Raw genomic sequence first — 144,179 nt, 5'->3', positions numbered from 1 at the left:
CTGGCTAATACATGTTATTTTATTTGTTAAAACTGAAACAGCTTGTTGTCAAATCAGACAAAGTTGATGTATACAAAATTGCAATCAGTTTGAAAGATTTAAGACGTCAGCTAAAAGAATCTCCAACAAGTTACAATATTTAAACCCTTATAGTAATTGGATTGAATTGTCTATGCATTTAAATACCATCCATTGGCCTAAGAAATTGTTTATGTTGTGGAGCTGAAATCTTATCGTTCTCCAATCATGGGCTAACTGTGAAGTTGTCACTTCCATAAGCATACAAGACTGGATGGGGGAGAGCACGGGTTGGCAACTGACCACTCAGTGCTAGACCAAATAGTCAAATTCGTGCAAAAACGATATAGATATTCGTGCAAATTGAGTTGGCCTGAAACTTTTATAACGTGTATATCATTATACCCACAATATTAGATGTAATCCATGTAAAACTGCGTAGTGATTCATTTGCAACTGTATATAGCTGGTTGGCAGTAATCCTAATATGAATATCTGTTGTTATCCAGATTCGGACATTTTCATTTAATTCCGACAAAAATTTATACAAATGGGAGCCCGTACGCCTGTAGTCATTTGAGGGTATTAAATAGTGTGGTGGGTTTTTTTTATATATGGAGCACTTTAATTAACTAGTTTATGATATTAACGGTATTTCTGACAGAAAACACAATGTACTTCTCGTTCACTCACCAGTGTGTCCAATGTCTCGACTTCATCGCTTGGTATTACTTCATAGACTAACCCAGCATGTGGAAGTTCATCATTGTGTACATACGGCTGTGATGCAGCCACTATGTGTTGACTGACTATGTTTTCCACTTGGACAGACACAAAGTAAGTGTGTTTCTGATGAAGACCGAACTGTAGATCCGACACAGGAATGGCAGTACAAACAGGTGGTGAGGAAATAACACATCCTCCACCAGCTTTCAAAGCAGACCACTGATGGGTTTCTTCACTACCAGCTGAGTGTCCTGTAGAAAGTATACAATATGACAATGTTTCCATAAAATTATAAAGAATTTAATTAAACTACTATTCCACGCATATAGATTAATTTATTTAATATGTGTTTATAGGTTCTTATTAAATTGAAGTGTTTAATCTTTGTATACTGGGCCAGTTCATCTGTTATTGAGAAGCATTCCAAAGACCACATTTTGAAAAAAGTCTTAAAAATGTTTCTATTTTTACATCTTTCGTAAAGTATCTAACTTTATGTATTTCGAAAATGTTCAGCTTTACTGAGTTGGATGGCTATATGAGATTTGTTTTTTGTTGATTAATAACAACATGACAAAAACACACACATAGATTTCTCAAAACCATGTAATATTATAATGACATTTCATGACGAGATGCCAGACTATATCCAACTTGTAACATACCAACTGCAAATGAATACTTCAGATACTCGGCTTCCACATCAGTGAATGTTGTTGGTGACCATTCAGCAACCAGATGTCCTTCTCGCAGGAGTACTCTTATTGGTGGACTGAAGGTTGGCTTTTGAGTTAATACTATCACTGGACCAATCACCTTCAACACAAATACGGTTTAACTATAATACTTTTAGAGTAATATTTAAAACTTTAAACGTCCACTGAATTTGTTGCCAATAGTTCTAAATAACACAGCCTTTACATATCGACTACATTTATATAATACCCAGTAATACATTTTAGAGTGACATTGTCTTTAGCCTATATTTAAAGTAGTTTCATTGTCCAATGTCTGTAATAGATGAAAGTTCATTTTAAATCATAACTTTGTTTCTCCTACGTATGATATTACTGTGAGCAAATATCTGCTTTACACTATTGCAAAATTAGGTTGACACATATTAAATATAAAAACTGATACTTTAAACAAGAACAATTATTGTTTCGCCTAAGTTACGAAGTTAAAAAGGCAAAATCTAAATATTACTTTTTCAACAGCATTGAGGTTGTAAACGTTTGCATTTAGCTCATTGTTGAAATGCCTTATTCAGTTCCATTTCTCTCAAACTATCAGCTCTATACTAATGAAACTTGGTTTATAGTTGGATATTCATCACAAAGTGTGTGAATTCATTAAATTAAAAAACAAAATATTTAACTTTTTTTAATTTAATGTTTTAAAGTTTATTTATTACTTTTGTTTTCATTCTTTTTTAAATTAACATACATTGTAATGATAATCTATGGATGTAACTGTCAGCGATGTAAAATAAATGTATGGTACACGAGACATTTATTTCTGCAGAATTCTTTTTAGCATGTAATTTAGTCGTCAAAAGAGCTATATTCGTCAGAAACATATTACATTGGCAGCAAACCCATGACACTCCTTATTAATATGGACTAATCATCTTTGTTTGACATTATTTCTCGTGTTGTAATGTACATAGACAGCACGAATGTAGTAAAACATGTTTCGAACACTGGACAACTATACTTATGATACCTGTCGACTAACCGTGCAGTGTAGTCTGGTGTAATACTTTATGTACCTTACTGGCCGCGTGTCCGGCCTTATTGATGGCATTAATAACAACAAAGAATTCTCTTCCTGCATTGACGTTATCATGAAATAGCTGAGCGTGATCATGGTGGTGTGTAGATGTGAATGACATGAGGTCAGGAGAGGCAGCGCCGTCTTTACTTGATGCAAAACCAATTTCATAATCGTATATTCCACTCTGAGGATCGGATCCGGTCCAATTCATGTGCAGCTGAAATATAATTCAGATATTACCATCTCACAATAACTGAATACGTTTTCTTTTGTATTGTACATGCACGTCTACATTAAGTTATAATTATAATAATGTATTATCATGGGATCGACAAAAGTGGTCTTATTACGACGATGATTATTAATTTCACATACTGCATGTTCAAGTTAGTTTGGAAAATTATATTTTCTATTCTCACTTTAAATTCTCTAAAGATGTACATCTTGTCTAAGAATTCACCCGGCATTCCATTTTCCTGAACACAAACTGATGTATCAACTGTCTTGGTGTCTCCATTTTCCATCTTATAAACTGGGAGATGTGAAACATCACTCACTGATGTTGCTTTTCTTCTACAATATATTAGAACAGGTTCAGTAATGTACTTTTATACTATTAAGTAAGTGTAACTATCAAAATAGATCATATACCAAATCTGTCAGTAACCAACACTGTCCCTACATATCAGCCACCACACGTATGACGTGAGAAACCGAGGAAAATGCGGCTCAAAGTTTGACATCATTTAGTTTGCTGTTGAAAAAGTGATGGCATGTATGCAGTAATTTTACAATATATAATTAACACAAAGTGCTAATACCCGAGGATTAGGTTTTGAAGGTTATTCTCTAGTATTTCACACAGAAAAACGTACAAGTATTATGTTAGACGTTATAGGTTTTCCAATGTGACTCCTCATACATAAATACAGTTTTTCGTTGACAAAATAGTGATTAAATATGAAAACTTTAAAAACAAAACAGCTATTTTAAAAGAAACTATACATCGTGATAAGTTATTGATAATATCTAATGATTTGTTTGAAGCTGATACATACTGGCACTCGTTGTTTGGACTCCGTACAAAAAGCCTTCGCCTGTCGTTTTTCACCAACCAGACATCACTTCCAGATTTTACCAACCCTCCAACAATACGTGAATCCAAAATGGCCACTTCAGTCACTTGAGGTGGTGATGAATCTACAACAACTCCATCTGAACACACTGGGTGAGAAGGAGCCATCGCCGGATTGTACGCAACCACTGTTACATAATACTTCCCATCCGATGATGCATCCCACTCAGCCTGTGTAGAGTAAGTCTCTGTAGCCTGAAAACAGATAATACAAATATCTGCATGTGGATTTTGTGAACATAACGAAAAGACAAATATTTTTAAATAATCAATCACTATTTTGCCAAATGCCCACTCGACTCTACATTATGCAGATATATGACCTTGATCACTTATGGCTTTGTCGTTCATATTTGAAATAATTTGTCGAGTCGACATAACATCAGAGTAAATACAACTTTGTCCTTCTTATTACATATTTAAAATACGTTTTTATATCATTGGAAAATAAAACAAAATTGTCCCAGAAATCAGGGAAAGCCTAACCTATTTCATTTCGACAGGACAATACCCAAATATGTATTTAACAAATGATATGGAGTTTTAAATAACCAATCGTTTTACGAAACGTTACCTGCGTTTTATTAAGATCAGTGGAAAATGCAGAAATGTCGTTGCAACTTGTTCCAAATAAATACTGATAGAACGCCACTCCACTTTCTTTATCAAAATATCCCTCCCAGTTGGCAAACAGAGTTTTTGAAATTTGGTAATCTCGTTCACTCTCTCCAGCTGGACCATCATGGACGATTCCCCCGAGAGGAGGACTGCTGTCAATTGTTATCTAAATATTGGAGAAAAAAAATGTTTCATTCTAAAAGACAATAAGGTATACATGATAACATAATAATATAATAACATATTCATTAGAAATTTACCATATTATACACAACTCACAACTGAACTGTAATAAAATTATTCATGTTTATTTGTTAATACACATTGGTAGAAATCTGCCTCATTCGTTGGTAAATGTCAGCTATAAACAATGTGTAGTACAAAAAATATATGTTATTAATAACTCTTTGCATGCACAACATAAAATTACAAAATCTTAATAACATAATTTTTAACGTAGTCAGAACCAGAATTAGAATACCAGTAAAAGAAAATGTTAGTTAATAAACGTTTATGATATCACTGATATTGGACTGTATTTCATGTACCTGAAAATCCAACTTGGTAGTTAGTTTTGCATGATTGGTGACTGTCACTTCAAGGTAATAGTCTGAGTCATGAACTCCCGAATGTTTGTCCTTCAACACTCCCCCATCTTCTTTTCCTGCCGCCACAACTATAGGTTTCACTTGAAAGTGACGGTGGAAACATCCAACATATGGAGTACAGTAGCAGTTAGCTCCCCTGGCATAACTTCCATATTTCTTTTCACAAGCTTCGACAGACTGTATCGATAATATATTAATATCTCAACAATTAATGCTAAAAATGTCTTAAGAGTGACAGGCTTCCGGCAGACAAATATGGCACATGACATGTTAACATTCACAACGTTGTCAAAACTTCCCTTTTTCTCCAATTTGCAGAGAGATACGGTTTGGACTGCCCTTCATATTGTATCATTTTCATATAAATCTTCTAAACGTTTAAGTCATTGATGTGAATGATTACAGCTCTACAGAGTGTCAAATTAAACTTAATAATATGCATACTTGAATGTTAAATATTAAATGTTGTATCATTTTCCTATAAAGCTCGTAAACGATTTAAGTTATTACAGCTCCAGAGAATTTTGTTAAATTGAATTTATTTATATGCATACGTGCATGTCCTCAAACACAGCCAAATTAAAATAGTACCTTAGGATACACAAAAATAAACAAGTGGCATTGAGAAGTTAACGTGTGTTAATACATCACCTGGTATCCACCTTGTGCTACAATATGCTCTAGCCCATGAACAATGTCTACACCAGTGTAGTTGTCGAACAGTCGCCATGCCACTGTCTCCAGTCCGCTGTGATCATCATAAGCTATCCACTCAATGCTGAATATGTTGTGTTGAATAAAAAACCATACATTTGTTTGTCTTAAAGTGTATGCATGATGTTCTATAAAACAGTACTGCAGTTCCATTTAATTTAAGTTATAAATGCCTTGAAAATATTCTAAATAGTAAACTTTTGTACTTTCGAGTATATAACCGTAAGATAATATTTTAATATAGTTTAGCTTTATGTGCCTCCTCTATTTTGGCTGCCTGGTTTACATTGTAACATGTGTTTAATTATATCTTTGTATGAAGTAGATTACTGATTTACAAATATACAATTCATAAATAATCCTGATATGCATTACCTAATATTCTCTGTAAGATAATTAGTTAATGATTGCAATGATTTAAGGCTGCTTCATAATCACCGCAGTTGCAATTGCTCGTCTCATTTGTATTTAATACGTATTATTAATAATAACGATGATGATGATGATAATAATAATAATAATAATAATAATAATAATAATAATAATAAATTTAACCGCAAGTGGTAATGATGGATTCCCAAGCTGTAATAGCTGTACATTACTCAGACATATTTATACATTATTTAATTATAGCAATAATTACACCCCTTCCCATTACACACACCACATACACACACATACATGCACACACTCAACCAAATAGGTCGATAACTTTCTTTACAAACAACAATAATATATTTTTAAAACACACAAATAAAACATGATAGGACTCCTTTAAAAGGCTGACCTCACAAAAAGCAGGCATAGGGTGTTGCGTAATTGGCCATAAACTCACTGGTGTCATCAGTCTTCAAAGAGATGACTGCAGTAGCCATGCGTGCAGATTGTATTTTGGTAATACTATTTTTGTTTGTCGTGCCATATTAGCAAATGACATTGCACTTGTCTCATATTTCACACGTTAATAAACAAGTAAATGGTTAATCCTAACATATAAATTTCATTTATGTTAACGTCATAGATTTAAAGACACAAACAGAGCAAAAATGTAGAACATTTGAACAATCTTTCTGAAAAAGTTCAAAACTTATACAATGTAAATCGACATTATTGTTTATTGCGCGCTAACGAGTAGATTGTAACAGTGAAAACAATATTTGTGTAAGTTGAAAACTTCTCGAGTTACAATATTTGTTGTGTTTTCGAAATGGAAAAATATGCCAGAAACAGGCCGGGGTCAACATTAGAAATCCCTAGCCAAAAAGGCTTGGGAACCTAATACTACTACTAATAATAAGTAGTTTTAATGTTGTATATATAGTAGAATCTGCACTCACGTAAGTTTGTTGAATTCCTCAATATCATGTACACTGATATTGAGTCGATCTCCTTTCGTAAGCCAAAGGTTCTCTATTACAGGTGGTGAGGTGTCGATGTGTACAGTAACATTCTCTGCAAAGTACGTATCTCGAACATCGTAGGCTCTCACCCAGAACATAAAGGTGTCACCATCCTCCAGTGTTGGTCTTACAGTCTGAGTCTCTGACAGACTCTGATCAGTGAAATCCTCATCAACAGGAGTTGACGTGAACGTTGAACCACCTTTGTGATCAATCTTGAATGATGTCGTAAACTTTACAATACCTAAATGACAAGCGTATATCATATATATTACAGCCATCAAACTGAAATCTGTCAATACATTTGAAGTGTCAAGACTGTCAGACATGTCATTAAGTGTCATAATGAATAATGTGAGAATAGCTAACATTATACGTTAGCAAACAAAACACAAATTTAGAAACAGGTTGCTTCTTAAGACCAATAACAAGCACTTGTCCATCTCAATTTTAAAAATCCCAAATAATGCAACATGTCAAAACATGTACTCATTTTTCTTATCAGTATTTCTACTTCATCAAAAAACCAAAACCAAAACATAAAACCAACGAAAACAAAAAATTCCACTTTTTCATTTATTACTGAAGATTATTTTCTGTTTTCTCCTCAGATTAAAACTTACTGTAGGCACAGTAACATAATAATTTGGTACATTTAAATCACTAAAAATATATGTGTATATCAGTGAAAAATATGTTTATGTGTGTATACATTATGTATAATGTATGGATATGGATATGTATGTTACAAAACCACTTTGTAATGTCAAGATTCAGGGCACCCCATCCTTGACATTATCACATTGATCTGGGGTTAATTATCTAAAACAAAAAAAAAATATATATATGACGTTGCAACACTCTGTCATCTCAAACTGTACATGTAGGCAAGGTTTGATGGTCCACATGAATTAGTAAGAAGGTATGTTGCTGGTTTTAAGAATTTAAGTTATGCATCCATGTGGGATAGAAAAATGCATACGAGGTAGTGGAAAGATCGATCTATAGGATACGACGAGGCTTCCCAGAAAATCCTGCATTAATTATTATTATTATTTGTTTTTACAACAACAAAAAAAAGGACAAGAATTAACTCGCTTGAAAAGTGATGTAGCTTTTATGATTTTCTCTTGTTTAGTGTACGACATTTGTTTGATTTGTGTAAAACATTAAAATCGACGGGGGAGTGGTGCGGTCCATAATTCGAAGGTTTTGCAGACACATTGATCAAATAATATTTTGTTGGTATGTGGTAAGATGTTTTTCATTATTAGAATAAGCTGAGAATCTCCAACTCAGTGCATTCAGAATATCATGACAAATTCTAGACACATCCCAGATATTCAAACATATCCATATTAGTATATAATAACATCGGTCTACACACCTAGTGTTTAGTATAATACATTCTAATAAAACAAAATTTAAAAACCACTAGGTATCCAAGGTGTTATTTCAAAAAACCTGAACACATAAATATTATCATACCCTGTTTGTTTGTAATGTTGTTGATGGTCCGCAGTCCTTCTTTGTCATCATATTCTGGAGATATTCCTTCTGGCAAAACGCGATCAAGCATATGGTTATTTTCATGGAATGCATTAAGGTATCTCTTTATCCAGGTCACAGTCACAGAGTCTGCTGTGGTTTGCCATATGTAGTCTGTCTCTGTTGATGCTGATGTTACAATAAGTGTGGTGTTCGCTTTAGTGGAAACCTCTGACGAGTCGTCAAATATGATAATCCTTCTTGCTTTTTCATAGTTGTTGGCTTTATCAAAAGCTGACAAAACCACGGCAAAAATACCAGATTTCGGAGGTTGATAGATAAAGAGATTCTGAAATGATTGCTACAATTAATAACACGTAATATATCATATAATGTAATATTATTCCATAAACTACCATAAATATTTCTTACTATGGATGTATTAAAGGTAAACCAATAATATAATAACTATTTAACATTGTGTTGTAAGACACCACTTGAGCACATTGATTAATTAATCATTGGCTGTTGGATGTCAAACATTTCTTAATTCTCACACTTTCTCTTCCCACAAAACATAGTAGCACATAATATGGTATTTGGTAGGAGTATGGCGATCTCGCCCCGTGTCGATCTCGCCCTGGCGAAGTCGCCCCGGGCGAGTTCGCCAGGACTTATTTTCATCGTTAGGCGAAGTTATCATACATATTAGACTTGCTAGAAGACATATATTACAACATATATTATAGTATATATCTACTGTCATTATCAGCATGTTTTTGTGCCAAAACTACAGGGTTATACCACTTATACTACTAGTTTTGTGTTGGGACACGCTGTGGCGAGATCGCCATATTTACTTCCGTGTTGCATGTTTTCACCCAAAAATTATTTTGTAACATGGGGGGTCGACTTATAAGAGGGTAAAAAAATTTCACCAAAAAATATTACTGTTTTGGGGATTATTTTACAAGTTTTATTGTTGAAGTATGCTATGTATTTATACTCAAAATATGTTAATTTGACACATTTATTTTTATAACCTATTTTTTTCCAACGGTTTTGGTTATGCGAAAAGGCGTACGATCTCACTCACATGCCAACATCCACTTAGTTAAATTAAGTCATAACTAATAGTAAAAATGTAAACAATACTAACTACCTGTTGCCTGAGTTTATTTTGAAATCTGGTCACTGGCATTAATGGTTGTTCAAACAATGTTTTGGCGGTGATTAACTTCATGAATATTACTAGCTTTCCCTTAAAATAGACTGATCTCTGCAGTTCACTTATCTAGAGCAATAGGGACACACATCATTTGGTACAAAAACCAGTGTACTTTCCAGAGTTATCCTCCTTACATGTATTAATATGGCGGCATCGTGATACTTTCAGTTTTATCGTAGTGATCTGTTGTCAGTGTTTATAAATAAGTTGTTGTCTGTGTGCACAAAACCATCTGTACAGTACTATACAGTAACAGTCAAACAGCTTTCACTCTCTACTAAGGGAATATTTCGTTTTGATGCTATGTAATAATGATAGTTTGATTGGAATAGTCTGATCATATTGCGATGTACAAAACGTGAAAACCGAAGTTTGTAAAATAATTTTCTTTTGTTCAAATATTATTGTTCTCATGTGCTGAAAATAAGTAATATTTCAATATTTATAAGTAGTTTTTCATGGGTCGACTTATAAACGGGTCAATAAAAAAATACGTTTTCAGGGCTTGAAATTAGGGTATCGACTTACAGGCGAAGATATACGGTACCAGTCATAACGGGTACTGGTTGGAACTGCAAAACCCAATGAGACTGCTGAGGAGGATCAATTATATGGCCAATAATATAATAAATGCAGCTGCCAATAGAATTTTGAATGATTGATGAATTTTCTTCCCTTTTTGGTTTGGGCGGATCCAAGGGGGGGGACCAGGGGGACGCGTCCCCCCCAAAAATTGTTCAAGTGCCCTCAAAATGTCCAAGTGCCCTTTTTGTTTGTAGAATTTTTTTTTTTTTAAGTAAACAATAATTATATTGTAGATAAATGAAATCAAGATTTTCGTGTACATGCGCAAGCTTGCAGATATGTGTCTGTGTTATTGAGTCTCAATGGGGCCCCATTGAGGTTCTAACGCGAGTGACGCCAATTTACTTCATTATTGCTAGTATATTATGACGTAGAACTGTAGGAATTCATATTAATTGTAAATATCAAAACTTGTAGTAAGGTGCCCTTTTGACGAGTCAATGTGCCCTTCTTTTTTGGTACCCCCCTAAAAATATTTCCTGGATCCGCCCATGAGTTATACAATCTTACATCTGTGATCTTGTTGTTCGAAATTCGTGCATTTTGCCTCAGTCCTTGACCTTCAATATGTATGAGTTCATACACTTCTAATACGTAATAACTGATGCCAGAGTCATCGTCCACCCATCTGTCCCAGCTGATCTCAATGGGAGACTGAAAATAACAAACATAAGCAGCTATTCAAAGTAGACGATATTTCGAACAATGCTGTGTGTGTTTTAAAAGCATAGATTCTTGTCCTTATTCATTTTATCACACTTTGAAATTCTATTACTTACAAACCGTTTAGAATAATAATAAAAAATAAAATAATAATTTTAAAAAAAACGTTTAGAGTAATGTTTATACATTATATATTTGTGATCATTTTGATGTTAGCAGTTCATCTAAACTGTTTGCCATCTTTGACAAATGTGTGTGTGTTTGAAAGATATTTTTGTCACTCAGTTTTCCGGGAAAAAAACATTTAGTTTGTTTTTAGAAGAAGGAAGGAAGGAAATGTTTTATTTAACGACGCACTCAACACATTTTATTTACGGTTATATGGCGTCGGACATATGGTTAAGGACCACACAGATATTGAGAGAGGAAACCCGCTGTTGCCACTTCATTGACTACTCTTTTTAATTAAAAGCAAGGGATCTTTTATATGCATCCCATAGACAGGATAGCACATACCACGGCCTTTGATGTATCAGTCGTGGATTTTTAGAAGAAAGAACACGAAGCTTAGTCATTGGAATGAGTAATATATCAGGAACTGAATGTTTGGGCACCAAACTAGATAATCGATCTTGAGATATACCTGTCATTTAAACTAAGTTACCTGATTGTAATTGTATCTGGCATTAAAATAATTTTATAGTCCATACACAATGTTTAAAATGCATTTTGTGAAGTACACTAGTACTGACACTGTATTTGTAAGTGTTAGAACGTACTGTCATGGTAACATCTGGTACTGATAACACATCGTCTGGACACGAGCTCGGCGGATTACAAGTGTGGTGTGGTTTTATGTAATCCATGATGATTGAAAATTCCCTGGATATAGTTTTACCTTCCAGGTAGAATCGCGATATAGCACTGTTCATAAAGTTCTTTACATCCACATAACCGCCATTCTCCGATTCTATTAAAAATGTAATCCTGAAAGAGACGTAACATTTTAAATACATTTACCTTGTTTTAATTAAAATGCACAGGTCATAGCAAAACTACCAATCAACGCTGTAATTTAGGCTTAACTAAAGTATGATGCCCTTCATGATGATGATGATGATGATGATGATGATCCTGTTTGAGCTCCTGATTGTCATATTTTATTTCACGTTCTGCAAGACATACTCTGCTAAACAAAAATTAAACTTGTAGTCAGTGTTCACTTACTGATCACTGTGTTGAAATGGAAGCTGTGTAGACATATTTACTTTCACGCCAAACAGCTCATTTGGAAATAACCTTCCTGTACACTGAAACCGATTCTGTTCTGGGTTGTTTCTGCTAGCGCCGGGACATGGTCTTTTTTCTGTTCTAACAGCTTCACCTGAAAACAAAATTGCAGTCACCATTACATAATTGTTTATAAAACACAAGTTTCGCAATTTGCGGACGTTTTGATTTCAACACAGTAAGTACAATTCTGTATTTAATAATTAAATTTCCAAAACTTCTAAAAGAATTACTCTCAAGAGAGAAATGTTATGCATCACCTTTTTAGAATTGTAGTGTATGATATGTACATTTTCATACAGATATGTTATTCTGCTGTATTATTATAATGCATTTTTAAAATATGTCCTTCCTTCAGTCTCGTTTTCTTCTTGTTATTGTAACATGTGTCTTTACATCCCGCTCTAACAACACTATACTAGTCCTTTAGTTTTTAAATCTCCCATTCCCCATTATCCATCGTTGCGGATTTATACAGGTCACTTTCTAATATTCGGTGGTCATTTCTGGCAGTGTTAAGAAGCACATGCAGCCAACACATTATGCTTATAATAAAAATAAAGTTTGCTCTATTTTTCATAAATAGTTAATTATTTGTTTAAACGTGTACTCTGACCTTTCTATGTTACAGTCGATATATGCACCATGGATATAACTACTACCACCTCTCACCCTTAAGTGAATCAGAACAAATTGGGGTCAAGATGCTCATTTCACAGATAACTGGTAGATTTTGTGACTACCCTAGTTCCGTACAAAAGTTTAGTATTTTTTACTGGTACCTATACATGTTTCAGGCACAAGGCTACGTGACACAGTGGTACTAGATGAAATAAAATTACATACATTTGTTTTTTGCCAAGATAATCCTTTTTTAACCAACACACTCACATTTATCACCAATCACAGGACTTGTGGTATTACCTGCTCTATGAAATGTTTAGAACTACCATAAACATTGTTTGAACGTTCGAAGATAGATTATGTTTTTTTAATGTCACGTGTTTTGGTGTAGTTTATCAGAATGCTATATCGTACTGTAATTGTCATTTCAAAAAAAAAACCCACGAAGATAGCAAAACGTGGCGATGATTGTCATAAACCTTCGCCAATTTTAATATATATTTCAGCTAGGTATAAACAATTTATAATGCATTCTTGCACTATCAGAACTAACAAATGTGAATTTGTATGCGTTTAAACATTGAATAACTGGGGGTGTTTTTAATATAGTAAGAGCTACAGTCAATTTGAATGATATACATCATAACATAACCTCTTATACACTTGTCGTCTTTTATGGACTATCATTTTCTACAATATTATTTCCGGTACTACTTTTTCTAATGATATTGTTTTAGAAATACAGTAGATATTCATGTTTTCATACCCCTTTTCAGCTTGAAAGTAATGTTGCCACGAATAATGCCAATCTTTGATCCAGTGATGTAGGCAAGCGACGTGACTCCACCTTTTTGAAAATCTGAAGAAAACATGTACGATATGTTCGAAGGTGATTCGATGTTAGACCATGACGTGGTCTCGCCTGAGTTGTGCACTGGTGTCTCGGTGGTGTGGTTGGTGTCTGCGACTGTGAATAGTTCGTCATATAGGTTGGGTTTGTCTGAAACTGAATAATGGACAATTATGTCAAAAACATATATTAAAGATACTCTTGATACATAATATCAACATATTATTGATATACAATATTTAAAATATTTGTTTTATATACTGGTACGGTATATACTACTTTCTTCTGCTCAACATTATATTACACATGTGTAATGGTTTTCTTGCGCATCGTTTTATATCCGTGTTTTAGCTCCATGCACCAGGTTTTTTCTCACTGTAGCAACATGTACGATACCTATAAGCAGGTTCATTCATAGTGAGTTGACAGATTGTGGGTGTTGTGTTTCGGGGGGGGGGGGGGGGGGGTAATCCCACTGCCCCTTTTTCTTTTACTCCTTTGAATTCCATCTCATTTCTTCCCGATCTGGCAACTCTTCCTATCTTTCAACTTAGTTCGCTGTCCACCTCCACGTCCCAGTCCTTGTCTCTCCAACCGCCATACACCTGTCATTATCATCAGCATTTATCCGTAGGTTTAGTCTGACCACTTCGAGAGTATTCAGTAGTTACTTGTGGCATTGTTAAGAGGTACTAACCACCTACTATTATCCCCTACTACCGGCGGTCGTTAGTGCCGTGGGTCAGACCACCTTTATTAGCAGCAGATAACGAGGATGCCAGGTGGGTGCAGGGAAGTACACAGAGACTGCACCCTTGGAGGTAGTTGAGACAGGTAGGTGATGGGGTGGTCAGCTCAGAAAACAGATTTGGAGGAAACTGACAGAAAGGGTTGAAACAGATTGAAATCGTAGAAGAAATTGGAAAGTGTTTTATATTAAGATAATGAAAATGGTAGGCAGAGATGAGAAAGATAAATGAATGTGTGAGCAAGCTTTGACAGGATTTGAACCATTGTTGTCAGCTTCATTGTCCAGCACCTTATCCACTAGACCACGGCGCTCACTACACATTGTGTTATGAATGCATTAACTTGAATTTCACAGGTTCAGGCATATCTACTGTGGCATAAACATTTTAGTAACATTGAGTATAGTGTTACATCACTGCTTCGGTTTTGCAACTTCCTATCTTTGCTTTCAATATTACGTTCGTCTTATTCCCTATACATTTTGAACAGTATATTTGCTGCTTACTTTTTTCACAGTGGACACCGTAATATCCAGTTGCACAAACACAGTTTTCAACCAAACCGTCCCCCGTACAGATTCCTGGATAACAACGTGTGCTGTCACTTCGCCAGGAACAGGCCTCTGTAAATACGTTCACATTTATAAATGTATACAAAATTCTATTTGGGTTTATAGTAATGTCAGATAAAATTAACTTTTTTGTGGCAATGTTAAGTAGTTATTCTGTTCTCAAGTGAAAGTAACGTTATAGGTATGCATCAGTTTGTTGCTGGGGTTTTATTTTTATGTAAATAAATAATGAAAACATCAAGACAACATAATGCATGTATGTTGACCTTTTAGTAGTAAGTAGTGTTGTTTGTTTTGTTCACATTTTTAATTACTGACATTAAATATGTGATTAAAAATAAACAATAAAATTAATAGGTAAACATAAGTAATGCAATGAATATGATACAGTGATATTAGAATTATAGTTATCTTTTCGCCTACAGAAAATGAAGTGATACAAAGATTCCTGCTGCTGTTTTAATAAATAATACTCACTTAGACATTGTCTTCCTCCATATGTTTTAAAATAAGCTCTTTTTCCTATTACATCTGTGTGCACGTCGTAACACCGAAAACACCTTTCGTCAGTTTTCGAGCTGCAGTCTTCCACTTTGCAGTTGTTGATTTGAGTGCACACTGCAAAAGGTATCAATCAACAATAAAGCAAAACACGTTTGAAACGCACCACATAGCCATCGTCAATAATCATATATACTTCATGATTAACACAACGTCGAAGTATACATTGCATCTCGAATGTACAGCTATACTTATTCCAGTGAGCTCTGTCTTGTGCTTGTTTGATTTAGTAAACTGGTCTTGGTGTTGCAGTTCTTTTTGTGGCGGTGCAAGAAGGATATATTGTGCAGTAAAGTTTATCCCGTGAAGTGAAAATGTCCTCCTAAAGATAGAGATAATCAACCATTATTTTGCCAAATGACCATTCCACTTTGCATTGTATAGAGATACGGTCTTGATCCCGGATAATGGATTTTTCGTTCATATTATAACACACATTATTTATACTACGAAGTGGCCAGACAATGTTTTCGCATGGTATAGTGTTTAGACAACTGTTAAAGCTCGTGACAAGAGGAAATTATTTTACTCTGGACATGCAAATGATAATAACTGGTAACTCGTTTATTATCATATATATACCATACAGACACCACGGCCTATAATATACTAGTGGTGACACTGTTGTGATGGGATTATTGTTTAGATGCAACTTTTGTGCATCTACAAAATTTTAAAACTTGGATGTCCTCCATTGTGCGTGCGTACGTGTGTGTGTGTGTGTGTGTGTGTGTGTGTGTGTGTGTGTGTGTGTGTGTGTGTGTGTGTGTGTGTGTGTGTGTGTGTGTGAAATGGTAGGTTGGGAAGAACTGTCCTTTGATATATAAACAAGTTAGCGGTTGACGTGTTGGGATTATGAAAATAACTGAGACGGTGAAATGTGAAGGCGAATAAACATTAAGCTTGTAACACACTGTACTCACTGTCACAAAAGCCTCTTCCTGGCGCACTGAAGAAACCTTGGTTGCAGTTTTTACAGGTGTTTGGTCTGGTGCATTTTCCTCCACTTCCAACCATTTTTGTTTCATCCCAAAAGTTCTCGTTACAGATATTGTCTACATCTGTACTACCCCTACATATAGCTGTAAAATATTGTAATATTTGGAATTGAACGTTTTATCCAGAATTAAATTTTCGAGTAGCAACCTATCAAAAATATACATACGTACAGATACACAAACACACACATAGCTTTATACATCCACCAATACATACATACGTACATCCATACATGCATACATGCATGCATACATACATACAGACAGACAGTCACACAGACACACACACAGACACACACACACATACATACATACATACATACATACATGATGACTCGATAGCTCAGAGCGCATCGTGGTTAGTCTAGAAATCTGTGGGCGATTCGGTGCCACAGGGTCGAGTCCCAGCAACGGCATGGGACAATTTGTGAGGCCAGAAAGGATTTAATTATCCCCTGCGCCAGTGCGTTAATATACCATTCCGGGCTTGACCTCTGACATCGCCAGTAACTAAGTCCGGGACAGGATGGGGGAGGTAAGTTTGAAGTGGGCGGAATTTGGAATACATTTAAAAGTTAGGTGAAAGCCAAAAATGAACTGATCAATCTACTCAAGTCTGGAACAAAACAGTTAAATCCAAACATAAATTTTGAGTGCTTGGCCGAAAACGTTGAAGGTGATTTGAGGTGATTTGAGCAATCTGACAATTTACAAAAAAAAAAATTATAAACAGGTTCGAGTCCCAGCAACGGCATGGTATTATTTGTGAGGCCAATTTGCGTGAATATGGATCACCAATCATGTATTAAGTGGATGGGCGGATTCTCCCCCCCCCCCCCCTGCAATAGTCATTTTTATCAGGAGAAATGTATTATGTAACTTTTTGAACTATTAACACCTATAATGTCAGGTGGCTACTTCGTGTGATTTAATATTAAATATTTTATGTTATTTAATAAAACGGCCATTTCAATTATATCCTTTTGTACTGGTTGTGTTTGATTAATTTACTACAAGTAGCTAGCAGCTTGTCTTATTAACCTTTTTAATAGTTCCGGCGAATGACCTGTTTCCTTTTTAGGCATAGACGATGGCACTTTACTAGGGGAGGGGGGATTTTTCCAGAAACATTTGGACTGCTAAATAAAATAAGCATAAATTTTAGGGCTTCCGATTTCTGGATAAAATCAAAGTGTGGCATACAATAACATACATTAATAGGGAAACCAAATCAAATATATATACTAGCAACCATTTAACTTGCTTCAAGCGTCCACAGAATACAAAATTTTAAAGATGTAAACAAAATGCAATCTACCCTGAAATAATAGTCAAGTCCTTAGCCTTTTGGAGAATAATACCCTTGAATCCACCCCACCCACATACGCTTATGAATAAGAAAACGTTTTGAAAGAGGTGCAACTGACAAATACAAGCATAGGGGTACAAAGTGTGCTTGCAACATATAATTACTCCATGGATGGAATCATTTGTGACGTGATTGTACGGTACATTGTAAACCGAGGGTTTGTTTGGTTTTTATTGACATGTGCTGCTGCTGTTGTTGTTTGTTGTTGTTTGTTTGTTTGGTTTTTCAGTTTAACCAGATTTCATATATAGTTCATAATATAAAAGTAGCAAATTATAGTTATTTTAAGTCACACGTTTTCCTCCATACCTTGGTTGGCTATACATAAATAGATAATGTTTATGGGTTCAAAATACAAAACGCAGGATTTTTACTCCGAGGTTATACATAGTATGTTTCACTGGGACCTTTTTGCACGAAAATAATTTAGTATAGGTTTAGTAAAACATTTTAGTGAAAAGTGCTATAAAGTATTGCTTCGTTTTGGAAATACATGTTCGGTAAAGTACTGTTATAAAGAACCGAGAGGGACCATGATAGTTAGTTCATTATAGCAGTAGTTCATTGTACACATTTGCATAAGTTAGTTATTGATGTATTAGGCAGATAAAACGGGACTTTACGATCAGTTTGTTCCGTGCAGTAGTTCGTTCTAAGCATGTTCGTATGTACTTTACTGTAGTTCTTTATGTTTACAACAGATAAACTGGAATATATATTGTAGTTAAACATAACAGTTAAAATAAAGATACTTCGGACATTTAGAGGTAAAGAAAACAAATAACGATTAAAAGTGGGGACATTCTTGGAGTCTTTCTTGGTGAACAGTATCAGCTATATACTCACGAATCCCACAGTTCACACCATCTCCACTTTCAGCCCATCCACTGTGACAAGCATGGTGTTCTACTGTTTCCTCGCCAATTCTATAGTTAGAGATAAATTAACAAGACTTTTAAGAATGGATGTGTTTTAATTTAAACATTTTGAGCACGTATGGAAATATAAATGTATTAAATTTATGTCAACCAAGCATCTAATGACATAACCACATTTAGCTACATAATTAAATGAAATATATTCACAGAAACATGTAATTGATTTGTTTATGGAGTATTAGGACAATTTATTTTAGTTCAACTGCTCCTCGACCTGTTGTTTTACCATGTTATTTTATTCGAAAAGGGTTGTTCAGGGCCGTAGCTAGCGGGCGGTCCCCCAGGAAAAAATCCGGAAAGCATTATAGAAACTTAAAGACAATTCTCTTCTTAATCGTTTAAGGAGTTTTAGACTATTAAATACTCAGTTGCACCCCCCCCCCCCCCCCATAACAAACACTCCTAGCTAGGGTCATGTCGTTACTCGCGCGCATGTGTAGATGTGATGTGGCGACCAACTTGCCGAATGCTGGATCCATTAAACATATTTTGCATGGAGGAGAAGATAGTATTATCCATGAAAAAGAACTTTTGGTAATACTCAATTTAGTCTCCAGAATTATTTGCTAGAACATTATTTGATATGCCAGTCATGGGAAACTAACTGGGAAGTAAAATAATACAATGGTCCACCAAGGACGCTGACACCTACTCTTGTCTAGAAAATAAATATAAAGGTATATAGATAAATATGTTAGTAACTCTTACCCCCAGGTACAACCATGCCAATTACTACATTCCGTTGTCGTCCAAGTACGTACATTTTGACTGCAATAAAACCAAAAATACTTATTCGATTAACTGTAAATATGATTATTTATAATACAAACGTTTTCAATACAGGCGCGTGTGCAGAGGGAGGGGGTTGTGGCCAAACAAATCACACGAACGTCTCCATCGCCTCTCACCCCCACGGGCCTCGTGAATTATATTCCATTCCGTATGGGTTGTTTTTTTAGTTACCCGTTTCCTTTTTTCACGTATAACACTATATTATCTACAATTTGGGGATTCAAGTGGTTTTGCATGAACACATAGCTTACTTTATATGTGTAGTTGAATTATATGCGTTCCAAAAAAGTAAGATACACATCTAGTTCAATCCACTAACAAAAATGTAATACGATTACAAACATTCACCCATGTGTCTGATACACGAGTCTATTACATAAACAAAATAACTAAGTTGGTACTTAGTCATAAAATATTTATATGACATAGAGATTTGAACCCATAACAATCGTAATAGAATCGTACACTTATTCATCACACTAAGAGAGTTTTCTCTCATGTCTTGCTGGCAGCGCGTACCGATTGCAAGGTGTAATAAACGGACGTCTAATATTAATGTGTCAGACTAGTAGTTCTGTAACTGCTGTAAAAAAAAATAAGTCCCGTAGGAATACAAGTCTTAGGAAAAGAAACACATAAAAATAAACCAGGTATAAAAGTCCAGGTAGGACTATGGTTTGTAAGAAATGGAGGTCCGATGGGACTTTTCTTCCTAGGAACTGGTTCCCATGGACCTGCGTTCCTTTTACACCGGTACCGGCTCCCACTCAGAGCGAGTTTAATAATAATTATTGGTAATACCCGATAATTGTATTTAATGAAGTTTTGAGATGTATTTTATGTTGAGATAGTTTTTGTTTTAGGATCAGTTCCATTGTATAGTATACGTTAATTATTTGTGGTACAGCGTAACACATAGTAAAATTAGCAATTTAGAACTACTTCACTTCCTCTCTTTGTTTGTAGCTTGAGTCGGATAGACGTGTTTCGAAATTTAGCAGAGAATTATCCTATAAATATCATAGTACTTTTTCATCATCTGTAATTCAAATTGGTCTCTTCTGATTTTTAAGACTTTGGATTTGTTTTAATCAAATGCAAAACTGTTTATAAACTATATTTCTATGACTATTTGGATTATTTCTTCATTGAGTGACAAACATGCCTCGGGGGGAAAAAACACAATCGGTTACGTCCGTGCGGCCACGAGTGGCATTAAAACGAGGGACACCAGCCAGAGCACAGGATGTTCGCCAGAAGAGAAGGAAAACAACTTTTTCTAATCAAATTGAAGAACCGACTTCTACCAGGGAGGGACCAAGCGCTGTTCCTGTCGTGGAGAATGTGATCGGTAAGTGTGTACACGGTAGTAGTGGCAATGAGATGCAGGTACCGACACTAAATTTTGATAGTATTTTACATCACACCCATTCTGTTCATGAATCCCCACCCCCGTCCTCCCTTCCTCCACTGGCGGCGCCTTCTCGGGTTGTAAATGATACCATTCCTGTACTAGAGGAGAGTAGTTTTGATAGTGTAGCAGACCACATTCCGCTAAAGTCAAAGGAGAAAATTTGGGTAGGAGAGTATATCGAAATGGCTTTGCTTCTCAAGTCTGCAACGGAGTTGATAGCACAACATTAAAGGGCGAAATAGTGTTTAGTGAAGTTACTCGATGGGTAGAAAATAAGACCACTACACTGACGTCTCTCTCACTAACTACCAAAAACTAACCACTAACCCTCTGTCCTGGACAGGCAGACCAAATAACTGAGGAGTGTGCACAGGACAGCTTGTTTGAATCTTAAGATATAAAATAGCACAAAATAAGTCTACACAAACATATTGTTAATACTAAAAGATAACTCTTAATATTTGACTCATTTCCAGTATTGAGCTTGCCGCGGTAAGATGAGTCGCCTATGCCACTACACACGCTATCTTGTGCTCGAATTGTGAGTCCTCCATGTTCTTGGTTTTGTCAACGAAATTGTGATTTCTACTGGGATGTATGCAACAGCCTGCACTATCAGAGTGGATTATTTTTTAACATCATTTTTCCGGCTGATTTTAGTTGACTTCTTCAGTGACTCTTATAACGCCATTCTTCAGAACGCCGCTGTTGTTCGCGTTTAATCTCTACTAGTCCCAGCATGTCCCAGCAGGAAAGGGGCCTCGGTGGTATAGTGGTTAAGCCCTCGGACATAAGGCTAGTAGGTACAGGGTTCGCAGCCCGGCACCGGCTCCCACTCAATGGGTAGGTGTAAGACCACTACACCCTCTTCTCTCTCACTAACAACTAACAATTAACCCACTTTCCTGGACAGATCATGACAGCGTGGTTGAAACTTAATTGGATATCAGCACGAAAATAAGTTGAAATAAATTAAATGAAAAGGAACGGGAGATTAACCGCCAAACTTTAAGAAGAAATATGGTGCTGGGTCGGCCCCTCCTATGTCAGAGTGTGTAATAACAACGAGCGTCTTTGAACCTTAATTGGATGTAAGCACGTTAAACCAGTTGATTAGTGGATTAATATTTCATGCAGATAATATGAATGTCGTTTCCAAATTAATTCTGGACATAGAAATTTAAAATCCATTATTTTACAGCAATCTGAAACAAAAACCATAGATACTATGGCTGGAAACAGTTTGATTTGAAGTGTATTTTGGATTCGGTTGGATTATAGCTTTAAATATTTCACATATATTTAATGATGGACCAACACCTAATAGCCGATGTATTTTTCGTGCTGTGGTATTGTTAAACATTCATTCATTCATTCATTCATTCATTCATTCATTATAATGATGGGCCAAAGTAAGCGCATTTGCTAATTATTTGAAAATCAGTTGTTAAAAGAATATATTAAATGCATGCTGAATATAATTAAAATTATATATCCATTAATTACTAGTATATTGTATTGGTTCATAACATACTATTTTCAATGACATATATGGTAGCCATACGTAAACACTTCAAAATATTGCTTGAGGTTCTTTATAACAGATCAAACATAGATACTATGTCATTTATCGACAACATATCATGGCATTTATCGACAAAGAATCCAGCTGGTATTTTATAAAACGGGTTGTTCATAGCTACGTAATATCAGTGACGCATATTTACATCAAACTTACCCTCCACTTTGCAGAGCATAATTTGCGCGGTACAACATCATGAAAAGAAACAAACATCTCAAACGTTTTATGACATCCATCTTATCACGTCTAGTCAGTCTCTACATTGCTCTTCTTGTAACCGTGACTAGCAATAATATATTAGTGTCAATGAATATCATATGCATGATCTAACTTGATTTCCAAACTTACCTTTATCAATACTGGAGTAATCCTGTTGTAGGCACTCGTGCGGTTAGTAATCTTCCTGGTTGTTTCTTTATTGTTATTAGACATGAATAATGTCATATTTGTCTATAGCAGTAATGTTCGGTGAAAATGTAAATGAGGACTGCATGTCCGTACGCAGAAGGTTGGGATTTTTTTGTTATTGTTGTTGTTGTTACCCTTGCAAAAGGACCTTTGTCAGGCACGGCAAAACGAAATGAACATTGAACTCATGTCATCGCAGCTATCAGGCCCGTATTTACGGGGGTGTTTCGGGGGTTTCGTCCGAACCATCCAATGAAAGCTCAGGTCCACTTTGTTTTTCGTTTTTTAATATCGCACAAATGTTTGATTGCAACTTTTGTAACTCTATTTGCTTGTCTTCGTCATTTAGCACTCTCCTTACCAAAGCTGCAGTGTACATGATTCAGAATGTTTTAACTAATCTGGCAAAATCAAAACAAAGGAACCTAGTACCTACATGTAGTAAAAAAAAAATTGTATTTTTCTGTTCTACTGATGACCTCGTAACATTCGTGGACAACGAAATGTGATGGAATCATTTCGATTCCATCCAGAACTTATATTACAATATCTTCAAGATACTGAGTTTTATTCTAAATTTTAATTTTATCTATCTGTGATATCTGTATTTTTGCATAGTTCTTTACATTGTGTTTTTATTTAACTTTTGAATTTTTATATTGATGTTTCTCATCACATATTGTTGCATTTACCATAGTTTGACATTCAATAGCCGATGTATTTTTCGTCTTGGGGTGTCGTTAAACATTTATTCATTCATTCATTCATTCATTCGTAACATTCTATAATTACATGACAATGACAGCAGTTCACCTTCCATTGATTTATCAACCAAAGTTAGAAATAAAAGGTTGACAACAGAAAGTAACCCTGTTCATGCCTGGATCTTTATATAGAGATTCAAATCGACACTGGCTTCCATATATATCAAGCAATATTCTTCTGTCATTTTGACATAGATGTTGCTTACCATGCCGGTTATTTCCAAGTATTCAACGGCCAATACTTAGATGCCATTTTGATGATATGACGCATCAGTGACAAAAATGAAATGGGATGCAATACTTTATGCAATACCTTTGTTGAAAATGTTTGAGGACTACACCTATACTCTTAACAGGGGATGTATGTGTTGGCAGTGAATTGTGATGATACACTTTTAAGAACGTAATGTGTTTCGTTTTTCATAAATATGTTCACTATTAAACGAACTGATCATAGTTCTGAGGTACACGTACCTTTTCTGTTACAAAGTTATAATAAGCAATTGCCAAAAATATTTAACATATACCTCGGGTCAATATCCTTAACTCCTGTTGTGTGCTAGAATTTCATTATTTTATGTTTTTAAAAAAATAATACAATCTACAAACTAGTCGAAAATCAATGTTTTAAAATATAAATGTTTAAGTTCCATATGTCAGAAAAACGCGTTTTACGCTTTCAGAGAGTAAACGTTTTCCGGGGGTTGGGGGGGGGGGGGGGGGGGGGGGGGGGGGGGCGGCATGCTCAGGCAACTTCGTATCCAAAAGGTCCCAGCAAATACCTAGTCATACACACACACACACACACACACACACACACACACACACACACACACACACACACTCGAAATGCTGGCTACGGGCCTGGCTATATTCATTACCATGAAATCTGCCCTGTTCTAGTTTTGACTCAGTAAACTAGTCTGGGAGTGGCAGTCCTCATTTCGCGGCGCAGGAAGGATGTATTCTCCAGTAAAAGATCTCATCGGGTGTGGCTGTCATCCTATAGACGTAGCACTAGATAGAGATAAGCATTCATGGAATCAATCACTATTTTGCTAAATGCCCATTAGACTCTGCATTGTGCAGATATACGGTATTGATCATGGATAACTGTTTTATCTTTCAGACGAGATTCATTAACTGAGATTGGAGGCACGAAGCGTCCGAGGTTTTTGTTGTTGTTGTTTTTTGTTGTTGTTTTTTGTGGGGGGTTTTAAGAATCGGAGGCTCTGGAAATGTTTTAAACTAGACATTTCGAAATATAATTTCCTGCATTCTGCAGTTTGAAGTTTTTCTCCCACATAAAACATAACAACATTGCAATAAAAGAAAGAAAGAAAGAAAGAAATGCTTTATTTAACGACGCACTCAACACATTTTATTTACGGTTATATGGCGTCATACATATGGTTAAGGACTACATAGATACTGAGAGAGGAAACCCGCTGTCGCCACTTCGTGGGCTACTCTTTCCGATTAGCAGCAAGGGATCTTTTATATGCACAGACAGGGTAGCACATACCACGGCCTTTGGTATACCAGTCGTGGTGCACTGGCTGGAACAAGAAATAGCCCAATGGGCCCACCGACGGCAATACGTGCATCTTTCCATTAAGTAAACAATAGATGTCCAATAGTTTCCTTATACGTGTCTATTCTTAAAATAATGGACAGTTACGGGTACGCTGGGTCGTTTACACACCAATAGCCCAGATAAAGTACGCTAATAACAAAATATGACGTCACGGCTATAACTGATAATACATGTTTAGACTATTACTTAACCATATGTCCGACGCCATATAACCGTAAATAAAATGTGTTGAGTGCGTCGTTGAATAAAACATTTCTTTCTTTCTTTCTTTACAATGAATACGTTATGTTAGTAGTGGGTTCGAATCCCTGACCTGAATGCATAAAAAGTTATTTCGCAGATGTTGATTCTTGAAAAAATAATCTACATCTAGAACAATAGTGTGACGTCACTGGTAGGGATTTATCCAGGTAGAACGCGTTCTTCGTCAACACCTGTATCATGAGGGGTGCGTATAGCTCGAGTACTCCGCTAAACGGACATTTGGACGGTTACGATCGCTATGTCGGTCAGAAATAACTTTGTATAGCGAAAACATAATTTGTTTTTGTCTACCACCGGGTAAGCAAAGATACCCGTTATAATATATCAATAATACTATGATACCAAATATCATTCGTTATATTGATCACTTTTGAATTCACTGATAACAAAAATAAAATTGACGTTTTAATTACTAATACACACATTACAGAAAGAAACCCGTCAACACCTACGCATTTACCCTGAACATTGTTGAAATGTTGTTGAGTGCTGTCTTGTTTCTTCCAGTAGTAAGTGTATTAGTGGTTAATATGCGAAATATTTGTTATCGGCGAACTCGACAATGATCAATATATTGGTATTTAGGGTCAAACATATAGCGTTATTATTGTATTAAAGTGGGAATCTTGCCCCGCCCGGTGGTAGGCAGAAATTCCGTGTTTTCGCTATATAGAGTTATCTCTGACTGAGAGAGTTAAACTTTGTTTTGTTTAACGACACCACTAGAGAACGTTGATTCATTAATCATTGGCTATTGGATGTAAAAATTTGGTAATTTGGCATATAGTCTTGGAGAGGAAACCCGCTACATTTTTCCATTAGTAGCAAGGGATCTTTTATATGCATCATCCTACAAACAGGATAACACATACCACGGCCTTTGATATACCAGTCGTTGTGCACTGGCTGAAACGAGAAATAACCCAATGGGCACACCGACGGGGATCGATCCCACACCGACCGCGCATCAAGCGAGCGCTTTACCACTGAGGTACGTCCCGCCCCCTGACTGACAGAGCGATTATAACCGTCCAAATGTCTGTCTAGCTCTCTTACATTCAGAGTACACGGGCTAGGTCGGTCTAAGATCGATCTCCGACTATGAGCCCATTGGGCTATTTCTCGTTCCAGCCAGTTCTCCACAACTGGTGTAATAACGGTCATGGTATGTACTATTTTGTCTGTCAGATGCTGACTATAAAAGATCCCTTGCCGTTAATCGGAAATAAGTCAAATCAACCAATTAGCTCCATTTTCAATTTTGATGAACCATTCTAAATTATTCGTCAAAATTACCTTCAAGAAATTAAGCAACATTTTCTATTTGGCTTTAATCCTACGGGACTTTGGAAATTCAATAGCACCAAAACTAGCCCGAGTATACTGACTAAGAGAGCTACACCAAAACCAACCCTCGTCCGCTACCGACCCTGGTCGGACTGCTTGTGCTCCCTTACACATGTTAGCGCGGGTGACGCCCTTTCCCACCCACCCGAAAGCTTTTCCTACCATGGATGGAGGAGACGGCGAAAGTCGACACCTGCGCCCATGACAGGCGTGTGCTACAACAGCTTGTTCGGAATGAAAAAAAAAAATGTTTTGTTTAACGACACCACTGGATCACATTGATTAATTAATCATCGACTATTGGATGTCAAACATTTGGTAATTCTGACTCGTAATCACCAAAGGAAACTTGCAACATTTTTCCTAATGCAGCAAGGGATCCCGCAGACAGGAAAGCACATACCATGGCCTTTTTCCAGTTGTGGTGGACTGGTTGGAACGAGAAAAACCCAGTCAGTTGAATAGATCCACAGAGGTGGTTCGATCCTGCGACGCAAACACCTCAAGCGAGCACTTAACCAACTGAGCCAATTCCCGCCATATAACCGTCATTAAAATGTGTTGAATGCGTCGTTAAATAAAACATTCCTTCCTTCCGTGTATGATAATGAATGTGCTTGAGAGAGAGTGCAGATAAGCGATTTCGGGTCATGCTGTCTCTCGTATAGGTGTGTAAGCGACGCACTCGCCCTGTCCTCACACTCACAACTAATCATCGTCTGTTGAACATCAAAGACTAGAGTTAGTACATTCAACTCTTAGTCTCAAGAGAAAGCCCGCTACATGTCTCCCTTTAGCAGCTAGGTATATTTTATTTTATTTTGTTAAACCTGTCATGTGGCACTGGTTGGAATGGGAAAAAATGTCAATAACAGAATGGTTGTACATTGAGTCAGGACATCATGTGACTGTTTCGAGTTCTGGCCGAATGTGTTTAAGAGAATGTGTTTAAGTTAATGTGTTTAAGAATTAAATTCACTATTAAATTAATAAGTCGGGATAAATAGTAAATACTTTACTTTTTTAAAGTGGTCCGTGGGTGTGCGTGCGTTCCCGACGCCCCCCCCCCCCCCCCCCCCCCTTCCCCCTCCCCACCTACTTGTGTATGGGTCTGGATTGTTGTATAAATAATCACAAGCGACACGTTTGGGTGTGGATTGTTGTAGCAATTATTACATGCGGCGCCTGTTCTACACAATGTACCATTGATAATGATTTATCCCGCAGAGCTACCACCTATATAAACACTCCACGTTTCTCCCTCTGCGGGACTCTGTCTGGAATAGCATTGGTTATTCAGGAAGCTAATTTGAATTCTAGATGTAATGATAAATCGAACAAGGCTCATAGAAAATATTTTGTTTGTCCCAGTAACACTTTGTCAGTTCACGTTTATGACTTTACTAACTTGTTAAAACACATACACATGTGTGAGTATATTTCTGATCATATAAAACGAGCTCATCAAAGATGTCTGTTCGTTTAATGTACGATTCGTCTGAACACGTGTAGCTGTGTTGTAACCACCGTGATTCAGGAAAACGTCAAGCTTCACCTAAATACATCTGTGTTGGTTTCTCAATCATATTAAAGCTGCAAGCTCGAGTATATATTTTTAAACTTATCATCATCATTATCATCATCATCATCATCATCGTCGATATTTAACATACCTATGTTATATAAAGGCAGACGGCGATAATCGATGATCGTAAAGTAATACAAAAAATAAGTAAAGGTATTTTGTCCGCTTACAACATTGTGTGGTATTTCTGAAACCAGATTCTTGGCTGGTTGGTTGATTGGGTTACTTTTTTTTTTTTTTTTTTTTTGGGGGGGGGGGGGTTGTGTTTTTTGTGTTATTGGGGTTTTGTGGGGGGTTTATGTTTTCTGGTTGTTTTTGTTATTTGTTTGGTGTGGGGTTTTTTGTGGGGAGTTTGTTTTTTGTTTTTTGTTGTTTTTATGGGGGCTTCAAGGGGATGGGCGAGAGGGGCTACATCTACTTCGTCCGCCACTCCACAAACCAAACTTTTCAAATCCTACAAGTCTAGAGACGAGTAAATGAAGTGTTCTAAATTGTTAAACATGTTGACAAAATATGTTGTTTTTTAATCCGTGACGTTATTTACCTTTAAACATCGCTGTTAGGCACAAATGGTGTACAGATTTAAAGGTGTACGTTGTTGAGCTAAAATACGTATTACACAGATTAATATTTTTATTAAAGCTTCAATCTCGCCTCCCTGTATTATGATATCATTTACTAAAAAAAACCATAATAGTTAAAATTTGGTACACTGCCAGAGCATATTAATCAGTTAATCATCGGCTATGGAATGACAAATATTTTGTCACATAGTCTGCAGAGGAAACACGTTACATGTTTCCATAAGCAGCAAGGAGTAGTACCCTTGGTACATGAGAATCATTTATGCAAATAAGTTCACGTGACCTGTTCTCTGATTGGCTGATCTCTAATCATGGGGGCGTGGCCTGGTGACGTTACGACGTAGAACGGGGACCTCTAAGCGTCGCGTTAACTGAATGGCCGGCCTATGTGGCTGGTAGGTACAGGGTTTGCAACCCAGAGCGAGTTTAACGACTCATTGGGTAGGTGTAAGGCCACTACACCCTCTTCTCTCTCACTAACCACTAACAATTAACAACTAACCCACTGTCCTGGACAGACAGCCCAGATAGCTACGGTGTGTGCCCAGGACAGCGTGCTTGAACCCTAACTGGATATAAGCACGAAAATAAGTTGAAATGAAATAACCAAATGGGTTGATGGCTTTTGCATCTGCTGAGATGAGATGGACGTGGGAAACGTTGTCTATGTGTGTATAATCGAAACCAGATGTCAGTGTTGATAAAGGAAAGAAAGAAAGAAATGTTTTATTTAACGACGCACTCAACACATTTTATTTACATTGGGGGGGACCAGGGGGACGCGTCCCCCCCAAAAATTGTTCAAGTGCCCTCAAAATGTCCAAGTGCCCTTTTTGTTTGTAGAATTATTATTTTTTTAAGTAAACAATAATTATATTGTAGATAAATGAAATCAAGATTTTCGTGTACATGCGCAAGCTTGCAGATATGTGTCTGTGTTATTGAGTCTCAATGGGGCCCCATTGAGGTTCTAACGCGAGTGACGCCAATTTACTTCATTATTGCTAGTATATTATGACGTAGAACTGTAGGAATTCATATTAATTGTAAATATCAAAACTTGTAGTAAGGTGCCCTTTTGACGAGTCAATGTGCCCTTCTTTTTTGGTCCCCCCCCCTAAAAATATTTCCTGGATCCGCCCATGTGAATGATGAATGGTTATCACTGTTTACATCCGGGAAGCGGTGGTATCCTATTTTATTGTTGGTGGCAATACTGAACTAGAAGTTACATTCTTAAAGACGTGAAATAAGAAATGATTTAAATGGTGTAAAATAGAATTCTCGTTCTACGCTATCTGATGGCGCATTCACAAAATTATTATGAACTGACCTATTTCGTCACTTCATTCCGCACTTCGCCGCTCGCACATATAACGGTTTAAATGACAGGTTTTGTTAACATGCGTTTAGTAGTCAAGCGCGAACGACTTCGCGTCCAGCGCTGAAGGTACGTCGTTCGTATCTCATGTGGGGAAATTATATTTTTCTATTATTTTTAAAACAAAATAATAATTTATAGTTTGTTTTTATTTTACTTATTTACTTACTTATTTATTTGTTTATTTATTTATTATGTTACGATTTTTTTTTCAAGCATCCTCTAATAACCCTGTGGGGACGGGACGTAGCTCAGTGTTCCCTTGATGTGGGTCGGTCTGGTATATATCCAGCCAATGCTCCACAACTGGACAACGGTATGTACTATCCTGTCTGTGGGATGGTGTAGGATCTCTTGCTGCTAATAAAAAAAAAAAGTAGCCCATGCAGTGGCGACAGCGGGTTTCCTCAATCAATATCTGTGTGGTCCTTAACCATATGTCTGACGCCATATAACCGTAAATAAAATGTGTTAAGTGCGTCGTTAAATAAAACATTTCTTTCTTTCTTGTATAACCATAAATAAAATATGTTGAGTAAATAAAACATTTCCTTCCTCGTAAAATAAAGATTAATTGAACACAAATATTTTATTTTGTTTTAGCCATAGGAAAAGAAAGACATATTTGTCTCGAAGAAAGGAATGTTTGTTAAGAAGAAAGGCATATGTGTTAAGGAGAAGAAAGGAATATTTGTTAAGGAGAAGAAAGGAATATTTGTTAAGGAGAAGGAATGTGTGTGTGTGTGTGTGTGTGTGTGTGTGTGTGTGTGTGTGTGTGTGTGTGTGTGTGAAAGAGCCCCAGCCCATTGCTTTGAAGAAAGAACGCGTGACTGCAACTGAACGCTCCGACCTAAACTATGATCTTTTAGCTGCATTTTAAGCACAAGTATTTCCCTAGAGTACAAGCCTTTTTACAGGGCTTTTTAATTACCAAATGGGTAAATACAGTGGTCGATCTAGGATCGATCCCCGTCGGTGGCCCATTAAGCTATAGCCAACTAGTGTATTATGTCTGGTATATCAAAGATCGTGGTATGTTCTGTCTTGTACACACAGCTCTTGCTACTATAAAGTAGCGGTAGAAATATCCAATCACAAATCTAGTCATAGAGTAAAAAACACAAAAAACAAACGCAATGTTTTGGTTTTTCATTTATTTCTAAATTACAAATCACTGACACATATATAAAATGGACACACACTGGGTTACATCGAGAGGCCTTAAGGGAGACATGCGAATAATATGAGTGTTCATTTCTCTTCATCATCGGCGTCCTCCTCATCAGTATCATCATCGTCGGTATCGTCGTCATCTTGTTCATCCAAATATTCGCCGATCCATGAACGATACTGATTTAATTTAGAACGAATCTGTGGTCTCACATCTTTGTCTGGATTCACAAACTGTAAAAGTTTTCTGGTGTTGGGACCTTTGTCAAAGTAATGCATATAGGTCAGAAAGCGAGAGTACGTGTCTTTAAATAACTTCCATTGCAATGTCTTCATGTTTCTTTCAATAGCATCTTGGGACATGTTTTTTTCTTCGTAGCGTTTCCTCTTGCTTTGGAAATAGTCACGATTGATGTCGAATTCACGTCCCACCATGAGACGAATGCCTTCATTTTCCAGGTCGGGCGACGGCTCTCCATTTCCCTTTTCGCACGTTTTCACGTGTCGCTGCAAGTCGCTTCCGTCTTTAAAGACCAGACCACACGTATCGCAAGACTGCATCCTCTTGACTTTTTTCAGATAGGGTTCTACCTCATCATCTTCTTCTTCGTCATCACTTTCGAAGGCGGGTATGCCTGGTAGTTTTCTCTTGAATGCGCCCCTTTGCATAATTTGCAGGTAGAGCTCTTTCTTCGACAGTGGTTGCACGTCTTCTGAGACATTCGCCGTTACGGCCGTGCTTTTATACCATTCGGACGGCCCCGTCTCTAAACCATTAGGCCGAAGACGCCAATGTTCGGGTGTGGTCGGTTTCAAGTCCACCAAGAGATATCCGTAGGTCCTGTGGGTAGCTTCCTCAAACCGCTGCATGAAATGACTAGTGTTTTCCGGATACATCTGCCGTGCCAAAGTCAGAACTTGCTGCTTGTCGATGGGGTTGTTGAACAGCGCTAGATAATGGCAGTTTCTTCTCTGTGTCGGGTCCTTGCTGTGATACAGGTTCTGGTTGATGGCAATCACAGAGAGGTTTCTGTGGTGACTTCCTTCCGTGAACAGGTCGGTGATGCGAGGGTCTTTTCCAGCTGTAGACATCAGGTCGTCCAACACGATGAGATTTCTGACTCTCGAATCCAAATAACGATCCTTTTCCAAATTCTCGGGTATGCCTTGAACAAATTTCACTCGAGCAACCATTTTGATCGTATCATAGAGGGGTTGCCATCGTTTGTAGAGCCAGATGATGCGCTGGGGAGGCGGCTGGATTTTACTATCCCTTAGCAGTTTGTACAACAAAACTGTCTTTCCACACGACGTGGGTCCCGACACGATCATGGTGAACGGATGTAACAATCTTAGGGGCTGCTGCTGCAGCGGAGCAGGAGCTATAGGAGCCCTATGAGCAGGAGCTATAGGAGCCAAAGGAGCAGGAGCTATATGAGCTAGAGGAGCCAGAGGAGCTATAGGAGCCGGAGCAGGAGCTATAGGAGCCAGAGGAGCAGGAGCTATAGGAGCCCTATGAGCAGGCGCTATAGGAGCCAGAGGAGCAGGAGCTATATGAGCTAGAGGAGCCAGAGGAGCTATAGGAGCCAGAGCAGGAGATATAGGAGCTATATGAGCCAGAGGAGCAGGAGCTATAGGAGCCAGAGGAGCTATATGAGCCCTAGGAGCCGGAGCAGGAGCTATACGAGCCAGAGGAGCCGGAGCAGGAGCTATAGGAGCCAGAGGAGCCGGAGCTATAGGAGCCAGAGGAGCAGGAGCCATAGGAGCCGGAGCAGGAGCTATAGGAGCCATAGGAGCCTGGAGTTGAGCTGAATGGAAGGTATTCCAATGACGTAGCATATTTGATGGTGTTGATTGTTGAAGTGTTCGACGTGAACTGACGATGTTGAAACTGCCATGCCCCCTTTTATAGCCTTCTCAGAAATGCTTGTGCCGTTTTTGCCCAGTCTGCTCTCGTCGTTTCTGTTCCACGCCACTCTCTTGACGTTTCCGTTTCTGCTCGGCCTTGGCTTGCTCTACCACTTGTTGTGTTGGGGAGACCATGACGACTTTGGGTGTCGGGGACTTGTTCTGTTCCTCTTTTTCTTTTTTCCACGTGGGATCGTAGAGTTCTAGACATCGATCCATACTGTACATGATCTGACTTTTCCCACCACGTTGCACTGGAAAATGAGGTTGAAGTTTACCTTCTGCCTGCAGTTTATAGAAACGGGTCCACTTATCCACGTCTGGTACATATAACTTGTACTGGTCTGACATGTTGCTCCTCTGAAAGTTCTACCTCAAATGACAAGTTTTCCAAAACTATTTTACTTATATACCTTATGACGCATAAAGATATGGTACAGGAATGTTTGAATGTGTGTGATACGTATGACCAGTGTCCCTCCTCCCAAGCACAAATCTCATCGTGCGAGCTCCCAAAAATAATCGTTACCAAAATATTACCCTTTACCAGTGTTACTACCATAGGGACACGTCCAGAGACACACTCATGGATCCAGGACATAAATAAGAAAGCAAAACCTGTTATTCACGGTTTTATTCACAACATACAACATGAAAACATAGCACACAAGTGTCTAAATCATTTAATGTCTGAACAGGTTGTTCACATAAGGACATCTTGGAGAGAGTCTGTAATGTTCCATCACTGGGTCGTCTGTCTTCTTCCATCGGTAGACGCGAAGTCCGCAACAGTAACAGACGACGGCAAGTTCTTTTGGTTTTTGACGTAACTGTATGGGCCACCGAGCATACGTCAGCATCCGGGCATAGAAATGTCTCATTTCGGGACGATGACAGAACAAGTAACGTCTCGAATAGCAGTCTGCCTCATCCCAGGCAGCGTCTGTGTCACAGGCAGCATCCGTCTGATCTATGGGTTCATCCACGAGTTCGCCATCTTCAGTTCCAACCCCATTGTCACGTGTAGCATCCGCTTGATCCACACAATGAGTACTCTTCTGCTCATCTTGTTTGGTAGTCACTCTTTTGATTGTATGTCTTTCTGAACATTTGCAGACCAAGACGTCGTCCTCGTCGCTACTGCTGCTGCTACTGACACTGCTTCCGATGCCATCTTCTTCGTTCCAGATAGAGTGCAACAAGCCACAAGAAAATCAGAATCATAAAACACGTCTGTTCTCTAGCACAGTCGCAAAGCAAATGAAGTGTAAACCATAAATCCATTCTTTTATACCTTCGAGTTCATCCAAAACAAAACTCGTTCACCACTGGTGACACTCGTTAGTGTTGCAGAAGTTACACTGAAGAAATCCCATCTGGTTTTGATGGTCGTCTTGCATGGCGCAGGGCACAATCGAGTTCAGCTCTGGTACAAAGTCACACATGACTGTGAAACAGCCTTTCAGTTTCTCCCATTGTTGTAGAGAAAGGAATATTCCCTTCTTCGAAGGTTTCACGGATTTAGTTTCTTCACACCACCACCACTGACGCAGGTCCACCCCAGCAAAGTTCTTGTCGACGCTGACATGGACGTTGACACCAAGGTGTCTGAACAATGTTTCGTCTTTCCCCTGGTTTAATGCTGAAATCGTTTTGTCAATTTGGCTTTTACATCCAGACAGTTCGATCCACTGTTTAAGACTAAGGACAATACCTCGCTTGGTGGGGAAAGTTTTCCCCTTGTCACTGTCAAATTTCCTTATGTGAATAGCAGTGTCCCCTTTCCATAACTTGGCCACCACGTAGACGTTAGTTCCAAGTTCTAGACGACATCTCGCTTCATCACTTGTGGAACAGGCCATCTCTGGATTGAACGTAGATCTGATCGTTTTTGGCGAGCGAATGACAATTAAACCGTATCTAGCCTTTTTATACTCTTTCGTGCCAGTCTAAGTAGGTCAGGGGCCGGTCTAAGTAGATCAGGGGCCGGGTCAGTAGGTCAGGGCCGGGTCAGTAGGACGTTGCACACGGCACAGTAGGCCAGTCTAAGTAGGTCACGGGCAGTCTAAGTAGGTCAGGGCCGGGTCAGTAGGACGAGGTCACGCGACGTCATCAAGGTCAAGGTCACTGAAAGTAGGTCATGACTCCCGGTAGGCCCTGATACTACTCCCACTGTCCTAGACAGCCTCAGATAACTCTGTGTGTGTGTGTGTGTGTGTGTGTGTGTGTGTGTGTGTGTGTGTGTGCGTGCGCGTGCGCGCTCCCAGGATAGCGTGATTGAATAGAGACAGTGTTCCATATGCCAAATGACCGAATATCTGCGGTATTTAAGGGATGTCGACAAAGATTAGCGAATGGCTAATTTAAAAAAAATACGATGATATGTTTATTAATTATTGTAACATTCATTGGAAGAAAATTAGAAAATTTAATTTGGAAGAAGCTCATTGATGGATTTCGAAAATAAACAAGATTGTGACTCGAGAGTGATACACGGGTTGTGATTTATTTGACAGAACAGCTGTTCCGTCTCAGCTTTTGATCTCTTTGATGTGCGTTTTTATGCGAACGTCTGTCGCGCGCACGCTGAGGGTGTTTATTTATATCATTGAGCAATCTGTCGTGTGTAACTGTGGACTGGTGTGGAAACAAAAACGGATAGCTGTGAACATTGGCTTGTTTAATGAAAGAGGTTATATGCTTACTGAACGTTGCAATCTGAATTTAGATAATGATAATGCACCTTAATAATTAATAAAAAATGAATAATTATAAATTAACATTTTTGTTTTATATACTACAGTGAATGTTTCTATCGAAAGTGCACAGATTTATCAAATATGTACAGAAAAGCACTTCAATTATCTGTAATAATAATTAATTTACTTATTTTTCTTTCTTTCTTTCTGTATTAAATAAACAAGAAATTGCATGGGGCAACTAGCCTTTAACGTAGAAATATTAGTTTAACACACGCGATATATTATCATTCCATACGGAGCTGGTAGTTCGAGCAAGAAAACGTAATCCGATCTCCTTGTGGTTTCGAGTTTTAAAGTTGTTTTTAGTTAAGTCGTAATGTATTAAGATGTGCGAGAGAGAGAGAGAGAGAGAGAGAGAGAGAGAGAGAGAGAGAGAGAGAGAGAGAGAGAGAGAGAGAGAGAGAGAGAGAGAGAGAGATTATATGCCACACATGCTTAATCCATTAACTCGGCGAAAGGCAGACTAGCAGACGATACGAGCCGTACTGTGCCAAGAGCTTAACGAGTATCACGTGTCAATCAAAGGGAAATAACTGCAATAAAACAAAATAATGTTCGCATTACAATTCCAAGAGTTCTCCCCCCTTACCATATACGTTTACGTCAATTTATATATATATTTTTTTTATAAATTTTTTTGCGATAAGTCCATGTTATGTATTATTAGAATATTTATAGATCAGGGAAATAACCGCACAGAGTAGTTCCCTAGAGTACTCATGGGCGTACATGGGATTTTGAAAAGGGGGATTCCAAAATAGATTGCAGAGATATTGTGCATATATTTCTATGTTGAGTTTTGAAAAGGGAGGTTCCAAAATAGATTGCAGAGATATTGGGCATATATTTCTATGTTGAGTAAATATAATAATGTCAGATATCAATGTCAGATATATTAAATTATAAAAAAGCGATTTCGGGGGGGGGGTTCGGTCGAACCCATCGAACCCCCGACCCCCCCCCCCCCCCGCCCCCTATGTACGCCCATGGTACTAGTCCTGACCGTTTAATATAAATTTTACCAAATGGGTAAATACAGTGGTCGATCTAGGATCGATCCCCGTCGGTGGTCCAATAGGCTATATCCAACCAGTGCAACTGGTATGTCAAGGGTCGTGGTATGTGCCATCCTGTGCACACGTCCCTTGCTACTATAAAGTAGCGGGTAGCGGTAGAGACTGACATTCAATCACAAATCTAGTTATAAAGTAAAACACACAAAAAACAAACGCAATGGTTTGTTTTTTTCATTTTATTTCTAAATGACAAATCACAAACTACACATATATAAAATGGACACTCATTGGGTTACATCAAGAGGCCTTAAGGGCGACAACTTCACATATATAAACTGGACACACATTGGGTTACATCGAGAGTCCCTTAGGGCGACATGTGAATAATATTAGTGTTCATTTCTCTTCATTTTCGTCCTCATCATCATCAGTATCATCATCATCGGTATCGTCGTCGTCCAGTTCGCCCAAATATTAGCTGATCCAGGAACGATACTGATTTAATTTAGAACGAGTCTGAGATCTCTGTCGTGATCCACAGACTAGAATTTTCCTCGTGTTGGGGCCTTTGTCAAAGTAATGCATATAGGTCAGGAAGCGAGAGTACACGTGTCTTTAAATAACTTCCATTGCAAAGTCTTCTTTCGAGATAGTCACGATTGATGTCGAATTCACGCTCGATCATTAGACGTACGCCTTCGCTTTCCAGATCGGACGACGGCTCCTCTTCTTCATTTCCCTCCTCGCACGTTTTAAATCGCAGATGTCGCTGCAAGTCACTCCCGTCCTTAAAGACCAGATCACACATATCGCAAGACTGGTAGTTTTCTCTTGAATGCGTTTCTTTGCATGATTTGCACGTAGAGCTCTTTCTCCGACGGTGTTTGAAACTCTTCTGAGACATTCGCCGTTACGTTCGTGCTTTTATACCATTCAGACAGCCCCGTCTCTAAACCATTGGGTCGAAGGCGCCAATGTTCGTGGCGTGGTCGGTTTCAAGTCCACCAAGAGATGTCCGTAGGGCCTGTGGGTAGCTTCCTCAAACCGTTGCATCAAATGACGAGTATTTCCAGGATACATCTGCTGTGCCAAAGTTAGGACTTGTTGCGTGTCGATGGGGTTGTTGAACAGTGCCAAGTAATGACAGTTTCTTCTTTGTGACGGGTTATAGAGGTTCTGGTTGATGGCAATCACAGAGAGGTTTCTGTGGTGACATCAGGTCGTCCAACACGATAAGATTTCTGACTCTTTTTCCAAATTCTCGGGTATGCATTGAACAAATTTCATTCGAGCAACCATTTTGATCGTATCATAGAGGGGTTGCCATCGTTTGTAGAGCCAAATGATGCGTTGAGGAGGCAGGTGGATTTTAACATCCCTTAGCAGTTTGTACAACAAAAATGTTTTTCCTCACGACGTGGGTCCCGACACGATCATGTAACGGATGTAACTATCTTAGGGGCTGCTGCTGCTGCTGCTGCTGCTGCTGCTGCTGGGAAGGCTTATTTTCAGATTCCAAGAGTCTATGTTTATTTAGTACGTGCCGAGTTACATCGTGGGTCCAAACTTCTTTTTTTCGCAAATGTGACACTGATTCATGATGTTGACTGTTGAAGTGTTCGACGTGAACTGGCGATGTTGAAACAGCCATGCCCCCTTTTATAGTCTTTTCGGAAATGCTTCTGTTCCACGCCACTCTGTTCTCGTTTCTGCTCGGCCTTGGCTTGCTCTACCACCTGTTGCGTTGGGGAGACCATGATGACTTTAGGTGTCGGGGACTTGTTCTGTTCCTCTTTTTCTTTTATCCACGTGGGATCGTAGAGTTCTAGACATCGATCCACGCTGTACATCATTTGCCTTTTCCCACCACGTTGCATTGGAAAATGTCGCTGAAGTTTGCCTTGGCTTGCAAGTTGTAAAAGCGGGTCCACTTGTCCACGTCGGGAACGTACAACATATACTGATCTGACATGTTGCTTCTCTAAAGGTTCTAACTCAAATGACGATGTTACCCATTATTTATACTCTCTACAATTTCACGCATGCGCACAAAGATGTAGTTTGTGTGATACGTATGACCCATCCCCCAATCTCAGGGCCACAGGGCCACACACAGGGCCACAGGGCTACACTCAGGGCCACACGCAGGGCCACAGAACCACACTCTGGGCCACACACAGGGCCACACTCAAAGCCACACACAAGGCCACAGGACCACACTTAGGGCCACACGCAGGTCCATAGGACCACACTCAGTGCCACACACAGGGCCACACACACACACACACACATCTCGGGGACAGTCTCTAATGTTCCATCACTGGATCGTCCATCTTCTGCCATTCGTAGGTGCGTAGTCCACAACAGTAACAGACGACGGCATCATGGTCTCCCGTATAGAAGAAACCGGCCTTGACGAGTTCCCTCGGTCTCGGTCTCATCTGGAGAGGCCACCGACCAAATGTGTAGAGTTGCCTATAGAATCCTTTCATTTCGGAACGATGGCAGAAGAAGTAATGTCTCGAAAGCCCATCCCATTCGTCATCGGCGTTGTAGGTATCATCATCGTAGGGAGCCGAGTCTGTTTTATATTCTCGAGCAGCATCCGTCTGATCCATGGGTTCTTCGTCCACGATTTCGACGGGTTCACGGGTATCCATGGGTTCTTCATCCACGATTTCACCGGGTTCACGTGCAGCGTCCATTTGGTCCATGTCATGTTCTTCTGGTTTGGTAGCCACTCTTTTGCATTTGATCGTGTGTCCTTCGGAACATTTGCATACCAAGACATCATCACCGCTGCTACAACTGCTGCTACTGCTGCTGTCCATTCTCGAATATCCCGATGCCTTCTTAGGAGCACACGTCTTTACTCTACAACGGTCAACTGACGAATGACGAACAGTTCTAAATCTAAGGTTTATATACACAATATCTGAGCATGTCCAAACGCGTCCTGTGTTTTTCCCGTGACGTCACCGAGCATGTCTGGACACTTCTAATATCTCGGGTTGCATTCCAAACACTCTATGACACCCGTCAGATTCTGATGATCTTGGTGGCACGGTATGACGTCTCTCAATTCAGGCACAAAGTCGTAGATGGTGTCAAAGCATTTCTGGAGCTCTTTCCACTGTTCAGCAGTCAATCGAATGCCGCGAAGGGAGGGTTTTAGTTCTTGATCACAATACCACCACTGACGAATATCCACGCCGGCATAACTACGTTCGACGTAGACGTTCCCACCGAGATGTTGTGATGTTTCCCGTTTGAAGGTGACCAGTTCCAACCACTGTTTCATCGTCAGAGAAATGCCTTTCTTGGTGGGAAAATGTTTTCCACGGTCCTCGTCAAACTGACGAACGTGAATGGCAATGTTCTCCTTCCACAGTTTAGCCACGACGTAGACGTTACCGCCAAGGTCTAGTTTGCATCTCGTTTCGTTTTCTTCGTTTTCGACAAGACCCTCTGTAGTGTTTCTGTTTCTGTTTCGATGCCATTTTATATGTAATATTATATATCGTAAGTATCATCAACGGTATACGTCTTCTCTCTAGCAGTGTCACTGAGCGAATGGCAAGCACCCTAAATTTGGGGGATTTATAGGCCTCACGGTAGCGTCCCCACGCTATCTCGAGGTCAAGACGTGTCTGAACACGTTCTGGGATGACTAATGACCATCGCCGGGCACGTTTCAAACATCGCGGACATTTCCACTCCCCGTTGACTCACATCTGACTGACACGCACACACGTCAAAACGATTAAACCCATCTTGCCATCTGATTTACGACTTCCGCACCATCTGTTTAGACCCCTGACAGCTACCAAATCCATTGAACACACACTATCTTGCCATCTGATAGCCATTAACGACTTCCGCACCATCTGTTTCCTGTACATCACATTTCCTGTCACAGTTAGATAAACCCTCCATCATTTGAAACCACTCTATGGGTCATTAACGACTTCCTCACCATCTGTTTCCTGTACATCAAAGGACCGCAGACGGTTAACACACCCATAAATCTGGCCGACATCCAGTGTTTCCTGACACACAGGTCAGGTTCCCACGCCCATCCCACAGCTGTCCAAGTCATTAACTTAGAGGTCTATGTACTCGAAGTAGGTCAAGGTTAGCGTCCCCGTGACGTCACACCCCACGCTTAGAGGTCAGCCAATCAGAAGACGCCACGCCCAGGTCACGTGACCTAGCTCATTTGCATATTTTGATACCCAAGTGCCATCCCTACTACTCACAATGCAGGACTTTTAGAACAAAATTAGCCCCCCATGTACCTCGAGAAGGTATCGGCTAACTCTACCAGAGGGCCAAATCAGTTTGTCTGCTGCCGGCCATTATGAAAATTGGAAATCACACATATCAATTACTATACGAGTTAAAATCACGGGGGTGGGGGTGAGTGAGACGTAGCCCAGTGGTAAAAGTGATCGCTTGGTGTACGGTCGGTTTAGGATCAATCCTCGTCAGTGGGCCCATTGGGCTATTTCTCGCTCCAGCCAGTGCACCACGACTGGTACATCTAAGGCCGTGGTATGTGCACCCTGTCTATGGGATGGTGCATATAAAAGATCCCTTGCTGCTAATCAGAAAGAGTAGCCCATTAAGTGGCGACAGCGGGTTTCCTTCCTCACTATCTGTGTGGTCCTTAACTATATGTCTGATGCCATATAACCGTAAAAAAAAAGTTTTGAGTGCATCGTTAAATAAACCATTTCCTTCCTTCCTTCATCTGGTGGGGTTATTTATGTAATATGAAGGCATCTTAACATTGAAATTCAAGATGGCCGTGGTCAACCGAATTGATAATTTGAAATGGCCAGAGCTTAAAATATTTGGACTAAATCACTGAAATTAGGATTCATAATCTATGAGTGTGGATATATTTTGCAATTTGAAGTCATTTTGATCTTCAAATCCAAGATGGTCGTTGAACTTGGAATATGGAATGTATTTTCATTAGTAAGGGAATTCACAATCGTTTTATGTTTTTTATTACAATTTGATGCCATTATGACTTTGAAATCCAATATGGAGGGCGTGGCATCTATATTAAAACACTTAAAAGCGCATTATTTTTAAAATAATTTTATGTCCACTGGAACGGTAAATTCAATGAACAATTGTAATTTACCATACGTTATAACTAAGACAGATTCGGTACCGATGCTGACCTATCTTCTACTCTGTGTACTGGATGTTTTCCGAAGTGCTAGGCAGGTGTAGAGAACGGAGTGCCATTTAATGATTTTCCACTGGCACATCTCCAGCCAATAATGTAACTGGCGAGTTTCTCCTTCCCCGTGTTAAAAATCTAACAGCTATAGTTTAGAACGTTGTGTGTGTCATTAAACATTCCTTTCCTATCTTATGTTATAAAATATTAACTCCATGTAGCAATTTAAATACCTTTTCACAAACAAACAAAACACAAAGCGCTAGAAAATAAAATGTATTGATAAAATAGTTTGCTTACAAAATAACCTTTCACCACAGAAAAAAACCTGTTATAGAACAACGGTTTACTACTAAAACCCATCTCAGAAGCAGCTAAATAACTATGTCAAATGATGTTTCTACACTCTACCGTAAAGGGAAATATTTTCACGCGTTAATATTTTGCCATTTCTGCCTCCAACTGGTGATTTTGCGGGAATTACATTCACAATGACACCAGCAGTGAAAAGAGAAAAAAACTTCACAATCTAAAATTTGAATAAGTCAATGAGTGTTGAAAGCGGGTATTTTTTAGGAATAAATATTGTAATGGCAATTTCCACACTCCATTTGAAGCCCATCACAGCCCATGTGACCCGATCCATAGCATGTGCACAGCACCATTGAGGCAAAAATAGTTTTGCACGTGCCACTGGTCACGTGACTACAAATGCACACGTGTTTTCATCGTTACTTGCTCACAGAAGTCTGACACAACGAAAACCCCCACATTAAAACGATGTTTGTTACAACTTGTTTCGATGCCACGCCTCACAAATGTGCAGTGTTAACGTACCGTCGGTATGTTGCACGCAGGCATGTCAGTAGCTGACGTTGTAAGGGCGTTGGGTTGCAATCGATGGCAGGCAGAGGGTTTGGAGACGACGTGGTGAACGTCATGCTCAGTGTTGTGTCAATGAAGTTGACAGATTCGGAGGCGGAAGTGTCATGGTTTGTGGTGCTTTATGTGAAAATGGACGTTCTCGACTTCTTTTCATCCGTGGCAACCTCAACGCTGCTGCATACCGCGACCAGGTGCTGGCCCAGGATCTTGTGCCCTTCGTGGCAGCTCATGGTCCAGGTCTAATCTTTCAGCATGACAACGCCAGACCCCATAGGCCATCTTGTCAAGGGATTACCTGAGGAGGCGGGCATCAATGTCATGGATTGGCCTTCAAGGTCGCCCGACCTGAATCCCATCAAGCATGTATGGGATGTGCTGGCACTCTCAGGGACCCTCCACAGACTTTGCAGGAGCTTGGTGCCTCATTAGTGGAACAATGGCGCCGTATCTCTCATGCAGTCTTTACATGCATCAGGCAGTCGATGAAGTGGCGTTGCCTTGCAGTTGTGGGTACACATGGAGGGCATACACGCTACTGAACCTGCGATTTCATCAGACGACCCTGCTTATGAATTACCATTTTGACTGTTAGTGGTTTTGGCGCATCGAACAGATTTTTGACTCAACATTTATTCCTATTCTTTCTTTGGACGTCATACAATAAAAAAAAAAACTTATTTAACACGTTCTTCTGTCATATTTGCTCATTAGCCAAGATGAAACGTTTGTGAAGTTTTTAATTTGACTCAGTATATATGTAGGGCCTTCCAAATTACATGATGCAAAATGTAAATGAATTTTATTGGATATACTATTAATTAATCATCATGGACCAGTCACGATCGGTTAACTATGGAAGTATACTGGTATATGTTTACTGTTATAACATCAACAACTTACATTAATTTCAATACTGAGCAATCAGCCATTCCTGATTTCCACAAATTTACCTTTAGCCCAAGGAAGTCACGTGAGTCATTCTTTCATTTGGAGAGGAAACTCAAAATAGGGCAACATTAACATTATGTCCAGTACCTGAATGATGATACAATGTTTTGGCCATGAGACATCACTGACCTTTCTCTAATGAAGGGAAATATTGCGGGGTATTACATTCGCGTTCAAATTATCAATTCTCGAATTTCAAGTGATTTGTTTCAGGTGAAATTATTTCCCTTTATAGTAATATTCATATCCTTTCCCAAGTTTCTAACTTTAAAAACTTATAAAAACACCACATTGCAAAGTATTAATTTTATGTTTGTTTCGATAGTAGCTAGTCGGGTGGAGAGGGTATTCTGGGTGTATCCCTTCCCTGTCAATTGCCCTAATAAAACAGCACCATAAAGGAATTTAATATTGATTTACCAAAACAAAACCCAATAACAAAATAATTATAAACATGTCATGTTCCTGTGGTAAAAAGATGCATTACATATTTATTTATTTCAATAATCAAATGAATAAAATAGGATTATACACATATAAATGCAAAAGCAAATATAACGTTAACGAAATGTAATCTGTGTTAAATTAACACTCAGCAAGTGCATAAAACAATCTTATAAAAACACAGAGAATTCATGTAATTTACAGAATAACAATATTTCATGAACTCCCGTTCATATCTGCTGTCTTTAATATATGCTAAAGAATAAAATCATAGATGTAGCTAGTTTAATTTAAAAGACAGGATTTTCAAATATAATAGATACAAAGGACATTGTTCTGTGAAATATCACTTTGTGAAATAGTACTGATTGTGAAATAATGTTTTTAATATTCTGCTTTTGTAGTTCTCAGTCATTTGCAATGAATTCTATGAAAACTAAGTATTTCAAGGTAAGTACACGTTATTTACGTAAACAGTTTTATCACTTTCACTAATTTTAGAAACATTGCAATTCTGGATGAAGGAAATTAGACATTCAAATGTTTACATATCAAATGTATAACAATTTAAAGGCAGTTAACTTGTTTAATGTAATGTAAGAAATATGTCTTTAGCACTTTGGACCTATAACTCTTTAGGATTAATAACAACATGTTCTTTGTACAATGCAGTACTTCCACATTTATCTATGGCCATCACTGTAAGGTAGACGTTGACGTCCTGATCCTGTGACGTAGCTGGAAGTGTCAGCTGTTCATACGTGTTATCAGTGACTTTCTTGTTTAGAATGTCAGCTCCTCCCTGTACAGTTCCCAGTGATACTTCATACACCAGGTTGGACCAAGACGATGTCACGGCACCTTTCCATGATAACAGTACTTTTGTGTCACCAGCCAACTGAGTGACAATTATTTTGGACGAAGCTGAAATGTAATGTTAATACAGTTAATGTACATTCCATGCAAAACAAAAACTGTTGGAATTATCCTGAATATTATATACAAGATAATGTCACATAAAAATGTAAAACTCTGGTATAGTAACTGATATAGGGTTGATCGATCTGGGATATGATGATATAGTTTACAGAGTTCTGTACATTGATTGCGGGTCTGACTAGATCCATCGAGGACAATATATTGTGTACAAAAACTACATTTACACAAACACGTTTAGCTCTAATTGTGTGGCATTTATGATAACAGTGTACAGTTTAATCATTAGAAACAAAGGTATTCTATGAACTATATTTAATCAACTTACCATTAGTTACTCTTCTTTTTAAGGATGTGGTATGATATAGTAACATGATACATATCTGTTATGTTGCAGCTAAAAATGCTCAATTCAAATAACTATAAGAACGCTCACAGCTCTAACCTGACCATAATGGTGGCTCTCCAATTGTTTTGATTTTTTTTGATACGGTCATCACCTCTTTCTCCAACATATCCACCGGTGTTAGGCTGCATGTGTATTCAGTATTTTGCTGCAATTTTAGCTTGTCCAGGTGTGCATGGTCAAAAGTAAGATAGGTTGGAATTATATTCTTAACTGTATTAGATGAAGACGCCATGGTTATCTGGAAAAGTAGCAAATTATTAGATTTAATGATGACTTTTACAATACTTTCCATCACACACCTGTTTTGGATATGGTTTCGGATACGATGTCAGACTTCACATGATACACACTATTTTTGACAAAATCAAAATTAAACCCCAAATTAAACTGAATTACGCAGTTACGACCCATGCTAATGGAACTCTAGAGGTAGATTTTGATTAAAGAATGATCTGTGATCTTACTATCATATGCTTGATTTTCTCCAAGGGTTCTGGGTTTTCCCATCTGAAGCTAACTGAGTCAGTAGATGTCTGGCAGGTCGAGCCAGCAGGCAGCACAGTAAAACTGTTTTCCAAGACGCTGTTAGAGACATTATCTTTGACCAGTTTTATGCCATCAGTAGAAGCCTGAGCTGGCAGTCCTGCCTTGTTGTAGCAGCGTACTGTACTGTACACCATCAGAGATAAGCCGATACGAGAAGGATCAATATCATGATCATGCTGGTTACTAGCATCAACTTTATTAAATGGTTTCAGGTCGGTTATTCCTGGTCCAGTTCCTGTTTAAATAAAAAATAATATTAATAATATCGATAATCTTAAGTTTAGCTATAATTACTGCATTATGAACATTGACATGAGGAACAATGTTGACATCTTCAACAGTTATTATTATTATTATTATTATAAACAGTACAAGATTTAAGTGAATATTGTGCATCGACTATATATTGAAAACTTTAAACAAAACAACAAAACACAACAACAAACAAACAAACAAACAAACCAGAAAACCTGTTTTGCGTTTCTCAGCAAGTAAGATAGTGTTCTAATTTTAATAGAAAAATATGACTTCATATCATATTTTATTCTGTAATAATAACCTGTTAAATACAAACACGTTTATTCTTTTGACATAAAGCATTTATTAGTATCTACATAAAACACATCTTTTGAACATACTAGTTTTGAATACAATATCACATGTCCGTTCGTATAATACCTATAGCCCATTCACAGTAGTCCACTCCAGATTCTGCATCTGAAACTTTATAGTTGACATACAGTCTTGATGATTTTTGGAAATCTGCATCAAAGTCTGTAAATAAAATAATAATAAACATTTATTGCCTAGCACTTGAAAAGCTACGAAAAATAAAATGATCTTGTAAGTACATGGACATGTTAGTCCTCCCTCCACATCTAAACGGACAACTTCATACTGATTGTTTGACGTGGATCTTACCAAGATTAACCTAATAATAAGGCTGTTATACAATAATACAATTGTTAAAATGTTTTTATTTAGACATTTTGAACCAAACCTTCTCCATCATTCACGTCAGTTATGACAGGTGGTGTCATATCCACTTTGATGGCTCCCGATGTTGATACACTACTCAGTCCTGCAGCGTTTGTGGCAACCACGGTGATGTAGATCTCTGTATTGTGTGTTAATGTTAATCCTGAAGTAAAGCCATGAGTCCGCTCTCCTACACTTTGGAAGTCCTGTACCTGGGTTCCTCCTGGAACTGTACCTGAGGATATTTTTAAATATTTAAATTTATGAAAAGACTATAGATTATGAATAATACACATTAAAACAAATTAATCAGAACAACAAATCGATTTAATTTAAAAAGAAAATTTCGATTATGTACATGATACATATTGTATTTTATTTCTAATAACACAAATATGCTAGATTGTGATGTAAACACAGAACTACTTTGTTACAATGTATGGCTTACCTATTGCCCATTTATTGTCTGTAATCGGAGTTTGGTCATCTTTGAAATACCAGACAGTATGAATAGAAGCCCAGTAGGGCAGAAACAAGCTTGTTGATGTGATGTTGTTATCTTGGTCCTGAGATGTCGACTTTTCTGTGTGTTCAACTACATTTAATGACACATGATCCAATGCCAGCTGGATTTCATTTGAAGATGTTTCAAAGGCTATTTTCACAGATGTGGTTTTAGCCTTTAAAATGTAAGTAAACTTGTGCCAAAGAATGCTTGTTTGTTTTCCGACATCACATATACCTTTGCAAAGATTGGGATCTAAACTGAAAGAAATCTTGTCATCCCCAAACTGAATATAGCCCTCTATTGTCGGATGGTTTTCTGATATGTCATGTGGATATCCAAAGTGAGCAGTCAATTTATATTTTTTGCCTTGTACCAATGCAGATACTGTCTGCCACATACGACCACTAACAACTACATGACTATTTCCATGACGAGCAATGGATGATCCTTCTGAAATCAGCTTCACACAGGAATCAGAGTCTGTTTCCCAGGGTGATGGGATGTTACTGTTGCATTCTGGAGTTTGAGTCTGACTGTCAGTTTCAAACGAAGGGTTGTTAAATAGATTGTCTCCCAAGTAGACAACACTAACAGGCTCTGGTGCAGTGAAGTCAATAGTTACACCATCAGACACACTCACTGATGATCTTTGTCCAGAGGCATCAAATGAAAAGACTTTATGGTAAATGGTCTTTCCTGAAATAGATATAATAATGAATAAAAACGTAAATTAAATGTACTGTAGAGACAAAATTGTATGTGTCACTTGAGTCTTGTTTAATACGCTTGTATTTACTTACAACAAAATCTCAAAAGTTTCCTTTGCTTTAAACAAAAATAGTGGACGTGGGAATGAATGAATTAATGTTTAACGACACCCCAGCACGAAAAATACATCGGCTATTGGGTGTCAAAGTGTGGTAATGGAATAGTGGACGTGGGATACGTTAAAATTGTTTTATACCTTTGTGTTACAAAGATGTAAAGATCAATGCATGAACGTAACACCAAACTCTTATTAACTCAAGTTGGTAAAATTATAAAGGATATTTTAGAATAGGCCCATTATTGTTTTATTTTGGGTTTAAAATAATATTTAGTCCGCATCAGTATCATTATAATTTATAAGTGAACAATGGAGTTTTGTACTATGATATTTTATATATCCTATAGCCAAACTAGGAGGGATGTAGACCCCATCATCTTGGGAGAAACAGTCATCCTACAGACAAAATACTCATAATTTATGGTACCTGTCAGAACTTTGTCAAAACGTATATTTGACGTGTACTAAGATATGATTTGTAACAATAACTGTTTGGCATTCATATTTATGTGACTAGTAATTAAATTGCCTTGATATTAATAGATTGGTATAGTTGTTAATAATCTGAACGACAAACCCATTATCCACGATCAAGACAATATATCTGCATAATGGAGATTTGGCAAAATGCACTAGATAGAGATTCATGAAATCAACTGCTATTTTGCTAAATACCGATTCGACTTTGCAGAAATTCGGTCTTTATCACAAATAAGAATTTTGTCATTCAGATTCTGTAACAAATATTCTTTTCATTTCTTTATTTAAATGTACAGCTAGGTAAAGTGTACGATAAACCAACCATTGGGTAGAGCTGTTGTTAGATTCTTTCTGATGATTGTATGCAATCCTACATTCTGTGCTTCATGGATGTTACACTCGGTAGGCACGGTGGAGTCTCCAGCACACCAAGTGTAGCTCACAATACCATATCCAGCATCAGAGAAGCCAAGCCAGGATGCAGATAGATTTTTGGGGTTAGACTGAAAATCAGTGTCATGAAGACCTGCAATTCACAATTACTATTTAAATTTTACATTCATGACCAAAACCAGTTTGGCTTTTGTCAAACCTCTGGCGTTGTCATGGCCTCTAGGTAATAAAGTCTTGGATTTTGAAAGGTTAAATAAAACTACATGTATGATGTATATAATATATAATAGTTTTAGTTTTATATCACACATCATGTTATAATGCCATCTTATTCTTGTTGCAGAGATTTTAGAAACAGGATTTGGTGTCAAATATATAAGTAACTATATAATATTATATAATACTGTGGAACCTGTCTAAACCGAATCATGCTGGGGACCTAATATTTATCTGATTTAGACAGGATCCGGTGTTTAGAGGCATTCGTTTTAGAATTTACAAAATTTGGGACCAACTTAGCTGGATTTGACAGGAATTGCTACGGTTCAGTTTAGACAGTTTTCACTGTGTGTGTGTGTGTGTGTGTGTATATATATATATATATATATATATATATATATATATATATATATATATATATATATATACTGACACACAATGAAAACCCAAAACAAATATTTTTCAATATTTTGTTGTGATTAATTAAAAATATATTTATTGGACTTAAATAACAGTGTATGAGAGGAAGCCATTGATTGGTACTTTTGTCTGGGTTTTAATCCTGGTTTTATTCTCGTTACACATACAATAGCAGAAACACACAAAATGGTGTGAAATGTATTCACTACATGCTCAACCATGCTGCATGCAATGCACGTGAAATGCCAGTATGTGGACACATAAAAGTCACGTAACGGTGTCATATTCCTCGTCACAATAAGAATGCCACGACTCAGAGAAGAACAAAGGGAGCGAGCGTTGGGCATGGTTCAAGGGGGCACTTCGCAAAGCCAAGTTGCTAGGACCTTCAGAGTCCATCCATCAACTATTGGACGACTTGTTGAACGTCATCAACAGACCGGGAGTGTCCGTGATCGACCTCGACCTGCTCAACGTCCCATTACGACCCCACGCCAAGATCGGCAGATTCGACACACCACCTCCGTGACCGGTTCAGAACTGCCACGATGACAGCAAGCAACACGATAGGACGTCATGGAAGGCCTATCCATCCGATGACGGTAATCCGTCGACTCAGATGCAGACGCCCGTACAACGGTAACATCATGACACCGCGACATCGTGCTGCGAGGCAACAGTTTGCTCTCCAGAATGGTAATCATCCACCAGCCTTTTACCAGAGCATTGTTTTCTCAGATGAGTCCCGTTTCTCTGTCTCCTTTGCCGATGGAAGAGCACGTGTGTATAGGAGACTCCATGAACGGTACGCTGACGGATGTGTGAGGGAACGTGATCGGTTTGGCGGCGGTTGTCTGATGGTATGGGGGGCAATCAACTGTGATTTCAGGAGTGATCTCATCATTGTCCACGATGCCCTTACAGCCCAGCGTTATGTTGACGTTGTTTCAACAAGACAATTCCCGTCCACATACTGCAAGAATTACCCAGGCATTCCTGCAACAAGCTGGTATCACCGTTATGAACTGGCCCACCGTTTCACCGGATTTGAACCCAATTGAACACATGTGGAGTTAGGACGTCGTGTACATCACCGCCAGCTACAACCGCGTAACATTGCTGAGCTTGCACATATTACTGATAATAACTGGCCATGTTTCCATGTGAATGTATCTCATGAATACCAGATGAGCCAATTAATTGACACTGTCTAGACACAAAAATAGATACCGGTATTGTGGAATATTACCTGTCGCCCCTAAAATTGTAATGGACATGGTTTATTACTGTAAATAGTTCTGTAAAACTATTGATTAAGTAGACTTTTCCATCTAAAACCACAGAACTGACCAATTGCGTAGTCCCAAAGAAAAGAATATTATCACTTGGGTATTGTGGGTTGTCGTTTTTGCTCCAACGTAGCATATCAATAGGCCTAATTTTGTACATTTTTCCTTTGGATTATTTAACAGAGAAAAATACTATAACCCCGTTTTGTTCCGTTAATACAACTTGAAATATATTTAGTTAAATAGTTTATTATAATATTACGTCATTTATGCTGTTTTACAAGTCAGGTTGATCAAAGAGAAGCGCCTTGTTGAAAATTACTGCTTTTGTTTACACTGTGCATACAGGAGATGGTCAGGAGCTGACGTCACTTCGCCCCAAGCTATCCCACCGGACGTCACAAAAACGAAACAAAATGGCTGCCCCCAGTTAGCAGGAATAATCATGGTTTTTTATTAACTCTAAAATTACGCGTTTTTTATTTGCTAAAGTGTCAGTATGTGTTGGTGATCCGGGTATGCATCTTTCCAACACATAAGGCTCTTGTTTGAGTTGACCCTATTAAGTTCAATCTGAAATATTTTTAAAATGCACTTTTCTTTTTATAATTTACTTTATTTCATATTTAATCTTTATAACTTGTTTTATATTTAATATTTTATAATTTATTTTATATTTTATCATTTATTTTTATTTTATATTTTATCATTTATATTGCATTTAATATTTAATACTGAGATGAGCAAACAGTGGATGGCCACCTCAGCCTCTGATGACCTTGTTACATTTCCTTATCCTTAATCATTGTGTGGATTTGTATTAAATATGAAATAATACTACTTCTCCTTACCTCGTCCGTCATTAACAATTCCAGCAGCTGGTGATGTGTTATCCACAAAGAAACCATCTGAGTTATCCCAGGTTACTAGACCAGCTCTGTTGTAGGCTAACACGTTTGAGTAATAAATCTGTTCAGACTTGAGAGACATTCCAGTCACTCTGTACCACGTGGATTCTGTTGTTGATGCACTGTGACGTTCGTGAATGTTGTGACCTACAAAGTATTCCACAACAAATCATAATAGTACAAGCAGCATTATAGGATATCTTATGTTACAAACATTTTTTTAAATTGTAAGATGTTTCCAACTAATAAAATATTTCTACGATTACACTTACACATTAAATATATTTTCTTGTTTAGAATATCAGTGTCTGTATATTCAATGTGTTTCTGGTCGTTTTGATATTTGTAAGAAGCCCAAACTGGATTCTGTCTTGAAATAATTTCGTACGTACGAAAAAAACATATTTTAGGAAATAAAATGAAATTTAACCTAGTACAAATATTAGAACTATCAGAAACACGTTTAATATACTGTCACTAATATTTTATGCAGAAAAATATATTTGATATGCAATTACAATCGTTAAAAAGTATCTGTTAGTCGATAATATCTTAAACATTGCAGCAAACTCAGGAATATCCCTTTAAGAGTTGAGAAGTAGATTCATAGGCATATGGCTCCCATTTTTGTAGGGGTGGGGGGGGGGGAGCAGTCTGGTTTTTTGCCCAAATTTGAGGTTTTGCTCCAGCACCCCGCCCCCGTCTCATATGTTTATGAGTAGATTTATGAACGTACCAAAATTGCAAAATTTAAATTCCAAGGATTGGAAATATACATCATCATTACTTTAGTCACATTAACATAATACACCACCATAATCCAAAGTTACATCTCTTCACAAAGAGATGATTTGACAAGGTCGTGAGTGGTATCATAAAGCATGTGTTATTCATAACAAAGCCTACCTCCAGGACGTGTGCTGATGTAAACCCCATACTTTGCCAGTCCAAACAAACCAGGTTTAAAGTTGTCCTTCCAACTGACATACACTTCACTGCTGTTATTAATGAAGTCTGTGTCCTTGGTCTGTCCATTGCTTGAATGATCTTTAACCTAGCAAACAAAATAAATCAAATGAATTTGTTTTATACATTTGTAATAAAATTGAATAAATAATACATTTTTAAACAATCAATGTTAAATAGAGGCAAAGATGACTAGCAGTGAATTAGTTCTCTCTCGGTGATAGCAGTAACTTGGTGTTGCCGAAAATTCAAGTTCAGATGTTCAGTATAAATGTGTAGTATTTTTTAATATTATGGCCGATGAACAAACATTGCAAACAGGATTTTGTGAATATTTTAAATCAAATCCACAATTTAAAATAAATAATGACTTTATATAGAGAACATCATTTAGTTACTTTTTGTTATTTCAAAAATGCTATACCTTCAATTTGTTCATGTCGTTGTTCGAATGATGCATTTAGTCAACATATAGTAAAATGTTAAGAATAACATACATACCGCTCTGCCAATTGTGTTTGATATTCCAGCTGGTTTGACAATAACAGCAACTCCATTGGACTTGAAGATATCATAGTCATTAAGACCATACCAAGCACGGACAAACACAGAGTATCGAGTATTAGACTGAAGTTGGTTGCCTAGAAAAGTGACATGATGGTGATGGTTTTACAATATACAATGCTGGTTTATCCAAAAACAATTGTTGTGACAGTTATTGTGAATTCCTATCAAACGTTTCTTCCACCAATCATTTGACTGGACATACACGCCATTTAAAAATAGACTTATTTGTCAAAAAGGATAACTTTAAGAATTCCTATATTTTCCATCAAATGTTTCCTTCCCCTATTATCATACCATGGAAATTATTTTCCAATTTCTTATAATTGTTCTTATTATTGTTCCATGAATAATAGTACAATTATACAATTTATGCCACTGTGAAGTAATCGATACATTCATGCTGTGAAGTTATATCTTTCTCAAGATGTACATAATTCTGGCTTCAATTTAACAGTGGTTTTATGGTGCTTATTATATGAACGTTCCTCTATTGGGCGTTTTTTACATTTTCATAAATACGTTATGGTCATTCCATACCTCTTGGTATTGTGACAACAGCAGACGTGGCTAATCCCACATGGAACCAGATCTGGTCAGTCTGAAGGTTGTACACACCTTCTGGTAAATCCTTGTCACTGAAGCCAACACTTACTTCATATCTAAAACGAAATGAAACCTTAATATGAAACACACTACTGCGTTTCCTACCATTCTAACATATTTATGGAATGACTAAAATTACATATTAAATTAATATTAGTACATGTACAAATTAGAATATCGATCCTAAAATGTCAGTAGAAACCCAACCTATTTATTAATCATCGGCTATTTGATGTCAAACATATGGCAAATTATCATATGAAGTTTTAGAGAAAATCAAAGTTTGCTAATGTTAAAAACGCATCGTGGAAGACTGCCGCAAACTGATGGTGTATTAATGTTTCGGTTTTTGTTATACTTTGGTACATATTCGTTTATTCTTATATGTAATAACTGTTTCTATTTATTATGATTTCAGTATAAATTGATAATTTAGCACTACCTTTTAACAGGTACTCCTTGTTGAATTTCCCACATCGCTCCTAAATGACTGCTACTTGATGTGTATTGCTGATCATCATAAGAAGAGTTAAAATGGAGGTCGGTAACATCTTTTACAAGTATTAGTCTATTTCCACCATCTGAAAGTAATATAATGTATACGCTTTAGTGCTCACAAATCTACTGTCATAAACAATGCCATGATGACTAATGATAAACATAATTTGTCTTGGGGTCTAACAAATATTTCCCCTTAAATGTGTTTTGTACACGAATTCAATATTATTATGTGGAATACAATATTTTTACAATTTATACATGGTTTCTACAAAATATATTGAGTGAATTTACTTGTAATCAAATAGTTTGAGGATGAAACATTTAGCAAGAGATGGTACTGGTCTGGTGTCGATACAAAATGACTGCAGTGAATGAATGAATGAATGAATGCTTAAGCACAAAAATACACATCGGTTATTGGGTGTCAGAAAAGGTAAATATATGACTGTAAGCCATAAAATTAAAATATTTTGTCGTTAAAAATACTAATTTAAAACATCATAACACAAGGTTACAAATGCCTGATTTTGTTTATTTTTAAATATACAGATGATATCCATAGCAATAACCTTTATCTATATGACCACAGTCCTCGTAAGAAAGAAAGAAAGAAATGGTTTATTTAACGATGCACTTAACACATTTTATTTACGGTTATATGGCGTCAGACATATGGTCAAAGACCACACATATATTGAGAGAGGAAACCCGCTGACGCCACTTCATAGGCTACTCTTTTCGATTAGCAGCAAGGGATCTTTTATATGCACCATCCCACAGACAGGCTAGTACACACCATGGCCTTTGATATACCAGTCGTGGTGCACTAGCTGGAACGAGAAATAGCCCAATGGGCACAGTCCTCGAAATCATGATGTAAATAACCTTGTATATTCGAGTTCAAGGAATGTTATTGCTACATTCGGCAGCCTCCCTAACTCGATAAACATTTATCATTTTTGTTTGAATTTAAGTAAATACTAAAAAGCATGTTTAGTATTGTTTAAAAGAATGTGATGAAACCAAATGGTATTTTTTGCTGTCAGTTTGTATAAATATCACAGGTTTTGTCCTGACTATTATGGTCTACCAACGTTCAGGCATCGAAATAAGCAAGATGTTTTGTAACCCATGTACTGGTTACTAATATTAATATTAATATTAATATTAATATTAAATCCGTTAAGAGACACACCGATACTTAGTAATTCATTCATACCATTGTTATTACTATACTAATAATGTATGTGTATCTAAATACCATTCAGCTGATCAGAATTCACCTGTTGTAGTTTGAGTAAAACAAGATTTTATGGAGAATGAAGTATTGTTCTCGACTTTCGTGACAATTGGTAACCTCCTGATAACTTGAACAACCGACCTCAACTTATTCGATGCCTGAACATCACATAGCACAATGCAGGGTCTGAATACCAGTAGTACAACACAAAACACTGCATCTGCCTACCCTCAGAACAACTTCCAACAGCATTACAAGTCTTGTCCTGACTTCCACACACACAGTGACCCACACAGCTGAAAATATCACAGCGTCTCACAAGTTCCAGTGCTCCTCCATTTACCAGCTTCAGTTCACTGTGAAGAGCGTTACTCTGTAAACCAACCTGTAATACAAAATGTTTTTGAAATATAAAATCTGAACACATTCAAGGATATATATATATATATATATATATATATATATATATATATATATATATATATATATACTGAACAGCATTGAAAATGCACCACCAAGAAATGTTTGGATTTCGAAAAGAATACCTGAGCACTAAATGTTTTTGTTGTGAACAGCAATAGATGGATGATTGATAATTGTAACCATGTGGGTTTTATTGTTTTAATGATTGTAGTATGCACAAAGCACATGTACTTAAACCTTTGGCTAGGAGCTGTAGGGACATGCATTTACCTGTCTAAACCTCTGACCACTGACCAGGGACAGTGACGATCAACCAATAGACTGGCCAGCTGTGTTTGACCCAGTTGGTGGCTATTCACTGTCACTCACCTGACATTCTTTCACATGACACGAACTGCACAAGCTAGCCACTCTCTATCTGAATTTAATCTTCACTGGGATAATTGGTGAGTTATATTTCTACTTTTCTAATTCACTTTACTATTTTACTAACATATAAAGTACAGTTTATAAATTACAAATAAGGTTTAAATAAATAGTTACTTCAATTAATATTTACTTTGATAACGGAATAAACTGAATTAATGTAAGTATTAGAATTTGGGTGTGACACTTACGCTGTAACAATAATGGATATTCCTATAGCCAAGCCATAATTAAATGAGTCGTTATTATTGTTTTAGAAATGTATGTGAATAGTGTGTATGTGTGTATATTAAATTAGAATAGTATTAGTTTTATTTTACTTGTTTCTTGTAGACTTTTTGACGATTGATGTTGCCGCCCTAAAGCCCACAGCTGAAGGTAATGGTATTTCAGTGCCTAGGTAAACCGTATCACCTATGAGGATAATGTTTTGTCGCCATATGTGTACTTGTTGTCGGTTGTAAATAATGATTTAAGATTACCGGCGATTGATTAATATTTAGTCGTTTAACGTACGGCAATTCTGTATGTGTATTATGCCTATATTTGATGTTTACTGTGGCGATGTTAACTATTGCTCAGTGTATGGTTCTTTCTTTTGTTTAAGCGATTTGCTATTACCTGTAGATAATAACTAGACTGCAGAGTGTATTTATATATATTTTAATGCGTTTTAATATGGTGTTTTAAGACTGTTTATGTATAGTTGTGAATGTATTTTAATAATGCCATTTTTGCTTATAGGGTTTATTCGACTATATACTCATGTTCTTCGGAATAAAGAACCCTGTTAAACTCTCTTCACCGAGTCCAGTTGTCTGTTATCGGGAAGTAACATAATGACAATAAACAAAAAAGGATGCACAATCATTGATTAGTTTTAATTCATTAACGTATGAAAGACACGTGGAGTTAAAATGAAAAGTCAATAGTGCGTATGTCCACCATTTGCAGCAACACAAGCCATGCAACGTCTTCAAATCGACCCGGTAAGTATGCAAATAGTGTTCTGGGGGATAGCAGTCCACTCCTGCTGTAGTGCATTTTCCAGTTCTCTAAGGTTATTCATTTGTGGACGACGTGAGATGCGTTGACCAAGATAATCCCAAAGATACTCTATTGGCGATAAATCAGGGGACAGTGCTGGCCATTCAAGTAAAGGGACATTATCGTTCGCTAGATACTGTGTTGTAATACGTGCTGTGTGCGCTCGGGCGTTCTCTTGCTAAAATGTGTGCATATCCCGATGCTGGTGAAAGAAGGGAATATCGTGATTTAATAAGACGTTATCCCGGTAGTAAATGGCATTCATTCTGCCATGGCAAACATGGAGTGCTGTTAAGTGATGATAACTGATCCCGCCCCACACCATGACACTCCCTCCACCCCATCGATCCGTCTGGACAAGACAGTCATTGTGGTAACGTTCTTCACGCCGACACCACATCCGCAACCGACCATCAGCATTCCTTATATGGAAACAGAATTCGTCAAAGAATAGCACACCATGCCAACGTTGTAATCTCCAATGACGATACCTTCCTGCCAAACGTCGGACTCATTTCGATGTCGATCAGTCAAGATAGGTTCAACATATGGTCGTTGAGAATGCAGCCCAGCAAAGCGAAGACGGCGACGCAGTGTATGCGCTGACAACCCCTCGTCGATCTTGAACAGTTGGTGTAGTCCTGGCAGCTGGCAGCGTTCTATCACGAATATGGAGGCGAACAATATGGCGATCTTGTCGTGGTGTCGTAACACGTCAGTGCCATGGATGTGGACGGTCCCTGGTGGTTCCTGTCTGCTGGTATCTCCTGTGGAGTCTAGTGATTGTTGAATGGTGATATCCAAACTGCTGTACGATGACTCTACTCGAAATGCCGACTTGAAGCATGCCTAAGGCACGTTCATGTTCCTCAACTTTCAACCTTGTCATCACTTGTTTAACTTCCCTCAAAGACTACTTCATACATGAAAGTGGCTTTTCAGAGACCATCGTTTATAATTTACGTTTTTTGTGCTATGCATGCAATATGTTCTGTTTTGGTGTTGTGTTTCAAGGAGTATTCATGCAATCGTTTTTGTAAGTTATTCGTCGTTATGCACGGTCTATAAGGTAGTACCGTACTTATTCATTGATATTTTTAATGCTGATATACGCCCCATTCACATTTGTTATCATCAACTGGTGGTGCGTTTTCAATGCTGTTCAGTATATATATGTGTGTGTGTGTGTGTGTGTGTGTGTGTGTGTGTTCTCGTGAATTAAAATTTCTTTTAATTAACATCACAAAATATATAACAAAATTACAAATCATTTAGGCATAAGAATGAATACAAAATAAACATCAATGTTCATGTAGAATTTTGTTATTCTACCATAATCAGAACAAAAACATTATAATTTACTCTTTTCCCCCAATGTCATAGACATGTTTGCAAACAGAAACACATTGTCCACAATGGAGAAGATATTTTTTTTACATTCCTTAGTAACTTACCTAAACACAGGCCTAAAGCATAAACCAAAATGATCAGTTAGTTTTATAGTATCTACCATTCACATTTTGGCATTATTTTCAAGTGCTCCACATTATGTGTCTTTTACTTATCCCCCTGATTACTTATGGAACAAACAACAGAGTAGGACTTAGATCTGCGTAACTGTTTAAGCCACCTGTGTAAACTACTATAATATAAGTTAACCAAGTATTTATACGCAAGTATCAACTGTGGTATGAACATGATACATTGACAAATAAAACAAGCAATACCAAAATTCTGAAACAGTCATTCTGAAAATAGTAGGACCTGCATGCTGATTTTGGAGAGCTGATTTTGAGTTGTTTGGAGAATTATTTTCCAACTTCTGAGATACCTTAGGACATCCTCATCGTATGCCGATTTTAATTACCAACAGAGCGTTCTGGTACTGAAGTTGTTTGATCATGGTTATAACATCCAAGGACGCCTGAAAGCCTTCAGAAAATGTTATGGAAGACATTCAGAGGCCATTTCACAATATGATGCATCACTAACTAAAATGATGTCTGAAGAAATACCCTTTTTGACCTTGTACATGCCTTTTTTATCTTTCTGATGAAATTCTTCTATATTTCATAGACTTGATAGCTTTAGGGTCTACGATGACGGGTGGCAACGGTGAGGCAGGATATTCTCACCTGTCGCGAACACCTCATATCGTCACTATTTATATAGTAATTCGTGAGTGCATGTAATCACAACTGTATATATTCCAGTGAAATCTATTATTTCCAAGTTTGGGTTTTCTAAGCTAGTCTTGGCAGTCCTCCAACAGGCAGTTGAAGTGGGATGAGTCATCCCGTTAAGGTTCTCCTAAAGGAGTCTCGGTTCTCCCAAGGACGAGCATCTGAAAGTGGATCATGGAAGGTATTGCAACTCTACCTAAAACATCCTTTTGCCTATACCTTGTGCAGAGACATGATTTTGTCCTTCAAATTTAAAAACTACCTTATTGACGGCCCACACTGCAACAAAGACAGAAGAACTTCCACTGAGATCCTTGGTGGGAATAGTGTACAACTGAACAAAGCCTTCATCATCCATATCAACTCCTGTTGTAGTATGTGAAAGTTTAGCCAATTCTTTATTCTGAAAATGGAAATGTAATATTTAACAAACAACCTTATTTGATTGTATTTTATACAGTATTTAACAAAAATGATTAAACTATTATGCAATTAAAAAAGAGCTAATTATCGCCAAAGATAAATCAAGAGAAAATGAGATGATGTCCAAAACTGCCACATATTCACTGCAAATACAAAGTGCGTTTCCAATCGAATATCACTTTGATAAGCTATAGTATACAATTTTTATTTATTTGAAACAAACGTGCATTAAGAATTATAGACACGTCATTACTCAAAACATTTCTTACAGCTTATCAGTCAGTTTCTTTTGTTCAGAATAAAATGTGTTAGTAATGATAATACTTTTTAAAATTACACCAGAATGCCGTTTTCACTCTGAATATATTCTATATAATAACCATATATGATTTTCAACATTTACTTGATTTAGATCTGTTCCAAATGGAGTTGTACCAACACTTATGGTATACTGGTCGATTTTGGAATGAAGATCTGAAAATCCGAGCCAGGCTAGATTAAGTTTATCATTGCTCCATGTCATCCAGTCAGGTTGATGTCTGGTAAGTCGTGCAGCATGGTCTGTCTTTACAGCAAACATTCCTAAACACACACAGTACAGTATTTTACTAAAACTGTGTTTGATATCTTTTACAGTGAACAGTATGCATACAGGTATACAGAAGACTAACTGATCATAAACATATGTACTCTGTACAGCTCATCTACAACTATAAGTTAATTATAAAGAACTTGTGAATCACTGTCAATAATAATGATGCTTCTGGGTTATTGCTGTATATTTGGGTATATTTATTGCATATACGCATGGTGATTCCATATGCCACAATTTACACTATTCAGTGCAATTACAATATCGGTGAATGTTTCAAACCACAGACGAATGAATCGGTCGGAATAGTTTAGACTGTCTATATAAATTATTGCAAGATTATTAACTCCTGATTTTTTTTTTTTATGTGTTTGCTTCGAAACTCTTCTGAATGTATAAACTGATCACTATAACAAACAAATAACTGAAGAAAATTATATACGATAATACACGTGCAAATTGTCTTGTTTTGAAAAACCCGACCTGTTTTTGGTGGTGAGTTGTCATGTAAAAACTTGACTGTCTTGTCAGTAGTACAAAGGCCAGCCAGGTTACAGGCAATTATTTTGACTTGATATTCGCTGCCATCATGAAGATCGAGTTCAGTAAAGATATATTCTTGCAGTAATCCTGGAACCTGAAACGTTAAGAATATATTAAATTGAGAAAACAAAATCACTTAAAAACTGTTTAAAATAATTAAAATTATAAGAGCCTACCTGAATTGAGTTTGTCTGAAATTCTCCAAGATAATGTGATGAAATGGAAATGAACTGACGTTCAATTGACGATTCTGGATCTATGAACTTCCATTTAGTCTTCATGCTTGATCTTGATACAGTGGTGGATGACTTGATGGAACTTATATCCTCAGATAAATAAGGAATAGTGACTGTAACAGGCAATGTAAAGTCAACGAAAATTCCATTTGAAACTGCTTCTGACCACAAACCTAAAATATATATAGAACACCTTTATGTACAAGTCATGTTTAATATTGTTTACAATCAACACTGAATATGAACAAAAACAAATTCAAGAAAAGTTATAAAATAAACATACTGTAAAATAATGTAGTTTTTATAAGCTCAATATTTACAATACTAAATACAAAATGTGTTTTTAATCCTACATTCCACAGCGACTGATACGTTTACACAAGGAACACTAGCACATCCATGCACATATGTATTACCATATTATGTAATATACAAAACCACCTCATTAAGTCATAACTCAATGAAGAAAACTGACAGAATACTGTTTTGATGTAGTGTTTAGCTAATTACAACTAGTTATACCTGCTTTGTTGAATGCCTTCAGTGTGGTGTATATCATTTTATTTGATGGGAGAGATACAGTGGCATATGCATATTCTCTTAGAGGTACCAGTGCACTGTAGATGTCACTACCACCAGGAGATGTCCCAACTCTCCATTCATAGTAAGCCAGACCAGACTGTGGGTCTTGGAAACCATGCCACTTGGCTCCAACAAATGTTCTGCAATAATATTACCATAGTGTACAACAGCTGATTTTGAACCTCTACAAATAAACAATATTGGATACAGCTAGAAAACAATTACATTTTCCCACGTGTATTGTGTGATCAGTACATTTGTTGAATATATATATGTTTACGAAGACAAAATGGCAGTTATATACTAACGGGTAAACGTTCCTGTGCATGGCATAATGTTAACAGTAATGAAGAGGGAAATCAAATCGTTTTTAAGAAATTAATTTTTGTCATTCATAAACATTATGAGACAATTTGCACAATTTTGTTGATGTCATCATTTTTTGGTCAAATTTCAACCATTTATTTAACTGTGCTCTTGGTTTGAATCTAATCTGTACTATGGTATATACCAAATGCCACAATGCAGAAATAATTAAAACCACCTTTGTATAACAATCGCCAGCATTGAAAGTTTCATTTGTTTTCTAATAACCTTGCCTGGTGCGAGGTCGGTCTGGGATCGATCCCCGTTGGTTGGCCCATTGGGATATTTCTAGCCTGTACACCACAAATGGTTTATCAAAGGCTATGGTATGTGCTATCCCGTCTGTGAGATTGTCCATATAAAAAATTCCCTGCTACTAATGGGAAAATGTACCGGGTTTCCTCTCTAACACTATGTCAAAATTATCAAATGTTTGACATCCATTAATAAATCAATGTGTTCTAGTTGTGTCGTTAAACAAAAAATTAACTTTAGCTAATAAAATATTACTTGTAGAGCCAAGGAATTCATTTCGGTGACAACTACAGCTATTGCTACAAATTCAAATAAATGTTCAGTAAATTTACAAAATAATAAATATTACTTTCTAATAAAGGAAAACTAACCACAGGAAAGTTGAAACAATTGCTTGATCTAGAAACTGCACAGATGACTATTGCAATCTAATTCTGTATGCAAAATATAATTAATATTACTGTGATTGGGTTCATCATTAATTTATTAAGGCAAAATAATAACATGAAGAAACATTATCAGTACGAAGTCATTAAAAAGTATTTGATTTAATGTTGTTGTCAAGCAATGATGCTTACATTCTTCTACTTTTGATCTAAAATATAAAATAAAACATAAATTGATAGTTTTATCAAGTGACATATAGTACTAACTGTGAAGCTTGGAACTGTGTTGTTGTTGATCCTAGTCCATCCATTACGTGTCCTTTTGTTGGAGGAGAGCTGTCTATGATAATACCATCGGAAGTGACACTGGTACAGAGGGAGGCGGAGTTACACGCAGTGACAGTCACAAAGTATGTAACTCCATGTGCAGGAGCTGTGTGACTTAAGCTAATTTCTGTAAAAATATCCAAGTTAAGATTAGTAATATTGTCAACATATTGACGTACTGGAAAATGAGATTAGTAAACATGTCAATTTACTATAATAAAGGAAATAGCTTCTTGATAATTTTGATTATACAAACTGCGTCATTTTTATACGCAAGTAACACCAACATGAATTTCCTAAAATATGAGTACAAATGATATTATAAATACATTAACAAATGATCTATTAATTCTCAATATTTTACTTTGTTATTCAGAACAGTAAGGCGCATTTCCAAGTAAGCAGAGTATACTTTTCACGTGCACTTTTAATTTTAGTTCTGAATTATTTCTAATTTGTTACTTCTTTAGAATATAGTTATCACATATCAGTTCAGCACGCATTCACTAGTTTCTAAGCATCAAAATATAATCAAAATATATATTTCTCCAAAACATACATCATAAATGGGGTTTTTTTAATTTGAAATATTGTTCCTTATAGATAAACAATTATACTGTTATTAAATATATTATAATGTCAATAACAAGGTCACCACCTGTATTGAGATTGTATTCAAATTCTTCCAGATGGTCATCACAACCAGAACATGTTCCGACCTTCACCTTGTACATATTGATAAATGAATGAGGGTCACTGAATCCTCCCCAGTATGCAGCAAACATTGACAGACTGGTGATGTAATCTTTGTCTTCTGTCCTGGAACCGTCGTAGACGTGACCAGGTTGAGGTGCAGAAGAATCAGTCACCACTGGACGAGACACTGTTTGCTTGTAAAGTCCAGCTCCATTAAAAGCCTGTAAAGTCAGCAACGACAAATTTGTTCTCTAAAAACCTCGTAGTAATTAAATTACTTAATAATTCGAAATAACTGTTAATCAATTGCTGGCATAGCCAGGAGGCATGCCCCAATCACATCTCATTTTGACCCTCAATATTTTATATTTGCCCATCGGGAATTAATAGACATATTGAATTATCTTGTAAAGTACAGGATATCCCAGATTCGTTTGTTGAATGCATCCTTCATATTGATTTGGCATCAATGTGCTCTAGTGGTGTCGTTAAACAGAACAAAAATTCCTTCATATTGTTTTGGCCCAATTAGTCCTATTGGATTAACATGGGAAAACAACGCCACTCAAAGAGTCTTTCTTGTAACCAAGCATTGGATTGTTTACAGTTTCCTGTGACGTAGTGCCAACAGAAGGCTTCTGATTGGCTGGTGTTGTGCTGGCATGCCAACTTTCTGAAGACAAGTCAAACCAGTACAAGCCTGCTCTATTTTTACATACCGTGTAATAAAGCACGCTCATTTGAGATATGATACATTCTGTACATTATATAGAAATTTGAAACCTATGTAACCCGTAGGTGGGGCTTTATCCTCCGTATCAAAAGCCAATACCTTGAATTAAGTTATATGAAGAAGGTAGGATATTTCATTAAAATTTAAGCTGAGCGTCTCTGAGCGCAGGCGCATGTGCAGGAATTATTGCTAGACTGTGGCAAACGGGGTTTCCAGTGGGGTCGAGTCACTGCCTGAAAAGAATATTGGTAAAATACTTTCCTCCACGCTGCACATTGACCTGAACCGGCACTGATTTCCCATATTATTCTAATCTCTCTCTCTCTCTCTCTCTCTCTCTCTCTCTCTCTCTCTCTCTCTCTCTCTCTCTCTCTCTCTCTCTCTCTCTCTCTCTCTCTCGGGCTGTCTATCTGTCAGTGATGCAATAACAAATAATGTAATACCTGTATTTTTTAAATATGATGAGGTATTGTCAAACAAACGTTGTTTTCCTTTATCATTTTGATTACAATCTTGTGTGACTTTTGTCAGACAGCAAGTACAAACAAAACTTAATATTTAATTATCATATAAAAGAAACATATAAAATATTTTAATATTGACCTTGACAGTGATGTAGTATTTGTGCCCATCCTGCTGCTTGTTGGTGCTATCCAGGTTGATACACGTGTCGCTGGTGTGAGTGAATGATATGATGTCATCATAGCCAGGTCTAGATCCTGCAGCCACCAAGAAACTCTTGATTCCACTCTCATAGTCAGCAAACACGCCAACCCAGCTGTGCAACAACATGTAAGAAGTGTAATTGTCCAAGTCACATCAGTATTTTATGATAAATTAGAATTTCTTTTAAATAGAATATAAAGATTATTTACATTGTTTAGATATTGGTGACAAATGTCATTACGAAATACATGAGTTAACAAGATGTACAATAAATATATGTCTAAATCTCCATTTGATATATTTTCATCAGCATACTGCATAACACTCGTTCTAGACTAATATCTGATGTCTGTAAGTGGGTTTTTTACATACGTAACGTCGTTAAGACATCTTTAATTTACGTACTATAGAAATTTTGACATGTCAGTGAGTAATTTGATGTTTTATGGAGTAGTTTAATTTAGTCCTTTATGTAATATAAAGTTCATCTTTTGACAAAAACAACATTCTTCAGAACTTAATGTTATTATGCAACTATGTATTTGTCAGTCTAGTTAGCTGGCCAGTTTTTGACACATGTATAATAGCATCACTATATAATTCCTTATAATATAATACTTATATTACCAGACGTGTATTTGCGATGACGTAATAAAACGTCCAAAACCAGTCATCTGATTTGTTGTCACTAGAGGAGCTGTGTTGTCTACGATAAAAGCTCTGGAAGCAACAGTTGTCGTCAGGTTTACAAAATCCTTAGCTGAAAACAGAATAGTTAAGATGAAAATCAGAAGAAAAAAATCATATAATTATCAAATCTGTCAAGTGAATACTTATAATTCCAGTATATTTAAAGTTAAACTCATGTTATAAATAAATAATGTTAAAATGTTTCACTGACAGTCTTATGGAAATCATATCTGGAAATCTCTAAAAGATTAGTAATCAAAATATTAAACAATATCTTAATTCCAAACAAAACGTGCATGAAAACGTTTTATGATGATTTGCTGTACTATGGGGTCTGCAGAACATCTAAAGTTGGCCAAAATTGCAACTTCAGAAGGTGTTAGAATATGATGTCAAAACAAGATGTCGCTAATATAATAAAATGTTTGATATTTACTGATATGTGGTACATTCCACAGCTTTTAACCTTTATAACGATAAAAACATTACTTACATTTTAAGAAAGTTGATAAATCAATTATCAAAATACTGATGAATGGAGATTTTAAAGATTTTTCGTCGGTTGTAGGCTATAATTGGTTTAAGTAATATCATTGAAAAGTGAAAAACTCACATTAATAGCATCTTCAAAAGTGAGCCTCGTCTGACATATTAAGTGAATATTTTACTTGGCTAGTATTAATATTAATTAACAGCTAAAACATCTAAATTAGATTGCTGGTAAAGGTAGTTCGAAACCAAATAACTTCTGGCTGGGTCAAAGTTCGAGGTGCACCCAACTTTTGATAGAGAAGTTAACACCACACGTCCTGTGATTGGTTATAAATGTGAGTGTGGTGGTTGTAAAAAAAATAGTTTTATCTGGGAATAAATGTATGCAATTTTATTTCATCTAGTACCACTGTGTCAAGTAGCCTTGTGCTTGAAACATGCATGGTACCTGTAAATAAAAGTACTCAAATGGTGTGCTGAACTAGGGTAGTCATATACGCTAACCGTTATCTCTGAAATGAGCAGCTACACCTTCAGTTGTTTTTCTGATTCACTTTAAGGATGAGGGGTGGTAGTATTTATATCCGTGGTGTTTGTCGATTGGTACACTGCAGGTAGGAGTTTTAGCCACATATGTTACTATTGTTATTTATGGGATTTGATTTGGTAGTATACACTATAAACATACCTCTCACTGTGGCATACAATGTATGCCCATTCTGCATTTTCAAACCGTGTAAAGTCACATGATTGATCAACCCAACACTGTGGAAACTGACAACATCACCAGCTCCAGGAACGGAGCCTGAAACAAATATCAAACACATGTATTCAAAATGTTAGCTCGCTCTATTTTAAGTATGGTTAAATGGCCCAGCCACCATTGTGAAATTCAAGAGCCACTTAGTTTTAAATGAATGTTTTACCATGCATTCATTCAATTAGGTTTTTTCTATGAGCTAGGCAGCTGTAATTAAATATATGTGATTAAAAAGAAAACCGTAAATATAATGTTCATCTGATATATTATATTGGGGTTTTTTTAAGAAAGGATTAACACACTGACATTCAGGAGAATTCTCTGTTGATATACCGTTTATTATTTTACGGAATTGAGCATTTACAATTAGGTAAACCTATTCTAATTTAAAACTTACAATAACCATTATATGCATTTCTTTTCGTATTCAGTAAATATTGCTGTTGTTCTAGAAATAACCACTGCACTTTGGAAGACAGATGGTTATGTGAAGACATACAGATGCACGATAAAACAGACTGTAGAGAATGGAGGTTTATTGTAAAATTATTCTCGTAGTAAAAACGCATGTACTTTCAGAATAATTTGACAGTCTATCTTACCCAAGGCCAACTCATAATCCGCTATACCACTCTGATGAAGTCTTTTGTTGATTTCCTCCACATCACTAAATGCATCCCAGGAAATTTCAACTTCAGAAAGAGAAGCCTGTAACGTTTAAACATAGAACTGGAATAACGAAATGAATATGTAACAAAATACAGATAGGGACGTTTAGGAAGTAAACGTATAGTTTGTTTTATTTAACGACGCCACTATAGCTATTGGACGTCAAACATATGGTCATTCTGACACTGTTTTATAGAGGAAACCCGCTGTCGCCACATATGCTACTCTTTTACGACAGGGATCTTTTATTTGCGCTTCCCACAGACAGGATAGCGCAAACCATGGCCTTTGTTGAACCAGTTATGGATCACTGGTCGGTGCAAGTGGTTTACACCTACCCACTGAGCCTGGCGGAGCACTCACTCAGGGTTTGGAGTCGTTATCTGGACTAAAAATCCCATGCCTCGACTGGGATCCGAACCCAGTACCTACCAGCCTGTAGACCGATGGCCTAACCACTACGCCGTCGAGGCCGGTTCGTTTAGGAAGTGATCAAGCACAAAATCCACATGATGTACACATTAAATATTCTATTCAACAAAGAATCACCTTTTGTGGAAAATTAATTTCCATTTGACAAACAATGTTACGAAATAAATGTTTTATAACATGAATCTAGCAGTGACTTGTGTGGCTAATACCTGGTACTGTTTGTGTGTCAGCCCGTTAACCCACACACGTCCACCAAGTGGTTTTGTCAGATCCAAGACAACACCATCACTGCATTCCTTTACTTCTGGTAGCAGCTCCGTCCACTTTTCATGCTTTAAAACTTTCTCTTTGGCGTATATGCATATGTAGTAATGTTTTCCACGTTCCAGTTTAAATGGAACATTTATATATTCTTTGTCTGCAAAACAGCCAAAAATAAACTAAGTTCAAGTTCTTTATTATTTTAAGTTATATAACTCTTAATCTTTATAACAAAAACAGTAAATTATAATAAATATATATTTACATTATTGGATCATTATCACTTCCAAAAACAGTCGCTGATCAACATTGAAGTATTTAAAATAATATTAATAAAACACAACTATTTTATTTGATACTGGTATTTTTTGTAAATTTGTAAATTGTATATTACTCAACTACTGTAATTTAAAAATGTAACTGAATTAACTACTGCAATCACCTCCCATGTAATTTTTTCTTAACAGGATTTAGTTTTAATAGTAGTCTGTAATTGTAATGCTAATGGGCAATTTGCATCTAAGCTAAATAGGTACGGTAATTCCAGTAATTTTCAAATCAGCTGTTGTCAATGTAATGCACTTGTTTTGTTTATGGATGATAGGCAAGTTGGGGTTTTTTATAGACGAATTTGTTTTTGCAGAAATGTATTTCTAGTAATTATAAAGTAAATATGGATCATTTAGCATATATGTTTAATAGTTACTGTTGTTAATTCAAGTTATACATATCGTTTTCAAATCTGTGAAAGGCACGTGTATAAGACAGATATATATGACACTAGTTTCCAACCAAGTGTTTGACAGTACATATTCTAAACTACCGGCTAATGTGCTTGTAGTTTTGTAGAAGTAACTTTGGCCGAGTGGTTAAGATGCTGGACTATCAAATGCCAGTTGACACTTGGTGTTTTTAAATATTATAAGTGCATCCATATATGTATATAACGGTAGTCAGTTATTTTTAAGTATTTAAAGCATGTTTGTAGGTCTGTTACCTATTGGGTGTTATACAGTAATTCAGTCTCAAGTTATCTGAAAAGGTGAAACGCCTCTAAAACAAGCGTTCATTTAATTTGTAGTACAGACATAAATACACCAGTGTGTTTATTATGATATGTAATATATAATTAATATTTACATGGAGCCTATCATTCTCATTATCTTAATATAAAAAACTTTCCAATTTCTCCCACGATTTCAATCTGTTTCCACCCTTTCTGTCAATTTCCTCCGACTCTGTCTTCTGAGCTGTCCACACCATCGCCTACCTGTCTCAACTGTCTCTGTGTATATCCCTGCACCGACCTGGCATCCTCGTCCTCTGCCGCTAATAAAGCTGGTCTGACCCACGGCACTAACTAACGACCGTCGGTAGTAGGGGTGCATAGTAGTTGGTTATAAGTGCCTCTTAACAATGCCAGAAGTAACTACTGAGCACTCCCCGAAGTGGTCAGACTAAGCCCACAGCTAAAAGCTGATGGGGAACAGGTGTATGGCACAGATAGCCACAAGAAAGAAAGAAATGTTTTATTTAACGACGCACTCAACACATTTTATTTACGGTTATATGGCGTCAGACATATGGTTAAGGACCACACAGATTTTGAGAGGAAACCCGCTGTCGCCATTACATGGGCTACTCTTCCGATTGGCAGCAAGGGATCTTTTATTTGCGCTTCCCACAGGCAGGATAGCACAAACCATGGCCTTTGTTGAACCAGTTATGGATCACTGGTCGGTGCAAGTGGTTTACACCTACCCATTGAGCCTTGCGGAGCACTCACTCAGGGTTTGGAGTCGGTATCTGGATTAAAAATCCCATGCCTCGACTGAGATCCGAACCCAGTACCTACCAGCCTGTAGACCGATGGCCTGCCACGACGCCACCGAGGCCGGTAGATAGCCACAAGAGACAAGCACCTGTCGCGGTTGGAGAGACAAGGACTGGGATGTGGAGGTGGACAGCGAAAGAAGTTGAAAGATAGGAAGAGTTGCCAGATCGGGAAGAAATTAGATGGAATTGAAAGGAGAGAAAGGAAAGGGGGCGCTGGGATAAAAAAAAAAAAATAATAATAAAAAAAAAAAAAAAAAATATTTACATGGATATTATGGGTAAGTTATAATATAAATTATTTTACTTATTATATACTTATAAATTTGATTTTTAGGAAGATAATCAAGACATAATTTAATATTAAATATAATAAGACACACACACACACACACACACACACACACACACACACACACACACACACACACACCTGTCTTATTACACTTGCAAGGGTCGAATGTTGTCATCAGTGGTTCTCGCTTGTAGTGAGCTGCTGGTTCTATTGGCCCTCCCTCCACCACTGCCCATGTGTAGTCTCTGTGTCTCAGAGTGGGCCACACGGCAGACAGCATGTTAGAGTAAGGTGTATAGTCAACATCATCTTGAAACCAGCGGGCATTCTGTTCTAATATCACTCCTGTAATCGTGCCATTACCGTCATCTTTTCCTGAAAAATATACAGCTATATAATCACAGTGTACACAACTTCCATTATACAGGATCTGACATACAACTGCATGTTATCATGAATCTACAAACTTAAAACAGCGCAGCTGAACTAAAATATGTTCAACAAAGTGTCAGACTACCAATATAAAGTGCAAGTGCAACAACACTTTGCAGTATCTGTACAACCATAGAGAAAACATTATATGGTGCATTTTCCGTACATGAATAATAAATTGCAATGATGATCATGATGACGATGATGATGTTAGTAGTAGTAATAGTAGTAGTAATAGTAGTGGTGGTACTGGTAGAAGTAGTAGTAGTAGTAGTAGTAGTAGTAGTAGTAGTAGTAGTAGTAATAGTAGTAGTAGTAGAAGTAGTAGTAGTAGTAGTAGTAGTAGTAGTAGTAGTAGTAGTATGTAACTTGCTGTTTTGTAAAATAAAACTTATTTAAAACTAACACTATACCTAAAACATCAATAACAACAGCTGGCACAACTAGAGCTGGATCAAATGCGGAACAGTTCTTCACATCAGCAGATATAGTAGTGGACAGTCCAACTTTGTTAAATCCTCTGATGGCAAGACGTCTGCATTTTCTGAAGTCCAGCTTACCAGTGAGAGTGACAGTGAATGAAGTCTGTTAATAAATGTTGAACATTTTAGGGCATTAAAATTATCTGTTAAAGGATCATGCATTACTAAGTAGTGATGTTAAAGCATAACTGAGCATTTGTATCATTATACCATTTTAGTAATGACAAAAAGATGACCTGTTCATCTTTTTGGTGAAAATCATCAACAGATGTTTTATTGTTTAAATGAAGGAAATAAAGGAAATGGTTTTATTTCACAACACACTGAACACATTTTATTTACGGTTATATGGCATCGGACATATGGTTAAGGACCATATAGATATAGGGAGAAAACCCGCTGTCGCTATTTCATGGGCTACTGTTTTTGATTAGCAGCAAGGGATATTTTATATGCACCATCCAATAGACAGGATAGCACATACGACAGCCTTTGATGTACCAGTCGTGGTGCACTAGCTGGAGCAAGAATGTTTAAATGAAAACTGAGGACTTGACAAATATTGGCTTGGCTTGCGGTGAGGCAGGGTATGCTCAACGTTTGTAAACACCTGATATCACAACTGTTTGAATAGTGATTCCTGTGTGCATGTCAACACAACTGGGTTGGGTTTTTTCAATGAGCTGCCATGTGCAGGTTTAAATTTATCTAAATAGTTTTAGGAGTGCCATTCCTCCTACAGGTGAAGTAGGATGGATGTATCGTCCTGGGAAATGACAATTTCTCTAATGGTGAAACACCCGACAGTGACACATGACAGCCTTGATATCATTTACCTTTCCATTTGACTCTGTATCGTGCAGTGATACGATTTTGAAAATGTTAATGGTTATGTTTCCTTGCATGAACGTCTTGTTGCAGTTTCTTGAATTCAACAAGTTTGTTGAAAACAGATACTTGAATCATCGTCGTTATTACTTCTAAACTCATTGAATTCCTGTCTTGTGGGAAAAGTGCATATAAAAGATCCCTTGCTGCTAATGGAAAAATGTAGTGAGTTTCCTCTGATGACTACATGCCAGAATTACCAAATGTTTGACATCAAATAGCCGATGATTAATTAATCAATGTGATATATAACCTTTCACTCTTATTTTTTTTTCTTCTATAAAATGAAATATACCCTCTACTGTAGCATTTTATCAACTTCAATGTTTTATTAGCAATGCGATGGCTATGACATGACAACCATCCTTGGACTTTATGTATGGTTCAAATGGCTTTTAAACCAGTGTAGTGTAGCGTATACATTTATGTATCACTGTCACGGTGGTTGACTTTTCATCTTTATTCGTGTTCTCTTGAACTGGCTTCTACGACGTCCGCGTCTGGGGCAGACTTTATCACGGTTTTTGTGAATTTTCTTTTACCATATTTCTGTGTTTGTTTGCGACACAGTATGTGCTATAACCATGTTTGTTTATAATTCACAATGGAATGTTTTATATGTATTTGTAACCCTTTCCCTTACGCTTCTTTGGGTAAAAGGATTAGTTCCTTACTTTACGGGTTTTTATATAAACCATAGTTGAGTGTTTTTGAAACCTATTTTGTCTGCCTTGTAGACACCTTAAATGACATTACTTAATTTTATGTTTATGTTAGCCAAATTCTAATGCACCTAATAAAACAATTATCGGGTTACCGAGTAGAAAGTTATAGGAGATTTAGTGATGTTAACTAACACAAAATGGCCGTCGGGTAATCTTGGGTACGTCTAAAAATGGTGGCTCCTGTGACGTCCATACTACTTCCATTAGACCAATCGGATAGCGAGTTGGCTGGGGTATTTAACGGTCCCTGTGACCAGGATAGGCGTGTGCTACAACAGCTTGCTCTGAATGTGCATGTAAATCTCTTTCTCAATTCTCAATTCTCAAGTTTTTGTGGAGATCAGGATATTTTTGAAGTGCTCGGAAGGCATGTAGGTTATTTCGATGGAGTTGGATAATTTTCTTCTTTGTGTCATGTGTTCGAACGGATGGATATACACAGCGGGATATGGTAAGATACTTTTAGTTCTTGCGTTTGCCCTTGTATTTGTTGACAATGTAATGTTATAATTGTGTCTTATTTCGAATCCCGATGTGCAATCGAAATGGAAACCACCGTAAGATAACCTCCAATTTTTTTTATCATAAATTGTAGAAGGTTAAATTATATTGATCTTTTGGTTATATAGGTATAGTTAGGGTATCCATGTGATTTTAACCTGAGCTAAAAACCTTTGGCCATATTTAAATAACTACCCCCAGTGTAAGTTATTTGCAAGTTATTGTAGTTGTTAGATCGTTAAGAATCTAGGGTTTGATAGATATTCCCCTCCTCCTTGGAGTTATGACTGATCTCTCCAGGGATGTTCTGTTTATTAGATAGATATGTATTTGACTAACTTAGTATAATTAAATTATACTTGAGAGTAATATTGTTTTATACAGATGTCATAAATAAATAATTATAATATAATTAGTGTTGGTGTAGTTATTTTAGTGGATATTAGAGATTGTGGATAGTTTTATCATTAACTAAGCAATTAGACATTTCTTACTTAATTAAACCTTCCTGCGGCGTGGCCAGCTAGACATTATGTTATACTCCTAGACTGAAACGTAGCTATACAGTTGGCCCTGTTACAATCACAGTCTGTGATTAGCATATTGAGGACAGGTCGCTGTAGATACCAAACGTTGAAGATCGACCACTTTCAGGTCGTCCTCAATCCACAACTCTTGTCCAGGATCGTTTCGTTTGGACCCACTGTTATTATCTATCCATTACCATCTTATTTAATATATCCCCTTTATGTAATGTTACATTGTATTAATATATAGAAATCCACGATCAAGTAAACCCATTCAATGCCTACTTAAATATTTTTTTAAAACATTTTCAAAACATAGTTCACACCAAATATTAATTTAACTTTAAAAGAGACCCTTAGTATAAATAAACTTATATATATATATATATATATATATATATATATATATATATATATATATATATATATATATATATAGCTACACTATATCCAAATTCATATAGGAAGTCTTAAAAGAAATTATATTTTAACTTACAAGTGTAGAATTTATGTCTTGAAGACTGGTCACTTGATTCCATTTTTCTAACGGACGGCTGTTGTCAGTTAGTGTCCACTCATATCGTAAAATAGCCAACATTGCGGCATCTTTATCTATTATGTCAGGGTCATAAAACTTACCGAGCTCGACATCGATCTGCAAATAAATATATATGTATGTATATATAATCATTTTTATATCCCCATCATAAGACAAATTCATATCATTATTATTTATATATAAGCCGAAGCTACAACGTTTGGAGATTCATAGTTCATCTGTCATAAAGTAATAACATTAATTATCAACAACCCCCTGATTAACTCTGTTATGCCATCGTCCATGCAGGTTACCAAGCCCAGGTTTATAGGTTAAAACTTGGGCCCTCATCCAGTTGCCAAAAACACCAGACATACGGTTCTTTGTCCTTCTCAAATATTCTTCTACACATTTGATTTTTTGAAATTTGAGGATAAATTATAGTCACTTTGGGCTAGACCATGTAAGGAGGACTGACCTAAAGATTTATATCTACATTCTCATAATGCTTCTCCTTGATAGACTGGCATAAACATGTTGAAATAATGTTCACTTTACACTTTAATGTGGGCATTATGTTTTTGGTGGACCTTGCTGTACCAGATTTTATCCCTCCATGTGACCACTCTGAAATTAAAGTCTTATGCATTGGAATAACATCGAGTTAATAAGACACTGCTGGTAGTTACTGTATGGCTTTCTATTTCTATTGTCAATATTTTGGGAAAATATTCGGCATATTCGCGTGTATGGCATCAATGTTTTTTGTGATGTAGTAGGCATCGGTCTACCGATACATGGTATCTTCAAAACTCTTGCTTTTGCCATGCAATCCTTTAACTTACCTTTTGGCAGATTCACTATCAATTTGAAACACACATGCCGGTAAGCACGCACACACACACGCAGACTTAAATTTCGTTTTACCTGAGATACACTAGAAGCTTCTTTATATTTTAATATAACGTGTCCTGCTCTTGGTGGTCGTGCTGTTATTATGACGCCATCACTGAAAACTGGTTCAGTACAAACTTTGCCAACACAAAATTTAAGAGCAGCTCTGTACGTGTCACCAGGTTCTAAATCTACACCTCCAGCAGTTATGGTATCAGCAGATGATATGTGCTCATCGTCACGGACGATGTCCCAACCGTTAACTGTAATAGTAATATTTCAAAAATATAATTAATGTTTGCAATGTGACAATATATGCATCTAAAAACAAACTAAGTATTTTGTTCAATTAATCATTCCCATGACATATGTTCCCAATGCCTGTTAAAGATTGTTACATACATGACCACATAGGAATGTATTTGGAAGTGATGGCAAATTATTTAAGTACCCACCAAGCATAGCAATAACAAAAAAATAATTTGGTATAGTTTACATTCAAATAGCAAACCGAAGGGGTTAGCTGTACTGAAATATGTATATGTACATGTATATGACATCATGCACAAATTAACCACGACGAATTAGAATGTGTTATTGATGGTAGTAAACATACAGACAGATGTCGAAAACTAAGAGTAGAACTTGGATACAATTCCAACAAGCAGAACATGAACTGAAGGCTGGGAAGCTGAGTTTCAATTATTCTCAAACAAGCAGCTGTTACGGGCTTAATGACAAGGAAAAGGTCCACCTTATATCTAGAATCACCTACAGGTAATCAGCACAGTGAAATTATAGCTGACCTAGTTTGGTGTTCTTCTTTTGCAGACTCCAATAAGCATCAGGATACAGGGACTTGGACTTTGCAGAACGCGTCCAGTGAGCAAAATACACTGTGGTTGAAGCCTGGTATGATATATCATCCAGACACAGCTGTTCCGGAATCTAAGTGGCATAACAAATATACATGATATCGTATTTCATGACGTGTTGTGTTTAAGATTAATATTATAATAGATATAGTGGCAAAACGTTCTAATGAACTCAGTTTACATATATACATCCTTTCATACTGATGTATAATCTGAAAACAAAACAAAATTATCAGGGCCATATCTCTGGACAATACAGAGTCGAATTTGCATTTGACAAAATATAGTGGTTAATTCCATAAATATCTATCTAGTGCCTCTTTGGGAGATCCTTTACTGGAGATAACGTTCCCCCATTTCGTACACATTTCCCACATACTTAGGTATCTACTCTTCTACATTCATTATATCCAGTATCTTTTTTTCATACAAATCTAAATATTTTTTTACAAGGTGACATGATCAGTTATGAGTAACATAGCCAACCTTTTGTTACAAAATGTTTAGAGTTTGACACAATAATCTCTTGGTGTTTAGTTAAGTCTGTAGGACAATCACCCAAGGATCATGGGTCGTAGCATTAAATCCCCTTGGTGTGATACTTTTTATTGAGTTTATCTTGTCCCGACTAGTGCCCCACGACTAGTATATCAAAGGCCATGATATGTACTGTAATATCTTTGGGTAAGTGAGTATAAAAGATTCATTGTTGTTTATGTTAACATGAAAATTACTGTCTTACAAACAATATTATACTTGCGTCCATTTTAGATAGATATAGCTACCACGTATATACAATGTTCTTACCACCACCACTCATCAATTTGGAAACTTGAAAAACGTTATAATGCCTTAACTAAATTATTTATTTAATAGGAACGACATCTGGTGTAGGGTGCAGTCGCTAATGGGGCAAACAAGCCACATTGTTATCTCTAGTTATATAGAACAGGAACAAACCAAACCTGAACAAGACGCATAACTCTTCTCACAAAATGTACATATTTCATTACCAAAATTGTGCATATGTTTCACAAAATATGTATGAATGACCACCAAAGTTTACATAATGCATGATTAACCAATGAAATAATATTATCTATCACTAAACATTTACAAGTTTCGGTAAATGAAAAATGCTTCGTATGTTGTTCTATACTGTGATACAAAATTCAAGTTATCCTACCTGTTCATAATGCTCTGGATGCCATTCCACTGCGTCTGTAAGAATAAGCCATTTTATACAGAAATATTGTTTTAATGTTTAAAATATATGCCATGATCTAAGATGGACCTCTAAGAATTGAACATTTGCATAAATCATTTACGGGTTACACTAAAAGGAAATTCAGTTGATCCATTTATTTTTTCATAACTCCTTATGGCTATGCAACTGTTGTCCTACATTTTATGTGTGAATGAAGAATGGATTATACAAAACTGGACTGAAATCTAAACAAAAATATTCGCATAATATTCAGAACATTAACCAGAGCAGAATTATACCTATCACGGGTAAAGTCAGAAAAACGAGTAAAGTTACAAACATCAAAATGATCTTGTTTTTACTAGCTGCCCGACTTTGATAATTAATATTTTTAATTTTTCAAATGTCCTTGCGTTTTTTATTGTTAATGTAATAATCACAGTACCTGTTGCCACACAAACTGGACCATCCTTGATGACAACATCAGACACCACAGTCCGATTCACAACTACTTGGAATCCATCAGACGACACCCGGGTGTCTCCAGCTTTATTCGTGGCCACAACCAGCACATAATATTGCTGTAATGTATATTGAACCAAATGATCTTTTAGATGTTGTTTTTTTCTTTACACATTTATTGATTTTATTTTAGAAGACATACAAAATGATGAAACTTAGTTTGTCTCAACTGCTTTGCTTAATTTTGCTAACTATACAAACATTTGATTACATTCACTTTTGTACATTTAATTTCTGTTTCATATTTGTAGATATATTTAGTAATTTTAATATTACTGAATGCATCTCACAATATATAATTACTTCGTCACATGTATTCTACATATTATATTCTACACACCTGGTGAACACTAAGACTGAGAGATGTAAATGTGTGCTGTGTTTTGCTGCCAACATTAACAAGCGGTACGATATTATCCCTGTCAGATGTTGTTCCCAAGCCAACGTTGTATGTAACACTGTCAAGATCATCGGAGAATCCAAACCACCGAACTTTCAGGCTGTTTGAAGAAAGTTGGTGGTCACTGTCTTCTAATGGCTGAAACAGAATTCGATTTCTTAAATATTTGGAAGAGCTGTCATACTGTAATAAGATATTTACTCTTTTTACAAATATATAACGTTTATCTTTTGCAACATTTCTTATACCAGTCCGGCTAATATGTACGAATCAGACAAGGTTGATGAACACAAAATTGCAATTAGTTTGAAAGATTTAAGAAATCGGCTAAAGGAATATCCAAAGGATATAATATTTAAACCCATATAGTAATTAGATTGAGTTGTCTATGCTTTGAATACCAGTCATTGGCCTAAGCAATATTTAATCTCATGGAGCTGACATCTTATATTTCTACAGTCCTGGTCTAACTGTGAATTTGTCACTTCCATAAACGTACGAAACGGGTGGGGGTAACAATTGCCCATCTCAGTCCTGGAGCAAATAATCAAATTCGGTCAAAAATGATATTCCAGCATATATTTCCATCATTCTACCCACAATATTAGTTGTAATTCATTTGAAAATGCGTAGCGAATCATTTGCAACCCTATATAGTTGTTTGGCAGTAATGCTAATATGACTATAATTATGCTGTTATCGAGATTCGGTCATGTTCGTTTAATTTGTGTAAAAATCAGCCTGCCCCCTATACAAGTGGGAGCTCGTACGCCTATGGTCACTTAGACATGAAAAACTTTTTTTTAAACTAGGCAATACTTTAAAAAAAGCATTTTACTAAACCTATATTACATAAATTACGTACAAAAAAGTATCCATCTTGAGATTTAATGAAACAAAATAACATGTTCTATTTATAAGTCATTGATATTTCGTAGCTATGAAGAAGCAATTTTATAAAATACCAGCTGGATTTCGTGCGACAAATACCATGACATGTTGTGGATTAATAGAATATCTGCGTTATAAAGAAAGTGAAGAAATATTTTTAAGCGTTTACATTTGGCTACCATAAATGTCGTTGGAAATTGTTATTATGTTATAGACTAATAAAAAGTATTTGTAATTAATGGATATATACTGGCCTCGGTGGTGTCGTGGTTAAGTCATCAGACATAAGGCTGGTAGGTACAGGGTTCGCAGCCCGATACCAGCTCAAACCCCAAGTGAGTTTTAACGACTCAGTGGGTAGGTGTAAGACCACTACACCCTCTTCTCTCTCACTAACCACTAAGAACTAACTCACTGTCCTGGACAGACAGCCCAGATAGCAGAGGTGTGTGCTCAGGACAGCGTGTTTGAACTTTAATTGGATATAAGCACGAAAATAAGATGAAATTAACTTAAATATTTTTTATGTGGAATTATTATATCATACACAAACACAATGTACATATCGTTCACTCACCAGTGTGTCCAATATCTCCACTTCATCACTTGGTATTACTTCATAGACTAAGCCAGCATGTGGAAGTTCATCGTTGTGTACATACGGCTGCGATGCAGCCACTATGTGTTGACCGACTATGTTTTCCACTTGGACAGAGACAAAGTAAGTGTGTTTCTGGTGAAGACCGAACTGTAGATCCGACACAGGAATGGCAGTACAAACAGGTGGTGAAGAAATAACACACCCTCCACCAGCTTTTAAAGCAGACCACTGCTGGGTTTCTTCACTACCAGCTGAGTGTCCTGTGGAAAGTAAACAATAAGATAATGGTTGCATACAGTTATAATGAATTTAATTAAAATAATATATTACACATAATATATGTTAATTTAATATGTGTGTATAGGTTCTGATCAGCTAGATTTTACAGTGTTGATATCTTCATTAAATTTAACTTTTTTAACATTTGCATACTGGGCCAATTCATCTGTTATTGAGAAACATTTGCTTGTATAGATCACATTTGCTAAACAATTATACAACTATTAGAAATGTTTCCATTTCCCGTCTTTCTTAAAGTATCTAACTTTATGTATTTCGAAAAGGTACAGCTTAACTAGCGTTTGGTCAGATATATCAGAATTTTGACTCGTTCAACAATAATAACGCAAGCTAAACACACAATGACTTCTCAAAACCATGTGCTGTAGGTTACTTGAATGTTGGTGTTATTATATAAATTAAATCTGGTTATACATTATTTTGTCTATATTTACAAAGATGATAGCTACTTACATAATTGGCAATATTCATTGTGTTCTGATATCTTCTCAACACATTTCAGAATATATCTAATGTTAACATACCAACTGCAAATGAATACTTCAGATACTTGGCTTCCACATCAGTGAATGTTGTTGGTGACCATTCTGCAACCAGATGACCTTCTTGGAGAAGTACTTCTATTGGTGGATTGAAGGTCGGCTTTTGAGTTAATACAATCACTGGGCCAATCACCTTGAACACCAATAAGGTTTAAATACAATATGTTTGTATAAAACTTTAAAAACCTGTTGAATTTGTTGTCCATGTTTCTAAATAGCACACCTTTTATATCGACTACATTTGTATAATAATACATTTTTAGAGTAACATTATCTTCATATTTAAAGTGTTTTGATTGTCTTGATGCCTGTGTTAGATGAATGTTCATTTTAAATCATAACTTTGTTTTTCTATGTACGATATTATTCTGAGCAAAAATCTTGTTTACGCTATTACAATATTAGGTAGACCAGAAACATATTGAATTTAAGACATTGATATAGTAAGACAATGTATTGTTTCCCCCAAGTTTCCAAGTAAAAAGGTGATACATAAGTATTACTTTTCTAATAGCAGCAGGGTTGTCAACTTTTGCATTTAGCTCACTGTTAAATTTTCTTGTTCAGTTCCATTTCTCTCAAACTATGAGCTCTACACTAATGAAAGTTGGTTTATCACATTGGATGTTCATCACAATGCATGTGAATTGTGTTTAATTAAATTTAAAATAAATTATTTAACTTTTTTATTTAATGTTTTAAAGTTTATTTATTACTATTTTATTATTATTATAAAAAATAAATTAAAATGCATCGAGCTGAATATCTATGGATGTAGCTGTCAGCGATGTCAAATACGTATATGGTAGGTGAGACATTTAATTCTGTTGAATTATGGTTTAGCATGTAATTTAGTCGTTAAAAGGGCTATATTGGTCAAAACATTGTTACACTGGCAGCAAACTCATGCTAGACCATTTAATAACATAGACCATTTAATAACATGGACCATTCATCTGTGTTTGACATTATTTCTCGTGTTGCAATGTATATATACAGCATGAATGTAGTAAAACGTTTTGCATACTGGACAACTATACCTGTTTTATCAACAGTGTAGTCTATGCAATAGCTTACTCAAACAAGGAGTAATCTGGTGTAGTGCTTTATTTACCTTACTGCCAGAGTTTCCAGCCTTGTTGATTGCCTTAATGATCACAAAGAATTCTCTTCCTGCATTGACGTTATCATGAAATAGCTGAGCGTGATCATGGTGGTGTGTAGATGTGAATGACATGAGATCAGGAGAGGCAGCGCCGTCTTTACTTGATGCAAAACCAATTTCATAATCATATATTCCACTCTGAGGATCGGATCCGGACCAATTCATGTGCAGCTGAAACATAATTCAGATATTACCATCTCACAATAACTGAATACGTTTTCTTTTGTATGGTATTGTATTGTATTGAATGTCAACATTAAGATATAATTATAATAATGTATCATCTGATAATAAATGATTATTTGTTCTTTTTATTGTACATGCACATGTCTACATTAAGTTATTATTATAGTAATGCATTATCAAAGGATAGACAAAAGTGTTCTTATTACGACTATGATTATTAATTTCAAATATAGTATGTTCAAGTTAGTTTGGAAAATGATATGTTTTATCCTCACTTTAAATTCTTTAAAGATGTACATCTTGTCTACGAAACCAGTCGGCATTCCATTTTCTTGAACACAAACTGATGTATCAACTGTCATGGTGTCTCCATTTTCCATCTTATAAACTGGGAGATGTGAAACATCACTCACTGATGTTGCTTTTGTTCTAAAATATATTAGAAAAGGTTCACTTTTATACCTTTATACTATTAAGTAAATGTAACTCTCAAAATAGCTAATATAAAATATTTTCGTAACCCAAAGCTATTTTTCAAAATACTCATATATCAGCCGTCACACGTGAAAACTTACAACAGCATGACTTCAAAAACCGAGTAAATGCGACTGAAAGTTTTAGATCATTTACTTTATTGATGAAAAGTGATCTCAATGATGCTGTATTTTGCAATATATAATTAAGACAAGGCGCTAATACCTGAGATTTAGGTTTTAAAGGTTATTACCTGCTATTTTCAGACAAAATAAATATTATAGGTTTTCTCAGATAACAACTTATATAAAGAAAGTTGCTTGCGGTCAAAATGGTGATTAAATTTGAAAACTTTAAAAACAAAACAGTTAATTTAAAAAAGACTATATTTTATTCAAGTATCTTATACGTCACGATAAAGTTATTGATAATATCTAATAATTGTTTTAGTTGGTACATACAGACATTCGTTGTTTGGACTCTGTACAAGAAGCCTTCGCCTGTCGTTTCTCACCAACCAGACATCACTTCCAGATTTTACCAACCCTCCAACAATACGTGAATCCAAAATGGCCACTTCAGTCACTTGAGGTGGTGATGAATCTACAACAACTCCATCTGAACACACTGGGTGAGAAGGAGCCATCGCCGGATTGTACGCAACTACTGTTACATAATACTTCTCGTCTGATGGAGCATCCCACTCAGCCTGTGTAGAGTAGGTCTCTGTAGCCTAAAAACAAACCGTACATCTTTATGCATGAAACCTACATGCTAATACGAAAATGCATTACAATATAATTGTTACAATTCATGAATTCTCCATCTATTATTTAGTTAAATGATTATAGAAGGAAACAAGTTTAAAATATGATTTATGATCTTTACATGTTACTTTTAATTTAATAATACTTGCAATGCTAAATAACATATTCTGCATCAATTTTAACTGTTTGTAACAATAGACTCTGTATGATAATGTATATAAACGTATCAAAACATTGAGCAAAAATTATGGATACTGATCAATGTAAAGATAAGTGAATAAAATATCTAAAGTAATAAATAACTCACACTTGACATTTGCTAAAACGTAGTTACCTGTGTTTTTGTTAAATCACTGGAAAATGCAGAAATCACTTTGCAAGATGTTCCAAATAAATACTGATAGAACGCTACTCCACTTTCTTTATCAAAAAATCCTTCCCAGTTGGCAAACAGAGTTTTTGAAATTTGGTAGTCTCGTTCACTCTCTCCAGTTGGACCATCATGGACGATTCCCCCGAGAGGAGGGCTGCTGTCAATTGTTATCTGAAAATTTGAAAAACTTGCTTCATTCTAAAAGACAATAACATGATAACAAGGTTGTTAGACATTTGCCATAGTGTTATACACAAATCCTGTATATGCATAACTGCATTGTAATAAAATTATCCATCTTCATCTGTCCATATACAATGATAAAAATATGTCTCATTCGTTGTATATTTATCAACTATAAATAATATGTAGTACAAAAATATGTTTTATTAATAACTATTTGTATGCATAATATAAAAGTATAAGATTTAATTATAAAATACTTAACGTACAGACAGTATCAAAATTAGAATACTGGTAAAATAAAATGTTAGTTAATAAACGTTTATGATACCACTGATATATGACTTTATTTCACGTACCTGAAAATCCATCATGGTTGTTAGGTTTGCATGATTGGTGACTGTCACTTCAAGGTAATAGTCTGAGTCATGAACTCCCGAATGTTTGTCCTTTAACACTCCCCCATCTTCTTTTCCTGCCGCCACAACTATAGGTTTTACTTGAAAGTGACGGTGGAAACATCCAACGTATGGAGTACAGTAGCAGTTAGCTCCCCTGGCATAACTTCCATATTTCTTTTCACAAGCTTCGACAGACTGTATCAATAATATATTAATCTCTCAAAATTTAATAATAAAAATGTCTTACATGATAGGCCTCCTGCAGACAGATATGACATGACATGGTAACATTCACCACCTTGTCTCCGATTTGTACATAGATACGATTTTCAATGCCGTTCAGATTATATTATTTTCCTAAAAAGCTTTTAAATGGTTTAAGTATTTGTTGGATGATTACAGCTCCACATAATGACATAATGTTAAATTAAATTTAATAGTACCAATACTTGAATGTTAAATATTAAAGATTCTATGATTTTCCTTTAAATCTCGTAAACGATTTAAGTAATCTAATGATTACAGCTCCAGAGAATTGTGTTAAATTTGATTTAATAGTATGCATACTTTTATGTCATCAAAGATAACCTAATTAAAATAGTACCCTAGGATATATAACATTCAGAGGTTAACGTGTGTTAATACATCACCTGAAGTCCACCTTGTGCTACAATATGCTCTAGCCCATGAACAATGTTTACACCAGTGTAGTTGTCGAACAGTCGCCATGACACTGTCTCCAGTCCGCTGTGGTCATCATAAGCTATCCACTCAATGCTGAATATGTTGTGTTGAATAAAAAACATAATTTTGTTTTGGTTTTAAACTGTATGTATAATTTTCTATACAAAGTACTGCAGTTCCACTTAAAGAGTTAAACATTCCTTGAAAATTATCTAAATAGTAACATTGTGTACTTTCGAGTATATAACCATAAGATAATATTTTAACATAATTTAGCTTTATCTGCCTCCTCTGTTTTGGCTGTCTGGTTTACATTGTAAAATGTGTTCAATTATAACTTTGTATGAAGTAGATTACTGATTTACAAATCTACAATTAATAAATAATCCTGATATGCATAATATCCTGATATGCATAATATTCTCTCTAAGATAATAAGTTAATGATTGCAATGATCTAAGGCTGCTTCATAATTCCCGACATTGCAATTGCTCATATTATTATTATTATTATTATTATTATTATTATATCAAACAGTTTTAAAATTAAAAGGTGATGTATATAGTAGAATCTGCACTCACGTAATTTTGTTGAATTCCTCGACATCATGTACACTGATATTGAGTCGATCTACTTTCGTCAGCCAAAGGTTTTCTATTACAGGTGGTGAGGTGTCGATGTGTACAGTAACATTCTCCTCAAAGTACATATCTCGAACATCGTAGGCTCTCACCCAGAACATCAAGGTGTCACCATCCTCCAGTGTTGGTCTTACAGTCTGAGTCTCTGACAGACTCTGATCAGTGAAATCATTATTAACAGGACTTGATGTGAATGTTGAACCACCTTCATGATCTTTCTTGTATGATGTCGTGAATTTTACAATACCTAAATGACAAACGTATGTATATAATATATATTACAGCCATGAAATTGGAATCTGTCGGTACACTTGAAGTGTCAAGATTGTCAGACATAACACTGAGACATAACATTCGGTGTCAAAATTAATAATATTAGAACAGCTAACGGCTAACATTATGTTAACAAACAAATGACAGAATTTAGAAACAGGTTGCTTCTTAAGACCAATAACAAAGCGCTTGTCCATCTCAATTTTAAAAATCCTAAATAATACAATCTGTCTAGATATGTTTTTCTTAAACATACTAGTCTTTTCCATGAAAATGGATAGTCCCCAACCTATATACCTGTTTCATATACCTATGTGTCTAGTTTATCCGAAATTAGCGAAACGAGTCCAACTAAATGAATTTTAATAATGATAAATATTGGCAATAGAAAATTCAAGGATATTTGAGGGTGTTTGGAAGCAAACTTCTCTAGTAGCTGTTAGTGTCTTCTACAATGTTAACAGGTTTTTCAGTAATATTAAAATCGAGCTTTGAGAGTGTTGCGACCATAACTCGAAGGCATTGCTGAAACGTAGATCCGATAATATTTGCTTATTGTGGTACGATAGAGTTTTCATTATTGTAATCAGCTGAGAAGTTTGGACTTGATGCATTTAGAATATATTGAAAAAATTCTGGACACATCCCAGATTTTTCTGACATAAGCATATTAGTATATAATAAGGTCGGTCTACACCCTTTTTTGCTTTAGTTGAATCGATTTTAATAATAACAAAAAATAAAGTAAGTATTCAAGGTGTTATTTTTAAAAACCTAAAAATATCAATAATTTCATACCCTGTTTATTTGTAATGCTGTTTATGGTCCGCAGTCCATCGTTGTCATCATATGCTGGAGACGTTCCTCCAGACAAAACGAGATCAAGCATATGGTTATTTTCATGGAATGCATTAAGGTATCTCTTTATCCAGGTCACAGTCACAGAGTCTGCTGTGGTTTGCCATATGTAGTCTGTCTCTGGTGATGCTGATGTTACAAGAAGTCTGGTGTTCGCTTTCGTGGAAACCTCTGACGAGTCATCAAATATGACAATCCTTCTTGCTTTTTCATAGTTGTTCGCTTTATCGAAAGCTGCCAGAACCACGGCAAAAATACCAGATTCTGGAGGTTGGTAGGTAAAGAGTTTCTGAAATTATTGTTACAACTCATAAAGTAATAATGTCTAATAATGTACATAGGCGTCTGGCTCCTATTTTTTGTATGGGGGCAGGCTGGATTTTGCCCGAATTAAACAGAAATACCTGAATCTGAATAACATCTATTCATTATTTCCAAAAGCTATATAGTGTTGCAAACGGATCACTACGCATTTTAATCTGGATTACAACTAATTTTGAGGGTAATGCATGGTCAAATGGTCTCATTTTGCTCGAATATCTCTATTATTTGTGCGCGAATTTGAGGTTGTGCTCCAGAACTCCCCTACCCCCCCCCCCCCAACCCCTGTCTCGTATGCTGATGGTTATGTAATATTCCACAAACTACCACAAAATTGACTTACTATTGATGTAATAAAGGTAAACCAATAATATAATTATAACATAACATTTTGTTTAAAGACATTTCGTAAGCACATTAATTAATTAATCATGACTATTGGATGTCAAACATTTCTTAATTCTCACACGTGGTTTTCAGAGAAAGCCGCTGCAGTTTCCCACAAACAGCACAGCACATAAGGCATACCATTATAGGGGTACTGGATGGACTGAGAAACCCATTGGTACCGCTGAAAGGATCAATTGTATGACCTAATAATATAGCTGTCAATAGAGTAATAACATTTTGATTGATTGATGAATTATCTTTCTTTTTTGTTTTGGTTAGAGAAACTTACATCTGTGATTTTGTTGTTCGAAATTCGTGCATTTTGCCTCAGTCCTTGACCTTCAATATGTATGAGTTCATACACTTCTAATACGTAATGACTGATGCCAGAGTCATCGTCCACCCATCTGTCCCAGCTGATCTTAATGGGAGACTGAAAATAACAAACATAAGCAGCTATTCAAAGTAGACGATATTTCTAACAATGCTGTGTGTTTTAAAAGCATGAGTTCTTGTCCTTGCTCATTTTATTACATTTTGAAATTGTATTACTTATAAACCGTTTATAATAAAGCCTATACATTATATATTTGTAATTATTATGATGTTGGCAGTTTAGAACTGCCTTACATCTTTGGCAAATGTGTGCGTGTTTTATAGATGTTCTTGGTTACTTTCAGTTTTCCGGGAAAAAAGTTTGTTTATTTTTAGAAGAAACAATCTGAAGCTTAATCAATGGAATGAGTAATACAGCAGGAACTGAACGTTTGGGCACCACACGAAATGATTGATCTTGAGAAATGGGTTATGTGATTTTAATTGTAATGTGGCATTTCCTAATTTAGGAGTTTTAAAGAGACATTATCCTTTGATATTTGAATGTTTTATTTACATATGTGTATATTTGTCTTTTCTATGCGTGGTATTTTTGTTATCTTCGAATATAATGTAAGAAAAATGATGAATCAAAATTATTTTATAGTCCATGGACAATGTTTAAAATGTATTTTATGAAGTGCACTAGTACTGACATTATTATTTTAAAAGTGTTACAACTTACCGTCATGATAACATCTGGTACTGACAACACATCGTCTGGACAAGAGCTCGGCGGATTACAAGTGTGGTGTGGTTTTATGTAGTCCATGATGATTGAAAAATCGCTGGATATTATATTACCTGCCAGGTAGAAACGTGATACAGCACTGTTCATAAAGTTCTTTACATCCACATAACCGCCATTCTCTGATTCTGTATAAAATGTAACCCTGAAAGAGACGTAACATTTTAAATACCTTGCTTCAGGGCAATTTCACTGGAAAGGTTGCAAACTGACAGTTATGCCCAAGCCGTCCATAATACAGAAACAAATATAGTTTAGTGTTATTTCTTTATATCTCTTACATAAACATAGGTAGAGGAAGCTTGAGGAAACAAATTGAAAACATTTGCTATTAGCGTTTTGAATTTGTGAGTGAAATATTATAGGTTCCGCCGTCTCATGTACATTTTTATGAAATTCAACAACTTGTGAATTAACAACAACATGATATAGAAAGTAAGTGAAACACAGCATTGACACCCAATAGCCGATCTCTATTTTTGTGCTGGGGTGTCATTAAACATTCATTCATTCATTGAAACACAACAATGCTCTGTTGTATCCCTAGCAATACACTATCAAGTTTGATCAAGATTGACCAAATACTTTTGGTGTTATTTTAATTTGAACAAATTGAATAACTTTTCGCAAAAAAACCCACAAAAAACCCCAAACAGAGTTGTCCTTTCCTGAACATTTCATTTTAACCCATTTAAAAGACAGGACAGCTGACAAATTATGCATTAAAATATTGCTTCATGTATCTGGATAAACTGATACAATGTTCAGCCTCCAGCAACATGAACACTATCTTCTGGCCAAACATGTTTTGCATTAGGGTCATATTCTCTAAAAAGGAGTCCTTTCCTGGACAACTAGATATAATAATGATGGCTAGGATACAAGATTCAGTGGCATAAAATACTAATTATGCATGCATAGACTAAATAAATATGATAACCTGCTAATGACATTACGTTTTATTATGGAATATCCTTTCCTGATTTACTACTGTTTTACTACAGTCTCTACTAGCTTATATTTAGATAAAGTGAATATCTATAGGCAGTTCAGCATTATTACCAACATTTTCACAAATATACAAGATATATTATGTAAAAATGCCTAATTTAAAATAACATTCAGACCTTTGAGTATGCTAACTTGAATAAATAAGAGATTGTTTTTTTAACACATTATATGTTGACTGTGAACTCCAATCACATTTATAAAATATAAGTTTTCCAAGACCACATTGTTTTATATTATAGGGCAGCAAGCAAACATAAACTGGTCAAAGAATACTGTTTAAAGACAGTAACATTCTGTAAAATGTGTGTCCTTTCATGAACAAAATGGCTGTGTTCATTACAATGACAAGCATACAGATACAATGTCATGTACATGCATATATTTATTATATAGTGTTCCTTTATTGTGCACATTCTACAGGCATTCACCGTAATTCCAGACAGTTTTGTCACACATTAAAAACAGTTCATTAAAATTAAATGTTATATGTGCAAAGGTTGTCAACTATAAGTCTACTTTTATTAACTTATATAACATCTATTATTTGATCAAAATCTATTTTACTGTGGCTCTTCTACACTGTTTTAAATTTGTTGTAATTATAATGATGTACGGATAACGTAAGAAATGTGTCCTTTCCTGAACAAATTAGTCACGGATTCATATAATGAATACTTGTCAAACTGGCTCCAGTTTCATATGACCCCAGACTGCCCCAGTAATAAAAATTGATTGAAACACTCAACATGCAAAATTTCAGGATGGCTCTAAAGAAAATGGGCCTAAGTGTTGAGTGTTTAGTTAAAACAGTCACCGAAATCAAATGAACACACCCATCACACACAGAAAATTAACTATCAATTGAGTACCACAAATTGAAAACTAAAACAACCAAAAACAAACAGTAGCCATGACCAAAACTTCACAGAGGGTGTGGAGGTTGCGGTATAGTGAGGTGTTGGTTTCATATACTGTATATCATTCATGTATTTGTTTTTCACAGGCTAAATATTACATACCATAGCCGTTGACATAATTGTACAAGAGTTGGTACATTGCATAGTTAGAACATAATTTAAATTCTAGAACACCACTAGAGTTTTAAACTTTAAATTAAAGTACAAATAATTCCTGTCTTTACCATGTCTTCAAACTGAATTGGTTGATATTACTCTTTTTATCATCAGCATTACCCAATGAATCGAAACGGTTTATTTTTCTCGTTTTGTTCTTTATTATTATAATCACAATATATAACACAAACAAAAATCCCATTAATAATGTTAAGAGTAGTCCATTTGCTGGGGTGTATTTTTTTTCTTCTACTTTTTGTTTTTACTAGGGGTGAGGGTCCGGATGTTTCAAATGTCCTCTTTACCATATTGACTGGCATTTGCAGGCTCAACTGCTGTTGTGACATGTTTCCATGATTCCAATAATTCCAATATGTTCTTTAAACATATAGCACTTACATACAGAGTGAATTATAGAGCTATGTTTGTAAAAAATGGTTTCTTTTTTGTTGTCTTTTAGGTAATAACTTGTGTTTTATAATTCAATTTTATACTCTTCTTTTACATTAATTAATGTCCTTCATGATACCTGATATTGTCTTAAAATATTTAATGTCTGAATGCCCAATAATAGCCTTTACTGGGACCTACTGAACAATGTGAACACGTGTTGTCCTTTCCTTAACACAAATGTTCAAAGTCAATGTTCTGGTATACGGTATGCTTACTAAACAATGCCTAGCCGTACTTGAACAAAACTATTCACAGTTGTTGTATCATACATATGGATTGCAGAAACGTGTTTTAGTAACTAGTATGCTAATGAACGTTGTTCGACTAAACAATGTGCTTGGGGAAAACAACATTGTTTCTAACAAATTCATCTTGCTAGGATGCTTGTGAAACTAAACTACAAAATGTATATCAACAGCAGAGGAACTACCAGTATTATTCTTTTAGAGCATTCAAATGCATCTGCATTATATAGAAGAATAAAACAGGTTGTTCATTTTTAGTTCACAATTTACTACTATCTCCGAATAGAATTCCACATAACAAAACATGTATAAGTGTTTAAGCCCCAATCCATGCATTTTCTAGTTTCGGTATATATGTGCATGTACTTTAAAATCATAAACATTTTTCACCACAAAAGTTTATTTTTGGACCCTCGTGAGACTTGTTTGCAACCTTTCCCGTGAAAATGCCCTTTAATTTTCACAGGTTATAGCAAAACATTCCACATAATTCAGTAGCTTAGGTTTAACTAATATATGATGTCTATGATGATGATCATCATAAACATGATATTCTTTGAGCTCAAGATATTGTGCTAAAATACAAACTTTAAACTTCTAGTCAGTGTTCACTTACTGATCACGGTGTTGAAATGGAAGCCGTGTAGGTAAAAATATGTTGCCGCCAAACAGGTTATTTGGAGATAAACTCCCTGCACACTCAAACCGATTCTGTTCTGGGTTGTTTTTGTCCACGCCCGGACATGATCTTGTTTCTGTTCTTACAACAGCTCCGCCTGAAAAAACCAAAAACCGTTGAGGTCATCAGTATATAGTTGTTTATAAACCACAACTTTCTCAAGTCTGTGTGTGTGTGTGTGTGTGTGTGTGTGTGTGTGTGTGTGTGTGTGTGTGTGTGTGTGTGTGTGTGTGTGTGTGTGTGTGTGTGTGTTTCTAAAATTCCCCATTTCCATTATACATCATTGAGGATTTAGACAGGCCAATTTGGAGTATTCATTGGTCAGTTCTGGCAGTGTTAATAAGCATTTGCAACCACTCGTTATACTTACGATAAAGATAACGTTTGCTCTATTTTATGAATAGTTAATTACTTTATTAAACACGTTTACTCTCATATTTCTGTTACACTTGCCATTAAATATTAATAATATATATTTGTTATTATATACAAAGTAGAGTCTACACAAATATTGCTGATCATAGCTTTTACCGTTGTTTAGTATCAATATGAAGAATACTTTTAGAGACTTGTGGATAAGTATTGTAAATGACTGATTTATAATCATTGTGTCGAAGTTCGAAGATAGATGTGTGTTGTCAAAAAAAATAGAACAAAAATAGCTAAATATAGCGATGATTGTCATAAATCTGTGCCAGTTTTAATATATTTGTTTCGGCTATGTATAATAAACTGCAAATGCATACTTGCACTATCAGAACTAACAAATGGATATTTCTGTGCGTTTGTATATTAAATAGCTGTCTTTTAATAGAGTAAAAGCTATAGTTAATTTGAGGATATTGTGAATGATATGCATCGTGGCATAAAGCCTTATACCCTGTCGTCTTTAATATGCCATCATTCTTTATACATTCATTACCATAGTATGACACCCAATAGCCGATGTATTTTTCGTGCTGGGGTGTCGTTAAACATTCGTTCATTCAATCATTCATTCATTCAATGTTTATATTATTTCAGGTACTACTTTTTTCTAATGATATTATTTTTAGAAATCCACTAGGGAGTCAATGTTTTCATACCCCTTTTCAGCTTGAAAGTAATCTTGCCACGAATAATGCCAATCTTTGATCCAGTTATATAGGCAAGCGACGTGACTCCACCTTTTTGAAAATCTGAAGAAAACTTGTACGATATGATCGAAGGTGATTCGATGTTAGACCATGACGTGGTCTCGCCCGAGTTGTGCACTGGTGTCTCGGTGACATATTTGGTGTCTGCAACTGTGAAGAGTTCGTCATATAGGTTAGGTTTGTCTGAAACTGAATAATGGACAATTATATCAAAAACATATATCAGAATATATTCTTTATGTGAAATATTAACAGATATTACTGATATAAAATATCTAAAAGATTTCTTTAGGCCAAATAAAAAAAAAGAGTTGGTGATCGTCCCCGCCCGTACCTGAAAAATGCGCCCGCCACTGAATTTATTTAATTTTGTATTGTGTTAAAAACTGTTAAAAATGCGTCGAGGTTGCAGCAATTCAACTTTCGTAAGCACCGTAACGGGTTAAACCATCACCAGGTCCATCTGGCGGCCAATGAAGGGACTACAACATCCAGGCGCATGCGCAGTTGGCTGCTACTCCCGCAAACAAAATGGTCTCCAGGGTTTTATAAAGTTTTTCACAAATAAAAAAAACAACCTCCCCCCCCCCCCCCCCCCCCCCCCTCCACCCCGATTTGTGTGATCAAAAAGACGATCACCAACTCTTCTCTTTTTTTTGGCCTTATATATACTAATAAGGTATACATTACTTTCTTCTGATCATCATTATATTATAATTGTTTTCTTGCCGATCATTTTATATCGGTTTTTTAGGTCCATGCACCAGGTGTTTTCACAGTAGCAACATGTACGATCTTTATAAACAGGTGCAATAATAGAGAATTGCACAACATTGCTTTTAATATTGCATTCTTCATAGTACCTTGTGTTATCTATGAATATTCCATTAAATACATTTTGAACAGTATATTTGCTGCTTACTTTTTTCACAGTGGTAACCATAAAATCCAGTTGCACAAACACAGTTTTCAACCAAACCGTCCCCCGTACAGGTTCCTGGATAACAACGTGTGCTGTCACTTCGCCAGGAACAGGCCTCTGTAAATACGTTCACATTTATAAATGTATACAAAATTGTGTTTTGGTTTATGATAAGGTCAGATAAAACTTTTTTCGGAAATGTTAAGTATTTCTTGAAAATATCTTCTTAAGTGAACGTTATAGATATGCATCAGGGTTTTTTGTTGTTTTTTATTTAATGTAAATAAATAATGAAAACATGTAACACCAAGACAACATAATGCATGTGTGTTAACCTTTTAGTGGTAAGTATGGTTTTGTTGTCTTTCGGGTATTTTGTTTCAAACATTTAATTATTGATATTAAATATGAGATTAAAATTAAAATAATAAAATTAATAGGCAAATGTAAGTATTTGTCCAATGAATATGATAAAGTAAACCTTTTCTTTATATGAATGTTAGCCATATTCACCTACAGAAAATAAAGTGATGCAAAGATTCCTGCTGCTGTTTTCAATAAATAATACTCACTTAGACATTGGGCTCCTCCATATGTTTTAAAATAAGCTCTTTTTCCTATTACATCTGTGTGCACGTCGTAACACTGAAAACACTTTTCGTCAGTTTTCGAGCTGCAGTCTTCCACTTTGCAATTGTTGATTTGAGTGCACACTGCAAAAGCCATGAACTAACAATAAAACACGTATAAAACAGACCACATAGCCATCATCAATAATCACTTCTGCTGCAAGATGTATACAACGTCGAATTATCCATTCCATCTCGAATGGAATATACAACTATAATTATTGCAACTAGCTCTGTCCTATGTTAGCTTTGATTTAATAAACCGGCCTCGGTGGTGTTGCGGTTATGCCATCGGACTTCAGGCTGGGTTTGTATTCCATCTGAGGCAATGGGGGATTTTCCATGCCAGTACCAGCTCCAACCCAGAGTGAGTGCACCCCTAGGTTCAATGGGTACATACATCGTGTTTCGCCCACTTCGCTGGTGCGATTATGGGTGTGTCTCCCGAGTGTATGACCCCACATGAGGGATGATTACCCGGCATGTCATGCAGGTTCCGTGTACCCCGGGCTCAGGTGATACCGAGATAGCTCAACTGATAACAAGCGTGGAGCACGGCCCTGTCAAGTAGTCCCATACCGAAATGGAAATACTGTGGCTTCACCATTCATCTCACCATCATCCATGTTTGTAATGTCCACACAAAAAACCTAACAATTTCCTTATCGCTGTGTTAAATGTGTGTGGCAGTCTGGAAGTTGCAGTCATTTTTCCTAGTCTGGAAGTGGCAGTCATTTTCTGGAGGTGCAAGAAGGGTTTATTATCCAGGTGTTATTTATATGCTAACTAATCATTAATTGTTTATTTTTCATTATATTGAATATATATATATATACAATTAACTAATTCACTCTCCAACTGAATGTTATCGTTTGGTTTGAACTGTAAAGTATTGACTACAATGACATGACATGACATGACCTGACTTGACAGTGACACCTGACTGACCAGGGTCATGTATGCTTTTCTTACTTTTTCATCACTTACTAAACCCTCCTTGCTCACTCTTTTCTGAAATCTTAAAAGGGTCAGACATTTTCTTATTCAGTGCTATGTGATAATTTTAAGATTTTCACAACCTCATCAATTGATGTGAATCAAAGATATGTGATGTTGCTGGTGAGTTTATTATATATTGGTACTCCTATGTTTTAGAATATGTTAATAATTGTTATATACATATATACCAAGTCTATAACGTTACATTGAAAACCATACTTACAAATGTTATGTATTTTATTCTAGGTTTGATATGATGGTAACGGAATAAATCTGAATATGTGGACCCACTGTGTTTGTTCATTTGTCAACTACCCCAGAGGTTACATTTGGCACCCAACGTGATATCTACATCTATCAAACCAGCACATCAACAGGGACGACGTCGAGAGCGATGCGACGCGACACGACCTGCTTCGTGGGTGTCATCCACCGCCTCCTGATGTTTCTTGATAAGATCAGTAGCAGAATGTCCTGGGTGTGAAGATTCGTGTTTCTTTATATTCTCAACAGTGCATTGAAGATGTGTGTTTAATTGTTTTCTCAACCGTGCATTGTGAATAGCGCCAAGTTGAGATATTTGTGTGTGTGTTTGTGTGTGTGTAGGCCTACAAAACTATACCGGTACATGTGTTATTACAGTACAGTGATTGTGTTGTGGTCACTGGATCACAAGTTCCAAACAAGCCACTTATTTCGCGACACGCGTGAGTGATTGACATTAGCCACGTGCAGAACTTTGACACTTAATATAATTGACAGTTTTCCAGGAGTTGCAGTGAATTTTCCATGTGTTGCAAGACTTTCCAGAGGATAGTGTAAATATGTATGTATGTAATTAGATTAATTTCTTGTATTTTGTGTATGTTTATATTATTTAGTGTGTCATAATTATTCAGTGTTTTAAAGAGTAATATTTGCATTGTATTTATAATTATATTACTTTCAATCGGGAAAGGTCGGAAGTAGTCAGATAGTTCTTAAAGATCGGAAGTCATCGGAATTTCCGGAAATTGTCGAAAGTTGTAATTGGTAAAGTTGAAGGTCATCTGATCGATAACTTCCTGTTTCGGTGTTGATTTTATTTCTTATTTGATAATTTGTTTCTGTTTTCACTGACAGTTATTTAGAATGATTTGGCAAGATAGCGTAGTCTGTAGGCACACTAAAAGTGACGATATATGGTTTGGCCTATAGACAGTGTTAATTTTGTATTTCGTATTTTTAGCTGAAAGTGATATCAATTTTTCTACCTTAATTTGTGTTTGCTAGGAAATAGAATTATTGTGTAGTATTTGATTCAGATTGTTAGATAACTAATCGTAACTATTAGCAATAGACTGGTAATTGTTAAATAGTTCTTCTTTTCTTTCTTTCTTTTTTTTAACAATAGTGCATAATTTGAAAAATAAATAGTTATTTTGTTTTTAATTTTTTTTTTTTGGAAATTTTAAATATTTCCAAATATATTTTTTTATTAAAAAAAATTTCTTCTTCTTTCTTTCTTCCTTAAACACCTATTTCTACTCTATAATTAACAAGGACACCTAGTGCACTATAATATATAGACAAATACTCATTGGACAGATTAAAATGACAGTTTGTTTTCAGTTGATGAGTTACTTACAGATCAGCTGATATTGAATTTCATTGGTGGTTTGCATACAAATACATTAAATAGAATTCGTGTTGTGATTACGTGTTATTATTTTTATTATTAAGTCTGAACCGTAAGGTATTTAATGTTTTGTTCTTCAGATATAGCCCAACTTATTGAGATGAAGAATTTACTTCAGTACTGAATGATATTTACATAATTTATTTTTATTGTAGTCCAGATTGAAATCTAATTAATTTCTGTTCCTACAGTTCATAGCTTATAATTGTGACTAATTAACTTTGATTTCAGCTTGTGTATGAGATTCAACATAACATGTGAAGATTGATATTTAATTATTTTGTTCAGCAGGGGGGAATATATAACTGCAAGTGAGAGTTAGTATAATTGTATAACAGCAGGTGATAGTATTCCTAAGTTTGGTCAATTATAGTGTAGATAGTTTTTTACCAACAGGACATGTGGGTTGTATATACTTTGTCTACAATTAAGTTGTTGGAGACCGACAGGTTTTCTTTTCTTCCAAAACTTAAAACTGTCATTTTAGTTGAGATTCAAGTATTTTAGATTTTTACAGATGATTTAGGCATTGAATATATCGGAATATATACTTTCCATGTTAAAGGTATATTTTGGTGATTATCGGATTGAGATTTGAGGATTTAAAAAAAAAAAAAAAAAATTGTATTTAGTGATTGTTGTTGATTCAGTTGTACGCATATCTAGAATGGCACGGCGTATGTCTGAGGCAGACATGGTAGATGCATTAAATGCCAGTGGGAAATATAATATTGAGTATAAAGGCACAATTACATCTACTCCAAAGAAGGAATTTATCCTGGATATGCCCCGTATGGAAGGATTTGAGCAGAAAGCCTTTCAAAAGACATCTTTTAGGGAAAGTCAGATGGGTCACCATGTTCATTCATCATCCTATATTCCAAAAATTACTGTTTTCTGAAGATGATCCACCTCAGAAGAGGGACTCATGTTTTATGGAATGGCGGTTTGATGTTCAGTGTATGTTGGCAGATCCTGAAATACCACCTCATGTTATTTTGCAAGCAGTTTGTCGGTCACTGCGTGGTACTGCTAGATCCATGCTTATTCTCTTGGTGAACGTGCATCAGTTGCAGATATTTTAGATAAGTTGGACATTCTTTTTGGAAATGTGGACACTAATGGAATGATAATGCAGGAGTTTTTTTCAATTCATCTCAAAATGTAGGAGAGACTGTGACAGTATTTGGCTGTAGACTAGAGTCAATGTTGCAGTCTGCAATAAATGGTGGCTACTTAGAAAAGGAATCCAAGAACGATCTGCTTCGGCACAAGTTTTGGACTTCATTGAGTTGTGAAAAACTGAAATCACAAACCAGACATACATACGATACCATCAGGGAATATGATGCACTATTAAGGGAAATTAGAAAGGTAGAAAAGGAACTTAGCATCAGTGTAAATAACATTTCCTCATCAAACAAGAAGGCTCATCAACAGGCGATGCCATCTGGTTATGTAGATGTGTCTGTGTTTGTCTTAGAAACGAAGCTTAATAGCAAGATGGATAGTTTGGAAAGAAGACTGGACAAGAAAATAGATGATAAGTTCAATCTTATTTTAAGAAAGTTGGATAGCATGAAAGTAGAGGAAAGATGTTCAGATTTTTCCGGAAATAGAGGTCGAGGAAATTTTGGTCGGGATGCTGGAATGTGCGATCATCGTGGTAGAGGCTATAGATATCAGCGCGGCACAGGAAAATTTGGTCAACTGAGTAGAGGCCGTGGAGGTAGTAATTTCAGTGAAGTCAGTTTGAACCCAAATGGGCAGTGATCTCTGATGGTGGCCAACCAGAGATCAACAGTCATCAGGTTCCTCATGATGATCAAGGCCAAACTTTTGTTACGAGATCAATTGGTTCTTCCAATAAAGGACTGATACAAATTAATGGGCAGGAAACTAGAGCATTGATTGATAGTGGGTCTATGGTGACAACTATCTCAGAGACAGGATTTAACAAGTTGCCAGACTTGCTTAAGCCAGATTTACTTAGCTTGGATAAATTAGGACTTCAGGTTTCTGTAGCCGATGGCTCATGTTTGAAATACTTAGGATATATTGAGTGTTCGGTTGCAATTCCATTTTTGTCAGGTATGGAGTTTGATGTTCCTCTACTGGTAGTACCTGATACGGAATTTTCAACATTTTGTCCTGTGATAGTGGGAACCAATATTATTCGTTTGTGTAGAGATTTATCTGCAGGCGAAACACGTGAGTGTGACATTCCAACAGTTTGGCAAGTGGCTTTTGACAGCATTAGTTGTAACACTTTTAAAGTTAAATCTTTAAACAGGAAGCCATTGCATGTAGACCCTTATCAGACAGTAGTCATCAGTGGAATGGCAAGAGGAATGGATAGTCATATTTCAGAAGTGGTCACAGAGAATTTGGAAGATGTCTCAGGTTTTACAGTCTGTCCTAGAGTGGTTAAGTTAAAGCAATCAAGTTACAATGCTAGAATATCTGTCAAGATTTGTAACATGTCGGCTACACCATTAATTATTAGACCTAGATCAGAAATATGTAGTATCCAAGAGGTCAAGGTTGTTGACAGCATAGCTTCAGATTGTGAATTACCTGGCAGGAATCATGACTTGTCTACACCAGAAGACATGGGTGTGCAGATAGAGACAGAAAATCTCAGTGAGGATCAGTTGTCCCAAGTTAGAAATGTACTTAGTCATTGGAAACATGCATTTTCGACAAGTCCAATGGATATAGGGAATACAGATCTGGTAAAACATAGCATAGAACTTGAAAATGAGAGACCATTTAAACTCCCATATAGGAAGATACCCCCTTGCATGTATGATGAAGTCAGACAACATGTTAAGGAGATGCTTGATGCAGGGGTTATCAGGGAATCCAGCAGTCCTTTCTCGTCTAATATTGTGCTAGTTCGGAAGAAAGATGGATCTTTGAGATTTTGTTTAGATTACCGAATTATGTTGAACTCTCGAACTCACAAGGATAGTTTTATGCTTCCAAGGTTTGACGATGTAATCAATACTCTTCATGGATCAAAGTATTTTTCTAAATTAGATCTGAGATCTGGATATTGGCAAGTAGAGGTTGAAGAGAAGGACAAGGAAAAGACAGCTTTTACTGTGGGTAAACTTGGTTTTTATGAGTGTAACCGAATGGGATTTGGCCTAACTAATGCCCCAGCAACCTTCCAAAGGCTTACGGAGAAATGCATGGGTGAGATGCATTTGAAAACATGTTTAATATTTATTGATGATATTCTGGTGTTTTCAAAGACGTTTGAGGAGCATATTAAGCGTTTGAAAGCTGTCTTTGCGAGACTTGTTGATCATAATTTGAAACTCAAACCATCTAAATGTGAACTTTTCAAAACATCTGTTTCATATCTTGGACATGTAGTTTCAGAGCAGGTATATCCACTGATCCTGAGAAAACCTCAGCTGTAAAGGATTGGTCAGTACCTCGGAATATTAAAGAATTACGTCAGATTTTGGGCTTTGCGGGGTACTATCGTCGCTTTATCAGGAGTTATGCAAAGATAGTGGAACCTTTGAATTCCTTACTTAAAGGTCATGACACCAGCCCAACTGCAAAGAAATCTAAGAAGAAACAGAAGGTAGTTGTTGAATATAGATGGGGTGATGAACAACAGGAAGCATTCGACAGTCAAAGATAGATTGACACAACCACCTGTTTTAGGGTATGCAGATTACTCGTTGCCATTTGTTCTTCACACAGATTCTAGTGGATCCGGGCTTGGAGCTGTCTTGTACCAGAATCAGCAGAGTGTGGAGCGGGTAATTGCATATGCCAGTCGTGGACTCAGACCATGTGAGCGAAACTACCCAGCACATAAGTTGGAATTTCTTTCTTTAAAATTGGCAATTACGGACAAGTTTCATGATTACCTGTATGGAGGTACTTTTCATGTAGTCACTGATAATAACCCATTAACTTATGTGTTGACAAAAGCAAAGTTAGATGCAACTAGTCATTGGTGGGTAGCAGCTTTGGCAAATTACAACTTTACTCTATCTTACAGGGCAGGGAAGCTTAATGTGGACGCAGATGGCTTAAGTAGACAGATATTTGCTGATGTAGTAAAGGCAGTGTGTCAGGCAGCAGTGGCGGCGGTTCCGTTAGCTGACAGCGTATCAATTCGGACTATTACTCATTCGGCCGGTGAGTTGGTAGATCCAAAAGATACCATGAGCTGCATCGATTGGAGTGCTGAACAGAGAAAGGACAAAGCCATAGCCAGGGTGATATATCTTGTCCATCATTCTCATTTTCTCAGGGGAGAAGAGATACATAGAGAGATGCCCACAGTCCAGAAATACCTCAGAGAGCGGAAGCGGCTCAAGTTGATAGATGGTATTTTGTACAGGAGTGTTGTTCAGGATGGTCAGAAAGTACGACAGTTGGTGTTGCCAGAACTGCACAGATCGTCAGCTCTGAAAGGTGTTCATGATGATGCTGGTCATCAGGGCAAGGAAAAGACACTCTGGTTAGCCAGACAGCAATTCTACTGGCCAGGACTTGCTAAAGATGTAGACAGAAAGATAGAGCAGTGTGGACGATGTATTCGACGGAAGACTCCACTGAGAGCAACAGCCGGATTAGTTACAATTGAGACGACAAGTCCCTTGGAATGAGTGTGCATGGATTTTGTAACTTTGGAGAAATCGAAGGGTGGTTATGAGAATATATTGGTGATAACTGACCATTTTACTCGATATGCTCAAGCCATACCACTCAGAAACCAGACAGCACATACCACAGCCAAGGCATTGTATGAAAATTATATTTTATTTTACAGTTTTACTGAGCAGCTGCACAGCGACCAAGGAAGAAACTTTGAAAGCAAGGTCATTAAGGAGCTCTGTAAGCTTGCTAATGTTAGAAAGACAAGAACTACACCGTATCATCCTATGGGAAATGGGTCAGCTGAAAGATTTAACCAGACACTTCTTAAAATGCTTGCCACACTGGAAGAAGACAAAAAGGTGGACTGGAAATCATACGTTGCACCCTTAGTACAGGCTTATAACTCTACAAAGAATGATGCTACAGGCTACTCCCCACATTATTTAATGTTCGGATGGAATCCTCGTCTTTCTGTTGATATATTTTTAGGTACAGAACCACAGGATGATGGTAATCATGATCATGGGTCATACATACAGAATTTGAAGGGTCGAATGGAGTATGCTTACAAAGCAGCTGCAGGACATGCGAACAAATACTCTGATCGGAACAAGGAACGTTATGACAAAAAAGTGAGAGAAACAAAACTGGAAGTGAGGGACAGAGTGCTTGTGAGGAAGGTTGGTTTTACAGGAAAGAATAAATTAGCTGACAGATGGGAGCAGGAACCCTATTTGGTCATCCAAATACCAAATAGTGACATTCCAGTGTACAGGGTGCAGCGGGAAGTTGGAAAAGGGCCCATCCGAACTCTTCATCGCAACATGCTGCTACCGTTTAATGCTATTCCAAGTGAGGAACTTAGTACTGGACTTAACCGCAAGGTTAAACCAAGACAGCCTGTCAAGTCGTGTTCCCATGCAGAGTCAATATCCAGTTCGGAATCTTCTGATTCAAGTGACTCATCACAGACAACTGGTAAGTATATTATTCCACAGCACAGACTCCCAGGACAGAGGGCATTAGATCCGTTTGTATTTCGACCAAGTGAAGACACTTCAAGGACCCCTGCAGAAATCAGTCCAGCTGTTGAGATGTATCACCCAGTATCTGGAGAATCGAGTTCTGTTTCTGCATCACAGGTAGAGGGGTCTGTTGATAGATCTGTCCTTTCAAACGATCAAGTTCATGATATGACTACAGAACTTGTCGAACTACCGGTTGGACGACCTCAACAAACTCGGAAACCACCTGACCGATATGGCCAGTGGATTTGTGCACAGATTGTTTCCAACGAAGAGGTTTTTGTATGACTTAAGATGAAGTTGTTGAAGTTGTGTCTATGTATTTTAATGATTTTGATTTTGACTTAAGGTGAAGTTGTTGGAGTTGTGTCCATATATTCTAACGATTTGGTTTTGCTTCATCAGTTGACAAGTGTATCGTAGTTTTCTGTAGCAAAACAGGATGCAGTTAGATTTTCACTTTGTATATACTCATGATTACTAGATGATGGTTTATGGTTTTCACAGAATCGTATGTTAGCAAACCATGCAGATTGATTATATAATTCTCTACAGAGAATAACGTTGACTGATTTATGTATATAATAATATATTTGTTTATTGTAGAAACATTGATCAATTGTTTTGTTATGGAGTTGTTTCAATGACGGATATGAAATTGCTACTCATGTTGTTTATAAAATATTTTTTAAATGTATGCCAGTATGTAACTACCATTTATATTTTTATAGATACTGATTGATTGAATGTCAGGAGATATTTTCAGCAAGGGGGGGAATATGTAACCAGGTGTTATTTATATGCTAACTAATCATTAATTAATTATTTTTCATTATATTGAATATATATATACAATTAACTAATTCACTCTCCAACTGAATGTTATCGTTTGGTTTGAACTGTAAAGTATTGACTACATGTACATGCAGTGACATGACATGACTTGACATGACCTGACCTGACTTGACAGTGACACCTGACTGACCAGGGTAATGCATGCTTTTCTTACTTTTTCATCACTTACTAAACCCTCCTTACTCTTTTTCTGAAATCTTAAAAGGGTCAGACATTTTCTTATTCAGTGCTATGTGATAATTTTGAGATTTTCACAACCTCATCAATTGATGTGAATCAAAGATATGTGATGTTGCTGGTGAGTTTATTTTAGGTTTGATATGATGGTTACGAATAAAACTGAATATAAGTCGACCCACTGAGTTTGGTCATTCTGTAAACCACCCCAGAGGTTACATATATATACATACATATATATATACATATATATATACATACACATACATACACACATACATACATACACACATACATACACACACACACACACATATATATATATATATATATATATATATATATATATATATATATATATATTGCTTGCAATCAACATTCTGCTGCTCATCTTGCTATTATTTATACTATGAAGTCAATTCTTGCACATGGTATAGTGTGCAGATAACTGTTAAAGCTCGTGGCAAGTGAAAATGATTTCACTCAGGACATAAATTTGATAATAACTGGTAACTCGTTTATTATTCTGTATATACCATATAGATACTAAGGCCTTTAATATTTGCGCATATATATCACTTTAAAACTTGAATGTCCTCTTTAACGATGATATGTTAAAGTTGCAATAATGGTGTTTCCTGCCACAAATATTTATACTTTTTTCTTTGAAACATAAAGTTTGCACCTTCAGATATATGCCTATAAAAATTACAACCAAATAATTCCATTTACTAGTAAAAAAATCAATATTTAAGAGAGAAATCTTGAGAGTATGTCACACGCATTAACCAGTGACTTCACTGTTTTATGCATACACGTTCAACACACTAAGTTTACTTAGCATTATTTGCGGTCAGCGGACAAAAGAAACAAAGATTCTGTATTTACCCCAATATGATTCGGGAAACGCCTCTTGTCGTCGAGTGCACGCCTTTTTAAAATTGTAAAGCTAGAGTTAATTATGGAATGATTATGCGTTGGTTCGACTCATTTGTGGTTATTTATTAGAAATACATTTGAAAATAAGAACATATTGTAGTATATTTGACATAGGGCCTTTATTCAATATGTGTCGTTAAATGGTGGGTTGGGAAGTACTGGCCTTTGATATGATAAACTAGTTCGCGGTTGAAGTGTCGGGATTATGGAAATAACTGAAAGGGTGAAATGAGAAAGCGAATAAACATAAAGCTTGTAACACACTGTACTCACTGTCACAAAAGCCGCTTTCTGGCGCACTGAAGAAACCTTGGTTGCAGTTTTCACAGGTGTCTGGTCTGGTGCATTTTCCTCCACTTCCAACCATTTTGGTTTCGTCCCAAAAGTCTTCGTTACAGATAGTGTCTACATCTGTACTACCCCTACATATAGCTGTAAAATATTGTAATATTTTGAATCGAACGTTTTATCCAGAATTAAATGTCCCAGTAGCAACCTATCAACTATATACGTACAGACACACAAACACATACATACACCCTTTATACATACGTACGTACGTACTTACAAACATGCATGCATACATACATACATACATACATATCTGGATAGCTCAGAACGCATCGTGGTTAGTCTGGACCGGCCTCGGTGGCGTAGTGGTTAGGCCATCGGTCTACAGGCTGGTAGGTACTGGGTTCGGATCCCAGTCGAGGCATGGGATTTTTAATCCAGATACAGACTCCAAACCCTGAGTGAGTGCTCCGCAAGGCTCAATGGGTAGGTGTAAACCACTTGCACCGACCAGTGATCCATAACTGGTTCAACAAAGGCCATGGTTTGTGCTATCCTGCCTGTGGGAAGCACAAATAAAAGATCCCTTGCTGCTAATCGGGTTTCCTCTTAAAATCTGTGTGGTCCTTAACCATATGTCTGACGCCATATAACCGTAAATAAAATGTGTTGAGTGCGTCGTTAAATAAAATATTTCTTTCTTTTTTTCTTTGGTTAGTCTGAAATTTGCAGGCGATTCGGTGCCACAGGTTCGAGTCCCAGTCAGTATGGGACAATTTGTAAAAAAAAAAAAAGAAGTAAAATACAAGAACCTACATTACCAGCTTGCGACTTCTGTTACTTCATTAACATTCATTAGAAAAATTACGCGGTGTTAATATCTATGTATGTAACAGTCAACATCGACTTACATATAATATATATAGATATTCATACATCAATACATACTGTAACTCTACGTATGCACGAGCATGTCACCAATATATTCTTAAGAAAGAATGCTCAGTTAACAGACTATACACGTGAGTTCTACAAACCACACATGTATAAGATGTATGTATGTGTGCGTGCGTGCGTGCGTGCGCGTGTGCGTGTGTGTGTATTGATGTATGTATGTACTGGTTTATGTATGTATGTACTTACTGATGTATATATGTGTGCTTGCGTGTGTATGTATGTATGTATTTAAGAATGAATGAACGCACTGGCTCAGGAATTTTTTAAAACTAAAAAATTGTTATTTTCTAATTTTGCCCCAGGGATTCGAAATTGATTTTAAATTGACCGTTGTGATATACAAAATATAACTGTTTTTCGGTCTTGTTTTAAATTTATTTGGCTAGTACTATGTTTTGTTTACAGCCGGATACGATGTATTTGTTTTTAAAAAATTGTTAGGAAAGGGATAACAACAAACCAACCACTGAAAAATGGAGCTTAGAGGCTTAAGCGGCGTGTAGTCGGGTGGAGACTAAGATATCCTTGAGACTTGGATTTTTTCTATATGCAATGACCGGACGTACTGTAATAGGGTTTTTCATAACAGTTTGCAGATTTAAAAACTCCTCCTTCATAAGTTTACCAATATCAACGCTACGTCGACTGTAAATTATTGGAAAAATTATTTTATCTCTTTTTACAGCTTTACCAGATTCAACGTTGATTCCAAATGGCTGTTTTACTGATGTATGTATACATGTATACATGTATGTATGTATGTATGTATGTATGTATGTATACATTCGTACAACATATGCATCTTATTTTTAAGGTAGTTTGATCCAGCCGGTGCATGGGCTTTTTTTTCTTCTTTTTTTCCAAGGTGTGTGTGTGGTGGGGGGGGGGGGGGGGGGGGTAGTACGATGTCCACTATAGAGATCATGAACGTAGCTCTACTTTTGACAAGAGCCGATTATGAACCATATTTAAAGATGGCACTGTTAAATGAATACTTATGGGTGATTGTGTCTGTCGGTACAATACAACCCTACCGGCATCGGTGGCGTCGTGGTAGGCCATCGGTCTACAGGCTGATAGGTACTGGGTTCGGATCCCAGTTGAGGCATGGGATTTTTAATCCAGATACCGACTCCAAACCCTGAGTGAGTGCTTCGTAAGGCTCAATGGGTAGGTGTAAACCACTTGCACCGACCAGTGATCCATAACTGGTTCAACAAAGGCCATGGTTTGTGCTATCCTGCCTGTGGAAAGCGCAAATAAAAGATCCCTTGCTGCTAATCGGGTTTCCTCTTAAAATCTGTGTGGTCCTTAACCATATCTCTGACGCCATATAACCGTAAATAAAATGTGTTGAGTGCGTCGTTAAATAAAACATTTCTTTCTTTTTTTCTTTGGTTAGTCTGAAATTTGCAGGCGATTCGGTGCCACAGGTTCGAGTCCCAGTCAGTATGGGACAATTTGTAAAACAAAAAAGAAGTATAATACAAGAACCTACATTACCAGCTTGCGACTTCTGTTACTTCATTAACATTCATTAGAAAAATTACGCGGTGTTAATATCTATGTATGTAACAGTCAACATCGACTCACATATAATATATATAGATATTCATACATCAATACATACTGTAACTCTACGTATGCACGAGCATGTCACCAATATATTCTTAAGAAAGAATGCTCAGTTAACAGACTATACACGTGAGTTCTACAAACCACACATGTATAAGATGTATGTGTGTGTGCGTGCGTGCGTGCGTGCGTGCGTGTGTTTGTGTGTATTGATGTATGTATGTACTGGTTTATGTATGTATGTATGTATGTACTTACTGATGTATATATGTGTGCGTGCGTGCTTGTGTGTGTGTGTATGTATGTACTGATGTATGTATACATGTATACATGTATGTATGTATGTATGTATGTATGTATGTATACATTCGTACAACATATGCATCTTATTTTTAAGGTAGTTTGATCTAGCCGGTGCATGGGCTTTTTTTTCTGCTTTTTTCCAAGGTGGGTGTGTGTGTGTGGGGGGGGGGGGGGGGTAGTACGATGTCCACTATAGAGATCATGAACGTAGCTCTACTTTTGACAAGAGCCGATTATGAACCATATTTAAAGTAGGCACTGTTAAATGAATACTTATGGGTGATTGTGTCTGTCAGTACAATACAACCCTACCGGCATCGGTGGCGTCGTGGTAGGCCATCGGTCTACAGGCTGGTAGGTACTGGGTTCGGATCCCAGTTGAGGCATGGGATTTTTAATCCAGATACCGACTCCAAACCCTGAGTGAGTGCTCCGCAAGGCTCAATGGGTAGGTGTAAACCACTTGCATCGACCAGTGATCCATAACTGGTTCAACAAAGGCCATGGTTTGTGCTATCCTGCCTGTGGGAAACGCAAATAAAAGATCCCTTGCTGCTAATCGGAAAGAGTAGCCCATGTAGTGGCGACAGCGGGTTTCCTCTCAAAATCTGTGTGGTCCTTAACCATATGTCTGACGCCATATAACCGTAAATAAAATGTGTTGAGTGCGTCGTTAAATAAAACATTTCTTTCTTTCTTTCTTTCAATACAACCCTTAACTATTAACGCACAAATCCTATCAAACGAATCGATACAACTATTCTTGTCAAAGAGGGAGATCTTTCGAGTTTGGAAAAGGCGAATTCCATGTTTGCGTTTTGAAACTGACACGCTGTAAAAGCGGACCGTCAGCAGTCCATTGTCAATTGGTCAGTTGAGGCTCAATAACCACCGCCTGTTGGAAATGTTTCTTGTTTTTACTGTTATATAGGGTTCATTTTCAGCACGTGTTCTTACGTTTTACCTGCATACCTGTAATTCCATGGGAACGTAAGTTCTTTTTAAAAGTTCCTGCGAATGACCCATTTACGTTTTTGTTTTAGGCGTAAAGGATGGCACTTTACTAGGGGAAAATAAATTTATCCAGAAATGTTTCGACTCCCGATTGCTACATAAAATAAGCAGAAATGTTAGGGCTTCCGATTTCTGGATAAAATCAAAGTGTAACATACAGTAACACAGGTAAGAGAAACAAATCAAATGCATATACTATCAAGCATTCAACCTGCTTTAAGCCTCCACAGAATAAAAGTATCCTAATTTTTAGGGCGGAAACACAATTCAGTCTACTGTGAAATAACAGCCATATTTTTTGTCTTGAGGGAGAAGACTGCCCCGAACCCACGTGTCATGGGTAAGGGGTCCTCTTTTGAAAGAGGTATAAGTGAAAAATATAACAAGGGGGTACAAAGTGTGCTTGTGATATAACTACTCCATGATGTCGTTTCTGGTATGATCTAAGGTGCATTGTAAACTGCATTTACCTGAGGATAGTTCAACGTTTACATTTAGCATATTTTAACTACCGATGAGAAAGTTCTTGGGTCGGGTTTGTTTGGGTTTGCTTTTTTTATTGGTATTTGTTGTTGTTAATGTTGGAAATTGTGGACTAAAGTAACCGTATTTGCTATAATATCTAAACAAAACACAGTTTTTCAGTTAATACGTGTATATTAAATGCATGCTGGATATAATTGAAATTATATGCATGTATTCATTCATTCATTCATTTCATTTCATTTCATTTTAATTTTACTGAGCACCTCAGCTATCTGAACTGTCTGTTCAGGACAGTGGGTTAGTTGTTAGTGCGAGAGAAGAGGGTGTAGTGGTATTACACCTATCCATTGTGTCGATAAAACTCGCTCTATGTGGGAGCCGGTACCGGGCTGCGAACCCAGTACCTGCATTTGTCGCACGAAATCCAGCTGGTATTTTATAAAATTGCTTTTTCATAGCTACGAAATATCAATGACTTATAAATAGATCATGTTATTTTGTTTCATTAAATCTCAAGACCGATACTTTTTGGTACGTAATTTATTTAATATAGGTTTAGTAAAATGCTTTTGTAAAGTATTGCCTTGTTTAAAAAAACGTTCTTCATGTCTAAGTGACCATAGGCGTACGAGCTCCCATTTTTATAGGGGGCATGCTGATTTTTGTCAGAATTAAACGAAAATGACCGAATTTGAATAACAACATAATTATAGTCATATTAGCATTACTGCCAAACAACTATATAGGGTTGCAAATGATTCGCTAAGCATTTTCAGATGAATTACAACTAATATTGTGGGTAGAATGAGGGAAATACATGCTGGAATATCATATTTGACCGAATTTGATTATTTGCTCCAGGATTGAGGTTGGCAGTTGAACCTCCACCCGTTTCGTACGTTTATGGAAGTGACAAATTCACAGTTAGACCAGGACCGTAGAACAATGAGTAAGCATTTACCAATACAAGATGTCAGCTTCATGACAATAAATACTGCTTAGGCCAAAGGATGGTATTCAAAAGCATAGACAACTCAGCCTAATTACTATATGGGGTTTAAATAGTATATCTTGTTGGAGATTATTTTAGCTGATTTCTTAAATCTTTCAAACTGATTGTAATTTTGTGTACATCAACCTTGTCTGATTCGACAACAATTTGTTACAGTTTTATCAAGTAGAATAATACATATTAGTCAGACAGGTATAAGATATGTTGCAAAAGATAGATGCTATGTATTTATTTGTCTTGTAAAAAGAGTAAATATCTTATTACAGTATGACAGCTCTTAATAATATTTAAGAAATCGAATTCTGTTTCAGCCATTAGAAGACAGTGACCACCAACTTTCCCCAAACAGCCTGAGAAGTCGGTGGTTTGGATTTTCTGATGATCTTGACAGTGTTTACATACAACGTTGGATTGGTAACAACACCTGACAAGAATAATATCGTATCGCTTGTTAATGTTAGCAGTAAAAGACAACACACGTTCACATCTCTCAGTCTTAATGTTCATCAGGTGTGTAAAGTATAATATGTAGAATATATGTGACGAAGGAATTATATATTCTGACACGGAATCACTAATATTAAAATTACTATATATACCTACAAATATGAAATAGCGATTAAGTGTACAAAAGTGAATATAATAAAAAATGTTTTTGTAAAGTATTGCCTCGTTAAAAAAAAAACGTTCTACATGTTTGCAAGAGAAACACTGTGAAATCGTTTATTTTGCTTTGGGTTGTTTTGTTTGTTTGTTTTTTGCTCTCTTTTTTTTTTTGGTTAAACATGGAAGTCAAAATAACCATACTTCGGACATTTGGATGATTACAGGCGCATACAGACTGTGTGCGGCGCGTGCGTTCAGTCTGACTGTTGCGTTTGTTGCGTTTGCAGCTTGCGTGTTTGGGTATATACAGCATATACAATTATTTCATTGCGGCTGGCCGCACGCGTTTTGCAGACTCATTCAGTCTGGAAGCTCTCATTGAAACTAATGTATTTCTTTTCTTTTTATTTTAGCCAGACCGCACGTACGCGCCGCATCCAGTCTATATGAGCCTTAATATTATAGAGTATGATTAAAATCAGCTCCACTGGTAGACCAATCAGATAGAACATTATATAAACTATCTGTGGGTTTGGGTTTATTGTTATGCTTACGTGAAGAAAACAGTTAATGAGTAAAATGAGAGACATTCTTAAAGTCTTTCTTGGTGAACAGTATCAGCGATATACTCACGAATCCCACAGTTGACGTCATCTCCACTTTCAGCCCATCCAGCATGACATGCGTGGTACTCTACTGTTTCCTTTCCAACTCTATAGTTAGAGAAAGTATCAACAAGTGATCTTTTAAAATCTTCTTCTAAGTTTTATCAATGGATGTATTTCAATTGAAAACAATTGGAGCACCTGGTGATACTATAAACATATCAAATTTAAGTCAATCAAGCATCTGTCGACATAGCCACATTCGTCTTGAAGGACAGCTATAATTAAAATTAAATACGTCACAGAATGAATGAATGGATGGAGGGAGGGATAGATGGAGGGAGGGAAGGAGGGGAGGGAGGGAGGGAGGGAGGGAGGGAGGGAGGGAGGGATGGATGGATGGATGGATGGATGGATGGATGAATGGATGGATGCATGGATGGATGGATGGATTAATTAATTAATGTTTAACGACTTTCCAGCACACAAATACACATCGGCTATTGAGTGTCAAACAAAGGTAAGTGTATGAAAATATTATATACATCAAGAATAAAAATTTATATAATTATGTAAAACCACATTGTAAAGAGCTGTGGGGAAAAGTACAATACAATACAAACATCAAGGTAATTACATTTGTTATAAAGAACCTTGTAATTAATTTGTTAATGGCGTATTAGGACGATTTATTTTAGTTTAAAGGGACAGTCCTGAGTTTGCCGCAACTTTTAAAATGTTATTGACTAATAGAGACTTTTTAACGACTGTAATTACATATCACATACATTTTCTGCATAAAATATTAGTGGTTGTATATTAAACGTGTTTCTGATCGTTCTAGTATTTGTACTAGGTTAAATTTTATTTTATTTCCTAAAATATATTGTTTTCGTACGTACGAAATTATTTGAAGACCAAATCCAGTTTGGACTTCTTACAAATATTAAGATGACCAGAAACAGACACTGGTATTCTAAACAAGAAAATATATTTAATGCGTATTTTTAGACCTTAAAAGATCTTTTATTAGTCGGAAACATCTTACAATGCAGGAAACTCAAGACAGTCCCTTTAACTGCTCCCAAGCCTGTTGTTTTTCCATTATGTCATTTCATTAGACAATGGGCAATACTTTTCGCGCGCACCTGCAGATGTAATGTGAAATACATCTACTGGCGATAGTAGCGACCATATTTTGCATGGAGGAGAAGAGCGAGTTATTCACGAAAAATAATATTTGAACACGGACACGCAGAGTGTCATGAAATTTATGTCAGTCTTTTCAAATACATTTGTTTCTTAATTTAGTCTTCAGAATTATTTTCTAGAACAGTCGTGGAAAACTGATTGGAACGCAAAATCATACAATGGGTCCACCAAGGAAGATGCCACCCACTCTTTTGTAGAATATAAATATAAATAAAGATATAGATAAATACGTTAGTAAATCTTACCCAAAGGCACAACCATGCCATTGAAGACATTCCTGCTTGGTCCAAGTAAGTACATTTTGACTGCAATAAAACCAAAAATACTTATTCGATTAATTGTAAATATGGTTATTTATAATACACATGTACCAGAGTTTTCAATACAAACGCGTGTGCAGAGGGGGATTTTCGGGATCAAAATCACACACACACCACCCCCGTCCCAACCGAATTTACCTTTTTTCGATATATTTTCCAGGGGAGCATGACCAGAATCAAAAACAACTTCGCTCGCCATATTGTGCCCCCATCCCCACCCCACCCCTCGCCCCGCACAATTTCCTGTACATGCGCCTCCAATAGAATATGAATTTAGCTTCAATTCCAAATTTATTATCAAAACAAACAAATCATCAGTCGAGGCAGTCATATATTGTCATATAGTTTACAATTCATTAATAAATGTAAATGTTGCTATATCGTTGCTAAAATAAACACAAATTGATATGCTTTGAGGGTGATGTTTGTTTAAAACGTAAATAAAATATATGAACAGGGCAGTTTAAACATATATATAATACATGATTCTTTTGTAACTATTTTCTCTGACAAAAATACTGTATTGCTGCTACGCTCCCTGCAGTGTGTGTTTCTGTTTGTCCATGTCTATATTTGTCTGTCATTGGTCATATTTCTAACGATTGCATACCAAAATTAATGCGGCATTATCGACATGTAATTTAACGTGTGAAATTAATACTGTTAATAGTAAAAAAAATTGACGCCGTTATTATGAAAGTCTTTTTCAAAATAATCTTAGTGAAATTTAAAAACCATTATTTTACAGCAATTTTAAAAAACAACAAAAAAACAAACAAGATATTGTGGCTGGAGACAATTTGATTTGGAAATATCGTTTATAGTCAGTTGGATTAGAGCTTTAAACGTTTAATGTGTATTAATGATGGACCAAAGTAAGCGTATTTGCTAATTATCTAATTTGCTATTTCATAATTAACAGTTTTTTAACGAATATATTAAATTGATACCAAAAATAATTGAAATTATATATCCATTAATTACTAATATTTGTTTAATAGTCCGTAACATAATAAGAATAATTTTCAACGACATGTTTATATGGTAGCTAAATGTAAACGCTTAAAAATATTTCTTGACGTTTTTTATAACTATATGTACATGCATTTAAAACGCATAACATATCATGGTATTTGTCGCAAGAAATCCAACTAGTATTTCATAACGTTGCTTGTTTATAGCTACGTAATATCAATGATTTATATCAAACTTACCCTCCATTTTGCAAAGCATAATTTTCGTGGTACGACAGCACGAAAAGAAGCCAAACTGTTAAACTCGCTATTACATCCATTTTTGCACGTCTTATCACTTTCGACAGTTCTCTTCTTGTAGCTGTTTTATGTGATCTAGCAATAGTAGCATGGCATCTATCAATATCATACGCATGATTTAACTTGATTTTCAACCTTACTTTTATCTACACTGACAAACTTGTTTTTGTACGCACTCGTGCGGGTACAATCTTCCTTTTTGTCTTTTTAGACGTGAATAATGCCATATTTTGCTATAAAAGGACTTTTATCGGTCACGGTAAAAGTAAGTGTATATATGGGTGAGGTTGAGTGACTAATGTTCTCATCTCATGCATAAAGTTAATCATGTAAAGTATATTTGCTTATGGATTATAAATACTCGTATGAGAAAAATATATATATTTACTTTGTGTTCATATGTGGTAATAATGACAGATGTACTTTGATATGGGCATATATCAATTTTGTCAAAATATCATTTGGTTAACATCATCCGATATGAGTAGACTACTTATTGCAAAGAAGAGGAAAGATTTTCAATATTACTTAAGCGCATGTCTTGTTCTTGGATTAGCTTAGGAAAAGAGAATTTGGATGAGGCAACGATCTCGTGAATGGTGGCAATATATTGAAACTGAATTTTGATAATGATCAGTGGGTTAAAATCTTTAGAATGACAAACAAAATATTCTTACTTCTCTGTGAAGAACTTCTCACAAGTTTGTCCAAACCTGTTATACCATTTGTATGGCTGCCTGTGTCAAAATATGTCTAGATATGCACCTGTTTGATGCAATAGATTGCAGTTGTGTCACATAGGAAATTTGTGGAATCTGTTTTCAATTCTTTCGCTCACATGAGCAAATAAGAAAATCGTTCACCTGACAAGATTTGGGTAGCAAGTAAATTTACTCATGCTCAAATATACGTTTGCATGACCTCTGTTGCACGTGCAAATATAATTCAGGAGTATATATAAACCCTTATGCAAATGCGTTCTCATGATAGCTGTATGGAAATGTCTGCACAAGGACAGGGCTTAAGAACACAGGTGCAAAATGCCCGAACTCAGAGGAGGTTCTGGGGCATGCACAACTAGATGTTCTGAAATTTAACATCCTGTATTCTACAGTAAAAAAACAAATCAATGTGAAAAAAGGCTGGTAAACGTAACACTTTTTATAGTCTTCTTTTGTGTGTAAAAATGGAACCAATGAACTGGCATGTAACTTTATAATGAATGATGCTAAAACTTAGTTAAGTTTTAAACCCTTAGCAACTTACATGATAGTTTCGACAACAACTATCAGTGTAAACAAAATGTCTTAACAACAGATTGCATCTACTGTAATCAGGTAGAACTCTTAGTCAACGTCCGATTCATGATGAATGTGCTTGAGAGAGATCAACTGGCCTCGGTGGTGTCGTGAATAAGCCATCGAACATAATGCTGGTAGGTACAGGGTTCGCAGCCCGGTACCGGCTGCCACCCAGAGCAAGTTTTAACGACTCAATGGGTAGGTGTAAGACCACTACACCCTCTTTTCTATCACTAACCACTAACTCACTGTCCTGGTCAGACAGCCCAGATAGCTAAAGTATGTGCCTAGGAAGGCGTGCTTGAACCTTAATTGGATATAAGCACAAAAATAAGTTGAATTGAAATTGAAATTGAGATAGAGCGCAGATAAGCCATCTCGGGTCATACTGGTTCTTGTAGAGATGTGCAAACTACGAACTCGCACTCTCAACTTTTACAGCCAGTTAAAGTTTGTTTTGTTTTAGGACATCACTAGAACACATTCATTTTGTAATCATCGGCTATTGGATGTAAAATATTTAGTAGTTTTGACTTGTAGTCTTACAAGGGAAACCCCTTTTTTTTTCTTTTTCTTTTTTTTCTTTTTTTTTTGCAGCAAGAGATATTTTATATGAATTTCCCCCACAGACAGGACAGCGCATAACACGTCCTTAAATTATACCAGTCATGGGGCACTCTCTGCACATTGTGAAACCCCAATCAGAGAATGGGTGTACATTGACAGTCAGGACATTTACTTTTTTTAAGTAAAAAAACCCCTTCCAGCTAGAAATGTTTTTCCCCAAATTACAGTCATGATTCTTTTTTTCTTCAAAAAGTATATATTGCTGGTACGTAGGGGGATGTGGTGTGAGCCCTCCCCCATCCCCCACCGAACCCCAACCCCCGACCCCCCCACCCACCCCCCCCCCCCCCCCACCCCCCACACACACACGTGTATGAACCTGGATTGTTGTAGAAATTACCCTCAAGTTTTGGCAATAGAGACAGGCAGATGGATACGTAAACCATTACATGATAGATAGTGTGTTTTATGCAACAATAATGACAGTTTGTTTTATGCAACAATAATGACAGTGTGTTTTATGCAACAATAATGACACTGGAGATGAATACCATTATATGTAACATGTCCATATTTTAACCAACTCAGACTTCAATATATACCGAAATATTATTGATCCAACCCAAATACATATAAATTTCACGAATTATTTTATTGTAAAAAAAACCCACTGGTGTCCTTTAAAAACTTGCGATATTTTGTAAACATATTATGAATATTTTTAAGCCCTCCGGCTCATAGCGTTATTGTATTATTATTTTTATTTTTTATTTTTTTATTATGCATTAAAACCCAATCCAATTATTTATAATTATATTCCTATGTCTGTTTTATTTATGCGCAATTATATGAATAGTACATGTTGTTAAAATGTATGAATTTTTGTATTATATATTGTTCCTCATACGCCGTGGATTATGGCCTGAGAGAAATAAAGGTTCAGTTCAGTCTAGCAACACATGATACAGGTAATTTGTTCCGCTGAGCTACCACCTGTATCACACACTCCACGTTTTCTCCTTTGTTAGACCGAACCAGACACACATGGATGAATATATATCTGATCATATAAAGTGGCCCTCATCATTAATGGCTTTTACAACAAAGATGTGTGTTCGTTTAATTCATTATTCCTCTAAACACGTATATACAGCTTTGTCGTAGACTACGTGGTTCAGTAAAAGGGCAAGCGACACGCGTAGATACATGTATATAGTATGTTATTTTGTCAATCATATCAATGCTGCAAGGTCATGTGTGTGTGTGTGTGTGTGTGTGTGTGTGTGTGTGTGTGTGTGTGTGTGTGTGTGTGTGTGTGTATGTATGTATGTATGTATCTGTATATATCTATATGTATATTATGTTTATGAGTATATGAAATGTTCTAAATAGTTAAACATCTTGATGATTAAATAGGTTTGTTTTGTCTTGTTTAACGACACCACCAGAACATATGGATTAAGTAATCCTCGGCTATGGAATGTCATTTGGCAATTCTGCCTTTGATTTACCAGTCGTGGGACATTGGTTCGGACGGGGGGTGGGGGGGGGGGGACAATCGGAGAATGAGTACGGTAGTAGGAAACACTAGTGCCTGTTGACGTCCGATAGGTTCCGGTACATTCCGCTCGCGCCCGTTGACGCACGCTGGTGCCTGTTGACGCCCGGTAGCGCCCGGTATATTCCGCTAGCACCCGTTGACGCCCGCTATATTCCTCTTACGCCCGCTAAATTCCGATAACGCCCGCTAGATTTCCATCGTGTAGTTTTTCATTGGCTGTATGACATTGGTGACCTGGTTATCACCTAGGAACAGCCAGTCGTATGTTTTAAAATTGTTAACATAAATACATGTAACCAAAAATAACGCATGGTGTTCTCACAAACGGATATGTAAGAACAATTTTTAATGTATTAGTATAGATAATACTAAACCAAATAACTTCCGACTGGTCAAAGTTCGAGGTACAACTTTTGATAGAGCAGTTAATACCACAAGTCCTGTCATTGGTGATAAATGTTAATGTGTTTGTTGTAAAAAAAAAAAAAAATTTTTTATCTGGGCCAAATATATATGCAATTGTATTTCATCTAGTACCACTGGGTCAAGTAGCCTTGTGCTTGAGACATGTATGGGATACCTGTAAAAACAAGTACTCTTATTTTGTGTGGAACTAGTTTAATCATAGATGCTACCCGTTATATCTGAAATGAGCAGCTAGACCCCCATGTTTTTCTTATTCATTTTAAGGGTGAGGGGTAGTAGTATTTATATCCGCGGTGTATATGTCGACTGATACGCTGCAGATTATGTTACTATTGGTGTCAATGGGATTTGATTTGGGGGTTACACCCTATACCCATGCCATAAAGATAGAGTGGGAAAATACGATATTTATTGAGCTGTGTATTGTTGACCATATGGGCAATAAAGAATGCTGTGTGAAGACTATTGCAGATAAAATGCTCGAACGGCCCCGTATTTCCTGTTTTCACGTAGTTATACAAGTTATTATTTATGAGTTCTTATGTCGCTAGGTGCCTTTTATTGTGAGCGTACGTTTCCCGTCGTTATTTTAATTGCTTTCTGCTGCGTGTCTCCACATGAGACGCTTTTCTTTTCACATCGCGAATAAAATGGAGACAGGGAATAATAAAATACTCGTTATTGTTGGTTATTAATTCCACTAGCAAAACAAAAGAGAATAAAACATATAAACGGAACTTAATAGCTTTAAATTAAACCATATTTTGTTATTTTACGATTAGATATTTGACAGCTGTGATGTTTTGAAGAAAAAAGGAAGTATTTATTCATATCTACATTATTGTCATATTGGCTTAGGACTGAAACCACCTCCAATATGTTTTGAAGAAAAAAGGAAGTATTTACTCATATCTACATTATTGTCATATTGGCTTAGGACTGAAACCACCTCCAATATGTTTTGAAACTTGATTTTTGTGCTTGTATCCAATTCAGGTTGAAGCACGTTGTTCTTGGCATACATATTATCATAGTTTAATGGTTTGTTGTTGGTTGTTAGTGAGAGACAATTCTGTGTAGTGGTCTTTCACACACACACACATATACACACACACCACATACACACACATCACACACACACACACATACATACACACACCACATACACACACACACACACACCACACACACACATATACACATACACACACACACACAAAGACACACATACACACATACACACACATACACACACACATACACACACATACACACACACAGACACACACACACAGACACACACACACAGAGACACACACACACAGACACACAGATACACACATAGACACACACACACACACACATACACACACACAGACACAGACACACATACACACACACACACAGACATACACACACAGACGTACACAAACACACAGACACACTGTTTCACACACATACACACACTGTTTCACACAAACACACACACACACACATACACACATACACACACTGTTTCACACACATACACACACTGTTTCACACACACACACACAAACACACACACACTGTTTCACACATACACACGCTGTTTCACACACACACACAGTTTCACACACACACACACACGCACACACAGTTTCACACACACATACACACAGACACACACACACACACACAGACATACACACAGACATGCACACAGACGCACACAAACACACAGACACAGACACACACACACACTGTTTCACACACATACACACACTGTTTCACACACACACACACACACACACACACACAGACACTCACAGACGCACACACACTGTTTCACACACATACACACACTGTTTCACACACACACACACAAACACACACACACTGTTTCACACACACACAGTTTCACACACACAGTTTCACACACACGCAGTTTCACACACACACACACACACACACACACGTAGCCGTTTAACGTTTGAGTGGGATCAGTCCATATTATATAACATAATATCTGACATGAGCTAAGGTCACTATGTATCCAGGTGATCTTTAGTCGCAAAAATCAGTCCCCAATGAGTTGCGGCACTGCCAAATTTATGCCAGTTGGCATCAGGATACAGCTATCGGTTAGATCGACAAACAAACAAAAAGTTAAAGTTTGTTTAACTACTAGAGCACCCTGATTACAAACGAAGACAGTACGTAAAGGATGCTGTTCATATTCTAACTTTAGTCATACATAGATGCAGTTATGTTTTTTATACTGATTATAGTGTTTATATCCGATTAAGGTTCAAGTACGTTGTCCTGGGCACACACCTCGGATATATGGGTTAGTGGTTAGTTGCTGCATTGGTGAGAGAAACGCCGATGTAGTGGCCATATACCTAGTAGGCTACCCATTGAGTCGTTAAACTCGCTCCGGGTAGGATAGCAGGATGCGAATCCAATATCTACCAAACCATGACACCGCCGAGGCCGGTGATGTAGTTCTACACTTCTGTTTATTAGGTGCAGTGGTCTATGTATATCTCCCAAAGTGAAAAACATATTCATTCAAATCCAGATTTAGATCGCCTCTCAAGTAGAGGGGACAACGCATACCTTGGCCTTATCGGAGGCGTTTGTGAATTATTGCTTACCACGAAATAAAACCTATTTGGTTGTTAACGTCCGAGAAATCATCGTTTCGGCTTCATACACAATAGATATCAGATATGGGCTGAAATAATAGAGAGTTTAGGGTTTCTCTACGCGAGTTCCCACTTAAAAGGACATACCCTAGTTTCAACCTGTGAAAATTAACACTAAGTTTAGTTAACCTACAAACCTGTAACGCATTTGGATAAAGTTACAATTGAATGAAACATGAGTTTGTGATGTTGAAACAGTGAAATACCCTCTAAAAATAGACTAGAAGTCGACTCCATAACTGTTACTTCTCAGACGCACGTGCGTTTTCAAAAATATGAGAAATGCATTTTGTGATATTAAAAACACCGGGATGACCAAAAACACTTCGAATTTACGGAAATGGATAATCTAAACAATAAAATCTAAGTAAAGTATGATTTCAGTTATCAAAAACGGCTCTAATAGTCAAAAATATGCCTTAGTGTTTGAAAACTAGGATATGTCCCTTTAACGCATCTCAGACGAGTGACATGTATCTAGGTCAGCGGAACCCTTTGCACGTGCGTGTGGTTCGCGTTTTTACGCTAGGAGACGATCCACACTAAGTTGATACATGTGTTCTCTTATCAAATTCCAGGTAGTAAATGTACCTGTAATTAACAGCGAAGTTAGTGTGTTTATGTGTTAAGAGTTCTTAATAAGAACATTATAAAACCAAAAAATTATTTCGTTCTTCATATATTTCTGACTGGCCTCGGTGGTGTCGTGGTTAGGCCATCGGTCAACAGACTGGTAGGTCCTGGGTTCGGATCCCAGTCGAGGCATGGTATTTTTAATCCAGATACCAACTCCAATCCCTGAGTGAGTGCTCCGCAAGGCTCAGTGGGTAGGTGTAAACCACTTGCACCGACCAGTGATCCATAACTGGTTCAACAAAGGTCATGGTTTGTGCTATCCTGTCTGTTGGAAGCGCAAATAAAAGACCCCTTGCTGCTAATCGGAAAGAGTAGCCCATGAAGTGGCGACAGCGGGTTTCCCCTCACAATCTGTGTGGCCCTTAACCATATGTCTGATGCCATATAACCGTAAATAAAATGTGTTGAGTGCGTCGTTAAATAAAACATTTCTTTCTTTCATATATTTCTGGGAAATCATTAATTCAAAGCAGGCATGTTTTTAATCATTGTAAAGTCCTAAATCTACCTCGGTTTCATACAACACATACACAGTTTAAAACTTGTATTACCCGCCTCGATGGTGTAGTGGCTAAGGTATCGGAGATAAGGCTGGTAGGTACTGGGTTCACATCTCCGTACCGGCTCCCACCCAAAGCAAGTTTAATGACTCAATGGGTAGGTAGGTATAAGGCCATTGCATCGACTTCTCTCTAGTTTTAAGAACTAACTAACCATTAACCCTCAGTCCTGGACAAATAGCCCAGATAGCTGGTGTGTGTGTGTGTGTGTGTGTGTGTGTGTGTGTGTGTGTTCCCAGGACAGCGTGCTTGAACCTTAATTAGTGGGGTCATATTTGGCTTCCCCGTGACAATTTTTGGGGACCAGTGTTTGAGGATGGATTTCAAGTCTTTGGGACCTTTAGAAAAAAGTAGTCCCCATGTACCTCGGAAAAGTTCCGGCTAAATCCACCAGAGCGCCAAATCAATGATGAAAATTGAAAATCGCCATAACTCATTTAATATGTAAGTTAGAATCACGAATACGGTGTCTTTTCCCATTACAGAGAGGATGCCTAATCTTCTGGCGGTATGTGAGAAAAGAATGGGAGAGCTAGATGAAGGCTAAGCAACTGGTGCTAAATCAATGCTGTTCGAAATACTTACTGTCCTTATTGGAGCTTTATTGTTTCTTTTTTATGCTGTTAGTCAACTTTTATCCCAGGTTCTGAAAGTTTTGAGCTACTCATGTTACAATATACTAAGTTCGTGAAAGGTGTTAAAGGTATTCATAGTTTTAATGGAGATTAGAAGTGATGATCTAGGAGAGCTCGAGCTTCTCTGTTTCGTAGTACATGTCTTATATATAGCCCTTTTATCATGACCAGAAATACGACAGTTACTATCAGATCCAGTCAAGCGTTGGTGACAACAGGTATCATTATTTTGTTGCAAAGTTCATGCAGAACATGCAGGAATGACGTGATACATAAGCTGTCTGATCATCCATTGATGTATGAGTATCGTTAGTGTCGATAACTATCGATATGACTGGTGCGGAGTTGTAAGTATATAGTGATAAGGATGTATCTGTTTCATCCTGATGACACGTTGAAGTGATGGGACGTTCTCTGCTGTAGGAAAATTTGTACACGCGATCTAAGGGATAAGATCACATTAAGTGCAAAACTACCGTATGAACTTAAGGTGATCTTAGCGCTAATATCGCTTCATGGAACGGGGCCCAGGAGAATAAGAGAATAGGATGAGTAGTTCATTGTCCAGGGCAAGCTGATGAGTGATGCTATCAACAGACTTCTCAGTTTGTTATTAAACACGAGAGTTTTAAAAGCATTGGCCAAGAGACAGGTGGCCATCCTATTCATTAAAACACAACATGACTGCGTGATAGTAACTCTGATCTATCAGGCCTGGTGCTTATAAAACATTTAGAGTCTAGACTCGAGACTCTAATATAGTCTGAGACACTAATGGCATGATAGCGCCATACAAAGTGTATGTCTGTGACGTCATTAAAGATTGAGTCTGGACTCTAAAAGTTTTATAAGCACGAGTCAGAGGTTGACATTTGAGAATGAATGAATGAATGAATGAATGTTTAACGGACATTTGAGAAGTGCAGTGTGGGTATATGGGTCTAGAGATCTCATGCGGCATTTTGAATCATCACTCCCCCTTTCCACTAAATTAATGAATGTTCTTATGATTTAGCCCAAATAATTCAAGAGTTCCACTATTTTTTAATTATTAATATGGTGGACGACAGCCATCTTGGATTTGAATGTCAAGATGACATCAAATTGCAAAAATAATCCCACCATAAGAATATGCACCCTCTATGTAGTAGGAAGAAACACCTTATTCGTGATTCTAACTTACATATTAAGAGAGTTATCAGGTGCGGATCCAAGGGGGAGGGATCCCAGGTCATTGGAGAAAGTTATGGGTCACAAACCTGTTGTGACCCTTGAATTGTTTTCATTCATGTTGCACAGTAACTATATAATATTATATTGCATTAAAACAAATTATATACGTTATTCAAAGCTCAACAAATTGAACAAACTCTAAATTAGGAAATCGTAGACTCTCGTCGATGTACACGAAAAACGTGGTCTGTTCTAAAAGGTTAAATAATGTATAAACCCTAAGATTGCAGATTTAAGATACATTCAGTTAGAGCTGCATAATGACCAAAATATTATTTTTTCTTGTGAAATGTAGCGATTGTACATCGAATGAAATACCTCTATCCCACCCCAAAATAAAAATAGGCTACATCCCAATAATTTGATTTGCTACTTTTTTTTATTAAAACATCCAGTTGCGGATCCAGTATGAAATCGAGCAGGGGGTCACAACGAGGATGTTAAGCTGGTGATGGAGAAGGGGGTGGCGGGGGGATTTTACAATTGTTTATTACTGTCATAACTGGCAGGGACGGATGCAAGATTTTTAAGGTATTGGTGAAACTCTTAAAAGGGACATCTACAGTACTCAAACGTAAACTAACATCTATTATCTAATAAACGTATTATTTCCATCCGTTAAAGGCTTTGTGTTTCGCTACACTCGAATTTCGGAGAGAGTGCCACTCCAACACCCTCCACTTGGATTCACGCTGGCAGTCCTTCGGGAGCAGTTCTTATGCTTACATTGTTCCAACAAACTGAATTGAACTGAACTTAATTAACCTAATTTGAATTTAACTGAACTGAATTAACCTTTATTAATATGTATATGCGTAGCTGGGGCGGTGGGGTAACTATGGGGCAATGGCCATCAGTCACCCCTCTTTCTCTTCCAACATAGTTTATATGTACCTGTCGCTCCATAACACGACTCATTGACAGTATGGGTTCTTTCTCCCAATGTCGTTGACCCCCCTCCCCCCTCTCCAATATAAAATACCGACTACGCCAATGCTTAGGCACCCCACCTTCTACTTTATCTGTCCTGGTAAAGAAACAATTAAACAAACAAACAAACAAATAAATAAATAAATAAATAAATAAATAAACAATCACTTACCTCTATTGATATATCCACCCAACATTTGCAGGAAATATTGGAAGAGAACAGCAAAGAAGTTAGATGTCATCATTATGTAATATTAGATCGATACACAGATATTTTATATTTATACACATTTAAAATAAATATGATTATAAATGTCAAACAGCGATCTTTTCGCACATTTCTGAAGTTAAAAGTCTATATTCAGACGAATGTGCGTGCTTTCGCTTTGACACCAGTAAGCATATTAAAACGCCAAAGCATTGTTGACGTCACATCAACGGACCGTTTTTATGGTAATGTCTTCGTCAATTTTCGTAACTTAAGTGAAATGTCGAAATACCTTTGAAATGCATACCTCATAAATGCATTTATTAGTTTTTAGTGGGGAACACGTTTACAATGGTCAGCTTGATCTTTCTGTGGATGATAATAGATGTTAGTTTACTTTTGAATACTGTAGATGCCTCTTATAGCAGTTGCACCAATACCATAAAAATACTGCATCCGTACCTGCTTGTTATGACAACTGTAAAAATTGTAACACACACCCTCCTCCGCCACCTCCTTCTCCATCCCCATCTTAATAGCCTCGCGTGACCCCTGCTCGATTTCACACTTGACCTACCACTAGCTATGGCAATTTTCGATCTCCAGTATGGCCGCCGGCAGCCATCATGGATTGGACTCCCTGGTGGAGTCAGCCAGAACTTTCGCTAGGTACATGGGGGCTAACCTTTTTCTAAAAGTCCTAAAGACTTGAAATCCACCCTCAAACTTTGATCCCCGAAAACTAGTCACAGAGCAGCCAAACATGACACCACTAAATTGGATATAAGCATGGAAATAAGTTGAAATAAATGCATATACCATTTTCCTTCAATCAAATAGTCCCAATATTCTCCGGTTGACACTGACAAATTAAAAAAAATATATATATATATATTTAAGAATACAGTATTTACAAATGTTTTGTATGCATTTATAATACCACACGTTAACGTGAGAATTTTTTTTAAATCTTAGACTATTTTTTGTACGCAACATATCCGCGACACACTGTCTCGCGTTTCACAGACATTTCGCGTGGAGAAAATCTACAACAGCATCTGTGTGCATGTGTGCAAATATTTATCTTATCTAAACATGATTTATATATAAAGCCTTACACGGATAAATACATTCTCCATTCATGTCGGGATTTGTTTACACTCAGGTATTTAAAATTGAGCTCGGCGTTTGCAAGAAAAATGAAATAATACGTATGAGATTTGAGCTATCTCAAAACATTAGAATCAAGACTAGAAACGTTATCTGGAGTGGGTGGAGGCACAATCTCTAGTGGACACTCACAAACTTTCGGTTCAGGTTAATTTAGGTCAATGGTATACGCTTAGCCTTCACTTACAACTTGATATTGTTTGCGAGACTGAGACGTTGTTAAATTGTTAAAATTCAGACCAGTGTAATAGGAAATGTGAAAAAGAAAATGTGTTATCTATTCGCGGCGTCATCACGCACCAAGCTGTGATTGAATACTGTGTGTGTGTGTGAAGACACGATTTCTACATCTCTCCTGTGAGAGTAAGATTTACTTAACAAAACACGCACAGAAGTATATTTTATCATTGGCACAGGCTGTTTCATACCATACGACAAAATAGGTCACTGGTAAAATGTAGCGAATTTGGTGCCTGACTATACATATCAACCATGGCGGTGAGTGATGGACATAATATAGCTTTTGTTGCTTGTAAATTGGATATGTTCGTCTGTTCGTCTGTCTGTCTGTCTGTCTGTCTGCCTGCCTGCCTGTTTGTCTATCTCTCTCTCTCTCTCTCTCTCTCTCTCTCTCTCTCTCTCTCTCTCTCTCTCTCTCTCTCTCTCTCTCTCTCTCTCTCTCTGTGTGTGTGTGTGTGTGTGTGTGTGTGCGTGTGTTTATATATATATATATATATATATATATATATATATATATATATATATATATATATATATATATATATATATTGTCACGGGGATTCTATAATACCCGTAACTGAATAAAACACGATTGTCCAAATATCTCTCCTAACTGTATATCTATTAGATAACGGGCGGTATTTACCCGAGTATGGCTCGTCTCTAGGTATGATCAGAGATACGATCTTATATAAAGTATATATTATATAGCACGTTTAGTTCACTAGAAAACACAACAAAAACACAATACACTTTGGAATCTGTATTAACCTACGCTGACAAATGCACAGCCGCAGTAGTTAATTAATAACAACAATAATAACAACCCAGAACTGATCACTTAATTAGTTAATCTCTAGGAGTTTAGTTTACACAATATGCTAATCACTTCACCGTGACACAACACCCATACGTGTGACAATTGAGAAACGCTTCTAGGAGAAGTTAATTAATAAAGGAATTACCACTCTATTCCTAACTGGTTAATTTTTAATTAACCCTTACTACTCGTTCAGTAACGTGTGATAATTGAGAAACGCTGCCAGGAGAACTTAATTAATAAAGGAATTACAACACTATTCCTAACTGGTTAATTTTTAATTAACCCTTAACTACTCATTCAGTAACCTTGTAACACAGAATTAATACTGGTACCTATCACAATAAAGACAATAACCTACAGTTTACCTAGGTCTTCTAGGATGACTGGCTAAGCTTTATATTACCAAATACTCGTCTAATGTTAGAACAAAAGGTCTACGATTTACTTCGTCAGATGACCGAAGACACTGTCTAAAGAATATTGGTATAATACAGTATTAAAATATTTAAAGTCACATCAGTCACATCAAGGTTATACAACAGAGCAGAAATAAAAATATTTACCAAAGTCCAACGGACTACGTTCCCTGGGAGCCGTCCTTTTTCGTTCTCCTCATAACTCTAAAACACTAGCTATTTATTATAAATCGAAATATCGCCTGGGGGTAAATCGCGGCACCGAATCTTATCATCTGATATTCCACCTCTACCAGAGTCGGTAATTTCTCTCTGATCGTCAGTCTGGCTGTCGCCAATCCGCGACCAATCCCCTGGCCATAAACAGCACTACCGGAGATATTACGTAACTACTAGCCACATGGCCTCCACACCTGCTCTGGGTGTGTATTAGGCGTACCGATCGAGGACTGTCGCGCAGAAGTATTACGTAACAAGTTGCCCACCTGTATAAGTGCAATGAACTGCACACTGCCCTCTAACACAATTAATAACGCCACAGGCGAAAACAAAATTAAGAGCATGTACCGTCACACATATATATATATATATATATATATATATATATATATATATATATATATATATATATATATTAGTGCTACAACGGTATACCGCGATGCTGCATCAGCTTGATACGAACCGCGGTACCGTTTTGTGTATCGCGATTTTTACACGTTATTGTTTCCTTGTATCGTATTTGATGTGAAATAGGCAAACAAACCAAATACCTAGCATTTTATTAATTAGCGATCACACGAAATGGCAGTTGGCAAAAAATTACATCCTTTTTTGTCCTTGGAGATCTTGTCGAAGTCGACATAGGCCTATAATACGTCCCGCATTTTTTATCGGTCCACCGAATGGAAAAGGGGGAGCTATATGTTTTGAAACTTAGTTTGCAGAGATTAGCTCGTTATACTGGGACCTAGTTGGTGTTGATATGTCTCCTTAGGTTGCCCATAGCAGCCTGATCTATTCAGATCGTAGCATGACAACCCTGTGGAGACTCGATAGCAATTTGCGTATGTGTCCGGGAGGTAAATGCCGGTCTGTATCCGTTGTTTTCCTTCTGTCCATCCTTCCTGTCTTTCTTGAATCCTCTTCTTATGTCTTTCGTCACCGCTGTAATCCTGCCTCACGCCAAGCTTGCCCAAGGAACGTTTTTTGTTTAGGTTTGGTTAAGGGGGTTTGGTTTCTTTTGTCCAAACCTCCTCGGGGTGTTTGCATTTGTGTACTTGGAGCCGGTATTCTTTTGTCCGACTCCGTTTAAGTACGTGCTGGGCCATTATTTGTTAATTTGTTGTCGGGTGCATTGTTATCATTAGTCGGTGCATCCTAGGTAAAATGTGTGGTAGTTAAAGGTGATTGCTGTGCGTTTGTTGACATAATTAAATGTTTAGGTTGTACCTATTGTCTTATCTCCCTAATCGTAAAGTTCAAAATACCCAAAAGAAAAAAGCCCACTCCCTTCCCTTGGATTTAAAGAAATTCAAGGAGAGGGGGGGGGGGAATTATACTAACCTAGCTACCTATGGTTTAAGAGTTTTCACTCGTATAGTGTTTGTTTTCTTTCAAAAGGGGTTAGGATCGATCCCCGCCGGTAGGCATATTGGGCTATTTCTCGCTGTAACCAGTGTACCACGACTGGTATATCAAAGGCCGTGGTATGTGCTATCCTGTCTGTGGGATGGTGCATATAAAAGATCCCTTGCTGCTAATATGAAAATGTAACGAGTTTCATCTCTATGACTGTGTCAACATGACCATATGTTTGACATCCAATAGCCGATGCTTAATAAATCAATGTGATCTAGTGGTTTCGTTAAACAAAACAAATTTCCTCTTCTTCTTCACTGAAAAAGAAAGTAAAACTTGAACCACGTAGTATTATGGTTTTATTATTGATTTTGAATTTTGAACCGCCCCTAAAATTCCGAATTATTAAACAAATACCTAGTCCATTGTGCTTTAATACCTATAAGTTAGTGTTAGTAGCGCAGAACGGACAGTTCGTGTTTATTGCATGTTATTGAGCAAAGGACATATTAGAGAGACCGTGTGTAGTTTTACCTTAAATTTGGGGGGTCTGGATATATCTTGGGGGTTTTGTTTGTAGCTCCGGGGTACAGAGCTAGAACAAGTGATAAAAAGACTCACCGTTACTTCCTGCAATAAACATGGTTCGGGCATAATTTTATATATAATAAAGAAAGGGTACGGGTACGGGTACTTATTTAACGTGCCTCTATCCACTTAAGAGGGCGTGATTTAGCCGAGTCTGTTGAGTGTTCGCAAGAGGTGATTACGTCGCAGGATCGCACCATCTCAGTGGATCCATTCATCTGACTAGGTTTTTTTTCTCGTTCCTACCAGTGTACAACTGGTCAAAGGCCATGGTATTTACTTTCCTGTCTGTGGGAAAGTGCATATAAAAGATCCCTCGTTGCATTTGGGAAAATGTAGAGGATTTCCTCTGATGACTACGAGTCAGAATTACCAAATAGCTGATGATTAATTAATCAGTGTGCTCCAGTGGCGTCGTTGAACAAAACACACTTTAACTATCCACTGAAGGTTCGCCAGTGACAAACTCCTAGACGGGAATGGGCAGGGAAATTTAAAATCATAGAGACAATTTTGAATTTATATGAAATCAAAAACTGTCCTAATGGGGAAATGTGGGATTGTATAATATTATTATTTACCAAGCGCCATTGATTAATATATGTAAGGTATTGATTTTTAAAATATATATATACTGAACAAAATAAGAAACTTCCGCTAACTTTGCTTGAACATAACTTGATGAAAACAAACCGGGGGAATAATTGTTATATATGCGCTTCAAGGTGTTCCATGATGCATCGTTTGGTGCAAAAATCATGGCCATAGGTTAACAGAAACTGGGAGAAATTTTGACCAAGTGTGGTAGGGGTTCAAAAAAAAAACCCACTTAATAACGGGTATGACCACCTCTTGAATTGACCACTGCAGTGCATCGCAGGCGCATAGAATTGACTAAAGTGCTGATTTCTGCCTGTGGAATATTGTTCCATTCCTGAATGAGCGCTTGACGAAGTTCGTTGACGTTAGCGGGTGGGTTGGGACGACGCCTCAATCGTCTGTCCAGACTATCCCAGACATGCTCGATGGGGTTGAGATCAGGACTTTTAGCGGGCAAGTCATCAATGAAATCAATGTTATTTGTCCTAAGAAATTTACAGTGCCTCTAGCTGTATGAGAGGTGGCATTATCATGCTGAAAAATCGAGATGTTGGCGTTGTTATGGAACAGAGGAATGACGTGATGAGCGAGAATGTCATCGCGGTAACGTTGAGCATTTAAATTGCCATCAATGACGACTAGTGGTGAACGATAACCATGGGCAATGGCTGCCCAGACCATGACACAACCCCCACCCCCGAAACGATCTCGTTCAAGAACACAGTCAGCATAGCGTTCATTTCTCCTACGGTAGACGCGCACCCTGCCATCACCACGTTGTAAAGAAAATCTGGATTCATCCGAAAAAAGAACGGTATTCCAGCGTCGCCGTATCCAACGAGTGTGTACACGTGCCCAATTAAAGACGATTTAGACGATGACGTTGCGTTAAAACGGTTATTATGAAGCCCAGGTGTGTTAGCAGCAGTAGCAGTGGCAGTTTGGAATCGCAGTGGCAGTTTGGAATCGATTGCGCAAATGCGTGTTCATGATATAGCGGTCTTGACCACGCGTTGTAACACACGGACGTCCACAACGTGGCAAGTCGTTGGTGCTTCCTGTCGTTCGAAATCTTACGCGAAGATTTCGTATCGCTCGACTAGAACTCCCAACATGCCTTGCAACGTCTTCTGTCGACATGCCAGCATCAAGCATGCCAATCGCCCGTTCGCATAAATTATTGGGTATTCTTGGCATACTAAAAATGCTACAATGTAAAAAACGTTAATTGTTTTACAAATTTTGAAGCGTTTTCGTTCACTTGACAACAATGTCAGTAAGACAAGTAAAACAAATTGACAGAATACTACACGGGACATGTCGAACCATGCATGCACGTGCAAACTGAATTTCACGTTGTCGACGATTAACAGTGCAAAAATAATCAATAAAATTCATGAATCCTGATAATACAGCTCAAGGCTAATACTACCTATATAATTTCATTACACAATGAATTCTTTAACACAACAAATACTATATGTACAAATCGGAAGTTTCTTTTTTTGTTCAGTATGTATTTGGCGCAATTGTGAACGGGCAGTTGAATTATTATTTTTTATATAATATAATATATATTTACTATATTAAAATAAAGTGTTAATTCAAATAACTTATCAATTTACCAATTAATATTACAACTTTTAATTTAAGCCCTGGAGGAAAGGTTAACAAAAAGGGGCGCTTCGCAACCAAGCAAGAGTACGCTCCAACACCCAGGCAAGAACCCAAAGTCGCTGGGCTGGATTTCCATGGGTGGGGCGCGCCGGGGGATGGGGGAAGGCTTCTTAACCAGGCATTCTAACGGCCGGTGTAAACGGAATGAAAGTCCGTAGGAATGGTAGTCTCCCCAGACTATAAGTCCTAGGAATAGAAGTCCTAGAACTAACGTATCTAGGAATGCAAGTCCTAGGACATAGGTTCCTTAGGATTGCTGGTCCGACTGCCAGGAATGCATGTCCAGGTAGGACTTACATTCCCGCACAACCAAAATGCAAGTCTGGTGGCATACAGGCATACTATAATGCAATGCAAATACAAAATATAAACACTTTAGTTTATTTTTTTTTATTCAACAATTTTAGGCATTTTGCGTAATGGTGCCTCCTCCCACTGTTTCAGATTAGCCCCATTAATAGAACTTTTCAGTGCTATTCCATCCATTGTTGACAATAGATAGGACCCACTCTTTGTGATCGCGTGAATTCTATAAGGGCCTAGCCAAGGCTTCTCATCTTTTCCCCCTTTGCGATCTTGCCGCCGCAGGTTTTTCTTTAGAACTTTTGTTCCGATAACAAAATCCTGAAATAAAAACAACAACATTTAATCATAATTATATATTAATATATATGTGTTGTGTTGTGTGTGTGTGTGTGTGTGTGTGTGTGTGTGTGTGTGTGTGTGTGTGTGATGTGTTATACCAAAAATATTACTGTATTTTTAATGTATATTTTTCTGTGTAAAATTTACAAATGACGTACATGTTATAACTATAATATGATTTACATAATAAAAATAGCAGTCATATTTTAATTAGTTCGTTTTAAAAACTACAAACCTGTTGTGACGCATGTCTTTGATCGTAATTTCTTTTTTGGCGAGTTTGTGCCTCTTTGATATTGCCAACAGCCATTTTTCCAATGACGTTTGACATTTTTTTAACCCTTTCATTTATTTCAATCTGGCATGTTTCTTCGAACACTAGTTCACAGACCACATCAGATGGTAAAGCTGGTTCTCTGTTATAACGATAATCAATATAATAAAACACATTTTTAGTATATCATTATTATCAATTATAAATTGTATGATACGCAAATAAAATGTTTTTTGTGTTCAACTATAAAAGGTTTCCACTTTTATCATCAACACTTCAATCGTCAATCACAGGATAGCTGTACAATATCTAATTATAACAACATTTACTCGTAAATCACTGGAACTATTTTATTTCATTAGCCCAATCACTGGATATGCATTATAAACTTCTCACCTTCCGTACATCAGGAAAAAGGGAAAACTTGGTGCTGGCTTGTTTCGACGTGTTATAGCCAAACACAACTTGCTGCAGAAATGTATCCCATTCAGCATCATCATCGTCAAGCTTTAACAACATGTTTTCCAGAGTTTGATTAAATCTCTCTGAAATAAAAAAAAATGTCAAAGCACAACTTTTTAATTTTTCCTTTATTGCACATCAGTTTATTAACAAAAAATTGCAATCAATTACGTTACTGAAACAGGCAAAATGTCGTAGAATTTTGTTTTTAATACTGATGGCTTTAGTTGCATAAATTTACATCATGGTTTTTTTATATACTTAACTTTTTTCCACAATATACAAACTTTTTCAAAATTGAGTGCTAAAAGTATTTATAGTCATATGTTGTTCATAGGTTCTGCTTTAATTATTTTAATTGCAACACTGTATTATTGATAGTATAATGTAACAATATAGGGTATTAGATTTACCTGTTAATCCGTTACATTGCGGGTGGTATGCAGTGGTACGACGATGTACAATCTTCAGTGCATCTGTAATCCCATCAACCATACTGTTGTTGAATTCTCTTCCCTGGTCACTTATTATTTTTTGTGGGAAACCAAAACTAAAAAATAAATTATACAAATTAAATAAATTAAAAAATACATTAATTATGACTACAGTCAAACCTGCTCAAGCAGCCACCTGTATTAAGCAGCCAGCTGTCTTCAAAGGTCACCTTGATTTTCTCCCAAATGAGCTATTTTAGTACAATATAACCTATATTAAGCAGCCACCTGTCTTAAGAGGCCACTTTGTGTTACTCCCTTGGGTGGCTGCATAAAACAGGTTTCACTGTATATGTAAATACAACATGTAAGAGAAAAACATATGGTTTAAAATTAATAATTAAAAAAAAGTTCTTTTTAAAAATAAGTTAGCGTTAGATATTATTAAAATTATATTATAATAATTTAAAATTAATTTTACCATAAGAAGAGGTCCAATAACAAGTGTGCGACTCCAGATGCTTGTTTAGTAGGCAAAGCTTTTGCTTGTGCCCACTTTGAGTAATAGCAGGTAACGGTGCAAATGTATTGTTTCCATTGGTAGTTTCCCTCAAAGGACCAACCAGGTCTATGCCAATCTAAAGAAACAATGAAAAGTTAAAATTAAAAACTGCAAACACATTGAATTTTATTATAATTATTACTTTATAATTATATTTTTATACAATTATTTTTTTTATTGTGAAATCATATATTACTAAAAATTAAATTATATTTATAAAAAAGATTTCTTGTAATTAGGTGGAGTGTCTTTAAATTATATGTTTTACGTAAAACTTAATACATTTTCAAAACTACAAATGTATGTGTACAAAACGATCTTAATATAAGACAGTAAAGTAGTTTTGTTTTATTTAAAGACTTATCTTATCAGCGGCTATTGGACGTCATACATATGGTAATTCTGACACATTTTTTTAGATGAAACCCGTTGCGCCCACATAGGCTACTCTTTCCGATAAGCAGCAAGGGATCTTTTATATGCACTTTCCCATTAATAATATAAAACAGTACAACTAAAGTATTTTAATAAAATAAAACTTACTGATCGCCAAACTTGAGGCTTTGTAACTGGAATAGGGTGTAAAGGTGGAGCAATTTTATTTTGTTTTCTGTTCATTTTCTGGCACCTCTCGCAGGTTTGAAGGTATCTTTTACATCTTCTACCAAATTAGGCCACCAATATCTTTTTTCAATCTTATCAAGCGTTTTGTCACGGCCAAAGTGACCACCTAAAATTAAAAACAAAAATTAAAATATTAATCTTCATAATACCGTATGTATTTTTTAATGATGTAATGTACTATAATGTAATGTATGAATGGATGTTTAACGACATCCTATAAAAAGTGGATGTTAAAAAGATGGTAAGCATAAGAAAAATAATTTATAAAAATATTTCAATACATTAAACAAAAGTAAGGGGCAAATTTTTTATTAAATTAAATAGTATACGTGTACGTAATCCGTCTTCCATAAACATAACTTTCCATTCAAATATATTAGTAAATTTAATTTGTGCGTCCGTCTCTATGAATTATAATTTACTTAAACGTATACATATACGCATTACAAACAAATGGAAATTTTCCTTTACACATTCGCTATAATTAATGATGCGATTTATTCAATTTAAATGTTACAATTATTAATGTAAACTTAAAATAAGTACATACCCAATGGGCTAGAGTGCATGGCATTCATGGCTTCTTCAATTTCCTCAGGTGTGATGAGGACTTTTCGCCAGTTTTCCCAGTGTATCTGACGTTGAGCTGGAGTCGGGAATAATATCTGTTGTCGTCTTCCTATTGACTTTATAGTAAAGGGTGCTTTTATCAACCTGGAAGTAATTACAATACATGTGTATCTTAAAATATAGTTTATGTAGTATATTTGATATTTAGATAATATCATGTGTACTTCCACATTTAAACATGTTATTGTTAAACTATTGATCAAATGGCACAGACGTTGTAATGAAAGTTTAACGGACCAAACAGTTTCATTAATAAAATACAAGCGGACTAATAGTACAGGAATGAAAGTCCCACGGACTAGGATTCCGAGGAATAAAAGTCCGACTGAATAAAAATTATAAACAACACAAGTTAAAAAGATAAAATAAAACTAATGAGCTTACTTTGTAGTTGGCCTTTGCTGTTCTTCGAATAACACGCTTATTTGACTCGCTTGTTCCAGGTTGATAAAGTCCATTTTGCAAATAAAAAAATATCTCTGCAAATTGCGGCTTGAAGCGTTTTTTGCATGTCTCGTCTGACATATTGAATGCACGAACATGCTTTTGAGTAGCTGCTTTATATGCGTTCGGAAGAAGCAAAATGCACGTTCTGTTTTCATCTTCCAATGAAAATATAACATGGTTACAAACATTCAATCACGTGTTATATCCAAGATTATAAAAAATAAAAAAAAATAAAAAAAACATTTGTTATAAAAAAATAATGCGGCATAGAGATTTGAACCAGCAATGATATTACTGAAGATGCACTATCTTATCCACTACACTACGAATGAAGGCTGCCAGACTCGCAAATTTCAATCGTGCCTTGCAGATAACTCGTGCATATTGCCGAAGGTAATATAAATACATCTATTAGTATGTCGGACTTGTATTTATTTTGGACTTGTAAGTTTGTCACTGCTGTAAAAGGAATTTAAGTCTGGTAGGAATACAAGTCCCAGGCTTACTATAAAAAAAAAAAATATATATATATATATATCCGGAATGCAAGTCTGGGTAGGACTTACATTTGTAGGAATGGAGATCCGATAGGACTACGCTTCCTAGGAACCGAGGTCCGCAGGACCTCGGTTCCTACGGACTTGCATTCCTTTTACACCGGAACCGACTACGCCCTAACACACCCAAAAAGCACCCTATCACGGCCTCCCTACCCCATCCCTCCCTCCCAACCCTAAGTTATCCATACAGCTGTCTTGAGTACCCAGATTAGTTATAATGTTGATGAAGGTAAGGAAGGGTAAGGATGGTGTGGGGTGATAGGTTAGGAGAGGATAATGATGATGATAATGAACAGCCCGCCATCCGTCGTCCAAGCTGCTGGTGAGTGAAACGCACAGGGGTGGATTCTTGTCTTTATAGATTTCTCCTGTAGAATTTGTTGTAGCTCCGAGGTGTCCTCAAGCATTCGTGTGCACATCTAAAAATAAAAACATAAAAAAATAATTAAAGTTTGTTTTATTTAACGACGCCACTAGAGCACATTGATTTTTTATCTTATCATCGGCTATTGGACGTCAAACATATGATCATTCTGACACTGTTTTTAGAGGAAACCCGCTGTCGCCACATAGGCTACTCTTTTACGACAGGCAGCAAGGGATCTTTTATTTGCGCGTCCCACAAGCAGGATAGCACAAACCATGGCCTTTGTTGAACCAGTTATGGATCACTGCAAGTGGTTTATACCTACCCATTGAGCCTTGCGGAGCACTCACTCAGGGTTGGAGTCGGTATCTGGATTAAAAATCCCATGCTTCGACTGGGATCCGAACCCAGTACCTACCAGCCTGTAGACCGATGGCCTAACCACAACGCCACTGAGGCCGGTCGGATGACCAAAGGTCATTAATCTATAAAAGCCCAGCAACCCGCAGGAAACCACACTGTCATGGACGGAAGAGCCGGCCAAGGCCGGCTCTTGCGCCCACGACAGGCGTGCGCTACAACAGCTTGCTCTGAATGTGCACGTAAAACCCTATGACATGACATGACAGGAAACCACTAATCGTTAAGTGCGTGCCACTGGAGACCAGCCAGGCCTCTCCTTATTTTTTATTCGTTGATTTGGCTGGTTTAATTAATGGCCAGTTAAAACTGATTAAGATCAGGATAAAAAGATTTGTTATTAAAATACTACAACTACATCAATATTTTAAAATGCTAAGAGGAAATTAACAATATTAATCAATTTAATAATAAAAAACGTTTAAAACCCATAACTACATATATATATAATAAAGAAAGGTGCAAAAACATTTCATTTCATGGCCGAAGGAGGTGGCAGGGAATTTGAAGGAAAGAAGTAAATATTTTATTTAACGACGCATTCAACACATTTTATTTACGGTTATATGGCGTTGGACATATGGTTAAGGACCACACAGATATTGAGAGAGGAAACCCGCTGTCGCAACTTTATGGGCTACTCTTTTCGATTAGAAACAATGCATTTTTATATCCGCCATCCCACAGACAGGATAACACATACCACGACCTTTGATATACCAGTTGTGGTGCATTGGCTGGAGCGAGAAATAGCTCAATGGGCCCACCGACGGGGATCGATCCCAGACCGACCGCGCATCAAGCGAACGCTTTACCACTGGGCTACGTCCCGCCCCGAAGGGAATTTGATGGAGCTCCTGTTAGCGGAGGGTGTCGCGACAGTGCGTATTTTAGAGATATAACGCCGGGGGGTTTCAAGACGTCCCCTGGATTTACTTACTCCCGTTTTAATACGCTCAGGATGCCGTAAACCGGACTTTGAAGAAGTCGTTGGGTAGGGACTTGGTCCCGATGTCAACTCAGTTCCCTGCCGATTATGTGTCGGACGGGGTTCACTTTAACGCTAGTGGAATGCGCAAGTACTTTTTAGGTATTCGGGATACTATCTGGCGAGGTTGGGTCGCAAACGAGTCACTAAGATTACGGTTAGATTTGAACGCTTGGTCTGATCTTTTCGCTTCACGGGTGAGTTCTGAACTTGTTGGTTAACGGTTGGAGAATGAATTTTAAGGTGATATTTGAGAAGTTAGAATTTACTGCGGTATTCTATCGTCATTATGTCAAATTCTGTCTCGTCGCTTTTTTCCGGATGTGGTGTTAGGTATTCTGGCGTTGATTCTAAGTGTCATATTTTTAATTAAATCTAAAAAAACATTCAATAGAGTTGGGGAGGCTTGCGCTCCGTAGTTTAGATAGGACGCAGGCCTTGTAAACCATTAGCATGGCTTCGGTTTGGGCTCCCCAACTGGTGCCGCAAATAGCTCTAAGTAGATTTAAGGTTCTTTTGGTGCTTTTAACAAGATTATGAATATGATTTTTTAAGATAGTTGCGGGTCGAAGGTGACTCCTAAGAATCTAAATTCCGTTACTCGGGTCAGAATGGTATCTTCAGATTTAATTTGATATTTGGCGGTGATGTTAATTTTATTTTTACAGAATAGCATATGAACCGTTATGGTAACTGAAAACTTAATGTCCCAGTCTAGTGCCAAGGCATATAAGTTATCCATATTATGTTGCATATCGTTGAATAAACAATCTAGTTTCTTGGTAGAGCGCCAGAAAGCGCAATCATCGGGAAATAGCGAGGTATTTAGTTGTGATCCTTTCCTGCCTTTTAGTGCGGCGATAAAGGCATTGATAAAAATATTAAAAAGGGTTGGTGAGATTACTGACCCTTGCGGAATTCCATTTACAATATCGTTTTTTTCTGAGTATTGGCCATTAACTCGGACTGTGATGGATCACCGTTCTCAGTGGCGAAGTGGTTAAGCCATCGGACTACAGGCTGGTAGGTACAGGGTTCGCAGCCCCGTACCGGCTCCAACCCAGAGCGAGTTCTTAAGGCCACTACACCCTCATCTCTCTCACTAACCGCTAACCGCTAACCAACTAACAACTAACCCACTGTTCTGGACAGACAGCCCAGATAGGTGAAGTGTGTGCCCAGGACAGCGTGTTTGAACCTTAATTGGATATAAGCACGAAAATAAGTTGAAATGAAATGAGATGGATCTATTATGAATAAAGTTGTTAATAAAGTTAAACCTATAATTCCTTTGTCGTTTAATTATAGTTAGTAGGCCTTGGCGCCATACCATATCAAAGGCTTTTTCATATCTAATAAGATAGCGCATACTTTTTTGGATTGTCGAAATGAGTCGCTAATGGAGTTTTGAAGTCGGACTACTTGGTCTGTTGTAGAGTGCTTGTTCCGGAAGCCGCTCTGTACATTAGTTATCATGTTGTTTTCGGACAGATAATTATTTATTTATTTATTTATTTATTAATGGTTTCCAGTGTTTTGCACATGTGGGTTGTCAGTGTGATCGGTCTGTAACTGTTCGGGAGGGAGTAGTCTTTACCCGCCTTAGGAAGGCTGAAACATGCAGCGTGTTTATATGTTGCGGGAATTTGTCCATCCCTCCAGATCCAGTTAAAGAGCGATATAGGACTACCTCCAGTGTAGCGTCGGGCATGTGCCTTAAAAGCATGTAGCTGATGTTGTCTGGCCCGGTTGCTGTGCTTTTCTTAGCTTTAAGAGCAAATTTTAATTCTAGTAATGTGATTGGTTTATTATTCTAAAGTATTGTTGGTTTGTTGTTTAGTGGTATTATTAGTTGGTAAAGAATTGTTTTCGGTTAGTTTTTCGGACAATTAGAAGATCGGCCTTTTGTTTATTGGTAATGGCGGTTTTATGTTTTTTAAGGACTGTGGTTCGGACGCGATGTCCTTGAATGGTTTTAACTTTACTCCACATTTCCTCAACTGTAGTCCGGTTGTTGATATCTCCGCAGAATTTCCGCCAGCTTTCTTGTTTGGCGTTAATTATCAGTTTTCCTACTTCATTTTTCGCGATTTTATATTTAGAGTGATAATCTAGTTTGCCGGTTTTCTTATATAATTTACACATTCTGTTCCTTACTGCGCATTTGGCTTTAATTTCGTCGGTCCACCAATGTACCGGTCTATTATTAGTTGCTGGCTTAGTTTTTGGAATATTCATTTTTCTCCGCGATTTCTATGATTTGGTTAGTATGCCTATTTGTGGCGTCATCAATGTTTAAGTTGTCCTCCAGTTGAATTATAAGACAATCGCTGGTGAAAACGGCCCAGTTAGCTTTTGCAAATTTAAAGTTAGGAATTAATTTATTTTCTTCTACACAGGTGGTTTCGGTTTTGTAACTGGTTATGTTTGGCGACGTTATTGTTAAATCTACGGCTGAAGTGCCGCCCTTAAGGTCGGATATATAAGTGTTGTTGGTACTAGATGAAATAAAATTGCAATTTTTTTTTACCCAGATGAAACTATTATTTTTCACAACCAACACACTCACATTTATAACCAATCACAGGACTTGTGGTGTTCACTTCTCTATCAAAAGTTGGGTGCACCTCGAACTTTGACCCAGCCGGAAGTTATTTGGTTTAGTACTACCTTAAGGTCGGATATATAGGTGTTGTTTCCGTCATTAAGGCAGACTCAATTATTGAGCTCTTAGAAATGGTCAACGAATATGCCCTGTGGGTCCGCTGATATGGCTGGCGACGTTATTGTTAAATCTACGGCTGAAGTGCCGCCGTTAAGGTCGGATATATAGGTGTTGTTTCCGTCATTAAGGCAGACTCAATTATTGAGCTCATAGAAATGTTCAACGAATATGCCCTGTGGGTCCGTTGATATGGCTGGCGACGTTATTGTTAAATCTACGGCTGAAGTGCCGCCGTTAAGGTCGGATATATAGGTGTTGTTTCCGTCATTAAGGCAGACTCAATTATTGAGCTCTTAGAAATTTTAAACGAATATGCCCTGTAGGTCCGTTGATATGGCTGGCGACGTTATTGTTAAATCTACGGCTGAAGTGCCGCCGTTAAGGTCGGATATATAGGTGTTGTTTCCGTCATTAAGGCAGACTCAATTATTGAGCTCTTAGAAATTTTAAACGAATATGCCCTGTAGGTCCGTTGATATGGCTGGCGACGTTATTGTTAAATCTACGGCTGAAGTGCCGCCGTTAAGGTCGGATATATAGGTGTTGTTTCCGTCATTAAGGCAGACTCAATCAACGATTATGCCCTGTAGGTCCGTTGATATGGCTGGCGACGTTATTGTTAAATCTACGGCTGAAGTGCCGCCGTTAAGGTCGGATATATAGGTGTTGTTTCCGTCATTAAGGCACTCAATTATTGAGCTCTTAGAAATGTTCAACGAATATGCCCTGTGGGTCCGTTGATATGGCTGGCGACGTTATTGTTAAATCTACGGCTGAAGTGCCGCCGTTAAGGTCAAATATATAGGTGTTGTTTCCATCATTAAGGCAGACTCAGTTATTGAGCTCTTAGAAATTTTCAACGAATAT

General features: G+C 36.8%; 2 protein-coding genes across 2 annotated transcripts in view; both read right to left on the bottom strand.

Moving 5' to 3' along the window:
• The window catches only part of LOC121369995, a 74,056-nt gene extending 57,434 nt beyond the window's left edge, over positions 1-16,622 (bottom strand). Inside the window, exons 1-17 of the mRNA XM_041495078.1 lie at positions 16,529-16,622; positions 15,522-15,662; positions 14,979-15,095; positions 13,640-13,879; positions 12,187-12,343; positions 11,739-11,946; positions 10,807-10,950; positions 8,484-8,844; positions 6,933-7,239; positions 5,533-5,659; positions 4,822-5,058; positions 4,230-4,439; positions 3,579-3,850; positions 2,940-3,093; positions 2,516-2,737; positions 1,410-1,560; positions 712-995 (exon numbers count right to left, since the gene is read on the bottom strand). Of these exons, the coding sequence (XP_041351012.1) occupies positions 712-995; positions 1,410-1,560; positions 2,516-2,737; positions 2,940-3,093; positions 3,579-3,850; positions 4,230-4,439; positions 4,822-5,058; positions 5,533-5,659; positions 6,933-7,239; positions 8,484-8,844; positions 10,807-10,950; positions 11,739-11,946; positions 12,187-12,343; positions 13,640-13,879; positions 14,979-15,095; positions 15,522-15,662; positions 16,529-16,622 (3,426 nt within the window). The remainder of the gene's footprint in view (positions 1-711; positions 996-1,409; positions 1,561-2,515; positions 2,738-2,939; positions 3,094-3,578; positions 3,851-4,229; positions 4,440-4,821; positions 5,059-5,532; positions 5,660-6,932; positions 7,240-8,483; positions 8,845-10,806; positions 10,951-11,738; positions 11,947-12,186; positions 12,344-13,639; positions 13,880-14,978; positions 15,096-15,521; positions 15,663-16,528) is intronic.
• Positions 16,623-42,942: 26,320 nt separating this feature from the next.
• LOC121369994 lies at positions 42,943-97,803 on the bottom strand. The gene is made up of 50 exons (XM_041495077.1): positions 97,738-97,803; positions 96,319-96,475; positions 95,747-95,863; positions 94,774-95,013; positions 93,626-93,785; positions 90,165-90,372; positions 89,394-89,537; positions 88,334-88,682; positions 87,203-87,509; positions 86,588-86,714; positions 85,896-86,132; positions 85,315-85,524; positions 84,675-84,946; positions 84,015-84,168; positions 83,503-83,724; positions 82,371-82,521; positions 81,523-81,815; positions 79,995-80,192; positions 79,578-79,713; positions 79,112-79,146; positions 77,857-77,998; positions 77,002-77,313; positions 74,411-74,441; positions 72,909-73,078; positions 72,202-72,438; positions 69,884-70,092; positions 69,176-69,281; positions 68,502-68,618; positions 67,259-67,391; positions 66,569-66,743; positions 65,195-65,453; positions 64,477-64,663; positions 63,143-63,342; positions 62,561-62,793; positions 62,325-62,478; positions 61,653-61,831; positions 61,089-61,229; positions 56,976-57,132; positions 55,449-55,587; positions 54,941-55,062; positions 54,338-54,477; positions 53,777-53,924; positions 52,814-53,017; positions 49,964-50,167; positions 48,276-49,031; positions 47,850-48,062; positions 47,528-47,623; positions 46,768-47,084; positions 46,340-46,541; positions 42,943-45,882 (listed from the first exon to the last, which is right to left on the bottom strand). The coding sequence occupies exons 1-50, from the start codon at positions 97,801-97,803 to the stop codon at positions 45,584-45,586; spliced, it is 9,765 nt and encodes a 3,254-aa protein (XP_041351011.1). The 3' UTR covers positions 42,943-45,583.
• Between the last annotated feature and the right edge of the window lie 46,376 nt (positions 97,804-144,179).

The sequence above is a fragment of the Gigantopelta aegis genome, chromosome 4, assembly GCF_016097555.1.
Source record: "Gigantopelta aegis isolate Gae_Host chromosome 4, Gae_host_genome, whole genome shotgun sequence".
Taxonomy (NCBI): Eukaryota; Metazoa; Mollusca; class Gastropoda; order Neomphalida; family Peltospiridae; genus Gigantopelta; species Gigantopelta aegis.
This window is presented reverse-complemented; position numbering and strand designations above follow the sequence as displayed.

What these genes read in the sequence shown, in the direction of transcription:
- LOC121369994 (XM_041495077.1), bottom strand. Translation starts at nt 97,803, where the DNA reads ATGACACCCACGAAGCAGGTCGTGTCGCGTCGCATCGCTCTCGACGTC. An exon ending in TACTTTCAAGCTGAAAAGGG is followed by an intron (nt 93,786 to 94,773) that starts GTATGAAAACAT and finishes TGGTTTTTTCAG; the next exon opens with GCGGAGCTGTTGTAAGAACA. An exon ending in TGTTGTTATTGATGTTTTAG is followed by an intron (nt 72,439 to 72,908) that starts GTATAGTGTTAG and finishes TATATTTTTCAG; the next exon opens with GAAAAGATGACGGTAATGGC.